Source organism: Spodoptera frugiperda, chromosome 15 (assembly GCF_023101765.2).
Source record: "Spodoptera frugiperda isolate SF20-4 chromosome 15, AGI-APGP_CSIRO_Sfru_2.0, whole genome shotgun sequence".
In the NCBI taxonomy this organism is placed as follows: domain Eukaryota; kingdom Metazoa; phylum Arthropoda; class Insecta; order Lepidoptera; family Noctuidae; genus Spodoptera; species Spodoptera frugiperda.
Genome location: NC_064226.1, coordinates 4,610,917 through 4,755,095, shown reverse-complemented (window position 1 = coordinate 4,755,095; position 144,179 = coordinate 4,610,917). Strand labels below are relative to the sequence as shown.

At 35.9% G+C, this 144,179-nt stretch overlaps 4 protein-coding genes and 2 non-coding genes across 15 annotated transcripts; 3 read left to right on the top strand and 3 right to left on the bottom strand.

Moving 5' to 3' along the window:
- Positions 1 to 75,965: 75,965 nt before the first annotated feature.
- Trnaa-cgc (transfer RNA alanine (anticodon CGC)) lies at positions 75,966 to 76,037 on the top strand. The gene has a single exon. It is a non-coding gene; the product is annotated as a tRNA-Ala (tRNA).
- Positions 76,038 to 76,722: 685 nt separating this feature from the next.
- Positions 76,723 to 93,915, bottom strand: LOC118278034 (serine/arginine repetitive matrix protein 1). Of its 4 annotated transcripts, none has more exons than XM_035597100.2 (7): positions 93,472 to 93,637; positions 85,690 to 85,976; positions 81,851 to 82,104; positions 80,715 to 80,971; positions 80,242 to 80,450; positions 79,722 to 79,937; positions 76,723 to 79,465 (listed from the first exon to the last, which is right to left on the bottom strand). In XM_035597100.2, the coding sequence occupies exons 2-7, from the start codon at positions 85,960 to 85,962 to the stop codon at positions 79,376 to 79,378; spliced, it is 1,299 nt and encodes a 432-aa protein (XP_035452993.1). In that variant the 5' UTR covers positions 85,963 to 85,976; positions 93,472 to 93,637; the 3' UTR covers positions 76,723 to 79,375. The 4 variants fall into 4 exon arrangements, with proteins under 4 accessions (XP_035452993.1, XP_035453005.1, XP_035452986.1 ...); XM_035597093.2 differs by having other exon boundaries at positions 78,884 to 79,465; positions 80,242 to 80,462; positions 93,472 to 93,649; XM_035597112.2 differs by lacking the exon at positions 79,722 to 79,937 and having other exon boundaries at positions 93,472 to 93,650.
- LOC118279999 (U4atac minor spliceosomal RNA) lies at positions 82,721 to 82,852 on the bottom strand. The gene has a single exon (XR_004784050.2). It is a non-coding gene; the product is annotated as a U4atac minor spliceosomal RNA (small nuclear RNA).
- A 3,885-nt stretch (positions 93,916 to 97,800) lies between the features above and the next one.
- LOC118273746 (SHC-transforming protein 1) lies at positions 97,801 to 106,798 on the top strand. The gene is made up of 8 exons (XM_050699109.1): positions 97,801 to 98,233; positions 99,015 to 99,085; positions 100,114 to 100,512; positions 101,743 to 101,916; positions 103,714 to 103,814; positions 104,287 to 104,459; positions 104,881 to 105,003; positions 105,239 to 106,798. Exons 1-8 carry the CDS (start codon positions 98,141 to 98,143, stop codon positions 105,371 to 105,373), a joined length of 1,269 nt encoding a protein of 422 aa, XP_050555066.1. The 5' UTR covers positions 97,801 to 98,140; the 3' UTR covers positions 105,374 to 106,798.
- A 572-nt stretch (positions 106,799 to 107,370) lies between these two features.
- On the bottom strand, positions 107,371 to 136,046 carry LOC118279250 (lysine-specific demethylase 6A). Of its 5 annotated transcripts, none has more exons than XM_050699100.1 (12): positions 135,816 to 136,046; positions 135,341 to 135,446; positions 134,618 to 134,726; positions 128,197 to 128,305; positions 113,589 to 113,896; positions 113,272 to 113,497; positions 112,922 to 113,179; positions 112,634 to 112,829; positions 112,339 to 112,398; positions 112,119 to 112,233; positions 110,346 to 110,493; positions 107,371 to 110,269 (listed from the first exon to the last, which is right to left on the bottom strand). In XM_050699100.1, the coding sequence occupies exons 1-12, from the start codon at positions 135,878 to 135,880 to the stop codon at positions 108,736 to 108,738; spliced, it is 3,234 nt and encodes a 1,077-aa protein (XP_050555057.1). In that variant the 5' UTR covers positions 135,881 to 136,046; the 3' UTR covers positions 107,371 to 108,735. The 5 variants fall into 5 exon arrangements, with proteins under 5 accessions (XP_050555057.1, XP_050555056.1, XP_050555059.1 ...); XM_050699099.1 differs by having other exon boundaries at positions 110,346 to 110,496; positions 135,816 to 136,044; XM_050699102.1 differs by lacking the exon at positions 112,339 to 112,398.
- Positions 136,047 to 137,750: 1,704 nt separating this feature from the next.
- On the top strand, positions 137,751 to 143,269 carry LOC118272729 (dual specificity protein phosphatase 13). 3 transcript variants are annotated; one of them, XM_035589384.2, is made up of 6 exons: positions 137,751 to 137,919; positions 138,312 to 138,356; positions 139,160 to 139,237; positions 140,398 to 140,528; positions 140,686 to 140,912; positions 141,000 to 143,269. In XM_035589384.2, exons 1-6 carry the CDS (start codon positions 137,902 to 137,904, stop codon positions 141,197 to 141,199), a joined length of 699 nt encoding a protein of 232 aa, XP_035445277.1. In that variant the 5' UTR covers positions 137,751 to 137,901; the 3' UTR covers positions 141,200 to 143,269. The 3 variants fall into 3 exon arrangements, with proteins under 3 accessions (XP_035445277.1, XP_035445284.1, XP_035445291.1); XM_035589391.2 differs by lacking the exon at positions 139,160 to 139,237; XM_035589398.2 differs by lacking the exons at positions 138,312 to 138,356; positions 139,160 to 139,237.
- The last annotated feature ends 910 nt before the right edge of the window (positions 143,270 to 144,179 follow it).

Genomic DNA, 144,179 nt, shown 5'->3' with positions numbered 1-144,179 from the left:
TTACAGCTGTACTTGTTATAAGTTATAAATAAGACACTATTCAACACTTCTAAATAAAACCAAATTCAAATTTTAATCAGTATGGACGAAGAATTTCTAAACGGTGTGGAGTTGGAGATTCATTCCATTGTTCCATGACTGATTGTCAACTACGTATTTAAGAGAGACTAGGAAGCAGTATGAGTGTGAGTGCTTTCTGATAAATTTGAGCCTTTCCGCGACCTTCCAGCCTCTCCACTCCAACACATCTTCTAAGTGTGGAGATCACAACAAGTACAGAAGAGAAACATCGCAAGCTGTTGATGTTGTGTAAAAAAATGTTTTCTGTCCTATCTTTTTATGGGAGAATTCATGTATTACGACCATCTGTTGGCTATTTTCCTCGAATTGATATAACTAGTTAATAAAATTGTCGTTCAGACATTTTCAATTGACCACACTTAAAACTTTTATGGTTTGATTTGCCATCGATTCGTATTACTCAAGTAGGCAGTTGATTGGATTCTCTATGCAATAGGTATAGAAATGTCGATAGGGTTGGATGGTCTTTTCAAACTGTTTACAGGGTTACGTTTCTTGCTAATAGTAGGTAGTCATAATATTACTATTAGTCAGAAAAATTAAAGAAATAACTACCACAGAAAGACATTATTTTTTTATGTTTAGGTATCTATCACATCTAATAGTGACTTTGAACTTATTGGTTCAAAATCCCTTATCAATACTCATGGAAAATGTATCTGTGTATCTATCTACATAATAATATATGTACCTAATATAGAGCAAATAGAATGTTTTCAAAGTTTTCAAGGCCAGTTTTAACTAGTTATACGAGTCTAGAACAAAATAATTACACCGGGCATTTGTCGAATTTTCGAGAATGATTCAGACTAGTTTGTTTTCAGGCTTCACTTTTCTTCGATCTTGTCACAAGCCTTGAAGGTTATACAGAAACCTATTAGAATTATCGTGTAGTATACTGTGTACTAACTTATATGTATTAACATGTTTTAGTTTTTAACCCGTAATTGCTAGGGTTTGGGCAAATAATAAAGACGCTTGCAAATATTCCAACATACCTAAAATTTTAGAATAATCTTTTATGTTGAATTTATTTGATCAATTTTGAACCTTTTCGAGCAGTAAATAATCCAAAAAAATCGTAAATATATTATTATACATCAGACAAACTAGGATTTATCGGTCAATGTCGTATTCATTGTAATGTTTGACGCAAGCCGTACTTTCCAGCTTGCCATATGTAATAAATTGGATAAATATTCTAGTAAAGTAGTTACATTTATAAAAAAGCAAAAGGTTAATGAACAGTAGGTATCGTTTATCAGGTACTTACCTACCTAATGAATTCTAAAATTCACAAGGACGTTCCCTCGAAATCGTTCATTCTTTATTCAATTGATGTCTGTTTATGAAATAGGTGGGCGTCTGGCTCGGGCTACAATGTCAAGTGTACGAGGAAAATCTTTGAGTAACCAGACCAATGTTAAATAGTAAACAAACAAAATGTTGGGAAATAAGTGGCCATATAGGTACGTTGTTGCAGTGAAAGAATACTGAGTTAATCTAATAGGTACATGAGTCTACAAAATTAGCAGCAATTTGCGATTCAAACAAAGTTTCCGTATGTCGGCCTTCGTCGGCTGAGTTTTACGCAATGCAGCGGTGTGCGTTGCATGCGATACGAGTCCTCGACTCTTTATGTATATCGACAGTCGAGCCGGTTCGAGATGGAATGTAAGCAACACTATAAAAAAATAAATAAACAAGTGACATAAAACAATTCGAAATAATCGGTACTGAAAGAACTAAACAAAATCTTTTGTATCCTATCTCTTCTCCCTTTCCATCCGCAGTGCACACTTTTACCTTGGACTGGAAATATCTGGTTAAACTCGTTTTAACATTAGTAAAAAGTTGTGAGTAACGTATTTTACAACCAACGTGGATGTGGCACGAAACCTTGTTTCGGTGTAATAAGTCAGACACTCAAGCCTCGTGGTGACGCTGTTAAACGAAATCGCATAAAACTACAAGTACACCGTATCTACTCCTTTATCTCGTTGTTAAATTGTTCGTGATAATTAACTGATAAAATTGCTTCAGTTAACAGAACAGTAAAATAGAACACTAATAAGTATGACGTACTGGTCATTATTATCTGGAAAATTCGCTTAGTTTGTCTATGTGGTGGGTGCCCAAGAAAATTTGTATGTTTGCAGATTTGTCAATGTCAAACAACCAGTAAAATAGTTACGACATAAACTGAGTTATAAAATCGATGTGTAGTTATTATGTAGATTAGATGTAATATGTAATTTTTTTCTGATAAGTATGTAGGTAACAGGCTTCGCCGGGCAGTCGGCATTATGACGTAAGCTGACGTCAGGGCGTTGGGCTTCGCGAATGTTCTAGAGCTAAGGTACGTCAGTCGGCGACCAGTGCCAGCCGGGCTTGACATGCGCAGTGGTCGTCATGAGTAATGCGCAACTCGCGGGACCCGGCAGCCGGTCGCAAGTACCACACACACGCACCGGCCGGCACCGCGGCTCGGGAGGGTTAGGTTAGCCCGGTAACCTTTGTCGTGACAAACTGGAGCAATGTACTGGCTGATACAGTCTAGAAGGCTCGTGTAGGCTTTAGTATTTATGAGGCTAACGGGTATACGAGCATCATTTCCCTTTTTACAGTTGCTTCTACAGAAATAGAAATCGTTTATATCTAGCTCGAAATGGATAAAATATTCTTCACGGCTGGTTTATGTATCCATACTTAAAATATCTATAGTAGACATGGGTCGCTGACCTGTGATCATCTCGACTTGTATTAAGTAGCTTTTCAGTATTACCTAGCTGTCTTTACACTCAATCCTCAAACTTAAGTAGATTTAATATCCTGTTATTTTTGGCTATTTCATGTTATTAATGAAATACTAGTATTATTACTTACACTCAAATTATTTTCTAAATTCACTACATTTCTTTTTTCAACTGCTTGCTTATCGTCCCAATGCAAGTTTTGATTGCTTTTTCTTGCTTGACTTTTGTTTCTCATTTAGGTATAGTCTTTATTCCAATTTTGTTAAAAACATTACAACATTGGAATAACTCCTACAATACTTAGCAAAATGGTTATTTTCCTAAACCACTAAGTATTGTACAAGATAATTATCTTCAAGCACTTAACACTTAAACAGGTTGCAGTCATATAAACTACTTGTGAGGTTATTCACAGTCTAATGGAAAATTCGAGAACAGTATCTGTAGGTACATATTCGGTAGCAGGTCCATAAATTATTATGCAGTTATATCTACATAAATACCTATTTAATTGATAATTTATCAGCGTATTTTTGGTCTGTTTGCTTATGCACTAATTTTAGCTTTAATTCCAACCCGTTTTTAATTTCTATACTAGCAACGTTGGCCAGAGATTGGGTAGCATCGCTTTTTGATAAATTTGAACCTGAAAACTACAAACTTTTACCGTGGCAAGCTTGATTATGATGCCCTTAGTCCGACCAGCAGTGGACTGGATTGTCACGGGCTGTTAATGATTCATTAATGAACATTATTCGTACCGCAACCTCAAATATAGAAAATTTTATTATAATTTTACAATTTATTTTATATACTTAATGTGTATTTACAATATTATAAATCATATTATTTCCGCATCCCATTAAATTAAATATCGTAGGTCATTACTAAAGCATAGACTACTTCATGATATGCAATATTAAGTAGAGGTGACCTATTTTAATTACCTTAGTTTGCAGTGGTTCATATTTATTTGCCATCTATATTATTTCCTACTTAGGTTACCTATCTTTTTAATAGTATAAGCCGGTAAACAAGCCGCCGCCTATGGACATCCGAAACACCAGGTCCATCACGTTGCCCTTTTGGGGGTAAGGAATTTAAGGGTTGTTGGGGAATCTGATGGGAACCAATCAATGTTTCACGTCGGTTTTTTGTGAGGCTGTGGTATCACTCTGGTCGTACGTGCCTATCTATATAACTCTCGTGACAATTTTAATTATGGACAATAAAAGATAACTTTGTAAACAGTCCTTAATTTAGATTTTCTAAAAATAAAATATGTTCGCGTAATTTATGTCATCATCAACTCATTAAGGTGTTAGTCACCATTTGTTATCTTGCAATCAGGTAATTATCTATCGAAGTGTACTAATCTTCAGATATTTGCTATAACTTTGATTCATTAGGTATTTCCTTATTCAAAAAGATATTAATCAAAAATTCTATTTGTCATACTTATTAGGAATCAAGTTTCGATAGAATTATCATTTTAAGTTCCGCTATTTAATATTATATGTTGATAACGATTATTTAGTTGCAAAATTAAATTTTAATCTTGTCATTGTTTTTCAGTCGTTATTAACAACTTGTTAACAATATTTGAGGACATGTCTGCACTTCTTGTGCACCACACTTTTCTTGAAAATACTTTTATACGATCATGACACAGGTAACCTAAATTCTAAAATTATCTTTTGAAAATCACTTTTGTTCTCGGTTATGTATATGAAATTGTGGGTTAAAAATGCGATCTTTTCTTTGATCATATACAAAAGTACTGCGATATTTTATAGTATACCTACCATACCGTATTATTTACATGTAATATTATACCTACCTACTTACTTGAAGTGCGTGGAAACTTTTTATATTTTAATATTAACTGTTAAACGTAAATTATGCAACATATCAACATAAATCGTGACCTTACATCGTTACATACTGTCATAATCTTTATACAAAGCAACGCAAGTTTCTACAATAGATTTTACAAGTTAACTTACTTTTAACATAGCTTATAGCGGCTACACACTGGTTCAGTTATATCGTAAGATGTGTAGAACAAACAGTTCAACTGTACAGGTTTAACTGAATCGAATCAATCATACATAAAACTGCACACTTAAATCGTAAAGTGTGTAGCGTGCATTACACTAGGGTGAATAACCCGTTCCCCGGCACCATGGGGTATTTCTGACCACCGTACAGTATAGATCATATTGATTTTTAGTTTGTTACCTCATTTTTCGGTTCCGGATCTTCGTAACCGACATAGCCCTTGACAGGCAGTTTATGATTAAAATTATTTTTAATACGAGCAAGCCCTAAACTTGATTTGATAAATAACCGTTTAATTTTATAAAAGCCGCTACACCGGTTTGGTAACTTAATGTCCGTCTTAAATTATGAAAAATAGTCTGGTTACTTACGCGTTATTATAATTATATTTTAGCACGCATTAAACGTTTTCCTACGTTGATATATATTAAAAAAAAAACATAATTTACGTAAAATTTGTGACTTGTGTGCGAGTAATTTAAGTGTCGTTGTTATTGTTTTTTTTTAAGATTTTTACGTTCATGGTCTGAAGTCTTATGTTTTTCTTTTGACGACCATACGATATACTAAATTTCAGATGGAAATGATAAAAGAAATAAAACCCTCTAAAAATAGTGTGATTTGTGTTAAGAATAATACTTGAAACGGCTTTATTTATTTTGTCTCACGATCATCCTTTGCGTACACACAAGACAGTTTTTACATTATTTGTGTGTACAATATCAAGCATAATGTATGTAAATGTAAGTAAAGTATAAAATAAATTTTGCTTTGACTTCGTAAGCAGATGTGGTAGACAGCGATTAATTTGCGCGTTTTCTTTGTTCAACAATCAAGTTAATTGAAAACTCGTTTTTGTTGCTTTAAATCAAGTTTCCTTATTAGCTTAAGAAAAAAAGATCTTCTGCCTAATGACTTTCATCTCGTTTCAAATAAATAAAAACGTCAGTCGACCGCGACTAATTTATACAGGCCGTGTTTAACGGGTTAAATGTCAAAATTCAAATATATTCGAAACAACTAGAAGGTCTAGTGACAGGCCGAGTGGCACAACGACATTTTGCGTATAATTTTAATCCAGATAAAGAAAAATATATTAAAACTCTTTGTTTATATAACAAAGGTTATACCTATTTCTCATTCAATAAAGACACGTTCTTGCATCACATAACCGAGACATATGTATAAATATTGTATACGATAAGAAATTAACATATACCTACGATTGAGCAAATGCTGATGCAAATCTGTCACAGATGTAACAGGCAGTAGTTATGTGCATTGATAACCTGATCCTGAGGAAACCTGATTCCTATAAAGTTGATATCAGGTGATAAACCAGATATATGTACCTGTATAGCTAAACTGGTTTAGCTGTAACTGTCAGTGTCAGACGCTTAACCTCCATGCAGGATGTGAACGTCTTCTCATAAACTTTATGGTTTCGGCTATCTATAGGTCTTTGTAAGGTCGACGCGCTGTCTGGGTTAGTCGTGGCTTTTGAGCGAAGGCTGCTTTTTAAACAAGGTTTAGGCTCTTCATTCATTCACCTGTAGTTGTATAAGAGGTAGGAAATAGTCGCGGTTGTTAGTAGCTATAAAGCCAAAAGTAACGGTCGGGAAAAGAATAAGGCGGTTTTGTGAATCAAAATCTTAGGTATTTAATAATAAAGTATTAAGTTAAGTTGTATTTTATTTGGTTTGGATAAATACCCATTTAAAAACGTCTTAAAACAAAACATAGGTACACGTATGCCCTTCGAAAACTTAGTACAAATTCACGTGGACAATAATGTGCAAAAGCTTTTATGGCGTCGAATTTCCCATCAGTTTTACGTTTACCATTCTGGATTCACAAGATTCCTTAGTCCAAATAGTCCGGTATGAACGCGGACACACATTCCGAGATTAGAAATAAAAAGATATCTATGCAAATTTTGCTATAGTACTAAAAATCGAAAGACATTGTCACATTAACATATAAATAAAATTATCGTATCGACGGTTAATGACCGTGGCTGTTTGACTGGTCACCACGCCAGGTGGCAGGTGAGTAGTGACGTAATAATGTCAAAATACACCAATATTTATGTGAACTTTCTATGATATTGACTCGAGTGCTGCACGGTGAATTATTACAGCCAAGTGGCCTACTTATCTAACACTGTTCTGTGTGGTTAGACGTGAGAGATTGAGATGAGTTTTTCACTACTGTTAAGGAGAAATGGTTTTAGGTTCGTAGCAGTTTTGGTCTCTTACAAAAATTGATTCTTCTTCGGCCATCTTTATCATAATTTATTTAGGTTTTGGTCCTTATAGGCCCATATTTAATGAGAATGAATTAGTGAGTCTTTGTAAGGACTACAGGCAAGTTAGTAAAACAAATTTTATTCTTAAATGTGTTTTTATTGATTTAATGGCACCATAGCTTAAAGATCCTGACGCCTATGATGGAGTATCCATAAAAAGGGTCAGGATCTTTAAATCTCCAACATGGAGAAGACCATAAAAAGACAGTTAAACGTAAAAAATATGTCGTATATCTATCTGTTTATCTTCTGGTGAATCTAATTGCTCCTGATGCACCGAAAGTCCTACAAATAAAACAAAACCAAAATCAGTACATATCTAAACTCACTGTTGATTAGCTGCTAATTACTCGTAAATGAAATAATGAACCATTACAACGAGTAATAATGACTGGAGTGCGCCCCCACGCGACCGTGCCGTGATCTCGTTATTATTGACGCAATTACTTAAATGTAAGACAAATTTTCCATATTAATTATTTAGGGAGTCATTAAGATTCGTTAGGTTAACACTTCAATAGATTATTAAGAAATGGGAAAGTGAACATATTTAAATTGGTTTGTGGTTAGGTTGGAACAACTGATAACGTTATTTTGATTCAATATAATTAGGCAAGGAAAATAAAAATAAATATAAATAGGTTTTGTGTATTTGGATATTTTTTTATGGGGCGAAAATCATCTAATTTCTTCTCCCGTCTTAGACGAGAGGGAGTGTCAGATTCTTAATGACTAAAAATCACCCTGTTCCTGCGGGTATGTCCCTTCGAGCCGGAGAGGACTTCATCAGTTCAGTACATGGTTGGTTCTGTGGCTGGGCAATCGGCAGTTGACGTAAAGAAATAAAAGCATTAAAACGCATTGTTTTTACTCTGTCCAGGGAATTTAGTTTATGAAAAGGTATACAAAGTGCAACTATTGTTTTAACGTGTACTATAACTGTAAAAAAACAAAGGCACATAAAAACTTAGTACATACCAGAAATTATGAGCAAACTTTTTACGTCATTCTCTGGGTTTCGTCCATTGCGCGTACACAAAGAGCATTCAAAAGCTCTTCAACCGAACGTCGACTGCACCGCACTCGTGTGAGGGAAATTTCCACATCGTGTATAGTGCATCGAACGCCTTTTACGACATGCAAGCCGCTCCTGTCTGTACCAAAAGACCAACATATCCTGGCCTTTCATAACAGCTCGTCTGAAAGACAAAATAATATTCCAATCAAAATCTGTCGTTCTCACAAGAGATCTGAATATACTGGATGAGAGAAATGTCGATGTATGCACATTTCATAGTTAACAAAATTATGTACAGACCAGTGACTAGTATTGACATAATAAAAAGTACAAATAAACATTTTATAAGCATTGATCAATGGCGTTAGTTTCTTTGATCTACAGTTTATTGAGCACAATTTACGATTTGACAGACCGTTTCATAGACGCGTGTTTTCATTTAAAATACACCGTCATTAATCGGTTTTGAGTTGATAAAAACAGTAGATGTCTGTCAACATGTTTTAGAGTGTAGACAAACGAATTATAGTGTAATTTATCGGGAAACACACCCATATCTAATTCGGGACCGTCTTTCTGGGAAAACGTCGTAAACATACGTTCGGGTTTTAGACACTTATTTCGATCTTTTTCCTATTTTCCCGATTTCCCGAATATGCTCTTATTGCAAATAGTTGACTCACTGAAATTTTCTTTCATGATACATACTATTATTTCATGCCTTTGTTAACGGGATGTGTAACACACGGATTGAATTAGCTTCCTAAGAACAAAACAGTCATTCGTTTATTTAATGATTTTGTTTGAAATTAGAAGATGATGTTTAAATTATTTTTAAATCTTACACTGTTTTTGATTTTAGTTTTGTGTAGAACGCAATGTAAGAACGTTACAATTCAAGTTCGTTGATCGATGTCACTTGGTCCAACATGTCTGTATTTGGATCAGAGAAGCATCGGATATCAACGACCCTTATAAGTAAACAGTGTAATGTTATTAAAGAAATACTCGTATCTTCCCACAAACTAAATCAAAAGCTTGACTCAATGCATGCTGTGATGTCCTTCAAATGTTGTGCATAGGTAATAAGATTACTGATATCTAATTTTAAATCAATGTCAATTATGTAGCAACAACTGGATGTCCAAATAAATTAATAACGATCAAAATAAAAAAGCTCTTCATATGTTTATATTAAAGTATACATTTGTATGTTATTTCCAGTTAAAGAACACAAATTTAACGCGGTAACGTTTATTTTTAGTCCGCGCTTCTGTACCGAAGCGAGCTATTCTCAAGCGTCGTATTACGAAATGTTGGCTATTCTTTTGATTAATTATCTTAAATGTCAGCAGCTAAATTGAATTGAGAATTTGTTCTATTTTATCTGTTTCTTTATATTAACGACGATCGTTTGCAACTGGTGTGATTTCCTGGTTGAATAAATGTGCGGTTGTGTCTTTCTGTTGTTTGTACCTATAGATAGAAACTATAAACACGTCTATCTCATTGGTAATAGACGTAAGAACCACTGATGCAAATGTAAAATAAATATTTCGAGATTTTCGATTTCAAAATGTCTTGATTAAGGATTTTTTCCACCAGAGATTTGCTATGTAGCTATGCGACGAAGATGCTACTAAGTTATGAAACTATGTGTCCGTTTCCACTGATTCTAAGCTACTTATGTATGCGAGTAAGATGTGCTATGAAGATGCGCCGCCGCAAAGTAGCTGTACGAGAAAGATGCGCAGCTCGAGAATGCGATGTATCGATAGTAGGAAAGCCATCCATAACACATCTATAGCACGCATCTTTCCATATAAAAATATTTACTTAGATTATTTCTCGTAATACCAATACCTTTTTTTTTTAATTGAAATTGATTTATCGTTGAACAATATTTAAAGTCTTGTAAACTATCGCGTATAATCTTTAAAGCTGATGTTTTTACTTTCAATCGCGTGCTGCAGATACATAGTATTTATTATTATGTATTAAAAAGATTATATCGATGAAAAATAGTGAGATAAAAGTCTGTCTATGTTCTTACTCCCCTAAATGGGCTGGTTAGGAAGTTTTTTATTTAGAAGTTTTAGTCGTCACAATAAAGTTACAGCATTATATTTAAACATGTACCCACTTACATTTAATTGTCAATAACCAATAGGTTGAAGTTTACTTTTTTAAATCTGAAGGATGTTTAACAATCACTCATCCAAACAGACAGATTAACGCCCGAATACTGAAATGCTACTCAATTTTAAGTTGTACTTAAATATCGTGCTATCTCTGTCATTTTATAAATAATTGATAGCGACAGAACTAATCTTAAGAGCGTCTTAAAAATCTTAAAATTGAATTGCGTTTGAGTATTTGGACATAAGATTGATTTTTTTACAAAAACGATTCACTCTTTAGTAGGTACGCGTGTACAAAATATGCTGCGTAGATCTATACAGTAAAAAGTAATATATTCGTTACTAAGTATTCTTACAATGTAAGTAAATAGTTAATATAAGTACAACAATAACAAAAAACATTAAAAACATTGCATAAATATGATAATAAAGAAAATTTCAATGAATTACTTATTCCCATTTACATACAATTGATTGTATTAGCGGCCACGTTAGGTACGACCTTATTTATTTTATTCAAATAAATATTACTTAAGTTGCCACTTCAGTTTTAATTATGTATTGAGTAAATTAATTCAACGGACATTACATTACTTGCATTACAAATTACAACTTTGTTATATTTTACAAGTGTTATTAAAAAAAAATCTAGTACTAAGTATAAGCGCTCCACGGAAAAATCTATAGGTCGTTGCTTAGTCCCTATAGTTGGACACAAGGCATTTAATTTAATAGAAAAAGTCAATATAAAGTCTTGAAATGGCGTTATTATGGCAAACACTCTTCCATGGACTATAAAGTGCTGATGATAATAATGATGATGATAGGTGAGAGAGGACCAGTCGTCTTTTTTCGTCAGAAAAATAAACACAAAACTATGTTTCAAACAAATGTCCCATTCACCACAAAACACAACATCGATCGCTTTACTAGGAAACGTAAAACAAAAAGCTAAAAAGACACACTGACATACATTTCGATTCTAAAATAGATAAGCGGAGGAAGTGAGGAAGCAATCTATTATTTAGGTCCGCCATGACAGTAAATCAGGACGACACGCTAAGCGGTCAGCCGAGGTCATGTGTGGTCGTGAACCCTTGAAACTATAGGTCTGTACTTCTAAGTTATTTTACTTGAGTGACTGAGGTTAGTCCTTTTTGTAGCTGTGTAAATATATCGTGTTTTCTATGTTCACTAAATGTCTCATCGGTGGTAATGAACTAATATGACTAGAAAAGGTTCAGTGTTCGTATTCCACATGGAGATTTTATTGCCACCTCTCGCTTTGGGTGAATCGAGAGGGAGTGTTAGACTCTTATTGACTAACAAGCACCCTGTTCTTGGAAACGCCCCGGCAACCCGTTAAGTCTTCCGAGACTCCGATCATGCACCCTTTTGATGATTTCGGTAAAAAGTCTGTGAACTATACTTACTTTACTACTTATAATAGGTACAGTAGAGCCTCGATAATCTGAACTACCAAAAAATTACCCCTGTTCGGATTCACGGAGCGTTCGGATTATAATATGTACTATAGAAATAAATAATACAGTATAGAAAAAAATTTAGTTATATTTTGATATAAATATATTTATTGAGGTTTAGTAAAATACACATTTAAACCACATTTTACACAAGTAACTTATTAATAAGTGAAAAGTGCTTCTTCGAGAACGGGATTTTCTGGCAATTAAAGCGTTTTTTCTCAAACCTGGGCCTTTCTCGGTTTGAGCTACAAACAACCGTATCTTCTGTTCTTTTTTCTTTAAATCAGTAATTGTCGATTTTACAACACCATACTTAAGGGAAAGAGAAGTTCCAGACACTCCATCTTTCAAACTATCCAGTATGGCACACTTTTTAGTTATAGTTAAAGACAGCGGCAGTTCGGATTACAGCGGCGTTCGGATTAGCTTGAGTACGGATTATCGAGGCTCTACTGTATTAGGTTCAACTAAAGTACATTAACCGCGGATATGAAGCGAAAAATATAATAGGGACTTCTTTATGCGTTAGTAAGTGATCTGCATATTTTGGAAGGCAAATATTTGTGAATTTATTTGAATTGTTACATTCCATTTTGTAACTACGTGGAAGGACAATGACCTTTTCTTCAAAAACAACATTAGGTTTTGGTGTACTTAATTAATTATTATTCTTTACCGAAAGCCGCATTATTATTTTCTGGTTCTCTCTCTTAATATAATCGATAAAAAAGTAGTTAAGTAGTAAAGTTTTTCCTCATATAATCTTTTATTATTCGTCAAACATGTTTTTCAAGAAGTTTAGGTAAAAAAATAACCAATTAATACAAAACATTGAAACATGGAATAATTAGTTGAGTAAATAATATATAAGAACAGTTGCTTTTCCCGGTTTGGTGAAGTTTCAATATGATATCGTATCAATATTTGTAATCGAATCCTTGCTCGGCAGCCGCACATCCTCACATCCTCAAAATTTTACGAAATTATTTTTGTATGTAAGTTTGTTTGTCACCGCCTCCCTCAGGAACTGCTACACACGAAATAATAAAATATAGACTCTAGAATAACAGCTACAATACGGTATCATTATCGTATTTTCCCAACAACAAAGGTACAAAGTTCTAGTGCTACACTGATTTATCTTATTTACTTTCCTTTGTTACTCGTACTTACATCTGAATCTAGACTTTCACAATTTCGAAATAGGTTTCCTGCTAGTTGTTGGGATTATAGTACTAGTAGAAACTTTCTTTTGAGATTAGAATTGCTGAATTCGTAACGTATTCAACTATGCACACTCCAACAAAAAACATGTGACTTTTTTATGTTTTAATTTGCTTTTCCACCAGTGATGTGCTATGTAACTATGCTACGAAGATGTAATAGCTAAGCTGTGAAATGTTTCCGCTGATATTAAGCTATGTAGCTGTGCGAGGAAGATGTGTAGTTCGAGTATGCAATGTATCGATAGTCGTCCATAGCACGCATTCATCTTTCCATACAATAAAAAACATAGCTGAGTCCATTACCACCAGTGCTATGCTATGTGTACCAATAAATATGACTAGTGGAAGCTAAACGCATCCACAGCAACGTAGCATAGCACATCTCTCGTGCAAAAGCACCCTTAGGCTAGGACACTCAGGAAATCGAAATTGCCAGACATCGTGACTATCAAAATATGAGTCTCCTAATAAAACATCTGCTATCAACATCGACATAAATAACTATTTCCATTTTCAAGCGGATAATCGAATCATATCTTCATAATCGTCTTAATTCGCATCGATAAGTGTTAATATCAGTCTAATTGTTGGTAACAGGATATGCACTCTATATAGAAGTGAGTGCATGACATTTAAAAATAAAAGGTTATATAAAGGTGGTTCGTGGGAGGTAGGTATTTTTAGATTAGATGCATTATGCACGTGGCGTAATACTTATATAAAACCTATATCTTTTAGACGGTTAAGATAGAGGTGTTTCATCAACATCGTCAGCTGGAAGACGTCCACTGGTGAATAAAGGCCTCCCCTTAGCCCTCCGCGTCGAGCAACAACTTGTGCTGAGCCTACCGTAGTACCGCTGAGCCTACCGTAGCCTAGCTTCACTGACGGACGGACTGACGGACAATTCAATTTGACGTTTCAAAAGTGCCTAATTTAGGATTAATTGAAATAAATGCTATGACTTTGACTTTGAACTACCATAGTAACGCTAACCTTTCTGTAAGGTTTGTACTGATGCCGCTTTTTGTCAATAATTAGACCTATTGTAGTAGCGCCTAGCCTACAGTCCAGGACACAAAATTTCGGTCTTTAACCATTCAAAACAAAGTTTTATACTCTAAAGGCTCAAAACCATATACCATAACTATCAAACCTCATCTTCAAGGCTGTTTAGTTTTATTTCTATATTACGTCTTATATTTTTTGCATTGCGATATTAATTGAAATCGCCAACTATATCTGCAGATATGAGTATGACGAAAACGTCTTTATGATTATGACACCATCGAATAAAAAGCTAGAATAAAACGAGTAATAAAATGCAATTGTGGAGATTTATCTCTGGTGTTGCATACCGACATTATGGACCATAACAATTAGTAAGAACGCTCCAAGTTAATGTTTGTACATCACATGCGGACATATTTATTTTATACAGCAAATTGATATTACCTTTGTACATATTTACGTCCACGTCTGGTTAACCGACGTCCTTTCAATTTAGATTAGATTCTTTCTTTCTATCTTCTTAAGTTTTTTATAGGATTTGGTTGAGGCAAGCAAGTAGACAAAATAGTATTTTTTTATGGTGTAATCCGGTAAACAAGCAGACGTTCACCTGATGGTAAGCAATCGCCGCCGTTAATGGACACCCGAAACACCAAAGGCGTTACAAGTGCGTTGTCGGCATTTAAGGGTTATTGGGGAATCAGGGATTGGGAAGGGAGTAATTGGGCCTCCGGTAACCTCACTCACACAACTCAACCTAAGTTTCACGTCGATTTTCTGTGAGCCCGTGGTATTACTCCGGACGAGCTGGCCCATTCGTGCCTAAGCATGACTCTCCATCACCTAAAATGTATACCTTAATAAAATTAACAATAGTAAACGTGGCTAACTGCAATAAAAAGTATAACTCAGGAGTATAGTACATTATACAAATTAATAATGGATCAAGCAGCATAAAGGTAGCACGACTAGACTACAACATTGTACTTATTATTTTAAAAGACATGTGTTCTAATAGCTATTAGCTAATCTCTAGAACGTAGGGTTAATGGGCTTAAGATTTGCACGTGGACATGCAAATTATACAGGAGAATTAATTAGATACCTACAAGTATTTATTCATCACCGTTTTCCTTACGAGCTGAATTTTAATTTATGATTGTAAATTATGATGCTTGTGACTGAGTACGTAAGTATGTCGTAGCTGAAATTTTTCTAGATTACTTACCGTTTGTTTAAACTTTTCGGTCAAGAATCTGGATTTTAATTCAGTTCAATTCAACAAATCTTACTTGTAGTCAGATTTTGTATCTATTACCTATTAAGACAGCATAACTATGAATTCTATAGATAGGTCGGTACAATATACGAAGCTTGGTTATTCTCACGTCTCTGTCATCATAGCCAACAAAACTAATTATGAAATCAATTGAATATTTACAATTTAGTCGGTCATTTTGAAGTTGTAATTATGCTCTATAATCCGGGTCGTAAGTAGGTATAGGTATAATTAACAAAATCTTAATACCGTAAATAAATAATGTCGCAAAAAATACATTTGAAAATACCTACCTACGTCAAAATGTTAATGAAATTCCAATTACAATAAAATATGTAATTAGTAATTATTAATTGTCTGCAAAACTAAAAAAAAAAATCCTTAAAACGTGTTTCAAAATTAAAAACTAAAAAAAAATCCTTAAAACGTGTTTCAAAATTAAATAAGCCACGAAATATGAAAAAAATATATTCTAATGAATTGTTACATTTGATATGCTTTATGCCTTGCTCACGAACCATGCTTTCTATTAAAAATCAGGTTCAGTGCTATTTTTTGCCATTAAAATGTAAAAAAAATAGTATAAACTGGCGATAAAAACGTTCTTATACATATTATTGTACGTCATACAACTGTAAAGTCTGTAAACTTATACGTACCTTTCGAATTAAAGTTAGGTTTCTTTTCCAACAGAGATGGGCTATCCTACGTTGCTGCGTTTTGCCTCCACCAATCATATTCAAGCAGCTTAGCACTGGTGGAAACGGACTCAGCAAAGCTATGTTTTTATACGGAAAGATGCGTGCTCTGAAAAGAAATCGGAAGAAGCCCAGTCATCGAACGCAAGATCACTTGCCCGGCGAGACGCATTTACGACCTCTTGATCAACGAGGCATATTGATTACTTCTCTGACATAATTCGCCCCCCACAAAGGCCCTATATACAAAAGAATGTTTATAACAGATTAGCGTGCCCCCAAAAGTACCAAAACAAAACGACGAACGATAAGGAGTCTATATTATCAGTTGCCATGTTTTAAATGATATCAGAAAAGAGATTTATGCCCATTGTAAAACAATGGACTTTCACCCCACTTTATCAATTCGTCGAAATATATTATTATTACTTCTTGTAATCGTTTTATTATTGTTCTTACTTTGGTATTGTAATTCATGTCGGTGCACGTTTTATTTTGCTTTTATATTCACACATCACCGTACATGTATGAAATCTATCTTGAATGGATTTATCCAAAATCTGCGAGGTGAAAGGGACTGTCAGACTCTTACTAACTAAAAAACCACCCCGTTCCTACTCGGTTTTCGGGACGCATTGGGTCTGGTTCTGGTCGAGCGGCGAGCGGAGATCGTCGCGCGATCCCCGACGCCCTGAGTGCCTCTCGCGACTGCTGGGGCGTGAGGAGGTTCTCCTTAGCCAGGATGACTGCTTCCCAGAAGGAGAAGACGGCATCCCAGTCCACCATGGCCTAAACCAATGGTCGCCAGTAACCTAGGGAAAATCACAAAAGACAATGGATAACAAAAAGTCATACCCAAAACTGTACAGCGTAAACAAGTATCAAGATTATCGATTAGCAACAAATTGGTTCAATTTAAATGTCATCAACGTTGTGGGGCTACGTAAATCGTAACCTCGGAACTAAATGAAAGCTGTGTTGCTTTATACGTATATAATAGAGCGTAAGCGTAAAGCACGTAGTACATTAGTAAATTAATTTCGTCATCGTCACACCTATTTTTCATTGTGGTAGGTAGAAAAGCTGCACGCCGAATTAGTTACATGGTACCTACTTATTTCATTTTATCTACATTCTTCAACTCGTCATAATAGTCGCCATGACTGCTTATCATTTGAGAGAACTTTTAATATGGCCCTTTTTTCAATATTTGACACACATTTAGTCAAAACATATTTTTTTTGTAAATTATTTATTCACTAATATACACATTATTTATATCATCAATGGTTTTGTTTTGATTGACATAGAAGGGCTGCTACGTTCGGCTACGAAACGTAGCGTCGTAGCGTAGCCGCGTAGTTCAATGCGGACTATTCTTAACCTATTAATTTCGATTTTCGTTCGTACGTCTAAGGAACTACGCTCTTGGTATGTGTATTTATAACTTTTGTATGTTTTTAGTTACTGCGATATGAGAAAAGATGATACATTTAAATGAAATGTCATTATTTAACTAAAGAAAGACTTACTTGTACCCTTCAATAAATTATTTTAAGATTTCATTTTATATTTGCTGTCAGGATTTTCATTTTTAATATGACACTAATACCTATTGCCACATTATTGAAAGGATTTTTATTTCATTACATATATGCAAAATTCTTTTGCGGCACATATATGTAGATAGAATGCATATAAGTGTATGTATGCATAATATACATCCTAATGATCATACTAACTTATATCCAACACTTATATACTGGCAAGGAAAACGACAACATACTTAAACAAAAAGATTCAACTCGGTTTTTCCTCAAAAGTGCCTAATCGTTATAAATATAGTAATACTAATTCCTTTTATCAATCAGATACGAGTAGGATCCATTCTTGTTATTTCATGTTAGATAGTGACGTATACATATATTTATCTATTACGTTATGTTATTGTATATAATAAGGTATTATCTGCACGCGCCACGTACCTATGTACCTATGTACATATGTTGATAATGATCGGTAAGGAAATTAATCACTGCTAAGGTATTTGATTCGATTTCTCCATTATTTGAAATAAACGTGCTCTGCCATGCGTACTGGATAGATATCAAAGATAAACTATTCGTATTTAATACTATTATGCAATATTAGGTAGTACATAAGTAATTAGGCAAGATAATGAGTTAGGTACGTGTTGAAATAATGGCAAATTTTATGACACTAGTGTTTGATTGTGGCTTTGCTTGATAGATACCTATACAATCATTTTTATACAAAATAATATAAAATTTATTGCCATTGATAGTTAATGTCAATCAATTAACACTATTCAATTATTTCACCTTCTACTAATTGGATAGTATCCTAGGTCAAAAAAAAAATATTTAGACTTTTCAATCTACTGAAATATCTCAAAATATTCGTACTTTCATTCATTATTTTAACGATATACTTAATTTTATAATTTTTCTAGCAAGTTTTTGAGAAATAGGTATGCTATTTGACGTCATAAGTTGCGATCTCCTACAAAATTCATAGAAAAGTATCGTTTTGGACATTTCGATAAAAGTATTGATTTTGACTAATTGGAAACTACCGTTGAATGTCTCCATACGCAATACAGTCAATTACACAAATTGACCTATTTTTCGTTTTATATCTTTTCCCAATACCATTTTATTAATATTTACCAAGAACCTAACTACTCGTAGTATCTAATTAGTATTATAATTGCAGCGTAAGTATGAATTAGGCATTCATTAAAAAAACTGAATAATTATCATTCGCCCTTGATTTGGCTCGCAACAGCGAGTCGCACGTTATATTACTAAAGTTTCATAATCTAATAGAAGTGATGTAATAATTTACGGTTTTGATAATAAATATTTTTACATGGAGATAAAATCAACAAAGTATTCTCTGTTACTACTCTAGACATCGCTGTCCTCGGTCAAGGCGAGAGAATCTATTGGATAATTTGCCCCGTCAAAAAAAGACATCGTTGTCTAGAGAAATAAGTAGACATCATTATGACAGCATATACGTACTACTCGTAACAGTCCACATACAGGTGACAATGGACACTCTGACACCTCTTACGACCTCCAAGGTACAGTAATATACCTATTACTTACGATTAAAAATAGGGAAAAATGGAAAAAATAGGCATTCTCCTACATCACACTATATCTATCTTCAAATGAAATAATAATACAATTTTAAGATAGTATGTAGCTGTTATCTCATATAGACCTACACGAAGCAATTAGAAATCTGTTGCCATGTCTCTCTAAGATAAGTCAAATAATAGGTAGGTAATGTAATGATAACTTAGTAAGGTCTCTTCATTCATGTGAACATTGATAAGTGTTGGTATTAATAGATGTACAAGTAATTACATCAGCTCCTTCTCTGCTATTTATAGAGTAAATTGCCATTGTCAAGTGTTTATAATGTCCAAAAGACTGATTGATGCGATTTTCGAAGGAAGTAATTAGATTTTATTTTTAAAACAACAGTTTCATTTTGGGCTTTGCCCATACTGATATATAATTATGATCTAGAATATATTTTCTTGTGCAATAAGTACCTAGTAGAATAGGTGGAATATTACTGATATCTATTATTTACATAGTACTGTACACTAGCCGTGTCATTAAGCTGACATCTCTAATCCGTAAGTTCGTTTATGACCGATTTCATTGATAATTTAAGAATTCTTAACTTAATAAATTAAGTAGGATTATATAGGATTTAGTACATATTTAGAAGATAAGTAGGTATATACCTTGTTTTGTCAAAACTGGGATCTGAAAAATAATAAATAGTGCTAGTTAAAAGTTTGTCCGGCTTTCAACCTTTCGTATTTTCTATTGTATATAAGACAACAATAGAAAATGCATTGCGTCTCGCGTGGATCTACGTTGAAGCACACGACGGATTAATAAACAAATAAAGAGCATCAGATGGATATAGATAGTTTAGCACGCATACACATATAAATATAACACCAATATGTATAGGTTTTTTAAAACAAAGCCACTAATGTACTTTCACATATATAACCACAGACGAAATTAAGTACACGGATTAATGTTTTTATTATATATCGATAAAATAAAGTGCATAATACCTAGCTAAGATATACTTTCGATAAATACGAGTAAATCCAGGGATTTTTTTATAAGAAACAAAAGAATTTCTATCGTGTTTGTACCTATTGGCTTTAGTTATTTCCTGTTGGGATTATCTAAGTTCTTAATACCTATTGATTAGATTACCTACCTATATGTCATTCACCATCTGTCATGATATATGGCACTTAAACAGGTCAACTTCTAAGCCTTCTCTGGTGCCCGAAACTGCGCACTACCTAGCGGGTTACCGAGGCTCCGGCTCGAAAAGCAGGAGTAGGAACAGGGTGGTTTTTAATTAGTAAGAGTCTGACACTTCCTCTCGCCTCGCCCACGGACGGGAGAAGTGATTTGATGATTCTTCCCCATGAAAAATAAGGCTTCTATGGTGTTAATTACATTAGAAGAACTCTATACCTTATTTGCTAATTATCGTACTTAATAGTGGCTGCCTAACAGGGAGTTTCAAGACTTTCAAGATCCATACTAAAGTCAGAAATTCTTTCTTAGATTTGGTAATTTTGATAGCCAAAATTTTCTATAAGTAATGTATAACGTAGTTTATGTCTTTCTGGCCGCTTTGTAGTGTTTGTAAGCACTCAATGCGCTTTAGAAGTCTGGACTAATACCATAGTTAAAAACAGTAACTGAAACCTAACCCTATCAGAGAATTAAAGGTGTGTTACTCTTGACTATCAAGCTATCAAGAATCGCGCAACGTCACATAGGAACAAAGCATCAACCAATAGCGTGGCAGAGTATTAGTAATAGTAAGATAAAATTTTATTAGTCTGACGTTATACTACAACACTCATACTTATCACAGTTTGAGGGTAAAAGCATTGACATTGCCACACTTCGACCGGTTATCACGAAAAAATCACCCGCTTATCACCACCACCCATATTTTAATATCCACACGCAAATATGAGTAAGTAGTCAACTCGGACCACATACCTACGGCCCATTTGGGACGAGTTGGGGAAATTAAAGTAAAATAATATTTTTAGTGGTCAACTCGTCCCACGTCACTACCACAATGAGATAAGGTACAGTCAGTAGCAAAAGGGTTACTGTGGAAATAATAAAGTTCTATTACTTTGTTGAAAACAAAAGATTTTCTAGGAACTTCATTCTATCTATGTTATCATTTACTTCATAAGTGACCATAGTTTAAGCCACACATGTTTACTATTCTTAGTAATTTTGGTTAACACATGAATTTGTGCGATTGCTAAAAAAATTTAGGTAATAAATTATTTAACCGACACTAAAAAAAGAGGTTCTTACTTCGTCAGGATTTTTTAATATGAAATAATCTATGAACAAAACGAAAGTAAAGAAAAAAACTATAAAAACATATTTTTAATCTTGTGTTGCTAACTGTACCAAACATTGATAAAGTTTAAAAATCCATACAAAAAAAATAGTGGGACGAGTTGACCACTAAAAACTTAATTTATTTTTAATTTCCCCAACTCGTCCCAAATGGGCCGTAGGCATGTGGTCCGAGTTGACTACTTACTCGTAAATATCAACTCTCTTGTACTAAAAAGAGAGTTCAAAATCATCTGAAACTGAATGTCCAGTTGTGGCTTGCGAATTTGTTATAGTAACAGTCCTTATTATTGTTACTGCAGGAAAATGGTACAAAATAATCAGTTCTATATGAATATCGGAAATTCTTATCAGTTTTGAGTAAGGCGAAGCGTTAGCACATGAACATTTATCTATCAATTTGGATGAAATAAAACAAATAAAAAATGGTTGATATAAAAACGTCTTTCGACAGAACGTAGGTAAACAATGATCAATCATGCTTTGGTATAGTGATAATTATGTTGATAACAATATTGTACACTGTACATTAAGTTTCATTCAGACGGACAGCAGACTAATAGGTACGAAAAAAATATACGACGAGCAATATCTCGCTTTTCAAATTTCCAAGCGTCCACTGTTTTTTCGAAAAAAATTAAGCAAATACAAAAATTAATCACCAAATATTTTAATTAAAAAATCATAAAAAAAATTTATTCACTTTATTTATCGATATACCAGACATATTTGTTATTAACAATAATTTCTAAGAGTCTATTTCGATCCAAAAATAGCTAAAGCCATTTTGTGAACAAAACTTCAAAAGACGCAACGCAACCCAGATTATACGAGACTCATCGTAATATTAAGTCCGTGGTCTAATTACTATTGATTTCTCTTCCTGCCCGTTGCCCAATATAATTCAATTGTTTGTTACCGTACTGAGGAACGAGTGCGCGCGCGCCGTCTTGCGTAACATATGACCGGCGCGTGCGCTGCCAAACTTGAACTTTCGGACAGGTTTTATACCTTGAAGGTTCGCATACAAGTAATTTTTGTTATTGTGGTTACTACGACTACGGCTCATTAATAAAAGTCACTGCGAAACATAGTACATCTCTTTTCAGTTGAAGTATTTGTTCGGTTGGTTGGACGTGCAAATTCCTTTGAACGTTGTGAAAGACATAATACACATATAATCACAGAACAGATAAAAGAGGTGTTTTGTGCATATAACCGTACCCTCACCTGTTATGAGGTTAGGTCTTCTAATAAACTGAATCTAGACACTAAACTGTGTATGTAGGTAAGTAGATATTTATAGATGATAATAAATCTAATTTAATGAAACAATAGCATCACGCCACGCTCCGATTATGGACACGGAGTTTAAAATTGTAATCAGTTATGTACAAAATTCACGCACGCTGTATAACCTGAGGTTATACCCTGTAGATAACAAGACTGCAGACCGATAGGAGTACCACAAGATATTCATTTATGAATTACATTAAACACTAAATAGAAGTAATGATATTGAGTAGGAAAAAATAACACCAAGGATTTTACTACTACTACTAGGTACTTGATCTCGTACTTACGAATCCGGAACGCGGAAATTCTAGCAACATTATAACTTAAAAAGGAGGCTAAAATGGCGATAAAAATTGCCTACACATTACATTTAATTTGCCTATTGGCACTTGATCTGTCTGTCGCGGTATCACGGTCAAATGCTTTTGTCAGTGTCCATCTTTGTTTTTGTTTCATTAAATACAATAGCTTCACTGACCATGGCAAATGGCTTCCGTGGAGCGCACTGGCCATATTTATCCTGACATGTGACTAGGTGTCAACTTTGTTGGTATTTTGGTCTAATTATAAGAGAGTTAGGGGACCCCTCTAATGGGACCAAAAATGCCGCGCCCTGAGGAAGCCCTTAGGTACCGCGCTTCAGTAGTGAGAATTAAAAAAATATCGAGAGAAAATTACAGTAAACATACAGGTTAACAGGTACCGTGCTGTACAAAGGTTAATTAAAAATAAACACAAATAATTACTTGATATAAGTAAATTAGCACTCTTCATGAAACCACAACGTGAAATAAATAAAATAAAACAGATAATAATAGCATTAAGGTGAACGAAATAAATGATGAAACACGTTCTAATTTAGTCACGGAATGATCACTCGCATCCATACGATAGCCGAATGATATTTATAAGTAATTATGATAAAATATAAATAACATTTAAGACTATCAAAGTAATAAGAGGTCTACAGGTCAATTACTGAGGTATTGAGACGCAGAAATAAAAACTACTTATTACTAATCAATAAAACAAACTGATAAAGAATAAGAACGGATAGAAGAGCAAGAATAACTCAGATAATGTAAAGTTTATTGTGATGCATTATAAACAAAACGTAGTTGATGAAATTCATCCATACATTTTTTTTCTGGACAGTGTCACGTAGACAAATACTGAGGACATAAATGCAAGTAATTGCACGAACAACTCAAGTGCAGTATCTGTTGCTCTGTTCTTTGCAATTTTATGGAAAACTATTCGACGCGGAGAAAAAGTTAAAAACCACGTAGACAGTTTTGCAATCATTTTATGTACATTCATACAATGGTGGACTTAATGCCAATTTGCCATTCGCTAACAGTCAACCTTAAGGAGATGCAGAGAGACAACACTAGGTGCAAACTCAGCTTTTGTTGAAATATTGCACAGAGTTGAGCATGTTGTGACTATTGCTGCCAAAGGGAAGAGAAAAAAATAACGATCTAAGTATGTCTACGTTTCAAAAGTTTTGTTCGTATGCATTGTATTTTGTTGGATGTACTTTTATACTTTGAAAAAGGGTATAATAAATATTTATGTTTACCTCTCAGGGGAAAAACACGTGGGTTTAATGTTATAAAATGTTTATTTAGTTACTAATCAAACCTTTTGCAAGATAAAGCTAAATATTTATTTCCTTTAAGTTCAGCGCATATTAAGCGACTAGATAGCAACAAATAAATCGTCAGTGACCGCCGACAATGAAATGCAATTTGACTCAATTATGTAAGGCATCGTCAAGTAATGCTATCTTTTATCATTTAAATTCTGTTACATCATAATTGTGGCGGCTGAAACACTTAGATCATCTTTTATTGTATGTCACTGCATGTGCATATAATGAAACTTAATCTGACAGCTGAAACTTTCTATGTCTTAATTGTAATTCTAGGAAGTCGTCGAACGTCTCCTCCTTCTGCGAAGCAGTCATGCTAGCTAAGGAGGAGGCGGGGCGCGTAAGGAAGCGAACCTCCTCACGCCCCAGCCGTCGCCAGAGACACTCCGGGCGTCGGGGATCGCGCGACGATCTCCGGCCACCGTGCGGGCCTGCGGACGGCGAGCAAGGGTAGTTCGCCGCCCGACCAGAACCAGACCCGTGCGTGCGTCTCAAAGAGCCATCAGACCACCACAGATGGGGCCCAGTAGGGCTGATGCCTAATCCGGAGCTGCGGACAACCTAGCGGGTTTACCGGGGCTCCGGCTCGAAAGGCAGGAGAAGGAACGGGGTGGTTTTTAGTCAGTAAGAGTCTGACACTCCCTCTCGCCTCGCCCAAGGCGTGAAAAATCATTGGATGAAAAAAGCTGAGTCCCAATAATTATGGTATCGGTGGTACCCTAACCCCAACGCATTCACAGTAATGTAGAATAGTACAGCTCTGGTGAAAAAGCACACATAGGTAGAAGTTTACTTCGAGTAGCTTTACAACCTTTGATGGTGATGACACTAAGATCAACGAAGCTTGGTTGCTTGGAGTAAGGGAACCAATAGGATTCAAATTTACAACCAACGCGACGCATTCTAACACGGAAATATAGCAAAAAAGTCGTTTATCTTGCAACGAACACTAAACATACATATTTAGAATAATAAATACTAATAAAGTATCGATAACCCAGAGTAGCATTACCTCTATATTTATTATCTGCTGAGACTACGAACATGCTCGATGCATCATTCTCGCACGTGGTCAACGCATGTACAGGCAGCACATCAAAGTATACTAACATGTCAAATGTATGTAACGGAATTCCGACCTTACACTTATTGCTATAAAGAGAGAAATCGACTGTAAAAGTTTGATAGTGTTGGGTAGGTTGATGTGCTAGCGCCTAAGTACAATCGTCATCGATACTGGTGACCAGAGTAAACGTATTTTATGATTAATAGGATATTTAGATAAAAGATATCTACTTCGATTACTTGACAGGTGTGTCGGTTATTGAATTGTGTGATGTAATAGTTGCGTGTACGTGTGAATTTTTATTGATTGTACTTTTTCTTAATATTATTCATTAATTAGCAGAGTAATAAGGTAAATTTATTTGTTTGAATTTACGAGTATTGTTGAGTATACCTTTTGTTAGATACTATTCATTATTTTAATGACTTGTTACTTATGCTTACTTAAATAGGTACTTAATAGAAGCTTAAGCTTTTTTTTTTTCTAAACGTGTGATGTGTGTATTTACGCAATTAACAGTCTTTTCCAACCTTTCTTCAACAATTTAACAAAACATTATACGTATACGCGAAATACATATGTCATGACACAAAAAACAATAAACTTTGATCTCTTTTCCCGTACAAAGCACTATTTATAAAGCAGGAATCGAAGTTATTTCCTGAGGTAAATACCCTAAACCGTAGAACTTTGAACAATGTAAACGTAATATATAAGTCACATTATAATTCTTAATGACAATACAATAATAATTAATTGTCCACTATATATATGAGTATGTGTATTATCTTTTTAAGTAGGTGTGTATGTAGTAAAACCCCGAAGGCCAATATCCGCGATCAAAACAACAGATCTTTGTGTTATCTCTGCTTATACCGAAACTGATTCATAACAAGTTATGATTCACTGGATCTGATTACATACAAAATATGTACAATCCTACTACTGTTTGGTATCTAAGTAGACGTGTTTTCAATTTGTTTTCTATAATGCAACGTCACGCCTTTTATCCCTGAAGGGATAGGCAGAGGTGCACATTACGGCACTATACAATGTACAGTGCAGGCATAGACAAAATGATGAAAAGTGGGTACTTTTCATCATTTTGTCTTATAAGTAACATGTAATAGGGGTGAGCCTATTGCCATATACTGGGCACAATTCCAGACTCCGCGCTATTACTGAGAAATTTTCGAAAAACCGAAAAGGCAGCGTCCGGCACTTACGACCTCTTTACCAACGATATTATTTCATTTATATAACTATATTATTATATTTGTTTATAATAATATAATAGTAAAATGCCTTATCAAGTTCTATGTCACAAAAGAGGAGTTTAGGGAAATCCCCTTTTAACGCTAACTACGCCTACACTTCCGAAGAAACTGCCTCTTACAAAACTTATTTTAATTCGCTGTAATCAGTGGTTTCAGCTGTGAAACTGGCTGGGTAAATTACATGTCTGTTACCATTAGGTACAAGAGGGCAAGAGTCATGCAGATGACAGGGCAAGAGGGAGTGTCAGACTCTTACTGACTCAAAATCACCCCGTTCCTACGTCTGCTCATTGAGCGGGAGCTCCGATAAGTAATTATCCTCTAGCTCCGGATCGGGCATCAGCCCTGAGCCTCATCTATGGTGGTTTGATGGCGCCGGAGATGGTCGTACGATCTCCAACAAGATCAACAACTCGACCTCCAAGTTTAGTACCATTTACTTTAAGCAACTGTACTTCGTAATATACTTATGACAAAATAATTCACTATATACCAATGTATCTATACATATAATAAAATCGTAGAAAAGTGCTGTCTGTACATTGAAAATAAAAATAAAAAAAATAGCAGGGGTTATTGTTATGTCGATGTCGAACCCAAAAATGTAATTAACTTTTTTTTTGTCTGTTTGTCTGTTTATCTGTTTGTCTGTTTGTCTGTGTGTGTATGCGCGATAATCTCAGAAACGGCTGATCCGAGTTGGATGCGGTTTTCACGAATATATTGTGGTATGCTTCAATTAACATTTAGTGTTTGTTTCATGTCAATCGGTTCATAAATAAAAAAGTTATGTCAAATTAAAGAATCACGTCGAACACTATTCTATGCTTATACCATTAATCTCCGCAACTATTTGACGGATTTGGTTGAAATTTGGTACAGATATAGTTTAGAACCTTAGAAAGGACATAGGAGTTTTTATTTCAAAAATCATATTTCATAAATTGGTTTCGTTGTATTTGTCAATTAATAAGTTTATTTGTTGGGTTTTCCTGGTTTTCTGGTTAAATTATTTAACGTAGGTTTAGTTTGATATCGATTATTAGTAGTTACTGTAGTTAGGTTTTTTAATAAAATTGTAAGTCTAATTTATTAATTAATTAGATTAGATTAGATTAGATTTAAGTCGTTTCTTTTAAATTATTTAGTTTAAGCTCGGTTATTATAGCATAGAGGATAGGTTGTAATATTTTTAAGTTAGTTTTCATCTTAAGTTCGGAAAGATTATAATATTTCTTTAGTTTAAGTCCGTTTTTAAACTATTTTTTCAATGCCCTAAGTGAGTATACATCTATTAAATTCAAACGCAGAGCTCATTATGTTGATTTTTGAAGAGTTCCCTAGAATATCTTCTACATCTCATTTTTGAAGAGATTCCGCGAGATCGGGAACTATGTGGTTAAAACCAAAAATTTGCCGGAAGTCACTATTCCACGCGAACGAAGTCGCGGGCAAAAGCTAGTAGATAATAAAATCGATATATCAAACACTAATGATCAAAACAACATCTACGTAGATAGTATTATATCTATGTACATATCATATTTGTGACAATAAAGCTGTCGGAATGATAACTGATGTAAGCTTTTACATGTGGTTAGTACTTATATGTATACCTACATAGTAGTTACCTAACTACAAACGTCAATCTAGTAATACCTTGTTTTTAGTTTTTTTTATGTACCTATATCACACTAATAACACGGCGACACAAAAGGTGTTTTGTTTAGGTGTTTCTCCGTAAATCCCGACGAAACTACTGAACGGATTTTGATACAATTTTGTATATAGACAAGGTATGGGCTGACTTATTGATATGATACTTTTTATCGCGGAACACGGGCGAAGCTGCTGGTAGAAACTAGTACAAATATATAAATATCGCTAACTATGATCTAGTTACTTACGAAAGAATCAATGTGAATTGCAATAAATGTATTGCATCAAGGAAAAGGAGATTTCATGGTTTCACATTTGATTACATATTAAGTTTCAATAAGTACGATGACCAAATTATAATTAGATGTTTACAACCAAAGCCACAGGCAGCCAAAAACTAATAATAATATTAGCAGTTTTGACGTATATTTTTATGGAAATTTTGACTTTATTAAAACGTAGATACGACAATAATTATGATATAATAAACGAGAATTCTAAATTAAGCTTGTATATAAAAAAAGAAACTTTATTTATAAACTGGTATCTCTTCGTACATCGGCATCGTTGAGAAGAACATTCTAGAGTCTGGGTCACTATTTAATAAAAGGTAGAAAGAATGAACAGATGGAGATGAATGGTCTCGGTATAGTATGATTCATCCTTCGCTTGTGATTGGCTGCCAAAACTGATCGTACGATGAGACATATCACAAGGCTGAGACCGCTAAGATAGAGGACTATCATGCCAAACTAAGTATCAGAATGATGGGGAAATCCTTCAATCCACCTTTATAAATGACCCTGAAATTATTAAATTCCATAAAATTTTGGATATGGATACTCCTTCCGTCACACTGACCTTGGTGTCACGGAAGTTCACCATAGCATGTGTCGATAATATACGATTTCAAGCCTTACTACAATACTGAACTCTTCTACTAGTACTTATAACCGGACTGCAATTAAATATATCCACTATCTCGAAAGAAGAGAAACCTCTCCATTGAGTTTCAGGAGTTTATAAAGAGGTTAAAAATTCTTTGATTGACTAACATGCAACCAAATCTTAAAATTGACATCATATCCCCCATCATGTAATTAGGTGAAATGTACAGATAAATGTTATAAGAATAAAGACTCTTCAATTTCAAGAAAATTCTATAGATATACATTCAAGAGCTTAGCGTGACCTCTTCATAATTTTTTATAAGCTAATTTTTTTCTAACTCCCATCTCACGCTTATCTCAAAAAAGCAAGTCATGGTGAGGTGATACTTGTCAATTCAAGCTTCGATGAGGAAATCGTTTGCAAGATGTGTACACATTACTTCTTAATGACGTTCTTCACTAGCAAATTGACAATATCATGCTTACAATATGGAAATGATGCAATAAATCATTAACTTAAACTGGACAGACGGACAGACACACCCACGTATTATTCATTTTTGACCAACGTAGTAAAAAATATCTGCCCTTGAAATTGCGTATAATTTAACTGGAAGTATCCTCATCATGCAAATCGGTCCTCTCACTAGTAAATACTGATATTATTGTGTATGTTAAGTGTGGGAGAGCCATGCTTCGGCACGAATGGGCCGGCTCGACCGGAATGATACCACGGCCTCACAGAAAACCGACGTGAAACAACGATTGCGTTGTGTTTCTTTGTGTAAGTGAGGTTATCGCAAGCCTAATGACCCACCTTCCCAATCTTCCCAATCCCCAATAAACCTTAAATTCCTAACCCCCAAAAGGCCGGCAACGCACTTGTAACGCCTCTGGTATTTCGTGTGTCCATGGGCGGCAGCGATTGCTTACCATCAGGTGATCCGTCTGATCGCTTACCGGCTTACACCATAAAAAAATATTGTGAGAGAACCAATTTGCATGATGAGGATTCTTCAGCTGATTAAGGAATAATCAGTTGACTGAATCTAAATTAAGTGCTTTGTTCGCAGTGCTATCGAACATTCGATTTATCGAAGCTAGTATTAGAATACCTATTTAACAACGAACTATTCAGTTGAATGTTTCTTCTTTATTATAATCTGGTGAAAGGGTGAAATGGGAGATAGAGACAGGAGTAATTAAACTCAACCGACGATGTTATACCACACATAACACCTGCAATAATCATGAATTTAAGTATGACATTCATAAAGGTAATAAAAAAATTACCTAGTGGTATTTTTTTGTCAATATTTCATTTATTGCTCTGCTAGCAACATTCCCTTGTAGCTTAACGTACCTTTCCTTTTCTATTAACTCCCAATCCTGAAGAATGTCATATTCATTTATTCAGTTTAAAAATAAATTGTCCACACTAAGCTATTCACACATTAAAAGACTAATGACCATATTAGCATTCTGTAATGCTTCCTAGTTAAATAAAAATATATTTACTAAAATAGCGAATTTAATTATACGGTAACATTATATAAATGGTAGGTTTGCGTAATAGTCCTTTTAGAGAAACATTTTAACATAAATTTTTGATTTATTATTGTTTTTCAAACTCGAAAAATTTGCCACAAAGACAGTAAATACATAATCTTTACAATGTTTTCTTTGTAAAACAAAGAATGTGTCCTAAAATATCAAACCTCCTTTTTGAATTGATCAAAAATATTCCTAACGAATGACGTCAAAGGCGACATTTTTTATTTTTTAAGCTTATTTTTGGACGTTCTAAATTTAAACTCACTGGTGCATACCACAACCGGAATAGTGGCAAAATCTACATTATGCAACGTATCATGAGATACCCAGACGTAGGTATGAAAACGCTTAATTTTTTTGTTAAATTATTATGAAAATAGTCATTAGCTAGCGAGTTTTATTCACAATCTGTGAAACAGATGTCATTGTTTAACACATTACATCATTCAAATTAGTTAATAAGCTAACAATAATAAGATAATTTAGCGGTTTTAGATTTAAGTGTGGGAGAGCCATGCTTCGGCATGAATGGGCTTGACCGAAGTGATACCACGGCTTTATAGAAAACCCCAAAACGTCGGCATCGCACTTGTAACGCCTCTGGTGTTTCAGGTGTCCATAGGCGGCGGCGATTTCTTTCCATTACGTGATCCGTCCGCTCGTTTACCGGCTTATACCATAAAAAAGAAAATTAAAATTAACACAGTTTAAGCTGCATATTCATGCTTTAATGCACTTCCAACGTCATCTGCATAAATAAAAGAATTTTGAACTCAGATTATACATGAGAAGCGTCTAGTTTTTTCTGTAAACTTCTATTTACGGGCAATTAGCACACAAAACTGTATCAAACAGTAATGGCTGTCATTTTGAATCAGCTGATGTTCTAGCAAAAAATCCGACCTCGATACAAATACGATTGTTAAACCGCCCGCAAAGTTTAACGGTTTTTTTTCTATGTAATGAATCTGCTCACACTGTACTATTGCAAGGGGCCATTTTGTTTCAATTCAAATTACCGTTGTTTTCTTTTTTTGTTACATGGCAATACGGCCCGTAATTTTTTTAATGCTAGTTGCAGATTATTAATCGTAAGCGTAAACCTTTTTTGTGATCCGAGATTCTGCTTTCGATTTTTAAATAATATCTTGTCAGCATTATTAATCTTTCTCACGTGTTCATAGTTGTCACCTCCTATTACATAGGACTTTCCCCTCCTTAGGATACCCCCTATAACCTCAAGTCTGTCTCTCATGGGAGTAGGCAGGGGGAAAGGAACGCTAACTCCCCAGCATTAATTGATGTTAAAATCTAAAACTAATCTGATCTATCCCAAAGGAAAAAATCAACCTTATAACCTCCAGTCAGGCTAAACAAGCGTGAGAAGGGATCCAGTAAAGAACGGTGTCACCCATTTACGCAAACCAATTGAATTAGCCTGGAGTAAATCATGCCAGTGGAGCGAGTTAGTGGGCCCAGTCCCTACGTGAATAGATTAAATTCTTCCTTACAATGTAACTCGGTTAGGGATTCAAAATAAGTAACTACAAGGGTAAACCAATATGTACAATATTAATTAAAAACAATGGTTTACTCACGTAAATATTCTGAGAACAGCTCTACTAGCTTCGAGTCACAGGGAGACTCTTATGAGACTCGTCCGGGGATGCGGCGTGTGTCGTCACGCAGTCTGTGCACGCTGCGCTGCTGTACCGTTGGTTTAATTTAGTTAAGCCTCATGATAGTTATTATAAAAATATGTACAAAATTTATCAATTTTGTCTTTGTCAAAAGCATTACTCTTTCCACGGATATCGTAAGTGCAGACTAGAGGACTCTACCCTTCACGATTGAGACTCGGCAACAGTGGTCTCTAATAAACCTGAACCTTTTTAAACTCCCATAGCTAACCCGCTACCAAACTCATACTAATGAATTAGGGTTTTATGGATTAATCTTTATAGATTAAAGCCATAATCCAGTAATAGACTGTTAGGGACAGCAGGACTGACGGTAATATTGATGAATACATGGTCTTCTAAAAGCGCGTAGAGAAGACGATTTAGTCGGCAAAGAAGAAATTGATGAATGCCACTAAATAGCACGAGTCTTATACGTGTCTGTCTATCAATAACCGAACCTGTTCAATGCATATCGTTATAACTACAATCATAAGTCACCCAACTGTGAAAAAAATCTTGTTCTATCTATACGGCTACATATAATTTGCATAAAAACTGCGAAAAAAAAACTTATAAGAGGTTTAAAAAATTAAAAGGTAAGTTCTAGATTTCCGGAATTCACTCGAGTCCGGAATCCGGAATATCGGTAAGAATTTTAAATGGTTAAGAATAACTAGTTTCTTACATACAGGTTGTTTTAAGATTTAAAAATAAATGTTCGAATTGAAATGAGCTCATTTTTTATAGGTACATTCGTCCTTAAAATGAGTAATTTAATTATATTGTGTAAATGGTAATAGGTAATAGCTATTAGCAATTCATAGTTACAACTATTCCTTACACATGTCTCACAAATTAGACTAGTATGGTAATACGTCTTGCCTTGACTTCATGTAATTAATTTTACTATGACCACTATGCTGATTCTCCGATAACACTTTACATTCTTATCTACTTTATATATAACTCCATGCCTTTTATTTTTCGAAGTAGTAGGTAGAGGTGTATAATTACGGCACGTCATGCCGCTATACAATGTACACCCAATTTTCACCACTTGCGATATAAGTCCCGTGTAATAGGGGTGAGCCTATTGCCATGTACTGGGCACAATTCCAGTTGCACATTAGCGTGCGTGTTACCACTGGGAAATTTTCGAAAAACTGAAAAAAGCCTAGTAATACTTTGCCCGACCCAGGAATCGACCATTGTCGCCAGACGCACTTACGATCACTCGACCAACGAGGTAGTCAATGTCAAAATGCTATACATATTATATTATATTGCAAGCAAACCACACATAGAATTCTAATGTCACAAATAACACCACCTATAAAAATCGGATACTCATAGTCTTGTAGAGAATGAAGACAGGTACTACACAGTCGCTTATAATAGTCTTATAATGTAACATTGTAATACAATATCCATTATATCAAACCATTACAATCATAACACCATTAGTACGGAATGCAGTTGATACTGTTTCCATCCCTACACGGCGTGAACATCACTTGGGTCAGACGGATCGTGACAATGCATGCGTTGCACGGACCCGCATACACACGCTGTATCAAAGGTCACTGCCCTTTGAAATAAATCAATGAGATGTTTGACAAGTTATTGTGATTGTATTATCCTTAATAATACTATGATATGATTATTATACATTCATGTTTTTTAAATAGAGAGGCAATGATTTTTTATTGTGTCTCTATACACATAAATGAAGTGGAGTGTCTGTTTGTAATATTAAAATAACTGCGTTTTACTACATGCATACAATACCTATACCAAAACAACATTTATTAAAATTTTTGTCTGTCTATCTTTCTATTTGTTCTGGATAATGGCTGCACCGATTTTGACGGGACTATTATTGGCAGGTAGCTAATGTAACTTAGGCTACTTCAACACGCGAGCGCAACCGCGGGCATCAGCTAGTTATTATATAAAATTAAAGCGATGTCGTGTAATGTAACGTATTTTATTTCATTTTATCACCACTCTTGCTCTTCCCCGGAATACGAAGTCGACTAAAGGACGATACGTTTGATAGAGACCTGTCACCAGTGTTCTGTGACAAACCCTAATCTTTCGAACAATGATTTGCTTAAAAAGCATGGAGACTAGCAAACAGTCTTGTGTAGAGACGGCCCTGGAGTCCAACAGAATCATGACTCATAGACTGTTATGAGTTCTTAATGATAATAAAACGTCCTACTAAACCCGGATTCTTTCAAGAAATCCCTTCAAAAGATATAAAGCATACCATTGAGGTGTCCATTATCATCTTCGACTTCGAACAACAAAGATAACAAAAATATCCACTACTACTATTACATAATACACTTCCGCAAACAAAACAAATGTAGATAGTGTAGGACAGAGATGGTGAACCTTTACATATTGATGTGCCAATTAGAAGACATGAAGGAGAAGACAGACAGACAGAAGACTTGACATAAAAATTTGAAGACATGTATATTGAGGTCGTCATCGCCATCGCCATCAAATAATTTTTACTTTTTATACTACCTACTTATTATCGATCAGTAGTAACAAAGTCTACAGTTAGTCTGATTGCAAGCAGTCATCGCATACTTAGATATCTACGATAATAGATGACAGTACTAGGTACAAACGGTTTGCCGGTTTATAATCATAGTTTTATGTTTATGTTCACTGTCGTGCCTGAAATATTGTGTTCCGTACCATCAATGGCACCCGTGCCAGGTATCAAGTACAGTTGAAAACCAGCGTCGGGCACTTGCTGTCCGACATTATTGCTGAACTGGACCTATTTGGTGCATCCATAGGACACATAATGTAAACTTTTTTTTTGTTTTTGTATTTTATTTCTTTTTTTTATGCATGTACGCGTGGTTTTTTTATTACATTTTTGTGTTATATTGTGTGTTTTGCGGCCTGTGCCAAATAAATGTATTTTCTTTCTTTCCTTCTGCCAATGGTTCACCATCCCTGGTGTAGGAAGTGAGTGTGATGACGAGATCAGTGTACCATTGCAGATCGTGATTATGAGTAGTCGAGTTCCAGTGGTAGGGTACCCAATCATGTCGGTTATGATTACATGAATATTACGTGTAGTGTATTATGGTGGCCCATATACGCATTGGTTAATGGGTTTTAAAGTAGTTCTATGGTAGTGATAGTTAAAAAGAAGTGAAGTGTGAAAGAGTAAGATAAAACGAGTGTATTTGCTAGTGTCTGTAATGGAGCACGGGTCTCTTTTCATTCTGTTAATTTAGTACTTATGTACAGTTTTTTATAATAACTATCGTGAGACATACTGAATTAACTTCGAGGGGCTCTTCATCATGAGCAGCGTGCGAAGACGCGGCGACATCGCTCAGCCTGCCAGTAGGCTGCGCTAGTCAAGAGTCCCTCTGTGACTCGTGTGACTCGAGACTAGTAGAGCTTTTCTCCATTTACGTATTTACATTATGTATAGCTGCCAACTTAGCTCTATTGCTAGGTTTATTTCTTTCTAAAACGAAAATCCTAAAGTTGTCCCAAACCAAGGATTACAAAACCTAAAACTCACTTTCAAGACAATAAAAAATTGTGCGAAACACATTATACACAACTGAATAAGGAAACAAAGTCTAGATTACAAAATAAGATCATCATCTTCACACGTGTAGCAATGTAATTTCATCTCAACTCACAAACGACTGTGGAAAAAAACAACAACCCTACTGAACTCGAACTACGCACTAGAAAAATCCATTGCATTGTCAACTGATATCATTATTTTACTATTTACTACTTATTAGACGTTGCACGCATCCATCACGCCTCTCCGTACCTAATTCCGGTCGATAAGTCGAACGAACTTTGTAACACGTTGTCCGATAAAAAAAAACATAAACAAACGTCTACCCGTCCGTCTGGTTGATCGTGAACATTCACACGAATGAAGAATTCATATGCGATCGTAAGCTTTAGTAGGTCACACCGACCTAATGCAAGCGATATCATACCTTTGCGCAATAAAAAATAACATTAAACCAGAATTGTTGTTAATTACTCCGGTATACGTTGGCTACACGGGCCCATGCTTGACCATGACTTTCCATTGCTGTATATGCTTACTGGGCTTTAGTTTATTCATTAATCGATGCATCAATGGAATGTAAAGTACGTCCAGCATTGCCATTGGGTGCTAAAGGACATCGGTCCGATCCAATGTCTACATAGTGGTGGACATGGCCGTATTTCGTTATGTCAATGCCATGTCATCGATTGTTTCTTTCCTTGTATTGTTTTGTTTGTAAAAAGGACTTTGTTCCAGTTTTAACACAGTGAACTCGGTGTACGGTCAAGTTCTTTGACTTTTGGTAATTAATAATGAATTGAATTTTATTTATATTTACTGTGAGTAGATTTCTTTCGCCTTTGTCTACTTCGCGTGTTTGCTGAGCACAAGGCTCTGAGTCGAACAAATTATTGTGTTATTTAATTTGAAAATTCTCAGTATGAACACCAACACGTAGTGTAGGATTTATAATCGGTGTACGGCAATCTCGCTTGTTATTATGTGAGATCTGTATAACAACCTGTGGTTATACTACGTCGCATAGGTCTAGGACTTCAAAGAAAATCATACTTATACTGATGACATCTCTCGATATCTGTGTCCAAACAGATTTATGTTACTACAAAGTCTACTTTTACTGACCCGAATGATAGTCATTTTCTCAATATCTTTTGATGTCATGGTTGAAGATTTCTAAAGTCCACGTGTCAAGCCATACGGTGCGAATCTTCGGTTACATAGGAATACATCACTCAATAAAATTGATGATAGTGAAAGTCACGATACCTTGATAATGAACACACATCATAAAAGCATTTTATTTACTATCCATGATGTTAGTTTATTATATTTATTATTGTCGTGGTTGCATTGAGATATGAAATTCGTTAAAATATGCCACGAGACGTGCAAAAGAATCTGTTACAGTCAATTTCAATAACCGATCTTAATCTAAAATCTTTCCATAGATCTACACTTTTAACAGAAACTCCAGAGAACTCAATCTTAATCAAGATTTTGAATTGAAATCGGTATCCTCAGTATGAGTTTGTTTTACGTTTAAAGTAATCGAAACGAAAGCGCGTTCGGTGCTCTGATTGGTCGATGCGAATAAACCAACCAATTAGATCGTCGAACGCGCTCCCGTTTCGTTTTCGTTCAACGTAAAACAAACTCGTAATAAGGGTACAGTATTAATTCATTCAAAACATGGATTTTTGACTGAAACTTCAAACGTGACTCTTTAAAAGTTAAATCTATCGACAAACAGGATACCTATATCAAGAGACGCGGTTATTATTTTGTAGTAAATGTGACCTTTCCTGTAACTTTAAATTAAACTTAAAACAATATTATTTTTGCTTTTAATCTTAACGATTTATTAAAAGTAAGTAATACTGTATTGTACTGTATTGTAATAAATCGATATACCAAGAGATGTTTGCTACATCATTTGACATTCTAGAAGATCATTCTAAACTGCTTTTGACATTATCAATTAAAGTACCATGCATTTAGCAATATTTGCATATAACATTTGATAATCGAAAAACTAATAAATAACTATGATCCAGAAGTTTATTTAAATGGTAGGTACCTAATTCAAATTTTAGTATTTATGCTAGTTTTATAATACCTCAACAATTATATTTATATTACAAACACGTTATACAGGTTACGAAAAATACAAAATACTATTAATCTTTTTAAATAAGGAAAATCTAGTGACTGGTTGAATAAATTATTTTATACAAGTAACCATTCAACATCTTACAAAAATATAATCATAGTTGCAATTGTTTCTATGTTTTCTTCTTATTACAATTTATGAACGGAAAACTTACATAATTAAAATTGACCACGGCGTTGTAGATATCTTGAGCAATAGCGGCGGTTGAGCAAGCGGCCTCGCGCATGCGTCGACCGTCGAACCGGACCGCGTCGGGAATCCGCAAGTCAGTTCTACGCCGCATCTACAAGGGTACACACCTGTTTTAGCCGCATTATATCATATTTTACAATAATTATTGCGAAGAATTTTACTTTAACAGAAATGTTTGGGTTATATAAAGGTTTACGTTATATTTCGAACAAGTCAAGGTTGTTTAGATTGCGTGCATTCTGTGTCTGTGTTTTGAAGGTGTGTCTCTTAAACACATAATATTTATGTTTGAATTTGTTTTACGGAAAAATAATAGAAGTAGGTAATAATAAAATGGTATTACGACTTAAGAAGTAGGTAGTAAATATTAATTTGTATTGTTATAGCAAAATTCACATTTGTTTAAAAACAAAGCAAGAATAATGTTCTGTTTTTTTGTCTTTTTTGCACTACAGTTTCCGGATAATGTAACAAAAGTAATGTAAACAAGTTATAAAACCCACACAGTTGATTTTTTTTTCAGAAAGAATAATTTATTTCTTGAATATTAGAAATCACAGACTTACATTTACAGACATCGGCGTCAACAAACGTCATAGGTACATCCCTCATTTTAGCATCAATAACTAGACAAATTGAAAATTAATAAGTACAGCTTTTTATTCTGTTGTACAACCTATGGTAGAAGCCACACTCCACAAAAATATGACGTCGCTGTCCAAACCACATTACTTATTCAGCATCTTATGACCAGCGTCCACTCAATGTTACAAACATTTTTTCTTCTATAAAATATTGTTAGTTCATATTTACGTTTCTATGTTTTCCTGTTTCCTGCAAGCCTGTGCTAATAACAATTAACTTGATTAACAAACCTGTACAAAATTCCCATACAATGCGTCAGCATTTAACCAGTCTACGTCAAACACTTTAACTTATTATGCCTGAAGAATATTTCGTTACACCAAGTACACACAAAGATAAAACAGTAAATATATGTTTTGTAAAGATATAAGGAAGAGATTTTAAAAGCGATAGCTAAGCCTGGTTTATGTTTAAAGACCTATCAGACCACTACAGATGGTTCCAGTAGAACTGATGCCTGATCCAAAGCTGCAGACTACCTAACGCGTTATCGGGGTTCTGGCTCAATGTAGGAGTAGGAACGAGGAGGTTTTAGTCAGTAGTAGAGTCTGACACTCTCTAGCGCCTCACCACACCACAGAAATAGATTAAAACACAGTTTTTATTGTATGTATTACCGAACTTCAAATTTTCATTTACAACAATCGAATTAACGACTTTACTTAAATAACAGTTACTTATTGATTTAGCTTTTAATGTGAGTATCATCAATACAAAATATTGTACTAATACAAAAACTTTATATGTATTTCTTTTTTTTATTAATACATATTGCTAGTTGGGAAAATACATAAGATAAAATATTCCATATAAACAAGCATGGAAAGTTTTACATCTTAATACAGTCTATTGTCTATTACTGGATCGATAATAAAAAAGAACAAGTTTTTTCTGACCAGCCAGTTGCATCAATCACGTTCTAATAAAGGCATTCCTTAATTGCGACTAATTGTTAGCAAAACTGACACAATTTTGAGGCACAATTTGTTCTTTTCTTCTATTATTTTTTCTGATGGTAAGGACTTTACAATTTAAGTAGTAAATCCTCATTCATCTTTTACAAATTCATAAAACGTTCCAGAACAAATGAATGGATATTTGATATTATTTTCCTCTGTATATTTATAACACGTAAGCAATGTTATATTTAACTACATACATCAATATATACGCCAATATTATGTGTAATACCACGTCATTACTATTATCAGTCGTCATAGCGTGATGTTATAAGAATAATATATTGAACTATTTCCGCGAAGTTGAGGAACTATATACATTTTGCGAATTAGCATTTACCCCAGAAATATTAACTACTGATGTCATACCTGAGCTGGTACCGACATTGATAACAATGACAATACATAATGTAACATAGCGACTGATGAGAGGCACATTGTCACCCTAAAACCAGAGGTGTTACAAGTGCGTATCCAGCCTAAGGTTTAAGGTTGCGTTTTAAGGTACTCCTTAAAACCCTAACTCCAACAAGGCTGGGAGATTGAGAGGGGAGTAATTGGGAGTTATACATATTGGGACTATCGGTCTCGACCATGGATTCAGTGCCCTATTATGTACCTCATGCTCAGTCTTTTTTTAATGGGACAAGCCCGCCACAACCTCCCATACCGCTGCAAGTCCTGTAAGCCAGGATCTACAGTAGATAAAAACATGAAAACACCGGAACACTGAAGTCCGACGCATCCCAGGGAAATGAATAACTGTCTTGGATCCCGCAACAAAACAAATCAGAAGATATTATTAGAGGAGAAGAAAAAGAAAACGATAGTTTGCTCATGCTCAGTCTACCTATGTAGTATGTACAATTGTACATTGTACACAGCTGATCAAGCTCAGTATGACGTAATAACATAAGTAATTATGCACAAACACCACAACAATTATAATTATTGACGTCCTCAGGTAGTTCATATGCAAGTAACAAGTACGTGGAGATAATTGCAATAATCACTTGACCACGGCATTGACCTCTGAGAGGAAAAATAGAGACATGCATTATTTGTGTGTAAGATAACATATAGTTTACCAGTAGATTGTATGTGTAGGTAAGTGATAATTGATCCGGAGCTGCGGACTACCTAGCGGGTTTACCGGGGCTCCGGCTCGAAAAGCAGAAGTAGGAACGGGGTGAATTTTAGTCAGTAAGAGTCTGACCCTCCCTCTCGCCTCATCCAAGGCGAGAGAAGTCATCGGATGAATTTTACTCCTTAAAAAAGGTAGGTAATAATTGAGTATTACATTAAATGGATAATATAAATATGGCCTTTTATAAAGATTGTTTTGCGCGGATAAGTCACACTTCAAATGGGTCAGCTTGACAGGAGCATAGAATTAAAAGGTAGAAACCACGCTTGCGTTGTGTTTCACCCTGTGGTTGTTAGTGAGGTTACCGGAGGCCCAATTCTTCCACTAAAGCTAGTATATTGTAATTCCTTGTACTTAATTGTAATTCCTTTCTAGTGTTGTGGGTATCAATGCGCTGATAATTTATCATCAGTTGACTCGTCTGCTCGTTTGTCCGCATATACCTATCTAAAAAAAATCACCACATATAGATATATGGCCAAAACAACAACATAGAATATTATATTTTATACGATAATTGATAAAATACCTAGATGCATATCCGGTTTGACTTTTGAAGGACATAAGACGGTCATTGAAAATATTTGCTAATACTTATTTAAGTGGAACTAATTAACACTCAGTAGTCAAGTACCTCACTCAAAAACGTAGAAAAACGTCACACAACTTCTGTCTGGCAAAGAACAAATATTTAATGAAAAATTAAGTTAATTCCCTATAATTTAACTATAACTTTCTTGACACATACTAAATTAATTATTATGTTATCACACGACGCGACGATTGTCGTAGAATGCTGCTCATGAATATGAGCCTCTAGCATGGCTTGAAACTAGTCGAGTTCCTCGTCAAACAGTTACCTAAGTAAGCCGATAACATAATAATTAAGTTCCCTATAATTTCGAGAATCTTTGTCCTCCGTGGGAATCAAACCTGCCGATCTAGAAATAACTCGACAAACAAGGGAAATTACTTAATGAAGATGCGGAAAATCGAGCTCAAAACACGTCCTTTGTGATTCTACATTGATATTACAAATTGATTCAAGAGACGAAGGTGTTTGACATAACAAGTACGGTAACACACCACCTGTGATATCTGTATATCCGCGTAAATTCCCTTTTGAATACAAGTTTGTAAATTAAAACTTTATTATAAAGGGTTTAGGTTTAAAGTCGTTTACAAAATATAATTACATATTAAAAATAGTTCTATTATACAGGAGTTATTCTTTAAATTTCTTAATAGGTTTTTGTAATTAAAACTCTATTGTACAGGATATAGACTACAAATCGTAAACATAGATATTTTTCTACTTTAATATCGCCCTTACATTCTAAAACAACTTTATTTTAAAACCGATTAGGTACATGGTCGCGTGTTCAAAATAAATCAATTCTATATACATTAAATAAATATTGCATTTGCATACAATTTTGAAACTACAACTCAATTAAAATAAGTATTAAAATTGTTTATACATAATTATACCTGTGGTTTTCTATACAGAGTTGTACCTACTTAACTTTACATATAAAGGAGTAATGCACTTATTGTTAAGCGTGAGTCATAATATTAAAGTTTCCTTCGTCTTCTGTTGTTCGATAGTGATGCACATTGCACTTGGTATTCACATACTGTCACTGCTCTATGTCCACCCTGATATAGCGAACAAAGAGTTTAAAGTTTCACTTTTGTTGCGATTAAAAACAACTGTGTCTCCTACTTACTTATATAACATTATGTATAAGTTTCGTTCTTGTAAATTACGTTAAAAATAAGGGCCAATTGAAATAAGAAATGACTAAATCAGACACAAATCCAGAATATATTTCATTACTGAAAAATGTCAAATCGATAGCTGTGAAACGCGTAGCGTTCCGCACGCGCGCCTCTAAGAGCCATCAGACCACTACAGATGGGGCTCAGTAGGGCTGAAAAATCTAGTTTAAGCCGCGAACTACTTAGCGGGTTACTGGGGCTCCGGCTTTAAAAGCAGGAGTAGGAGCGGGGTGGTTTTTAGTAAGTATAAAGTCTGAAACTCCCTTTAGTCTCTCCCAAAGGCTAGAAAAAAAGGTACAGTCACAGTAAAAGATACATACATGTACAGTCGATCTTCACAATAGACAGTATAGTTGCGATACTCATTCCTCAATCCTTGCCAAGTCAATCTAGTTGATAATTATGGAAAAACCAGTACCTTAGACGTCAGCATACAATTTTTTAATTGAGACACACACATAGAAAATTAAGATGTTCAGATACATTCCTTTCCTAAAGACAACAAATGACGTCATAATTAATTATCACCATCCTTATTTCACTTAAGGCGTCTTAAGGTAACGCATGACGTAGCTATTAGAAAAAAAAACATCATAATGTATCCTTTGTATGAAATACACACGTAATAAATACTTATTAACATTAATAAATATATTAATTAGCGATATTATTAGACAAGAAACAAACGTAGTGTGAAAATAATTAAAACAGAAAAAAATCACTTCGTACATTCGCACCCGTCACTCATGCTATGCTCTAAGGCACATCATCATACATTTTAAGTATAATAAATAAGAATTTGTCCCTGAATATTAAAAAAAAATACCTAAGTTGGTATAAGACAAAAAATATTTCACGGAGTTGAATATAATTTAACCACATTGGTTTACCGTGTAGATTGTCCGGAGCTGCGGACTCCCTAGCGGGCTTACCGGAGCTCCGGCTCCAAAAGCAGGAGTAGGAACGGGGTGGTTTTTAGTCAGTAAGAGTCAGTCTCACCTCGCCCAAGCCGAAAGAACTCATTGGATGATTTTTCCCTTTAAAAAAACTGTGTAGATTGTATACCCAAATTTTAAAAATTGCTACATTTTAAATTCCCCAACACATTTCGGTTACCACTCACAACCAAAGAAAAAAAGTAACCGAACCTAAAGAATCCCGTCAAATTACACACACCACACCATGTAACATGTAATAAGTAAGTAATAATAAAACAGAAAGCTCTCGTACTTTCTTAAATTCACTGAACTTTATTGGGGCCGAATTTAATTTCGCTACCAAGAGCAAATCGCATCACTTGTGCGTCAGCAGTTTTACATAATAACGCACAAAGGCAAACGCAGGAATTACAATCGAAATGCTAATTAATGTAGGTAAGGTAGGTAATTAGCATTAATTTGAACAGATTATCTAATTACTGAGGTATGTTTGGTTTTAGAAATAAATGAAAAGTTATATTCGTTATACCTATGTAACTTATGCCATTATCGGTGCTCTGCGAAATATTTGAATGTTGAGGTAACAAAACAATACATCAGTATTAAGTGACAACCGAATTAAACAAAATAGTTACAGCATGTCTACCTTGTCGGCCGAGTAGTCGCAACGAGAGGTCTCAGGTTCGATTCCCGGGTCGGGCAAAACATTACTAGGCTTTTTCGGCTTTTCGAAAATTTCTACTAGTAGCATGGTGTCTGGAAATGTACCCAGTATATGACAATAGGCTCACCTCTTATATCACATGGGACTTATAACATAAATTGTGAAAAGTGAGTGAACATTGTACAGAAACATTACGTGTTGTAATGTGCACCTATGCTTATTCCTTTAAGGATAAAGTTATAATCATGATAACTGGATGAAATTATTTTCACAAAGATGAACTCTATCCATGCCAGACTATTAGGATAAAAAAATAATATTGAATGTTGGTATTTTTGTGGACCCACCAAATGTCACACATTTCGTCTCTCCAAATTTGAAAAAATTTATTAGGCTTAAGCCGTTACTAGAAATAACTAAATAAGATCTATAGGCTCGTAAAAGTGGACGTCCATGACCAGTTGAGGTAAAGTTCTTTCGTTTTTTATACACGATCAGACGGTCCAAAGTTCATCCATTGCATCCTTTCCGCATGCCTTGACCATCAGTTGCTTAATGCGGACTTTGTCGTCGGGCATCATGATTATCATAAACCAACAGTCATGTCTTTTCATGCATGCTCGTCGGTTAATGGTACTTTTAATTTGGCCCTTTTTTAATATATCGCCAATCTGGATATATCCGAATCATGGTTCTATTAATGAAGCAGCCTGAGTAATACAACTATCAGCTAGGCTTAGGGTAGTACAGGTACTAATAAATTTTAGCATTGTTTTCGAATAAGACTATCTTAGGAATAGTCATCTTAAACCTTAAACCCTTGTCATTTCCTTGTCTTCTGATTTGACCATAGAAAAGTAGTAAAATGAGACTCGACATTACTTAAAAAAATGAAGAGTTAAAAAATTAGACAAGCAATCAGTTCTTTTCGGAATTTTTATCGAAAATCGGTTTTTACGTTGCGTTTTCACTCTGACCTGACCATAAAAAAGACGCAAAATCAGACGCGGATTATTAAAAAAAAAATATATTCAGAAGTGTTACAGAAACCAGAATTAGAAAAACAGGCAGTTGTTTTCGTTATTTTTATCGAAAAATCGGTTTTTACGTTGAGAAAATCAACAAATAACTACTATAAATAAGGCTATTATTATACAAAAATATTATTATCTGGGACAAAAACAAACCATTAAAAAACCACAAATACTTCTAAATATTTCCAAATAGTTTCTAAATGGCAGTCATTATTAAAACCGTGACGTAAATTAGTAGTACAACGTGCCTATAGCGATTAGTATAGTCGCTGACTTATTGCGCTGGTCAGTAAATGAGGACTATAAGACATGGTTTATGAAAGAATGGAGTGACAAGTCAAGTACCTAATACTACCTAAGTTGTGTAGAAATAATAATTATTGTTGCTTCGAATAAACACTATTATTATCTAGGTCACAATTAAAGTGCACGTTTTTGCACTTATATCGTAAGGTTGGCGTGGTCGGCTGGGCAATTGACTGTCGTGTAACGAGTAGCCAGCTCGATTCCCGTATGGAGCAACTTTTGTATGATCCACAAATTGTTGTTTCGGGTCTGGGTGTCATGTGAATGTAATCTTATTTGTTTGTAAACGCACCCACAACACAGGAGGAAATCCTAGTGTTAGGCAACGTTTTATTAAAATAATATATCAAGAAAGAATTTCCTTTATGAACCAACGTTTAAACTTTGTACTACGTGTAGCCGTGACATACATATAAGGTGAAAAACCTATATGACAATAGCCACAATATTTACGCATACATTACGCTATCAGTACTATGAACTTTGTAGCCTACAGGACAATGTTCACAGTGCAATAAGAGCGGTCGGGGTCATTCCTGATGAGTAATTCAACTTCGTCATATATTGCGAGTAGAGAATGTATGAACTTATGCACTTTGGACGAGATAAACAAACTGTCTGACCTAGTGTCTGTCTCGTTTGCATAAGACTGTTATTGTTTTTTTTATTACAAACATTTAACCCTACAATAATATACTTTATTGATTGGCATATCTGTCCTCCGACACTTAAACACTACTCAAATGAGTATGAAGAAAAGTCAATTATTATGGAATCACACTGACATTGGACAAATTATGTTAAAAGTTATGCAAAGCTGATTCCTTTATGCATTTGTTCAAGTAGCTTTTATACATCATTCGTCATTCGGTCAGGTCATTTAGTCTGACAATAAATTCCCGTTGTATTGTCGAATGCTTAGGCACTCCATTTCTGCCTTATCCGTACAATCTGCTACCTTCCATAAGAAACAGGTGCGTATAGCATTGGTTTATGACGTATCATAGTTTACTGTACATTGTCAGATCGTATAAGGAAGTGAAAACTACGTAACTCTATTAGTGACAGTCGACATACTTCGCCTCGTCATCGGCAGTAAAATATAGAAGCATTATGCACTATGCAGTTCTATTGTGTAGGTTTTATTGCTTTTATAATTAGCGTCAATTCTCAGTTAATTCATTAAATTACTAAAGCTTATATGTAAAAACACAAAGAAGTGGTGTTAGGTTAGATTTAGGTTAGGTTTATGTTACGTTTTTGTCACTAAATTACTACACTAATACTAAATTAACCAAAAATCACGGTTTACTCGCGTAAATTAATAGAGAAAAGCTCTACTAGTTTCGAATTACAGAGGGACTCTTCATCATAAGCGGTATGCGCAGACGCGGCGACGTCGCGCAGTCTACTACTAGGAGTAGGCTAATTAACGTGTGCGTGTGTAAACCATGATTTTTAGTTAACTTAGTAAAATTATCATAAAAATGCACTTTCAATTGACATTGCAAATGTCAATGCTACTTTGGTAAAAAAAGTGGTAATGAATTGATTTAATGGCACTACGATGTCCTTGTGGTGATTTGCATATTTCAAAGACATTTGTGTACCTACATATTTTTACTTTGACGTCATTTAGAAATGAAGAGTGAATAAATACATAAGTAACAACTATTTTGACTTTCGTTAGAATAATGAACACAAACAACGGACTATTGGAACGAGCACCTAACTTCACTGACAGACAATTCAATTTGTCGTTAAGGATCAATTGAAATAAATTCTTTGACTTTAACCTTTAGTACTTGTAGATCCCAATGCAAAGAATATTCTTAGACGATAGTCTATAGATGGACTTTTTTACATGTCCAACGCATTTTTACCGAAGAATTGCAGAAATTAGTCGCGGTCTAACAAAATAAATCTTCCCAGCTCTATATCCTTACGAAGATCCCACTGTCAACAGAAACTTAATCAGTAATACGAGTTTGCTTTACGTTTAAAGTAAACGAACCGAGCGCGCGTTCGGCCTGATTGGCCGCTTCGAATAAACCAACCAATCAAATTTCGATTACTTTAAACTAAAGCAAACTCATACTAAGGGTACAGATATTGAGAACAGGCCCCAGATAAGCATAATAATTAGAAGTAGGTTTAATATACAGTTATTAAGATTAAAAAGGAATTTAGTACATAATTCTTAAATTCCGTTTGCTAGTAATAAAGTAGATTTACTCACATAACTTGAGCCGTATCGTTTGGAAACTATTTATAAGTATTGTTTTATAAACAGCCATATTGGATCTTGCAATCATTTGAGAATTTATCGTGTAAAATTTGTTCGAACTGGATTAATTATGCAGTTATCCTAATTGATGTAGAGTAAAATGAATTTAATGATAGATTTGGTTGGACCTTCCACGAAGCTATGTTTAGGACCTTCACGCAACTACATCATAGTACAATTGGTCGCTACCATCACATCAGCTACAAGACGTCCTCTGTTCGATATAGGTCTCCTCAAAGTCTTAAAGATATGCAAAATATCGTAGTTGACCATAAACGATAAAAAGGGGTCTCGAGTTCGATTCCCGGGTCGGACAAAGTATTAGTGGGCGTTTTTTTCGGTTTTTCTAAAATTTCTTCGTAGCCCGGAATCTGGAATTGTGCCCAGTATATGGCAATAGGCTCACCCCCTATTACATGGGACTTATAACACAAATGGTGAAAAGTAGGTATAAATAAATAAACATGACTTAGAAACAACATTACATTCAATTATACTACTTGAAGACAAGTGAAGTATTTACCTGTACAATCAAATTTAACATTTAAATTAACTAATTAGAGTTCAATCAAAGATTTGTTTTCAGTTAATAAGATACAGTAACGAATTAAATTGACGTCACAAAAGGTTAGCAAACGTACATTGACGTATTGAAATAAAAAATTAAGTTACACGGATTCAGCGTCATCTTTTTGTTTTGGTACTTTGGGAAAAACAACGGTACGTCGAGTAATTGAAACTCAGCTATACAAAAAATAATTATAACTGACGATCATACCAAAGTAATTGTTCTCAAAACTGCGGTTTCCCTAAGATTTTTTTCATATACGTAAGTTTTTGTTGTTGAATTCCGAACCTTCGAGTTTTTTCATTGTTATTATAAAGTTTTTGTTTACAACAAATCGTTGACCCACTCTAGGAATTCCCCTCTGATCTCACGTGACGTTATAAAAAGAAATAATTCCATAATAGACATCTATTAAAGTGTTGTATTGGTAGAACGTTACTATATTGGGTGATGATTAATTCTAATTTATTTAATGAAAGACTGGTTCTGCTCTCGCCGACAAACCATTCATAATGTCTGGAAACTTCTCCGTTGGTCCAAAAACATCTCTGATTAATAACCGTCATGAATAATGAAAGCTTAAAAAATGTAGGTAATACGTAGGTTCAATAGGTAGATAAATTGATGTTTTCCTACGTTTGAGGGGCAAGATTATAATACGCGTAATATTGGCAGGTGCTACAGATAAAATTGTAGGTTGGTTTGGGTTGTAATCAGCACCCAGTTAAAAACAAACCCTAAAAGGTCTCGTATCTTATCTCCTCAGTCTAATCCTGGACAGATGAAAACCATGAAAGTTGTAAATAAATAAATTAAAGTTGAATGTTAATCACTTACCATCGGTCTTACAGACCGCTGATGATGTTTGGGACCTTACCCTGGATAAACGTGAGCATCTGTGATGTCGTCAGTGACTTTCGCGGTACTGGTCAGAGCTGGGGTAAGGTACATGGAAGCACGAAGCTGAACGATGCATTCACGCCGAAATATAAACAAAAAATATTCCTTCGGACTCTGAGAGACCGGTGATAAGTGGTTAAGGGTTAAAGAAAGACAAAAAGAAGTCACTTCAATTCTCAAAGCGACGAATTTGCGACCATTAAAGGTCGATAACATTTTACCAGACAATAAGAAAATTAATAATGCAAGGAATAGTCCTTGTCCAAAAACTTCAACTAAGTAGACGATACGTTTATCCTTGTTTAGTGAAGACGCCTATGATAACAGTCTGTGTGTAGCATAAATTACCACGATGAATGACATTGGTTGCCCTGAGGGCCACCACACTCGTGACACGAACTGGTGTTCAAATACTCGCATCTTATGTGCACTCAATTAACAGTTTAGTAGATAAATAACTAAATATAATATTGGTATTTCCTTAACAGGTGGATTCATTTCCTACTACTGGTAAATCTAAATACTTTTTTTCGAAATGTTACACAATCAAGGTGATATCAATACTAAAGTGATTATTTTCTTCTCAGTATCCATCCTATGGAGACGTATTTTCGTTGTGGAATCTATGACAGCTCAGCTTTAACTTGGTAATTTACTGCAATTGAGTTGCAATGGATATGAATGATTGAATTGATAATGATACGTAATATCTAAGAATGAAAAGTCAAAGAAAGCATTATCTATACATATAATAAAATCGTAGAAAAGTGCTGTCTGTACATTGAAAATAAAAATAAAAAAAATAGCAGGGGTTATTGTTATGTCGATGTCGAACCCAAAAATGTAATTAACTTTTTTTTTGTCTGTTTGTCTGTTTGTCTGTTTGTCTGTTTGTCTGTTTGTCTGTTCGTCTGTGCGCGCTAATCTCAGAAACGGCTGATCCGAGTTGGATGCGGTTTTCACGAATATATTGTGGGATGCTTAAATTTACATTTAGTGTTTGTTTCATGTCAATCGGTTCATAAATAAAAAAGTTATGTCAAATTAAAGAATCACGTCGAACATTCTATGCTTATACCATTAATCTCCGCAACTATTTGACGGATTTGGTTGAAATTTGGTACAGATATAGTTTAGAACCTTAGAAAGGACATAGATATATTTTTATTTCAAAAATCAAAAAATAAAAATAAGAAATAAATTATTTATAAATAATTCTATGTCGATCGTTACACGACTTCGGTTCATGTTATTGTTTTAATTTATCGAAAAAAAGTAAATAAATAGTAAAAAGGTATGAAAAAAATAATATCAATATAATAAAACATTTAGTACAAAGAAAATGCTCTAACGGAGTATAGATAATTCTATGTCGATCGTTACACGACTTCGGTTCATGTTATTGTTTTAATTCATCGAAAAAAGTAAATAAATAGTAAAAAGGTATGAAAAAAATAATATCAATATAATTAAACTTTTAGTATAAAGAAAATGCCCGAACGGAGTATAAATAAATAATCCAAGTTGTCTTTATCCTCGATAGATGGCGTTGGGATCGAAATAGATCGCGCTATGGTTTCGTTACATTCATTTGGTTGGGTATCGGCCGAGCGGTTCGGTACTATCGTAGAAAAAGTGTATTATCAGTCGTATGATTATTTGTCTGTAGTGGTCCTGCTGTTTCGTATATTCTAAATTGGTTTCGTTGTATTTGTCAATTAATAAGTTTATTTGTTGGGTTTTCCTGGTTTTTTGGTTAAACTATTTAACGTAGGTTTAGTTTGATATCGATTATTAGTAGTTACTGTAGTTAGTTTGTTTAATAAAATTGTAAGTCTAAATTATAAATTAATTAGATTAGATTTAAGTCGTTTCTTTTTTAATTGTTATAAATTCGTAATTCGTAGCTTTCTTTAGTTTTAAGTTAGTTTAAGTCCGTTTTTAAACAATTTTTTCAATGCCCTAAGTGAGTATACATCTATTAAATTCAAACGCAGAGCTCATTATGTTGATTTTTGAAGAGTTCCCTGGAATATCTTCCACATCTCATTTTTGAAGAGATCCCGCGAGATCGGGAACTATGTGGTTAAAACCAAAAATTTGCCGGAAGTCACTATTCCACGCGAACGAAGTCGCGGGCAAAAGCTAGTTTAGATTATTTTCGGATACAATACCCTTAGTACGAGTTTGTTTTACTAAACGATATCGAAATGAGAGCACGTTCGGCACTTTGATTGGTTGGTTGATTCGCGCCAGCCAATCAGAGACGCTTTCGTTTTCGTAACTCTTTCGGTTCCTTATTAGGAGTTTGCTTTATGTTGAGCTGCACAAAATATTCTTACAGAACAAAAATTTTTCGTCAGTTAAATATGTAAACGCAGACAGTAGCAGACTCTGATGTACTAAGACTTCAGCAGCTAATAGCAAAACGTTAGCATAATGTACAACGTCATTGCCAGACATCTCTCTCTAAAGGTGACCTTATTCATAAAGTTAATATGACGGGGTTGTAAGTCTCATTATGCGAATAACTACGTCTCGACTCGTCCTTCAACATTCATGCAAATTATTCTAGAATGAATTATTGAACCAATGTTACGATATTATAATTTTTCTCCGATTACTTTATTAATGTTTACATAATATTAGATAATCTACTATAATCTACTCTATTTTCAAATTTAAACTTTGTTGAAGGTTAGAATTTTTAAATTAACGAACCGAATAATTAGTAGGGATGTCTCGGTGGTATAATACCATAATGGTACCTATAAATATCCCTATAGACATATAACTGAGACATTTATCTATCTATCTATCTATCAGACACTACTAAACCTCGTAAAGCTGATGATTTTGTCCTCTATTCACTCCTGTCATCCATCACACCACTATCAGATCTCAAGAGAAAAAGAGAAGAGAGATCATCTGTCTCATTGGGCAGTAGGCTATTACAACGGAGACTAGAACATTAAATCAATCAGGATGTAAACAGAACTCGTCTTGTAAGAGAAAAAGATTCTAGAAATAAACTATATACGTATTATAAGTAGATAAACAAGTCAGTTAATCTAATTATAGCCACGCAGAGGGTTTAACGAACCTGTGAACTATAAACGTAACATAACAACCTTGAAAGGTGGGACATTATAATTGAATGACGACGTAAAAATATAAGAAAACAACACAGATTATAGTTTTAATAATCTGTTTATACGTTTCCGTGGACATTTCCATTTGATTTTTTTCTTGTGTACGTATATTCCGAATAATTAGGTAAGAAGTTTCCAAAGATTCTTAAATTAATATATTATTACGTATCAACATATTTTCACAGAAACACTTTTGTGGAACGCACACCAATATATGGTCACTTTTGGGATGAATCTCAGTATTCCCACGAGGTAGACAAACGATCCGATAAAGGCCGATGAGAGCCTCTGGGTGCAGGACGCTTCCAACCGACTGATTTAGGAAAGGATAATTTTCGAGGCCTATCAAAGCCTATGTTCAGCAGTGGAAAACTTGTTGCCTCAAATGCAACGTCACGCCTTTTATACCCGAAATCCCCGAAGGGGTAGGCAGAGGTACATATTACGGCATTGCCTCAAATGATGATGATTCACTACTCACATAAATCCTGAATCTAATGGTAAACTACAGTAAAACCAAAGGATTCATAATATTATTTAAAACGTATTAATCGCCATAAATAAGGCGTAGAGCTTATTATTAAATATTTATTATTCGATACACGACATTGTAATAAATCCATGTTTCCATCCAGTTACTTTGTTTGCGTCTAACTATTATGTCTATTACGCACATTATGTAATATCTTTGCGTACATTATTTACATAAACTTAATAACAATAACAATGTTAACAGTTAATGTTAGAAAAAAATCTAACTTCTTGATCTCTAAGTCAAAGGATCGTGTGATTTTGAACAGGTTTCTGACTTTATTTTAGTTTAAGCTGAAAATTAAAGTAATTTATGTAACTTAAAGAAGGTATTTCTTTAAGTTAGATATTTTTTTAAATAAAGTTTTAAACTGTACTGACTTATTTGTTTATGCTTCCATTTTCCCTGTGGCACTCGGGCTTCCCAAATACTCGTATAGATAAATATTCAAGAGATTCGTCATAACTATGACGGAGGTGCACCACAAACTATTATGGCTGTTATAGAATGCCATATAGCATTAAGCCCGCCTTTATGCACCATCATATTTCATTTTGTGTACTTAACAAAAAATATATTTAACTGAACAATATATATTTACAAAGACAATGAAATCTAAATGTAAGTTAATTTCCACCAAATTAAATTTCTTATAGAAATGATTAACTTTGCTCTAAAGATTTGAATTTGTTCTGCATCTGAATTAAGTAAGTACATACTACGGAAATCGGTGCTATACGTCAAAATTGTAATTGTGTTTAACCAATCATATTATTAGCATTTCCTATAACACAACACACCTCTTTTTTCATCAACAAACGCTAAATTAGTTCCTTTATCAGTGAATAACTATAAATAATGCCTTTAACGAACCAGAAGCAAAAATTTCCGTATTGGTTCGCGAGCAGACGTTAGGTTTCCGATTCAATATTGGTCCAAAACCAATCAATATCAACATCAAATATTGATCGTAACACAAGTTTGTTGACTCGCTGGGATTAGGCACAAGTACCCATACACAATCGAAAAATCTAGATAATATTTTAACTATAGGTACAGTGTACTCCATGGCAGTCTAGGTTACCTCTCATATAAATTTAGATTCCATCTAACCACTACGTATACCATCATTTTTTTAAGGGGGAATCATCCGATGACTTCTCCTGCCTTGGGTGGGCAGGAGTGTCAAACTCTTACTGACTAAAAACCATCCTGTTCCTACTCCTGCTTTTCAAGCCGGAGCCCCAGTAAGCCCGCTGGGTAGTCTGCAACTCAGAAAATCTATGCCTCATCTGAATTTGCAAAGCAGTCAAAGTCACTAACATTATCTTGCATTGCGAAGGAAACACTATCGAGTGCAGCAAGGCAATCAATATCTAATAGATTTCGTCAATAACATAGTTTAATGTGAAGTGGTCAAAGTCCAGCAGACACTTTACTTTAAAATGACGCAAGTAACTCCACCTTGATTGTCCAAAGTCCAAAGCCGAGCCGCCTTTGAACGGTGAACTCTTGCGAAATCTGCGTACGTATTATACATATTTGTTCTAGAATAATCATACCAATCATCTTGACGGTTTAAAATAGTTTTGTATACAAATAGGCCTAAAGTCTATATTTACTTTACTTGTGGATTTATGTATAAATTTTCTAGAAGTTGTTGAATTTCTAAAGGACGATTGAGTACACCAGAAAATTATTCTTAAGAGATTTTCTAAGTCCTTCTTCTACTATTCTTACCCCAAAAATGTGCAGGTTTACCCAATCTCTAATTTCTCTACTGGGTAGAGAAGAGAAAATTATAGTCCCGTCAAATATTTATTAATATTTTCTTTCTATTTCCACCCAAAAGCTAGATAGCCCTTTGAGATAGGGGTGAGTTAGATGCAAAATAACACATTATGATGTGTGGATTTGACATAAGTCACGTAATTTGTACAAGAGAAAAAATTAGACCTCTGCTCACGCAACAAATTGTGCAAATAATGACGAATAAGACATTGGGTTGGCAGCCGTGCATTACTTGGCAACTTGCCAAAACCACAGGCCTACTGCGTTACATGCTACACGTACAAACCTCCATTGAAGATGTTTCGTAATCTCTGCTTGAGATAAACTAGCTTGTTTTCAAAAACATCTGTAGAAAAGAAACCTCTTTTTCTTACTTCTTTAGGTACATATTTGTCTGGTGTAAGAAACAGGAGAGGATTTTCTCTTCCTGTTAGTAGAACCTATTCCCTATTCTTTTCCCACAAGTTACCCACATAACACCGCTAAACTGAATAACGCATAATTTTGTTGTTCTCCAATGATAAAGAATAAGGCTATTTCCATGCAACACAATTCCTCTTTGCAACCTTCAAGTTACAACTCCGCAGTACCAAATCTACCAAATACTAAATCTTTTGGTTAATCCAAAGCGTCGTATAGCATATTTATGTGACATATGACATAGACAAATTAATTTACGCATTAAAAGGTAACAAGTAGCAGACGAGTGGACTAAGCACAAACGTTGGTAATCAAATAAAGCCATCATATAGGAAATACTTGAGATGAACCTGCGCAGTTGTCATCGGAGGTCAAAAAATATTTGTTTGTCGCAACCTCGGGTGTCGTAAGTTCGAGAGAAAGTACACATCTGCCAGCTGGCACCATCTCGTATGAGTTGTGAAGTCCGCCGTTACCAAGAATGGCTATAAACTTATGGCATTTGCAACTCTATGAATGATTGTATTCGATTTGAACGATTAAAAATCGCACTTCAACGGCTGAAGACGGAATACATATTAGAACTTGATTTCTATAAACAATATGATTACACTTTCTGAAATTGTGTTAGGTAGACCCATAGTTCTTTGAGTTGAGTACAATATTAACAGTGCCTAAAAAATAATCTATTGTAAGGGCGAAAAGTGTGCATGCGTGCCTATTTTTCTTCCTCTATTGTTATGTCAGCCTACTGAAAGGATGGGAGAAATGAAAGATGTGGTAGATGAATACAAACTGTCCTTTATTATAGAGAACACTTAATTATATACGATTATATGTATCATAGGTACTAGTATAGCTTAATATATAAATGTAATCTATACTAATATTATTTATACTTAATATTATAAAACTAAATAAGAGTTTGTTTGATTGTTTGTTTGAACGCACTAATCTCTAGAACTACTGGTCCGATTTGAATCATTCTTTTTGTGTTGGATAGTGCATTTATTGAGGAAGGTTATAGGCTATAAATCATCACGCTACGATCAATAGCAACCGAGCAGAGCGGGTGAAACCGCGCGGAAGTAGCTAGTAATAACATATAAGTAGGTGCTTCATACAGTACACTACCTAAGAGTAAGCTGAATTTTTAAATCCGAGAGTCACTTCATTGTTGTTCTAATTAAGGAGTACTTGACGTGACCTCGATCGCGGTGAAGTGGAATGAGGATTGCTTGGGAATGAGAGTCCTCACAAGATACCTGTTGACTTTTGCTTTGAAGTGACGAGGGAGACTGGGACCATTTGTTATTGTAGATTTGTAATCTTCCTCGTGCCTGGAAACGTATAAGTTTGTTTTATGGTATAAGAAAAGAAACGAGCTGACGGATCACCTGATGGTAAGAAATCGGTTCCCTCCAAGGATACACGCCTGTTTCTCGTAGGAGTAGGCAGACACTATGAGACGCCAATACTTACGAATCTATACTAATATTATAAAGCTGAAGAGGTTGTTAGTTTGATTGTTTGTTTGTTTGTTTGAACGCGCTAATCTCCGGAACTACTGGTCCGAATTGAATAATTCTTTTTGTGTTGGATAGTGCATTTACCGAGGAAGGCTATAGGCTATAAAACATCACGCTATGACCAATAAGAGCCGAGCAGAGCGGGTGAAACCGCGCGAACGTAGCTAGTCTTATATACCTCTTTCGCATCATCATCAGTCATCATTCTTTTCATGCATGCTCGTCGGTTAAGGGTACTTTTACTTTAGCCCTTCTTTAATATATCGCCAATCTGGTCGACATATGACCATCGAGGGCGCTCTCTAATGACGGTACAGTAATTCATATCCGCTAGAAGTTAAAAGTGCGTTGGCGGTTTAATATCCCTATCATAAAAATATACGACCTTAGTAACGTAAATCAAAAACATTCAAATATAGGTACTTAATAAAAATATTTCAAGGTAATATAATCATTGATAATGTTTAAGCCTCACCAAATAAACGATTAAAAACATTAACCTACAAGCGAATCAAAAGGCGACAAGATACAGAGATAAAATACTGTGTCAGATAATATCGGTTACAACCTTCACACAGGCGTATGCAAATTGACGAATCTCCGTAATATTTACCGAAGAATTTCTGCATGCTACGCATATAACCATTTTAGCAAACAATTTATGAATGCCACAGTAGCTACTTAATGTTCATTGATATTCTAAAAGGGTACAGTTTTATAAAGAGGCTGCGCAACACACAAAGAATGATGTAGATTGTCGCTATACAATAAAATAATTACGCATTTAACATAGTAATAGATTCAAATTATAAATATAGCCTTAAAAATAAATCTTGTGATAGATCGATCTCGATCACGGTGGTCAGTCTAACTAAACTAGCGTAGCGTAACGATATACTGTAGTCCACAACGTGTGGCAAATCATTCTAGTGCATAAGTATGATAGGACGGCAGATCGACACGATCAGAGAGGGGTCAGGCGAAAGACCAACGGTTTTTATGTGCTTACTGAGGCACAATGAAACACCATCAAACTTTCAGATTCACTTTTCCAGCGCGCCAACCGTGTCCGTCATGTAATACTGTCTATGTAGCATTTAATACAAAGGGAAATGCAAGTGTTTGATGAATCTGCCTAAGGGTAATACAGTTTAGGTAGGGTATATTTGCGGTTGTTGAGAGTAGATGAATGTTCTGCATTGTGAAAAGCAAATTAATTTGGTCCAAAATTACTTCTGATTCTAATGTTAAAGACGGTTTTCTTTCAATTATAAAACTTCAAGATAAGAGCACCGATCATTTTGCTTGTAGTTAGTTTAATGAAAAATCGTACTAATCGAAAAAGTTTTCACTATACTCGTGGTCAAATATTACATCATTTTCTTACAACAAGTCAACTGTAACAGCAAATAACATAAGCAAAGCAAATTGTAGATTTAACTCTTTCAAACCGGAATCTTTGTTTTCCTTTTAATTATTACATGTTCAAGGAAATTATTAGCAAACAGAACTACATTTAATATGGTACACACGACTCTATATTATTTGTTAACAGTCAGGACTCATTCACGTGAGAACTCAAGAAATGTTTGTTCGATATGTTTAACTAGTTCCAAGTCTAACGGACAGTTCATAGTCAATATTGTTACAGAGTCTCTAGAACTTTCTGAACGACCTCTTTAATTTAAAACTTTGCGGAATTATTTATTAATATGCTCTTCACGCTTGCTTAACAAAATAAAACTGTTAATGTTATTACTAAGAAGAACGTAAGAACTGCGCAATAATTCAAAGCAAAATAAAAAAAAATACTTAAAATATGAGTGTAAAAACCCATGTGTTACTAGTTACATTTTATTTAAAAAAAATACGTTTAAAATTCAAACTGCACTGTCCGTAAATTCCAAATGTGCAAAGAATTACCATTTAACAGAAAAAAAGTAATAATTCAAGTAATTTTTTAAAAATAGAACATATGTCTACAGAATAAAAACAATGCTATTTATAGCTTGTTTATGTTTCGAACTGCAAATTATTTTCAAATAGGAATAAATAATAGTTCATTCGTGAACGAAAGACCGGTTCATTGACGTCACTAAGAAGTAAGAACGCAGAATCACCCACACGTGGTTTTTACGATTATCTACCTTATTACATAACCAGTTAATTTATTATTGAATAAAATACCTACAAATGTTATGGTTTGGTTTTGCTATAGCTACATACAACTTTGTTATGTTTGTAAGCACGGATAAGTCGTCATCGATCAAATTGTTAAATAATAATTGATACAAACTGGTTTTTGATAATCATATTAATAAATCTATTACGACGTTGTAAACTTGTAATCCTTAAAAAAGATTTCTATATTTATTTGTGATACGACATACGCCATAATGTGAGTAATCTGCCTGCCCCTCAATCAAGTGCCATGTTATATGTTGGTCTAGTTAGACGATAGAATGAGGTCTTGTACTCAATTCCTGAATTACATTCTGAGTTTTTATTACATCTTTAATCTCTCTCATTTTAACAGAACAACGTGTGATTAATCATCTTTGCTGGGAATAATATCTTACCAGGCTAAAATTTCGTGTACTGAATTTGACTTGTAAAACACGGCGTTAAGTATTAGATACCTTTCATTTCTATACTTAACTCTCAATATCTGCAAGCTATGGTACAGTTCAACACTTCGAGTGACTTCGATCCCTATCAATGTGTTAACCCTTCGTATGCCGGAACGCGGATCCACACGAGACACAATGTGTTTTCTACTGCTGTCTTATATACGAGAGGTTAAATAAGTAATACATTTTTTTTATGTCTAAAGAGCACAATTTTACATGCAACAATTGACGCCACCTCATTCTCCATAGGAACCTATATGTTGGGCACTACTTTTGAGACCTCCCAGCTTATAAGTAATAGTTCACCCACTACTGACTGTAAGCAAGTATATTTTCCTAATAAGATACATAAAAGTGTATAACCGTAGTCTGACATACTTACTAGCCTCATTTATCCATCAACGTCTATATACTTTTACAAACTCGATGTACTATGAAAAACTCGAAACGTGGAGTACTTGTCAAATATCCAAACCGTTTCATAGCTTTTTTTTCCTCTCCGCCATGACGTTGACCCTTCGTCACACCATGGTCAAACAAAAAACAACTCTATTGAATTCAATTTCTAAGAAACTTGGACAAAGATACATTAGCACATTCGCACACGTTATATTAAGTCATCAACTAAATATGGCAGCGGATAAACCACTGAGCTAAGCTAAGGTTCTAGCGAATTAAAAATGTTTTCCTGTGTTTCCCTAAAGGCAGAATTATCTTAAAATATGTATTTAATTAATAAAGTTTAGGCGAAATGTAAAATTTTATATTTTCCTTGTCTTTAAACTAAACTTTCCGAAATGAAGAAACTTCACCCATCCCTAAACTGATCTGTAGGTACGAATCACAAAAATATTAAAAACATTATAACATTTATGGTACGATCAGTATCCATAACACTTAACGGTTCATTTATATATTTAATTTAATTTAATAGTTACAGCAACTAAGTAAGCCAAAGATCCTCCTTCCCATTCATTTCCACATTCAAAATTGAATAAACGCACCCATTTTAACATGTAAATAAACATAATTCTTAACACACATATAAATAAGACCGCAAATCATATAAAAGCCATCTGTCAAAAAAAATTGGCGAGATCATTTGATTACCTACCTCGTTGAAAATGAATGCTTGTGCGCACCTAATTTAAAAATAAATGCGTACGGTAATGATAACGGTGTTTTTTATAGATTTGCACCGGCCGTGTTTGTCCTTCTGTAGGTTACCATCATATTGAAGATGCTTCTGACACAGAATTTGTGTTGATCGAATTATTTTGCATACTGTGGTTAGATGGCCTGAAGCAATATTTTTCTAATCTAAATACATAGTTAACTGATCATTATGTATTCATCGTAGTGTTATTCCTGCATATTCAGGTGTGTGGGCCACCTAAATTGCGACGACTATTAATGTGGTAAGCATAATCATCTTGCCTTAGGGTGCTTTTCCACAAGCGATGTGCTATGCTAGGTTTCTGTGGTTATGTTTGGCTTCCATTAATTATATTCATTAGTATACATAGCATAACACTCAGCTAAGCTATGTTTTTATATGGAAAGACACTGTGGATACGTGCTATGGATGGTTTTACTATTATTTATTGATACATTGTATACTCGAGCTGCACAACTTCTTCGCACTGCTATATACCTGCATAGCTTAGTATTACATCTTCGTAGCATAACTACATAGCACATCTCTGATAGAAAAGCACTCTTACCCAGACACTACTACTAATGGCACTTATGGATGGCTTTACGTTATTGAGACTGACCGGTAAAGAAAGTAGAGAAAGAAAAACGTACATTACATAACAAAAACACATGAAACATAGTGATAAAATCGTATGATAACGATGTCTGTGTCTCAAGGTTACACTAAAATACACAATTCAGTCTATTGTGTGAAACTTGCGCTGATATTCTCTGGACTAGTAAAAACTGAATTGAAGTGACTCCCATATCCGAAGCTGCGGACTACCTAGCGGGTTTACCGGGGCTCCGATTCGAAGGGCTGAAGAAAGAACGGCGTGGTTTTTAGTCAGTAAGAGTCTGACACTCCCTCTCGCCTCGCCCATGGCAGGAAAAGTTATTGGATAATTATCCCCCCTTAAAAAAAGAGTTACTCCCATGTTAAAAAGTTTCCATGAAAAATCCTAATAGGTGAGAAATCCTCGTAATACTTCGCACATAATCGCTTGTTTCGTGACCTTTCCTAGATGTAGGCGATATAAACAAAGTATGTATGTATATTCATGCCGAAAACTGCTAGAACACATATAAATACTATGATTCACATAATTATATGACAAAAGTAGGTTACAATCTGCTCTTGACCCTGTCCGCTCCATCAATGTCATTCGTCAATCAAGGAGAGAGAACGCTTGATTTGGATAACGTAGGCCAGAGATTTAAAGATATCCGGGTACCAAGAGTACCCAGTTAAAAAAAAACACAAATAAGACTAGTTTCTGGAATCATATATTTTACGATTACAGATTTATTGTGTTCTGTAACAGAATCCTGTAGGAGAAAAAAGAAATACACGTCTTAAAGCAATTTAGATAATTTTCTTGATAATTATTTCAACCAAATCGCACTGGTTCTGCCTTCCACTTCCAAGACAATTTAATCAATAAAAGTTCTTACAAGCTATTATCATCAATCAAGATTAAGATTAAGATAAAATGCCAACAAACTTGCAAACGATTTGGAACTCCCATCACACACGGACATGTCTCCACGCGCAGCCGCGGGTGTGCCCGAGGGCCGGTTGGTGGCGCAACGTGTGAAGCGCACGCGCAGAGGTCGCGCCCCTCCATGCTACTGTCATAGAAACAATGCAGAACCTGTTAATGCTGAGAAAAATAATGAAATATAAACTGAGAATTAATAAAAAAAACGTATGGTCTTGAGGACACCAATTAAACAGTTGTTAATGTACCATGACCTTACATATTACTTTTCCCGCAGAAATAAATTATGCAGTGGTATACCTATTAATCATTGACTTTTTAATAATCTAATTATGATAGCATGTATGAATTTCCTACAATCGTCTCTATGATTACAAAGCCTCTTAATGAGTCTTCTCGTTAATGTACCTTACGCGTTACATTGCAGAAATAAATTATGCAGTGGTACATCTAAGTTCTATCTATTGAGTGTTTCAACAATCGACCTCTCTATAGAGCAAAGCCTCTTAATGAGTCTTCTGATTCTTTGTAAGTACCCCTTACTGAGGATCAGAGCGGTATAATTTTAGTATTTTATTACATATTATATTTCTTTTTAAAAATCTAACAATTTTCCCTATGCTATTCATCAATTGGCACACTGGGTACCAAACAAAACAAAATACGTCATGAATTATTTTTACATAATCACATTATAATATTGTATCAGATTGGTGTCACTTCGTCTAGACAAAGACATGGTATATGCACACGTACATACATAAACAATAACACATAGGCACCCAGTGTACGGTGTACGTAGCTACAATAATATTAACATTTAACAAGATGTCATTTGCTTGTGATTTTAACCGTAGTTTTATTGGTTAAATAAAAACTTTATTCAAATTGGATGAAGCAAAACAAATCGTAACGGGTAAAAAATAAGGAAAATGTTTAATTAATTAATTTTGGCAGGGTTTTAAAAAAAGGCTTTTAACGTAATGGCATATTTGATTGGAAAACCTGTTAATTTATATAGTTTCCTTAGAACACATTGATAAACACGCGTCGATGCAGGTATAGGTATACAGACAAACGAATTTACACAGCTCTCTATACTTTTAATAAATTATTTTGTACGAAAAATCTAAATAAAAGATCAATACCAGATACATAAAAAAGTCTCAATATACCTAGCACTGAAAATCTGTAATTTATATTTCATAGTTAAATTCCCGAAGTAGGTCGCTTAAATCCTAAGTACATGACAATACGACATTTAGGAACAAAGTCTGAACAGTGAATCAGAGGGATAAAATATTTATAGTAACCAAATAAAAAAAAAACAGCGACTATAAACCTCCAACAAAGATACTTAATAATATTTACTGCAATTACATGACCAAAACAAACGAACAATGACTTGCATAGAATAGTGTCTGCTTATAAAAATCTACTATCACTTCGCTGTTGCATTTCTTTATAAAATACATGAGAATTGAGCAGTTAATTATAAAATTCGATAAGATACACGTACATGACAACAACCAGAGATTATTTTTAATTCTTCTTTTATCGAAGTCCACTCCATAACTTTCTGTTTCTAGAAAATTTTGAAAGACTATTACTATAATGTTAGGTACGCGGTGAATGTCGATTTAATGACAATGGGTAAATGTGACTATTTTTTTTTTACATGGCTTCGTAATTGCGTGTCAACTGGTAATTTTAATAAATACTTCTTGTCATTTACATAGTTGATAATGCCGTAGTCATCAATTAAACAGCTTTTGACTAGTATTTATGTTATTATGCTGATTTTAAGTAGAGGTTTTGCGAATGAAATTAATTATTGTTATTGCAATTTCGAAATCTACGAGTCTTTTATTTTTCATTTGTTTTTCAACTTCACATGATTAGGTCAATTAATTTACAAATATAATTATTGTCACATACATATTCAGCTGGCTTCCACCAATATACGGCCAAAATTAATATCGAAAATATGAGATGATACACGAAATTTTGCATCTGCAGTTACACAGTCGGTTTACAACCAAAAAGGCAGCCGTTCATATGAAAATTATGCGGTTATTATTTACGTACAGTAGCGTTATAATTATTTTACCTAAAAAGTAACAATATGTTCCACACTCATCTAACAAGACCTAATATAAATTTCGCAAAAAAAAAAACGTCTCGTCTCCAAAACGTCAATTGAAACACGCACGACAACTTAACACCATTGTCCGTCGCTGACATTCGAGAACATTCTTGATTCAATTTCGTTATTGACAGTAAACTGCCCGCATCATACGATGCAGGCCACAAAGGAGGCATCCACATCCCTATTAAGAGCACAATCTTCACTTCCCACGGGCACAATGGCACTCTCATTTTGTGCCCTAGTTTCTATTGGCATAAAGTTGATCAAATTGAATGACTTCTGGAACTTTCGATCCGTCTTCTGTTCGTCGTCAAATTGGATAAGAATTTTCTTTAGGAAGCAATCAAGTGTAAATAGAGAGACGGTTTCTCGGTCAGATATAGAAGTAATTGCCCATATAAGTTTAGTGTGGGAGAACCATACTTCTGGAGTGATACTACGGCCTCACCGAAAACCGACGTGAAACAACGCTTGCGTTATGTTTCGTTGTGTGAGTAAGGTTACCGGAGGCCTAATTCCCCCCTTCCCAATCTTCCCAAACCCCGATTCTCCAACGGCCCTTAAATTTCTAACAACGGCAACGCACTGTGTTTCAAGTGTCCATGGGCGGCGGCGATTGCTTCCCATCAGGTGATACGTCTGCTCGATTACCAGCGTGTGCCATAAAAAACAATTGCAGAAGCGATGGTCTTGTGAAATATTACCTATCAGCCGAACTTCATGCTAAAGCCACTGAGTAAAATTAATTAATAGTAATTATTAATACCTAATTTACACTTATATGTATTTAATATGCAATTCTGAAAACTTAAGTCGAAAATAGCATTAACGCCACGTGCGTCATAAAAATATGAATACAATAACAAATCTGAATAATATTTACATGGAAATAAACATTGCACTTTTTGATATACAAAGAGACCTTATAAGCCACGGCATAAACCTTTTTTAAGGGGGGAAAAACATCCAATTATTTCGCCAGTCTTGGGCGAGGCGAGAGGGAGTGTCAGAGTCTTACTGACCAAAAACCACCCCGTAAACTCGCTAGGTAGTCCGCAGCTCCAGACGGCATGAACCTAGAAGAGGATATGTGGTTTCTAATCGACTGATCTGGAAGTTATTGGGTCCTATGTTCAGAAGACATCTTGCGGCTGTTGAAATGATGATGAAGAGTCTGAAAGCCTCATTTGCCGTAGACCAAGGGGCTCCATTAGGATTTTTCATTCCATGGAAGATCTGCCGACAATAGGTACCTATGTCTTCGGTGAGTAAACCAAGATCCTACGACAATATATTTTCGGTGAGTAAACCTTTCTGATAAAATACACCTGCTGTGATAAAAATCCTAGGTAAGTCCCATATATTACAAGTTTATCTTAAATCATAATATTATCAAAACTTATCATTTTTGCTTTACCACAGTTATAAATGTTTTCTAGATATCTGCATGTATTTTAAGAAAACCAGGTACTAAAATTGGGCTATCTCCCAATAGAAATGCATACGTTACTTACATAATATGGCTTGACCTGACCCGCTAACCATTTACGTAATCTCTTCATCAAGCTGGAAGATTAGAAAAATCAATACTTGAGAAGTTTAGTGTAGTCGTGTTTTGATTTAAATAATAACTAAGGCTTGAAGAACATGATTAGGTTACCAAGTACAATAACACGATCCTATAGTATTTTAGAATTTCGCTATTCTTCAGTTTAACGTTTCTTGTTTTGAAGTGTCTAATTAGTAATAACCGTGACCATTTATATTTATTTTGACCTAAACATATTAAGATATGAAACTAATGAAAGATACAAATTCAGTCATCAATGCAGCATATAACAATTATTGGCAGTTTTATAGATAATGTGTTTGAGTCAAAATAAAAATGGTCACGGTAATTAGAAATAAGAATCGTTAAACTGTAGGATGGGAGAATTGCCGATTTACAACAAACATAATTTGGATAAGTCTTCCTTGCAGTCTTAAGGATCTCAGATAACCTTACACGAAAACACCTAAAATAGAACAACTTTATTATACCTAAGTATCAGAAAAAAAACTAAAACGTAGTAAAGCATAATTAAATGATTATCTTAGAAGATCTATGTCGACACCAATAATTACAAAGTGAGATTAGTTCGCCATAATAACTTTAACAGCTGACCTATGTCTGTAAGAAAACAATTAGCCATTAAAATCCCTGACAGAATAAATACGCGTTTCATTCATTCTGAGTGAATGAAGTGAGTGTCTTTTGTTTTTATTTTTCTTTGCTATACGTAGCGAAGTGATATTAGGATAATGAGGGCCTGGAGGCTGGAGGTTTTATATCGTCACGCCTTTAGTCCCTGAAGGGGTAGGCATAGGTGCACATTATGGCACGTAATGCCATTGTACTTTGTACACCCACTTTTCATAATTTTTATTGTAAGTCCCATGTAATAAGTGGTGAGCCTATTGCCATATAACGGGCACATTTTCAGACTCCGTGCTACTACTAAAATAATGACGAAAATCCGAAAAAATCCCAGTAATACTTCGGCCGACCCAGGAATCGAACCCGATACCCCTCGCCCGGCAGTCGCTCTTGCAACCACTAGGCCAACGAGGCTATCAAGCTTTTATAATATTTTGATAGTATAACTTTATTTAATGAAATTTACTTGACTAGAAACTATCTAGTACCTCTCTGATAGAAATAAATTGGTAACAGACTTCATCAGTGGACCTTATTGTATTTTGTGTAGATTGATATAAGTAAGTAGTTGTACAACAATCAAACATTTCACAGTTTATTATTAAATCAATAGCAATAATTGCGTTAATTAATCTCAGTTCCGTGTTTTACTTCCTATCATTGTTACGAATATAGTTTCTAGATTACTCAGACATACTAGTGCGTCTAAAAATAGTTCGTACACTAGTACTAAATAGAGTATTGCAGATTATATCCAATCAAACATCACAACATGCGACTGGATGCTCCCCGCCCCCTTTTTAAACCAGACTGAGTCGAACGAGCCATTCCAGACTTTTTGCACTGAGTAAGTAAATATCAGAAGTTCCAGTACATTTTTATTTTGAATAGGTACTACTTTTAATGTTACATGTTGATGTGTGATTTCCATTTCAATGAATACTGAAATTAAACATTTCCAGTATCACATAATGATTAATATTTTACAAAATGCTTTAATTTGCGTGACTCTGGTGTTGCGGGTGTTCATGGGCGGCGCTGATCGCTAACCATCAGGTGACCCGTCTGGTCGTTTGCCACCTATTCCATAAATAAAAGCTATTTTAGAAGCAGTTTAAGCCGATGTACATATTTCTAATAAAATCTTGGGAGCTTTTCTCTGAAAACAGTCAATTAAACTATTTATCTTTTCTGCTTTTAGATACAAATAGATTTAAGTGATCCTTGGTTGCAATTTTATAGTCACAATTTCTAAACTAAGCAAGCATTTAGCTCTTTAATAATTTTAACACAAACCATACATTATTTTAAAATAATCAAACAAAGTTATCCTTCTGTCTCTCGCTTGCAACACAATCGTGTGTTCGTCCTGGCTGGACTCGTACGATGTCGTACGATATTACATCACACACACTTCCTCTTACAAAATAGGTATGTATGTACCTACATACTGTGTATTCAGTAAGTACATTCAGTCTGGCTAGCGGACAAAATAAGTGCATGCATTGTGCGCCCCCAACTGCTCATTGATCACCGACAATTGTGGCTTTGAACTTGGATATATTAATGTATGATTTTGGACATAATATTTTTGGTGCATAATAGGGTATGATGACGGGGTATGAGGATTAAAAAACTATTTTGACCGTCAGTTAGGTATTAGGTAGTAAAAATATTGGACAAGAATTTTTTATTTTGTCATATAAGATAACAATACTTAGATAAAATGAATTAAAGTTTAAGAGTGGAAGCAAATACATTACAGGTAATTTCTACGTATAAAATGTACATAGAAGTGGCCCTATTCAGGTGGTATATTCTATTAAGGATTCCATTTTCCATTTTAAATAGACAAAAATGGTTAAAGTTACAAAGGTAAGTTTTGAACTCGACCCAAACAAAAACAAAAAGAATTCTATAAAGTAGAGACAATCGAAAATGAATCTTCAACAGGATACAGGATCTAAAGCCGGAGTGCGAATTAGACGTCACGTACATCTATGTACACAACCACTTAAAAGGATACGTGATACAATGAACCACAAATACACTTCATTCACGGAAAATTTTCACCCACAGTGACGATTTATAGCGATAAATAGACATAAATTGGTGATAATTGAACGATAATTCCTTATGGAAACCGTTCACCATCACTGACTTCACACCAGTTTGGCTGTTAGAACTATACGAGCAGACGATAGGTCATAGCTAATAAAAGATCCTACGAAATCAGTGGAAAGGTACGATTTTTTTGTTTACAAAGAGATTATGCTAAATCATCATGGTTGATTACCCTGTGAAATGAATATCTAGCACTTATATTTTGTGGCTTGGTTTTTATTAAGAAAATCCTATAACAGAGTAATACTTAACATACTTATGTGTAGAGCCCACTTTACGCTTGTTATTGTTAAAACTCCCTTTTTAAAAATATAAGAAATAAGACTCCCTGATTATACACTCTATAACTTAAAAATAAAGTTCAAAATGTACTGAAAAAATAAAGTTCCAGACAAGTGTGATTACCAAACTTAAGATGAAGTAAATACATATAAGTTTTGATATTACATAACATTTTTTATATTAAGTGTAACAAAAAGAATAGAAAACTTGCCAGTGACTTAACCCACGTACCTGAATACCGGTCCACATTAGCCTATAGCCCCACATTACAGATTGCAAGACGTCTCTCACCTAGTTTTATTGTTCCGGCGACTTATTTACTCATACATTAACTAATTGTTACCGGTGTTTGGTAATTAATGGGTCGACATTTGGCCGCTATCTCACCTGATGGTAAGTGATGATGCGGCCTACGATGGAGCACGTCTGCCCATAAGCAACCTATTCACTCGGGCTTTGAAGACACCCAGGTTATACCCATCAGGAAACACAGACCCCGGCAAGGAGTTCCACTCCCTAGCAGGTAAGGCTGTCGGATAATTTTATATCTTTTGACTATCAATGGTGAGGCACCTAGCTGCACTGACGGACAGACTGAGAGACTGTTACTTATTTCTTTTTTTGACGTTTCAAATGTATTTAAGTATATGGTTTAATTTGAATAAATGATTTGACTTTGACTTTTTTTATAAAAACGTTGCCCCACACTAGGATTTTCTCCTGTGTCGCGGGTGCGTTTACAAACATACAAGTTCACATACACATGACACCCAGACCCGAAACAAAAATTTGTGGATCGCACAAAGAGTTGCTCCTTGCGGGAATCGAAATCGCTACACGTTGCGCGGCAGCCGTTTACGTTATCAGCTGATCAGCGCCGCCCATGGACATCTACATCACAAGATTTATCAGAAGAGTTAACATATGCGTTGGTGTTGTTCTTTTAATACTAATCTGACAGTTAAAAATAACGTTTAATAAGACTTTATTAATAGCTTACTTGTCATCTAGCAATTTTTAGTTCCGCCTACACATAAGACAAAAACTCGCGAATCTCATAGATTAACTAAAAGCAAACATGAATAAAACACTTCCATTAATATAACACTTCCAAAAATAAAAACATGGTGTCAAACTTTTTTGAGGTGCTAATTATCTGAGCACTGAAGTCATGACAAAATACGAATGGTAAACAAAAGGTCATTACGAGAAAGTGCAAGATTAGTATTAATGTTTTCAGGTATCAAATCCGTGAGTAGCGTCTTGCCATATGTGATTACAAGATTTATATCTTAGAACATTACCAAAGTACTTTGAAAAAAATGCAGAAATAACATGAAAATTAATAATAACATGAAAATTAATCAAACCTTTATTGAAAATCGTGAAATATTCACATTTGAACATTGCCGTAATGTGCACCTATGTCTACCTCTTTGAGGATAAAAGGTGTGACGTTGTTGAACATTTGAATATTTTACTAAGTAAATCCAGAAAGGACTACCTTTATGTAAAGATATACCTAAATAAGGTACACAATAAATGAGAGAATAGGTATATGTAGAGATGTATCATAGAAGCTTCAGAACACATACAAACACAGATTGAATTTTAGAAACGCAAAAGTACAAAGTACTAGCAAACGATTCGCAAATCACTGCCAATGACGTCACTAACATTCACACTCTCCTCATCTTCATTAAACACTCTAAAATCCACGTTAATTCATACAAAGTTGTTTGTTCAGCAAATATTTAACTACCTACGTGATTTTACTAAGCAACTGAAGTGATTTACTTACAAAGTCCAAAAGGCAAGATTAGTTTGAAAACAAAACGTATTTACATTATTAGCATACACAAAGCAGGGTCGAGCGAGGTTAGAATTAACTTTGAATAGCTGAACTAGGTATTTACAATAATGATTAGCTATTTTCCGGTCCCTATATAGTGCAGAGTACAGTATTTCGCAAGCCATTTAATAGTTTAACAAAATTGGTTAACTGTCACCCAATTTGCTCAATACATAAAATGTAAGACAATTTCTTGTCCATTCTTCGTAAGGTAAGGCAAAGGTTTATAGTACACTCATTTGTTGGCAAATGTGTTCTAAAAAGTGGTGATTATTGTCTATACCTACATTGACCACAATATCAGACTTCGTGCTAGATGAACTTTACGATATTACACATTGTCAGGATCATCATCTGCTTAGCGGATTACCGGGGCTCTGGCTCAAAACAGGAGAAAGAAAGGGATGGTTTTTAGTCAGTAAGAGTCTGACACTCTCTTTCGCCTTACCCAAGGCGGGAGAAGTCTGATGAAAGACGATTTTACCGCTTCAAAAAAGAAAAAAAAAATGCTATAAATAAGTCTTTCAAAATAAAAAAGTTCACACAATGTCAGGACCATGGGATCCTCACCATTTCTCTTAAAAAAGATTAATTTCTTTCGATTACGACTACCATTAACGGTATATTATTAAGATGGCCATAAAATTACAAAATTAATACGCTGAACTCTGCAATGAACTTTAACAGCACAGTTAACGACTAGGCTGTAAAGATGACTGCCTTGGTTCACCTTGTACAAACCGGAAACTATGGAACTTTAAATATGTCCGCACTTCCTCGCTTCGCATACTTTTTAAGGAATTTGTTTTGTTCTAGCTCTTTGCTGCGGTTTACCTGCGTATTCTGTTTCTCGAAGTTTGAAGTTATAAAGGTAAAATAGATTATGTTTTCTTCCTTAGGCTGCTTTTCCACCAGAGATGCGCTATGCTACGTTGCTGTGGATGCGTTTGGCTTCCACCAATCATATTCATTGGAAACAGATTCAGATAAGCAATTTTTTTCTTATATGGAAAGACGCGTGCTATGGATGTGTGCTATAGATGGCTTATAACTATCGATACATCGCATACTCAAGCCGCGCATCTTCCTCGCACAGCGTATCAGTGGGAAAGGTCACAAAGTTTCATAGCTTATCTATTACATCTTCTTAGCATAGCTACATAGCACATCTTTGTTCGAAAAGGACCCTTATACCAGTCAGATCTTAGATACTCCATGACTTGTGATGCTCCAAAAAGAATCGATCGAATCGAAGATCGGACTAATAACTACTTTCAGAACAATACAAATCAGACATGGTCGCTTTATTATACTTTAGTGTCTATTTATTCTAGATCTATTTTAAGACAACACTATGTTGTTGTAGTGTTTACAAAATCAATGTCAGCCTCTTCCTGAATGACGGGTTGAGTGTCAAGGTGACGAAGGAGGCTGAATGTCGAGGATGTCAATTACGTCGGAGAGTTTAAAAAAAAAGGGCGCAATGGTCAATGGACTGTGAGCCTAATAGTTCGCCGCTTTTATTAATTAATTTTTAATTTAGGTTGTATAAAGTGTACCTATTGATTGATCATTTGTTAAAACTGTGAGTTTTACAAAACAATTAATTTATTTTATCGTAGCATAGTAGTTGTTTTTCATTAAATTAGAATAATTTGAGTATTGCAAGTGGTTTTTATTTCCACCTCGAACAAGATACACAGAAGATTCTGGACTGGACCTTAAACTATCAACGTTTTATGTACCTAGGTAAGTATAGGAACCTATTTACCCAGTACTTATTTGTCCAAGTCAAATGGTAATAGACACACTACACACATACCTTTAGCTACATACAAAAGATCACGTAGACATATTTTGCGTAATCTCGCAAATTAACACAACACTTGCGTATACGCATGCTAATTCTAGAAAATTCCACTTTTCTTAAGGGGAAAAATTAGGTATCCAATGACTTCTCCCGCCTTGGGCGAGGCGAGAGGGAGTATCAGACTCTTACTGACTAAAAACCACCCTGTACCAGTTTACTACTGCATGACTACTCCTGATTTTCGAGCCGAAGCACTGGTAAACCCGCTAGGTAGTCCACAGCTCCGGATTAGGCATCACTGGAGCCCATCTATGGTGGTCTGATGGCTCTATGGTGGTCTGGAAAATTCCACTAGCTTAGCTTATTTGGAAAATATTAAATTACTTGTATGTACATTAACTATGTATATATGTACCTGTATAAAAACCACAGCCTGATCAGATGTAACCACAAATATGTGTATAATGTATGAACAAATTATACTATAACTATCAATTAACAATTGGCCATTTAACCATGACCTCTGTCTGAACGGGTCACTGAATTATGAGAGGTCAATTTACACTGGTAATGTAATGAGATTTTATTATAAAAAACAATGATAAATATTTAGAAATATTGTTTAGGTATTTCCTATCATGTTGTTCGGATGATTGGAGACGCGACTGAGTTTAAAGATCTCGGTCTGAATCTCGGAGTTAGGTATCTAGAACCCAATTTACCTAGGTGGGTACTGCAGACAACTCCGCGTATCCCTTTGCCGTTCATATTGGCATTTTCTTAATTCATAACTTCTCCCGCATTGGGCGAGGCGAGAGGGAGTGTCAGACTCTTTTACTGAATAAAAACGACCCCATTCCTACTCCTGCTTTTCGAGCCAGAGCCCCGTAAACCCACTCTAGTCCGCAGCTTCGGGAATATATTGGACTGACGTTATAGCCTACATTTTATGTTATGTTATTTTTCATATCATACGTTACTTAGTAGCTACGCAAATATTGCAATTCATTGTACTGCCCACACTACTAAACACTTACAGGTAGATAAAGCAGGGCATTGGACCAATAACCTGATTACTCACTGCTCGACATACGTATCTTAGGTACCTGCCTCTATCTCGTCTTGGCGGCCACTTGTCTACCGCTGTACCTAAATCTATAATTAGAACTTCTTATCTCAATCTATCTTGTACGTCTAACGGATAAAAATGTTCGTTATATCAACTTAAATAATCTATTTCTTTAAAGGTAGGAAAGGAAATTCTTCTAGGAAAGTAAATTGCTGTTTTAATTAAATAAGTTAAATTCCTTTTAGGAGACCCACCACAATAACTAGCTAGCACCAATAACAATTATGTTTGAATATTTTATTTTTAAACTATTATCAACAATAACAAAACTGATAGATCTCCTAATGGTAATCATGAAGTCTGTACCTTTAATACGAGTTTGCTTTACGTTTAAAGTAATCGAAACGAAAGCACATTCGGTGCTCTAATTGGCCGGCTCGAATAAACCAACCAATCAGAACGCCATTTTAAGGGTAAGGGTACTGTACTTTCACTGATTGTAGTGCACATGCAACACGACAGTCTGAGTCATGACAAGTGGGCTATCGAACCTTAACGAAAATAAACGCAGACAAAAATATAAACAGGTGAAACTTAGAACCTCCTTTTTTGTGATGTAAATCTGAATGACTGTGCACGTGATTCTCATTATAACACAAATATAACAATTGAATTATCATCTAACCACTATAATAAAATTCCGTAAACTATCGTAGGTATATCCTGTACAATGAAGTGACGTTAATCTGACGTAGAGAATGCTTATTCAATATTTTTCACTAATTTAATTAGTGCCTATGACATAAGGGGCAAAGGCTTTTGACTCCTTCTTATTTTTGCTCATACTCGTCATAATGGTTTACGTCAAACGACCTGAAGATACGGTGATTTGTTTACCTTACACCTTTTTGCTAAAACACGTGAAGAAGTCATTACTTAAATAGAATTGTTTTTATAAATAGATTAGGTACAAAACGCATGTTTTTATGTGACTTTTTTCATTATAGTATTTTTTTACTGAATACTTTGTAAAGAACGTAGTTAGTTTTCTGAACATTCAACGTAAGATATCTTTGATCCTAGAGGGTAACTTTGACTCAAAACTTTTAGACCAATGAAAAACTAATATACGTTTCTGCTAAATACTCATTGGTTACGGAGTTTTGGGTCAAAGTTACCCCAGTCTATAGTAACTTGAAGTTACCGGTATGGTATAGATTAGGTACAAAACGCATGTTTTTATGCGACTTTTTTCATTATAGTATTTTTTTACTGAATACTTTGTAAAGAACGTAGTTAGTTTTCTGAACATTCAACGTAAGATATCTTTGATCCTAGAGGGTAATTTTGACTCAAAACTTTTAGACCAATGAAAAACTAATATACGTTTCTGCTAAATACTTAATTGGTTATAGAATTTGGATCAAAGTTACCCCAGCAAGCTATAGCAATCCGAACTTACCGGTATGAACTTTCATGCTTGTTCTTCTCCATACGCATATACCCATTAAAATCATTATACCAACGCAACGTCACGCCTTTTATCCACGAAGGGAAGAGAAGAAGGGAAGAAGGGAAGAGGTGCAAATTACGGCACGTAATGCCACTGCACAATCACCCACTTTTCACCAGTTATGATACAAATCCCATGTAATACCTATTGCCATATACTAGGCACAATTCCAGACTCCGTGCTACTACTGAGAAATTTTGGAAAAGCCGAAAAGAGCACAGTAATACTTTGCCCGACCCGGGAATCGAACCCGAGACTCATTGTCTAGCAGTCGGCAGTCAGTCATACCCTTATTAATATTTTATTATAATATCAGGAAGAGGATTAATATTATTAGGCAGGAATTAAATATTTATTATTTAAAAAACCTTATTGTTATTAAATGCAGTCTTTGCAGGACTAGGACAGTTATTTCGCAGATTTATCACCGGGGATGTAACTCAGTGGTAGAGTGTCTGCTTCGCATGCTGAAAGTCCTGGGTTCAAATCCCAGCATCTCCAAATCTCCTTTTTGCAATTTCAAAAGTCGTATTATGTTTTTATATTACTGAATTTAATATTCTACTGTCAATATTAACCTTTTTTCTGTATTTGTTTTATTGAAGAAGTACATAATTTAAAATTACTATTCCATAAACCCTTCAAAAATCTACTGTAAGCTCAGAAACACGAAATATTCATATAAAACGAATTTAAAGTAAACAAATAAGGTACTTAATTTTTTGTGTTACTACATTCATTACATTAATTTAATCTGAAATGTTTTATTAACTTAATAAATATTGAGTTTAAGATTATCTTTTGTTTGGTATGTTCGCACAGTAAACAATTCTGTACACCGATAATTACTTGTAAAGTTGTAATTAATTATTGCCACAACGTTCAATGTGTTATTTAGAAAATTGCATCATTTTCCACACCAACCTTCATATCGATCGTAAGCTTTACGGGACTACTACCGCCATCTATCGATTAAGTACAAACAAAACACAGTTGTGTACAGCGCCATCTATGCTTTATGAAGAAAACTTCTTGCAGTATACTTATTTTGTATTTTGGTTGATCATAAAAAACTACAACAATCGTATGTGTATTATAATTTTTACCTAAAAACTTAATTAGATTTCATAAACAACTCTTTGATAAGAAACAACTAATTTACCAATGTACAAAAATAAAACAACAGTTTTTGGAATAATATTTTAATGAAAATTCAACTAAACGTATAAATCTTATTTATACTTACAATAAACAAGTAAAGTGGATAAATATTTACATTCAGCTGGGGTAAGACCCTCGCATATGGCGGATCCCCCCAAAATTGCACTAACAAAAATAGGGAAGCCCATATAGACTTCCTTTTCGTTCGGTAGCTGGTTAAAACACAAATAATTCTGTATAAACCTAATTACAATCCTAAAACAAACATTAAAGTTCCCACAAAAGACTATACATAAGAAAAAGGTATTACTTTTCATCGTTGTACTTATTAAAAACAAAAATCCCCTTTAAACGAATCCTTGCTTCAGGTAATATGTTTTATCTGACTATGTGGGTATTATTTTTCACTTGACTTTGTTATTACCTACGCTTTTTCTTACGGAAGACACTCATTACTAAGATAACATCCCACAACTTAAAGTGTAAAATAATTGAGAAGGAAACTGAAGTACTTTTGATGAACCCATTCAAAACACGAGTCCAAAATAAATCATCATTAACAGCCACTGCTGACCAAAAAAGGCCTCTTCTCGGAGAAGGTTTGAGTATTAATCACTACGCTTGCTCAATAAAATAAACAATGAAACTAAATACTAATCACAAGCAGCACCAAGAAAATAAATCCTGTGCAGAAGCTAGAAGTCTCGACAACGATAGCGTCTGAAATCGGTTGCTTAGTCAAACATTTTGTTAATAGACTTTCAACTTTATTACATAAACTTATAATTGATAATCTATTAAACAAACTTCCGACTTCGCAACCCACATCTCTTTTTCACTGTCGGGACTGCCAGCCCTAAAGTTTGTGGCTTCGCTATCATCGAAAACGACGACATGAACGAGTGATGACCAGAGAATCAAAATATGACAAAACTGAACCAGCGACCGAACGAAGAACAGTATAACGAGTAAACATTGTATAAGTTAATTATTATAAGATATAATAATAACGCAGTCTTAGTACGCCGTGGCCACTGTTCGCCCTTACCCTAGTGAGACCGCTCTAGTCTATACTACGGCGCTACTCGATACATACGCTACACACAGAGGAAGGAACAAATGGAGTACACCATTCTACACCACCCCGAACAGTACTTTTAATATAACATCATCATGTGCTATCTTCAGACGAACTGTATCTACGTCATACATGCATCATGGCACTCCATTCCTTCTCTTCTCTCCGTCGCTACCCCAAAAACATCTAACCTGTATGTGCGACCGTCGTTGTAGCATTACTGATAGATATGGCACTAATCGTTAATATTGCTTATTAAGACGAACATTTGCAAAACATTGATCCGTGTTCAGAATAAAATGTATCAAAAACTTCTCCATTAGAGGAGAAATACAAAATCTACAGATATGTGGTCGTTAATGTCGCAGTAGAAATGTAGGAAGAATTGAACACAAGCATGATTTTACTGGTACATAATCACATTTTCCAATTGTTCGAATATTCAGTATAGCTACAAAACGACGTCATTTACCATCTAATCTAGATACTACTAATAAAATGACGCTACGAGTATTATGGAAGATAATGAAAGTGGCCTCGCCTACACGGAAGTATAACAATAAGTACTACACTAACTAACTGACAGATAAACTGACTAGAACTTATGGAGGGACTAGAGAAAAGGAGTATTTGGAACAACTAACTGCCGTTCACGCTCTAAATAGATGGAAGACTAGTGCACATTGACTAGACAGGCTTTACAAAGCTTTATGAGAACTTTGGTATATTTAGGATTAACGTTGAATGTAAAATTAGCAAGTAGGAACAATCAATTTTTCTTCAGAAAATCCTAAATGTGGTAGGTCTTATTTTGAAAGTCCATAACTCGACAAGCTATGTGACGTATTCAATTTACGTTTCTATTAAAAACGTATATTTGGTAACAAATGAGAAGAAACATACGTTTCTATCAAGAAAAAATGTGCACTAGACTTGTAAATTACAAAATAATTGACAATAATGTAAACAAACAATAAACAACTCAACAAGATGGTACAATAGATAAACAAAGAACAGATGAATATCACGATGTGAACAAAGATGTTGGCAAAAAAGGGAACAATCACGATATCGATCTGCGAAATCCACAATGAGTAGTTTTCGCAAAAAGAAGTAAACAACAGTTTATATTTAAATGCTAAAGAACGCATCATTGTAAACAGTAGAAGTATAAAAGATCTGTCAACAAATAACTGACAATTATTACATTTAAACCTACAATATTCGCTCTGCTCTCGAAAACCGTATTTTAATGAGATTAAATTATTGAACTCAAAAGGAAAGATAGCAAAAATTTGGATCATGGGGTACACTTGTAAAGAAGCGCTATGTTGCACCTACAAGAAGCAAAGATTTCATTCAAGAGATAGAGAAGAAGTATCTACATTACATTCCTTCCTATTATTGTCCTTCACTACGTTTCACCCTAGACACAAACGAGAGCAGTGCGATGAACTCTAAAAATAATCAACTACCTAATATAAAAAATCTTTCAAAAATGTTGGCATCGAAGTTGCGTGAACTGGCATCAACTACTTGATATCTAATAAGAAGGTCTAATACCTAGGAAATGCGGGACGGGAAGGGGACAGTTTGGCGGCTATAGGGAGTCCAGTCGTGTCCGTTGCACCGCTAGCAGAGCCGATTGCTGCTGTAGACTCTTGCGCAGACCTTCCAACGTTTGAAGAACCTGATAACAGAAGTATTCGATTAGAAACACAATTAACACACTTCTTTATATAACAACCTGAGCCATTACTACTAGTACTACCTTAGTTTGGTAAACAAAATTAGAAAATTTAATCATAATTAGTTACAATTTCCAGACAAAAGAAATAGAAATGCTAGAGTAATGTTATAAAAAATACTATAAAGAAGATCAAAACCATTAGCAGTAACAAACCATGAGACCATCTAAATAAATAAAACGTGCGAATAAGACTGACCTCATCCCGAGCATAAGCCTTCCTTTTGGGGGGCTCGGAGTGGGGTCTGTCTGTCGGCGAGGGAGGAGTGAGCCGCCGTGCCACCGGGGGTGGTGGCGGAGCAGCCAGTGGGGAGCGCCGCGCGACAGGGGACAGACGACGAGGTGGCTCAGGGGAATTCGCACGCATGAAGTTCGTAATATGAGTACGCTCTGGACTTCTACGGGGAGCTTCCACCTGACAACACAAGGTTTGGGCGATTGTAACACTACAAATATCAATAAAATACGAAATGAAGTGGTAATACAATTTGTAGTCAACATGCAGTGAAAATTAGAGACAGAAAGAATATAATACTAATCAGAGATAATAATATAGTAATTCTAATAACTATTGCTATAATCAAATAAGTAACTTTAGAATCTGACAATCTTTCAAAATTACAAATAGATTAAGATTAGTAAAAGTATCTCAAGAAAATCTCTAGATGCCTCACTATGCTAGATTAAAAGAATAAGACATTTAAAATAAATCGTCTCACCTCAGTAGCCCTCAACTCCCTAACTCTTGGATTGTGCGGTGGTTCCAGCGGTGCTCGTGACACAGTGACCAGTAACTTCTCCGCTTCCCTGATGAGTTCCCTGTACTTCCTTTCCGCCTCTCTATCAGCCTCCAGCAAAGGATCTCGTTCGCGCACCGGTGGAGCCGAAGGCGCGTGGTTGCGTCTACGCATCCGAGGCGGCGTCGCTCCTGAAAACATGGCTAATAAATTCAAACCATATAGGAATGTTTGGATTCGCCAAGAAAATGTATATAGCTACTGTTGTAACTTATTTCTATGTATTATTCATGAAATCTTTCATAGCGTCTCGATAGTCTTATCTGTCTTTCATAATATCTCAATTGGTATACTATCATAAATGCACCTTACACTAACTGATACTTATTTCAGTTTTAATACGAAGTAGATTTAATTATTATTCTGTTACATAACTATTCCACAATCATTCTTACCTGCCGACCGTGGTGGTCGCCGCGGAGGCCTCCGTCTCCTAGCCCTTCGTCTTCCAGGCGAGGCAGTTTCATCATCATCTTCATCTCCACCATCTAGCCCGGTATCCCCGTCAGAGTCGAAGTCAGCATCTGACAATATGGCGGTCTCCCGACCTCTGGCTCTCATTCCCCTGCACTCCTCGTCGCTAGAAGCTCCGCCGCGGTAGTAAGGTGATCTATGTGGCTCTGGTGATAAGTGAGGGGAGAGGTGTGGTGACCTGGAATTAGAATTGAAAGAGTTGGTTATCTCTTAGTATTTTAGACGTCGTAGGGTTAGTGTCCCATTATTCTACAGCTATTGGCTTACATTCTTACGTAAGTAATACTATCAATTATCTATTGCTGAATGTCCTGGCATAAAATGGCAAATGGAATTAATTCCACTTCTCTACGTGATCAAAATCAGTAAATTATTCCTAATACTATAACTTCTATCCAATTCAATCAGTAATGCAAATATCCACGTTCACTTAACAAAGCGTGGAGTTTAATTGAATTATCATTTAACTTCGTGAGCACAGTCCCACTGACCCAGTTTATGTAATTGTAGCCAGCAGTAGGTAACTAGGTAACTTTGTATGGGTGTTACCTGTTGTGTCTACTTTCCTCTACTAGCCCATAGGAGGAATGACTCTCAGTAATGAATTTATTAATGGAAGGCCAATATGTGGTATTATTTAAAAAATATATTTATTTATGAAAGTCAAAATGAACGCGATTGCATTGTTTAAAAAGATAATAATTGTTTCTAAATGAATGTCAAAATGCCACAAATAAGTCAATTCCCAATTGTAAAATACCACGCTTAAAGCTAAAATAAAATTTATATCGCAACTGAGAGGATCAGTTGATTTCTAATCTGAATAAAATTATTATAACAATCAAAACGCCACTATTTTTATGAGAAAGAACCTCACGACTCTGAGCTCTGGAGAAAATTCATGTGGGACACACTCCATGACACATGAAAAAAGTAATAGTAGTAGTATTCTTTGGTAATGGTAGCCTAACAAAACTCTTCAATAATCACCAAGAAAAGGTTAGAAACCGCTACTCTAATACATATATCAAAAATGGCGTCATATAAAATTCTTTACCTCGACCCATACTTGACATGGGAATCAAGAGAGTAAGGAGCATGATGAAGTTGCGGCTGAGTTGAGGGTGGGCACTGCAGTGACTGCTGATGCACTATGTTCTGAGGCCGTCGCCTGCTGGGTGAGGTTGCACCCATCCACGGGTTGGTCCTGATCCGACATCGTGGTCGAGGAGATGGAGTCGCACATACCACTACAGGTACCGGAGCTGGTTCTGGTATGCAGCGGCGGACGACCACGTTTGAACGACGTTGCTAGAATTTGAAAATCGAATGGGTTTTTTATTTATGTTTTTTTTTTATTATTGAGTATAGTCTGGCGACGTCGGGAGGTGTGAGGTATGGTTTTATTATGTAGGTACTTTACTTAGAAGTTTATACATATTTATGAATAGAATATCTTTAAATTACAAATGAATTTATTTCGTGATTCTCTGAAACAGCTGTACCTAATGAGATTATTTTATTTTTATCTAGATAAATTAGCATTTGACTACATACATATTATGTATAATAATATATTATATACTATAACTTTATGTAATTCTACTTTTTATAAATATATAAGAATAAAACTCAAATTATTTATGCTGCAGGTATTCTGACCTAATACCCAATAAACCTATACATATACTATACCTACATAAATATAAGTTAATAAAGCTTCGTCTACAGCTTTGAGAAATAAAAGGCGTGATGTTACGCTATGTTAATATGTATGAAATAATACCGAAAGTATTAACATCTACAACTATATCTACATAATTAATAGCAACTAGCAAGAAGTTGTACAATTGTAAATTGCTTTACCAATTATTTCAGTAAAACAATTTTATATCTTATCAACGAGCCCCCTATGAAGTAAGGGGGCATTATCAAAAATTGCGCTCGGACTCCCTGACGGCAGCCGGGCGCGGGTATACAAGAATTAACTTGTGGGTGCCAGCATAAGTGCTCTCACTTTACGATCACTGCGCACTATGCTCCCCGAGACAAGGAAAGTCACTGAGCGCGCCGCGACCGTAGCGGAGACCTAACCCAACCGCGGTAACCAAACGATAGCGCGATTCAATTCGACGCCAACGCCATCTAGTTACGAATTTGGAAACTCGCGCTAGATTGTACGCGTGCGGTATTAGAAGCATATTTTGTGTTTTTTTCGCATGCTGCTGTTTTGTAAACAGTGTTCGTGTTTTAGGAATTGGTTTTTAAAGGATTTCAGATTTCTAAACATACTGTTGATTTTTCCTAAGAGGCTATTCATATGGAACACGTAAAAATAAATTATATCGCCATTTATACAATTTTATGTCAAGCAATGCATCACATTCCATAATCTTGATGTGTATTGCACTAAATGAATTTAATTTGATTCAGTATAGTTTTAAATTAACATCAAACCTACCCCGTGTCTCTGGATTAAATCCCCGCGATGAGAGACGCACGCATATATGTCAATATGTATTCCCTCATTACATAGTACACAATACATTGACTGGGAAAAAACTTAGTATTACATTTTATATGTACACTTCTGCCTACGCCTTCAAGTATCAAAAGGGTTTATTAACATCATAATATTATTATATGACATTTAACATAATACGTAGATAAGTTAGTACCTCTATAATTGAAACTGTTGCCGGGCTAGCCGGCTTTAAATAGCCCTGGAGGTCCACCCTTCAATTAGTACGGTCTACTTCATTAATAAAACGCGGGTCCGTATATAAGCACTTGTGGGCCAATGAACGCAACGTATAAGGGTTCCTATACTAAAGTTATTAAAGTTTATTTTATATTTTATACTAGTTTTATGAACGTAACGTTTGTTTTACATAGAATTTTCTTTAACGTTTAGTTTTTAATCTGTTAGTACTTGTGTGCCTCTAATACTTTCATCAAACCTTATTCAATTGTATAGTGGCGTTTTATATCATTGTGCGTATAAAAATCTTTATAATATCTCGTGTCTACAGGTAGACACAAATATTTTACTATTATATAGGTCTATACATATAATAGTATAATATTGAAATCCCAATCCTTGTATGGTCAGTAGCAGCCGGTAGCAGCGACAGTCACCGTATCGTGTGTCGTGGAATGCTGCTCATGAATATGAGCCTCTAGCATGGCTTGAAGGGTTTACCGAGGCTCCGGCTCGACAAGCAGGAGTAGGAACGGGGTGGATTTTAGCATGGCTTGAAACTAGTTGAGTTCCTTGTCAAACAGTTACGTGAATAAGCCGATAACATAATAATTAACCTTGTATGATGCAAATTTTTTAGCAAATCCTCAATCACTAAAAGGCCGGCAACGCACTTGTAACTAATCTAGAGTTGCGAGTGCCCATAGACGACACCTATTACTCACCACCAGACTCGTTTACCACCCTATACCATGCAAAAATAAATCATATTACTAAAAAACTAAAGTACAAAATCACGTAGCTGCAACAGCCAACACGCCGCATATTGCATTTCCTTTTCACTCTATCCTCTCACGTGTGTGTTGTCGTATTAAATTCAAAATGTCAATATTGTCTTTGTGTCAGACGGGCGGATCAAAATGGATTAACTGTGAGGTTAATTGAAAACTGCGCGTGAATAAATTATACGTGACATTAATGTCATTTGTTTACTTTGAATGCATCGGGTTTCGGGTTCGTGTTGTCCATAATTATAAATTAATGCGTAACTTTGTGCCTATGTTTGTTTGTATGTAAGTATGTTACGTCTCCGCATCAAAACGGGTTAAGGCATCGTGATGATATTTTGAATAGGGGTAGATTATGGTCTGGAATAACATATACATAGGTCACTCACAGTCTGTCTATCTAGACTAGCCCACTACGCAGGAGATATGAAAGTGCACAATTGTGAGAGCAAAGACTGTTACCTATTACCTAAAGTCACGACGACCAATGCTATTCATACCGTAGTGCTGTATATACAGATGTCGTATTGGCCTAATTGAAATAAATTATTAGACATTGGCAGCGAAATCAGAAATTAAAAATCTGAATGAATATGTATATTGGTACATTTTTCCGAAATGAGATTAAAGAAGACTCAATACTAAAACTAAATATATATTGTAATAAATTATAATTATAATCTTAGCATGGTTTACTTATTCACAGTTTGATAATGGCTCGTATGTTCGTACGTGAGTCGTTGCGCGTAGCTCCGTAGAGAATATAAAGCCGTCGGTTCCGGTTGTCAAACGAAGATCTATGAGCGTTCACGGGTAATCTGACGCTGCCAAGTCAAACAGGGGTCCAGACTAATGTCGTAACACCTCTACAGGAGTTTCAAAGACAAAATATTCATATTCAAGTAAAGTTAACCTTTTAAGTCTTCTTATTTAGGTATATAAAACCTAAAACATTTGGCATAAAAGCTAGGCAGCTAGCTATGTGTATGTATATGTAGGTACCCATCTCTTCTCGTTCCGATTTGTCCACGGGTTTGGATGAGGCAGTGAACCTAATAAAATATTTGCGCATTGAACCTAATAAAAAATCAAAATACTTTGATCATTTGAGCACCAATCATATCATGGCGCATTGCAGGACATTTCAATTTTAATTCACCGTACATAAGTTGCATTACAATTTCTTTTCTTTTCTTGTAAAAAGTTTCCATAGGAACCACTAATTCATATTTAAAAACCCCGGTCGTAACATCAACAAGGAGTAAGACCATAATAGAGATTATTCTTGGTCCTACCGACAGACTGTTTGCCAAACTGTTTAAACTCTCATTTCAGGGATACACGCGGCCTAAGCCGCTATCCAAAAGTACTTTATGGGTAAACAAATATACATATACTTATATATACCTTGGCTGGTTCGTGGTAGAGATGTGTGGTCGGTGGCGCGGGCGGCGGCGGCGGGGCCACGAGCGGGGCGGCGAGCGGGGCGGGTGCCGTTCCAGGAGACGTGCCATCCGTGGAGTAGCCCGTACTGTACGCACTCTCCGGCGAGGACAGGTGCGGAGGCGGCAGAGGCCCCGTGGTCGTAGTCGCCGCTGTCTGCCGCGCCTGCTTCTGCTTACGCTTCTTGGCCCGCCCCAGCTGCGCCTCCATCCATGACTTGAGCCGCGCGCCCAACATGCCGACGACGGCACCTGTAACAAAGTCTAGCCATGTCTATCTACTTCGTGCACGCTTACAATTTACAATGCAAATACATTACTTTTTCAGATATTACGCAAAACTTGTATCCAATATTTCCAAAGCACGAACATTGTTCATGTCATCGAATTTCATAACCAAAGATTAAAGGGGAAAATCAAACATCATTTCGCAAAGGAAAGTTCACCGTGTCGTGAACATTGGCAGGTACGTGGCAACGCGAGTTACGTCGTTTACGCCTCGGTACACGAGAAAAACATTTTCGTTCGCGACACTTGAACAAAGGTTTTGGGGAAATACATCAGACGCGGGACGAGCACCGAAACAATTGCTACCCCAACAGCGGCTGCTCTACATTTCCCTGTCATCAAAACCAACGCAGAGAAGTAAACAAAAGTGGCGACATAAAATGTTTTATCTTGTCGTCATTTCATTGCGAAGAAAATGCCATTAACGGGAATCCATGGGGCTCGCACCAGACAGTAAGTACTGTACAGTACTGATGCGAGCCCTCGTGTCATATTTCAAGAAAGTCTAGCGACGCTCGTAAAAAAGGGCGCAGTCGGCACCCTCTTCATTTCCATCAGTAGCACATCTTATAAAAAGTAAAAATTATACCCAGTATCTATCGTCACGATATGTTTAATCAACTGGAGTACTGATTCCCGATAAGTGGGGTAGATAAAGCCGAAGACAAATTGTTATTCGACAGCTGGATTCAAAGAAAGCCAGACACAAATCCGAACGCCAGAGAAAGCCTCAATCCGAAACAAAATATAAACGACAGGCGATGCAAGTTTAACTAAATTAAACACTTTGGTTGTAAATAGAAGACTACTAAGCCTACGTGAGCAAAATCCAACTAAAAAATGACTGACCCCCCGCACAATCTACTTGGATCGCAATCAATCATCAATATCCTTCATTCAAAAACCTATTACTCACTTTGCTACCCGCCGGGGCGCTGCCGCTGTATACAGTATACACGCTAGTACTTAACTAACGTTTCGACGCTGCGACCCTCGCTGGGCTGTAGGAAACGAATCGCCGGATAAAAGACGGATGGAATAGACTTATCTAGTTCAGCGAGGGGTGTAAACTTACCGAGATTTAGCTAATATTAGCAATCCATTACGGGGCGGCCGCAGTTGGAAAGTTTATTTAACTATCAATCCGCACTCGGAACTATACGCTCGATAGCTCAACGCTGATGAAATATTGATTGAACCTCTTAGCGATACACGTTTCACTATTAATAGCGGATTATGTAGATGTCAGAACAATGCAGTGTGCGTGAGGTGAGGATTTAGAGATAAGTTCGTATGTCGTATCTTATGCGATGCTACAACGAATGTGTCTTAATAATTCATGTAGTAAGAACCTGGTTATCCCCCAAAGGATTAGAAGGGTATTCTTTTTAACAGACAAATATATAAGATGGAAAAATTGTAAATGAAGAGAGAAATACATTTTGTTTGATCTAAAAAGAAGTGTTCCCATTGGATTTCACATTCATGAGCGGTAAAGATAACTTTGAATATTCGTTTCAGAGATCCACGTAACATAACATGTCATATCATGTAGCACCTTAACGCCACAGCCGTTGAATCCTCCCCTGAGGGTTTAACAGAGGCGTTGACTGCCTTTTCCACAGTTATGTGTAAGGGGAAATGAAATAGAGGGTGAGGCAATTATCCTGTATTGGACTGCGCTGGCTGACTGGTTTTTAACTGTTATAGTTTGAGAATTTGAAAACATTCTTGTGTCCAAGTAATGCAAGGCTGTAAACAAAGCAATATTTCCAGAGACCCCTAAACAAAAGCTTCTATTTGTTTAGAACAAAATAACAAGAAGAAAAACCGGATCAAACAAACAGAAACTATTTACGAGCACACTTGTCGCATACAATAAAAGGTTCAATAAACCTCCAGAGCCTTCCAATAAGATCTTTTACGAACCACAAGCTCAGCTTGAGTAATGAATCGAAAGCAAACTAATAAATTGTGGCTCCGGGACAAAGTATCCAACTTTGGCGTAGATCCCTTTTTCTATCGAAACAACTTAAACAAATGTGAAGGCGGCGAGGAACCGAATCGCCTTATCAATAAAACTGTCACCGTACCCTGTGTACATGTAAATACTCGTAGCTACGTCGTAGTTTCCAGAAACTTTCAGGTTTTTTGTTCGACCAAAGTTTTAACTGGACCTGTCCCTTTTGTTATCTTGTTTGCGGCTTTGCGAACAAACTATTCTTACTTAGTTTGATTTAGTTTTTGAGTTCTAAAGTATAGGGGTCTTATACAATAATACGTTGCTAGAAAGGTGGGCTGTTACAGGAATAGCATGTCTGACTTTAAGATTGTGTCAAAGTATTTGGAACAGTTTGTACTTGTCTGATTACTAGTTAAATAATAATCTCACAAGTTCACAAAGTCTTCATTATTATAAGTCTATCACCAAAATTTCAATTGAAAGCTTTTTCAAAGAGAACTTAAGTATGTTGCAAGGTTCACAAAACACCCATTGAATGTGGTCAAATCATCCAATTACATAAAATAGCGCACCTATTCGGGTCATTTCGATCTTTTATTCTCAGTATAATCAATTTGGAGAACATTCGAGCATAGATTTCCACATGATGGCATCTCATCACTGAAATCACGTCATGATACTTTATTCTTTTCAAAGAATCTTCAATAATGTATCCGCCATTATGATGAACAAACGGATTGCAAGCGAACAATTCACCCGACCGATACCAAATTGGAATACCGTCATGTCGAAGGCAACATTGAATGAGCTACACATTAAGGTACCCATAGTTATTGGAAATTGAACAAGGTTCGATGTCTATTGTCCCGAAATACTATTGTAATGGAACTGAAATATGACGTCAGCTATGAGAGGAATTAGGCTGTAGTGAACCAATATTTGCAAGCGAAAATGGACCGGTGATGATCAAATATTTATATGACACCTAAATTTGCTAATGGTAGACCGATTAGGTTGTTTTACTTGTTTTCGTAGGTGTATTGACTATATGTACTAGATCAGGCATAAAGTAACAATTTGTTAAATGTAGTACTGTTATCAACAGATAGTCTACTTGAATAGTCAAGTAAACTACTGGCTACGTGCTACGTAAATACGCTGCTACGAAAGATCAAGGAAATTGCATATCACGGCGCGTGTATGCAGCGTGCACAAGGCGATAAATATCACGGTGTGCAGGAGCCTTTACAGAGCAGGTATAACAGTAAGTAAAAAAGTGATATAATAATATTTTAAGCATCAGCACTTTGTTTTACTTTATCAGCTCTATGCCAATTATGTCTTTATTTTTGAGGGGAAATTGATGCAACGACTTTTGCCACCTTGGGCGAGGTGAGAGGGACTCTTACTGACTAAAAACGTTCCTTGTCCTGCTTAGACCGGAGTCCGGTAACGCGCTAGGCAGTCCGCAGGGGTAGGCGAATTATGTCTAAGTTGAATTACTTAATTTTGTCTAATCAGTTAAAAACAGGCACTATGTTATTTAATAAATAATTTCACTGTTAGAAGAAGTCAAAGTATATTTTGTGAAAATAATTTCAAAGTTTCATTGACTAAATGTGAAGCCTTAGAGCTGAATTGTTAATAAAGCCTCATTTCTACTAAAACTTTCGCACCACTTCTATAGATATTATTTATTCAAAACATAAAGCGAACAATCAACAGAGTGTATTCTTGAGGGGAGTTGTAATTTAGAGGACCTATTGTTCGACGTTTCTTAGTACAAAATATAATACTAAAGGAAAATAAAGAAACAGAAATGAACGGGAAAAACATTTCCATGAATAACAAGACGCTTTTCTTTAGGGAATCACGATTTCTTTTTAAATCTTCTGGGTAAAATTCAAAAACATATTAATTCAAAAGAGTGTTTAATGGACACTGACTCTTCTATATTTAAATCATTTCGTCAAATTAGTCGACAAAGCCCATCCTGCCTTTTAGCCACGTTACAAAAATAAAGGTGTACCGCCCGGCGAAGCTTAATTAGCAAATCAAATATTCATTTATTCAGGGCGCACCTGATAATGCGAGGGTGGATCGCAACAATAGGATGCGGATCCGCGCTATTCCTGCGACTCCTTGATTTAAAAATGTTACCAACCGCGCTAACCTCTGTTGTTTTGTAATTTACATTGTATACCGACTTGAGATTGACTAACGATCTATACTAAATTGTATTCGGTTGTATTTCATTGATTTACAAAATACGGATTGTAGAAAATTTATTCAACAACATCTACATAGGCGTCTGATTTGCGAGTTTCCATTTCTATTTCAGTGAAAATTTCGTGAATTTCATTCGTTCTGTGCTCGCTTACTGGAGCAAATAAATCCTGTACATTCCATGCTTCTGCCGGGCTTAAAAGGGCTGCTTATGACGGAAACGAATGGTTACACAAGCGACTGAATTAGAAATATTGCTCTATAGTAGCTTTAAAATTGATCTATGGCAGAAAAACGAAAACAAAACTACTGAAATTAAGAAACCTTATATCGTAAGACTACATTAACCCAACCTGAATTTATACCTATGCAAACAAATATTCAAATGAAATAAATACATGTATCTAAGAACATCACAAGTAAACCAAAATAAGAATCCTTGCGATATATCCGTGGAAAAGTAATAAAACTTACGTCAACGTTCGAGTCAGCGATACGACGAGAACGAAACGAAGTGATAAGGAAAATTTCAGATATGTATCTGAAAATCGTCACTGTTTCGCGATGCGTGAAATACAAACATATTGCGAAATATATCGAGTTTCTATCATTCGATATATGACAAACTGACATTCAATTAAATGTTGATATTTGATATGTACTCACGTCTAACTTTACTCGCAATTCGAATGTCGTAGATAATTATCTTCACGAGTTGTTGTGGTGTTACGTTACAAAAATTACGTTAGTAACTAAATAAGAAAATTATTTGGTAAAGAGAACATGATACTTGTTTTTCTTTGACATAATTACGTAGCTGTTATGAGACGCCCAATTTGAATAAAAAACAAGAAGGTTTTAAAAGTAATTAAACACCGTGATACTCTTTAGCCCGATTTAAAATTTTATTTTAAAACCATCTTGTTAACTCACCCCTAGTTAGGCAATAAAGAATTTGAATTTGAAAAAAGAAAGAAAAATATATAATCCTATTAAGATAGTAATACTACTATAACTATTCTAAGATAACACGACACGAATATTACAATATTACCTATGAATATAACGAATCTTTCTGCGGTCGTACATAGATTAGAAGGTAAATAAGAAAAGCATAGTTCATGAAACATAACTATTATAGAACAGGGATCTATCTGTATCCTAAGAAAACAGTGCTGTGATAATATTAAGCTGCATTACATTATTCAAGTCGAGGTACTATCTCTGGACGTAGCCGTCAGATTAATTGACGTCCCTCACAATCTCCGAGATATTTTGTTAACCTAATTCTCTTGTTACGTCCAAAATATTTTCTCTGACAAATTATTCAGTTTTGTTCAAGATGAAAATCTTTGTTCCCCTCCGTGATGTAATTGCGTTAATCTCAGCATAAATCTTGTAATTATGAAGGCAGACGTGGTGGCTTGGTCTGTCTTTTCATCTAAATGTAAAACAACTGAGGAGTATTGTGTGTATAACCGCGTAGCGTGTGTTCTCACGTCGCTGGCGCTATTGTTCCTGATCATCAAGCAAAATTTGTGCTCCCGACATTTGTAATTAAGAAAGTATTTGAAATTAATTTAAAGTTTTCGTGTTACAATGGTTGTTCCACGAAGTTCTGAGACAAGGGTTAACAATGTTGTATCTTCTAAGTTTGCAGTTCTTGCTCTTATTTTGGCCTGATTAAATTAAGTTTGAAGCTGACTACTAACTTAATTAATCTGTTACCTCCCGTCAGAGTTAATTGTTCAATTTACGAGATTTGATTATATTAGTGTTACGTGATTGTGGTATAGTTTGTAATGAAACTACCTGTTCAAATCAACCAATGATTGTTTCTGTAGAGTGTATGGAGTTCTCCAGCCTCACAGCAGCGTGAACACACGGTTGCGGTCTGCCCTGCGTGGGCTGAGCACCGCCGTGCCCTCAGGGAAGTGATCGGCGACGGCGACCTCTCGCGTCCGGCTTTGGTTCAGACCATGGTGCGGAGCGAGGGGGACTGGGATGCCGTCTCCTCCTTCTGCGAAGCAGTTATGCTAGCTAAGGAGGAGGCGGGACGCGTGAGGGAACGAACTTCCTCACGCCCTAGCCGACGCGAAAGACACTCCGGGCGTCGGGGATCGCGTGACGATCTCCGGCCACCGTAAGTGCGGGTCTGCGGACGGCGAGCAAGGGTAGCTCGCCGCCCGACCAGAACCAGACCCGTGCGTGCGGCGCGTTGCGTTCCGCGCGCGCCTCAAAGAGCCATCAGACCACCACAGATGGGGCCCAGTAGGGCTGATGCTTAATCCGGAGCTGCGGACTACCTAGCAGCCGGGGCCGGGGCTCCGGCTCGACAAGCAGGAGTAGGAACGGGGTGGTTTTTAGTCAGTAAGAGTCTGACTTCGCTTTGCCCTGGCGAGAGAAGTCATTGGATGATTTTCCCCCTGAAAAAAAAAAAAAAAAAAAAAGCCTCACAGCAGCGAGATTACTTCGTTTCAAAAACAAATCCGTAGATGTAAAACGATGCGATAGCTTCCTAGACTCGGGCTAATTGCGGACCGCTTTCAAGCTGTCTCGGCGAGGCCTCACGGAATTGTAGACAAACTAAAAAGACTGAAAGGCTCGGGCGCCGGGCGCGCCAGACGAGCGGCAATTGTTTGTCGAATCCGACGTCGCCGAGACCCAGCTCGTTTTAAATGAGCAGTCTGCAACGGCACCGCGAGCTTGCATCGCCTGCATGTGTACACTTCCTTATTACAACCATGCTTTTGTGAAACTGCAAAAGGAAGACTTTCGACAAACTCACCATTTTGCAAAGCCGTACGACAGATTTATACAGACACAATTTATGAAAACGTGCACAGACGGGAAATCTCTCGACTCTCGAGACAAAAAGTATTCATTTTCCTGTATTGTTTTCCGAGAAGAACATTACCATAAGCCACGTGCAAAACAACACTATACAAAACATAATAAAATATTCATAACTAACCCCAACTGCTCAACAGAACGTGACAGTTGAATCGTGATCTACATTCAAAACAAAACGTTTTAATCAGAACACAGAACAACCCTTGAGGAGAGGGCTCACTTGGAAGCCTCTCACAGGGGCAGTGGGCTATCGAACGAACCGCTCATTTGTTACTGTGCGTCGGGAAGGCACTGCCGGCTAAATATGGATCCACGTGCGGAAATCACCATTTCCGCATGACAAGTTTTGAATGAAAAAGTAATTGAATCGTTGGAATTTTGCTACTGGAAGAGTATGTAATAATATGATGTACTTACAGGGGCGCGCGGTGGTGTGTGTATGTTAGATGGAGTTGCCGGGCAGCACGGGAGCGCATGCCTGGCGTGCAGCGGCAACGCGCGGCTCTCGCCGACTGACGCACGCACGCGCGTCTCCCTTCGGCTACGAGTCTACGACACCCGCTACGCTGCTACGAAGGACCGCATTTGCACCGTGTTTGTAGAGATTTACTTTAATTTAGGGGTTGATGGAAACTGTAAATTCATTAGTTCCCGGACTAAATATTTTGATGATTAATGTGCAATTATTTTCATATAAAAATTCTCAGTATTTTCAGTTAATGGTTTTATTACTGAAAGTAATGAAGCGTGTTGTAGCTTTCGTATGTATATTTCGGTGTAAGTAACAGTAAGAGCGGGCCGTAGCTCAAATTCTCGTGGCGGCTATTAAGTTAATGTTCGAGGGTAGATTTGAACAATAAAAATAAACATTTACCCACCGCCCATCGGGACGACAAAACTCCTAAACGACATAACTTTGTTATTCATGTAACGATATTAAAACAACAGATTCCGGCTGACCCTTTTTGCTTAGTTGGCCTCATAAATTACTCAGGGACTTTGGAGTACATTTTGTAAATTTTGCGTGAAACCTGTGAAGGAATCTAAGAGTGAATAAGTAAGTAATGTGGTGGAGTTGTGCGGGTGTGGGTATTAATTTGGTGCACGCACACGGGAGACAGGTCACGTGTCAAAAAGAAGAGCTGTCGTGGCATGCTCCAGGTTTATTTACTGCACGTACATAGAGCACACAATGCTGTGGCGCTGCGCCCTCTCGACTCCTGTGTAGGCACTTTGTTTTAGGAATGTCTGTTGCGAATAACTTAGTGTCGGAAGCAAAGCTGCTTTGATGTGAAAACTGGATTTTACACATAGTTTAAATTCCTAAAGTTCTTTGTACTTATTTTAACCATTATTAAGCACTTATCTATAAAACTAATATAAGTATAGGTAATTACCAATAATAACATGACAAGTTTCCGTAATCATAATTTTCAGGATGTTCCCTAATTCTCTGTATTTTTTTATCTGTCAGCAAATCGTCGGCACGTGCACCAGTCAAATTAGGGTGCGCCAATTCGTTTTTTAATAACGAAGCTAAGTAAAGTTTATTACCCATCATTAATCTTTCAGCTAGAATATTACAAATGTACGTCTGCGTACTATAAAATGATTGATTTTGTAAAGAAGAAGAAACGGATCTTAGGTATAAAGATTTTTTTTATAATAACTATCGTAAGACATACCTACTAAATTAACTAAAAATCACGGTTTACTCATGTCTTTTAATGGAGAAAAGCTCTACTAGTAGAGCTTTGAACATTGGATTGAGTTTATGTACGTGAGTAAGACGTGACTTTTAGTTAATAAAAAAGAAAATTGTCCATAGTTAATATTCTTTTAGCTCTATGCACACAAACTATATTATTTCGTTATAGAAGCGTTGCTTATAAAAATAATGCATTGTTTACGCGAGTAAACATCTTTATTTCGATCTCTAACAATATTTACATAACCATTCCAAATTCAAATTATTAAATACAGACAGTACAGAAACAAATTATTAAAATCATGCTAATGATGTTTGAAATTCACAATTTTGTATTGAAAATAGAGTTATTTTGACGACGAGTTGAGTAACTCGCAGAATATATACCTACCCAACAAGAAAGAACAATTATAGGTAAGCATATACACGCAGCAATAAAAAATACCAATTAAAAAAGATTTCACTTAATTGGTGATTACTAAATCGGAGCGAGATTTATATTTATTTCTGTACGAATTGATTCAGCAAGTCAGCAGTCAAGCTCGCGTCCAGAAGACCAGTGATTAATGAAAAAATAAAATGACTACGAGAAAATGGAGGTGGCTACCTTTACGGATTTAATTCACTAGAATATTAAGTACGGAGCCATGATGTAGTCACAATTGAGGGTGAGGAACCAATGAACCGAAATAGGTGACATGAACCATTGAACATAGAGGACCTAACAATAGTCTACCTGGCAGAAATACTGAACAAAGAATTTTGCTTATTATATTCTACTCGCAGTTTGAATGCGCTAATCCAGTACCGGATTATCCCTAAGGAAAACTAGACACGTGCCTAAAGAGGGTCGTTTTAGTAACTATATAACAAAGGCTAAATACTAAAGGCGTTTCCACTAAACTAAATATAAGGTAGGAGAGAATATAAAAATAAAGCTTTTACATCTAGATTCTAAGTAGGTAGTTGACTATTGTATCTGATAGCCACAAGAGCGCTCTTGACTAATCTGTCTTTGCGCCAATCCCCCAAAAAAAAAAACAAATTTAAATAAAGCCCTAAACTCTGATACCCAAATAACTTATTGAGATGAAACCTACAAAATATATCTAACATCACATTTCAAGGAAACTTTAACCTGCCTACGCATCCTAGAATATCAACCTACTAAATTATTAACTACCTAATTCCTTATTTAAACACAAGTACTCACTCCTACGATCTACGATCCCATATCAAGTATTACCTAAGTGATATTCTAGGAACAAAAACAAAAAGAGCTATAAAAAACTAAAGTACATTATGTTACGTACATAAGATATTAATAATATCATATCCCCAGTGGATACGGACGGCTGAATGTGGGAGATTGTATCTCGCGTGAGGGATGATAAATAGATTGCGTTCAATTATTAAGTATTAATATGTTATCCTAGTATTTTCGCCGATATCTTCCTTATGATTGAATGTCTAATAATCTAACTAAGAATTATCTATAAGACCAGTGGTATCCAATCGGTGGTCCGTAGATCACTAGTGGTCCAAATAAGACAAAATATGGTTCGCGAAATACGCTAGACTACACTACACTAATACCTCTGTCCAATAAATACCATGGTTAAAGCTCGAATTAAACTTAGGTCAAAAGAGACAACTGAGAGGAGAAACTGATGTCAATAATCCAAAAGTCGCTATTTTTATGAGTAAACTAGCGGACCCGACAGACGTTGTCCTGTCTACACGTCTTTAATTTGAAAAGTCGGATCCAATGTAAAACATTCCAAAATCAACAACTACTAATAAATTAAAAATTTATTAAAAAGACATTGTTCAGCGGACAAAATTATGAATCTAAACCATTCTCAGATCCCCTTGAACACACAAAAAATTTCATCAAAATCGGTCCAGTCGTTCAGTGACAAGTGAGAAGTTCAGTGACATACACACTTACAGAAGAATTATATATATAAAGATAAGAAAATCTCAAGAAAAATAAATGCCAAAAGTGGTCTCTAACTTAACTAGAATAATTATAAAAATGGTCCTTGACGAGAAAAAGGTTGGGAACCCTTGCATATTAACCATTATTGCTGGTGATACCTAAGTACTTACCTAACAGCGTTATGGGATAGTTCAATTTTGGTTTTCTTACGATTACAAGGCGAACTCTTGCAAAAGTAGGCTGATGTTTAACTGCAAGGCACATACCTACTTAAATATTTACTAGAGCATCGTAAGGGTGGGCCGGATAAAGTCCGGCAAACAAGTTTCTTATTGTGTTCAAAAGTTTTCAACCACTAAGACTTAGCTAAGAGACTGTGAACCACTTCGAAACTTACATGTTCTTGATTTTAAAGTTTCTACCATTGCATTGACAGTGGTAAACAAGTGTATTACAAAACACGCACCTACTTACTGCCTCCAATCCGTGGAAGGAGGCCCAAGTTGAGAATTGGCTGATCATCGATGATAATGCCGATCTACTTACTTACAGTGGGTAAGTAAACAACAACTAAGAAATACACATCATATATTGCATTGTTTAATAGATCAAGCCCACTATAACCTCCTATAACCGCTGCAACTCCTGTAAGCCAGGATCTACAGTAGATACAACCATGAAAACAGCGGAACACTGAATTCTGGCGCATCTCACGAACATGAATAACTGACTTGGATCCCGCAACAAAATAAATCAGAAGATATTATTAGAGGAGAAGAAAATAAAAATTAATAAATAAAGCGAATTCATAACATAACAAAAAAAGCTTGAGCTTTTAAAACAAATGTACGTACTTACTAAACATGTCTACAGAATTCAAGGCAGACACACTTTGATCTGATGTTTAAAGATTACAATAAATTGCAGTAGATACGATTTAAATATGTTTTTATTAAAAACTTTTGTACTCAAGTGTACATACATCAAAGTTTTGCTCGTGTGTGTTTCGTTATTTTATCTGTGCCATATAGTTCCGTTCCATCTTCATTCAATCGTTCATCCTCACTCATTCAGTCAACGCCATTGCTCATTTTGCTCATGACTTTTCATTCACTCACTCGTACTGTCAAAAAAGTTATAACTTTGCTGATGTTCTAACGATAAATGTTTTTTACTTTATTGTCGTACTGTATTCCCACGCTTTTACTTATTTACACAAAGCAATAACAATCGAGTAATTAATTAAGGTGACAAATAAATCAATATAATTGTGAACTTTAGTGGCAAAACATTCGAGATAACTGGTGATTTACATCGACAGTAGTGAATTAATCAGCTGAATCATAATGAAAGCGCCTTTTAAATAACTAGAAGTAGGTGAAGTGTGAAGAATAACATTGAACTGTACGTAGTGGTGCGTTCCTGTTGTGTTGGAGATGACGGACAGTACCTTTGTTGCGAAACCGGCGCGGGGTTGGCTGCACCCCGACTCGGTGCTGGCCAGCGATGGAATCACATACGCAGTCAGGGTAAGCATCCTATTTGTGATTTGTGGGTGTCGTACTTTCAACAACATAACAACAGTCCCTACATTTACTCCTACAAAGAATAAAGAAACACTTCACGAAAATTTTAGGACAACAAAATGAGAGCAGCTTGTTTTGTCCTAAAAACATACGAATGACGGAATTCGCAGATGTGTGAGAAAATGTAAAATATTTGTAACATGTTCACATGCAACAGTGGTGGTATTTACTCACTATTGTTGTTGAGCAGTATGTAAAACTGTTATGGCAGTAGTACAAATTGTAGTAACTTGTTGATACACATTGCATACTATACTACTATGTCATTGTGTGTATATAGTAAATTTGAATGTGTTGCACTTTACTATAGAGCAGTTTCCTTGTTATATCTTCCAAATTAGTTAGTTCTGAACTTCAAAAAGTGTTACAAATTCATTTTTTACAAATGTTTTTGCATTCTACAATTATATGTACTTATACTTATTGTTAATAAATTAGTAACTATGATATTAAAACAAGAATAAAAAGTATTCATAAGTTTAAACAATATTTTTTGGGGTTTTATCCTCTGACTGACCTAATGAATTTATATTATTTGTAAATTGTATTTATTTAGTACCTATATTATATTATATTACATTTCATACAAAGATTATCATGACAATGAAAACAACAAAAGCATTATCTAATTTGGTGCAGCAATTCCAGAGTTATGTGCACACACACATGCATTTTTGAGATCCAGAGAGTTATATTTTATTAAAATACATTTTATCTTTTCCAGTATATTGGATGTATGGAGGTTCTAACCTCTATGAAGAAGCTGGACTTTGAAACAAGATCACAAGTAGCAAAGTAAGTTATTATTTTAACTTTAAAACAAACTTAACAAAAAAAAAACAGAGTGTGCCTTTTATACTGACTAGCATGAGGCAATTTCTTACAACCTTTGGATAGAGCCATAATAAAGTAAATTATAATAGAAACCAATCTAATATACCTACATAGAAGTATATAAAATATATAAAGAACAATGCTTACAGTATTGAAACAAGTTAGCTGGCAGCCTTGAGCATATTGTTCATGTGCTCCCAACTGTGCCACTACATCCTGCCCTAGTCAATTTTAATTTAAAGTTCCTTTGCTGAGCTCTACTATATTTATTTCTTATATTTTAGTACAGTTTTCTTCTAATATAAGCAGCAAATAATCACAAAATATGAGAGTCTACTAGCTTTACTGATAGATTTTGTAATATTTCACATAAAAAGTACATTTCAATATCTGCCAATTAGACAAAATGAAACTAATCTGAGGTATTGAAACAGTCCACAGCTGCGGATAACATAAGAGGCTACTAGAATTCCAGCTCACAGCAGGAGTAGGAATGGTTGTTTTTAGTCAGTAAGAGTCTGACACTCTCGACCAAGGCGGGAGAAATTCAAGGATAATTTCCTCCCTCAACAAAATAATAAATACTGTAACAGTACATAAATAAACACTTTCAATATAAGTTTACATGACTTATTTTTCTCATAACTTTATCTATCATGAGTAACTATTGTAATTTATTTGTACTGCTAATCTTGTCTTTAACCCGTATTGAAATACAAACAATACTTCAGTAAGATTGCAACATTTTAAACACTCGTAATTTGTTTGTTAGTGTATTGTACTATTGTTGCAGTAATTGAGACAATGTGTTACTTTGCTATTATGGTAACTGTTATTATATGGCTGTTTGTTTCTTTGGAGTAGCACAAAATATCAATTTTCTACATAACTGTGGAGAAAGTGATCAGATTTTATTTGAAATGAAATACTATTTAGAGTTTTACTAGTGCATAGTCTATAAAATTAATAGCAACTTTTTCATGTTTCAGAGAATGTATTGCGAGGGTATGTGCAGCAGCTGGTCTAAGGTCAGCGGACAAGAAGCGCAGAGTCTGTCAGGCTGCAGTAAGAGCGCTAGCTGCCCGTCCACGGATGGCGCACTCCGGTGCCAATGTAGCACTAACCATATCATCGAAAGCAATAACTTTAGCCGCTCTGGAAGGCGGAGAGACTATAGCTCGTCATGATATGCCGCGAGTGTCGTTCGCGTCAGGAGGAGATACAGACTCATTGGACTTTGTAGCTTATGTAGCCAAGTCAGTGCCTCCAGCTGAGTGGAGAGCATGTTACGTACTAGAGTGTGGAGGTAGACTAGCACAAGATGTAATAGCGACCATAGGACAAGCATTTGAACTCCGTTTCAAAGAATTTTTGACGAAACCCTCATCGTAAGTATTGTTATTATATTTCACAAATACAGTTTCCTCATAGAAATATCATACATTTCTGTTATAGGGAAAATAATTTTAGTTGAAAGCTATTTCCTCATATACTTGAATCATATTATTTATGTGAAAATATATTATTATACTAATGTTGGAATATACCTAATACCTTGTTATTCTTCAATAATGAGCAGGAAAGAGGTATATAGTAGAATATCCTATATCGGTTTACTTGTGAAATTTATAATTCTATGATTTATTAAAGGAAATCAGCCGCATTTCTAAGAAATTAGAATATCGTGGTTTTTGTGTGAAAACATGTTCTAAACTTGGAATATAATTACCTAGTAATTCTTCAAAAACTAGCGGAAAAAGGGTTAGCTATGTTCGGTGGGAGTAAAAGTAAAATATTCAAATTTAAATTAGCGACTTATATTTTCCATAACAAAAGTTGTCAGTATACCATTATATAAAACTTATCTGAATATAGATCTATGTACATAGAACAATGTTCCACAATGCATTGTTTCCAAAGGTCATATTACGATGACAGTTATAACATCTAAAACATAATATTAGTCCACACTAGAAATAATATAAAACTGTCACCATTTATATTTGCTATCATTACTTCAATAGCAGCCAGTGTAAGTTCAAAACATTTAATCAATGAAGATGAGTCAAGTAAATATTGCATGATTCATTGGTCTATTTGCTATTATATAATTATACTTCTTTTATACCAGACTGTTGGACTGCACAATATGAAGTTACATCAATTATGCTTTTGGTAGTGTATTGTCAACAACAGATATAATAGCTGGATCATCTGGTACACAGAATATGAATTCGCTATTCTTTATTATATATTTTTGTTCATAAACAATGATCTGGTATTCGAATATAAAGAGGACAAAATCGTCTTTAGTAAGAGCTACCCTTTGTTACGTAGATGACTAGTTAAAATTGACTATCACTGAGTCAGTTTTCTAGAACATTCATTGAAAATACAGCTTACTCACACGAATTAGTTATTTGAGAAAAGCCATCTGAGAGTTGGCTGCGCGACGTCGAATATGAGTCCCGGTGTGACTTGAAACTAATAGAGCTTTTCTCGAGTTATTCACATGAGTGAGCCATATTGTTAATTAATTTAATATGTCTAACGATGGATCACTCATTATGAACAATAATAGAATTTACACTTAAAGAAATTATAAATACAATTTCCAGGTTAAATCTAAACGGAGGTCGAGTGTTATGTGGCGCCGCGACGGGCATAGCGCCGGACGACCGCGAGTACTACAACGACATGCCAGACAAGACGCCGCCGGAGACCACCACCTCGTACAGACATCCCCCGCCCCCGCCTCTAGCGTCACTCGCCTCCCTAGCTCCTATATCTTCGTAAGTATATACTTCATTCATACAATATACTCAGTAGTCTGAATAATACTATCCACAGCCTGCGACGGTCCTCTTTGAATGATAAAATAATGAATAATTCTTACGAAGGGTACAGATAAACCACATTCTATGTAAAACTCATACTAAGCGTAAAGTACGTTCAGATACGTAAGGTGCTCTGATTGGCTGGCTCGAATAAACCAACCAATAAGAGCGCCGAACGCGTTCTCGTTTCAATTACTTCACGTAAAGTACAGATGTAAAGCAAACTCGTACTAAGGGTACTGATACTGCCTTCGTCCATTAACTTAAACTGGACTCAGAAATTTGTTTTACTACATGAATGTAGATACAACTTAAAATTATGTAAATGTTTGTCAAAGAAACAACTTCGGATTTCCTTGTAATGTTTCATTTAACAGTGTTTTACATATCCTTCCTTCCTTCATAACATTAAAATGTATTCTTCCGTATGTATATCAATTTTTTATGACAACATAGTCATGTATATTATACACTTCGACGGTATAATATACTGAATTCCAAACTATTGACGAAACTGATTTAAATACATAAAGCGCGATGACGTATGTAAGGTATAATTTAGGTATACATCAACTACGTAGAAGTCAAATAAAATTCCTGAATATTATTTAATTAGATTTAGATTTCAGCCATGATCGTCCCACTGCAGGGCAAAGGCCTCCCTACCCTCCTTCTACTCCTATCTGTTTAAAGCCTTTTGCGGCCAATCCTTGTCATAGATGTCGAGTTCGTCCCACCATCGCCTTTTGGCGCGACATCTGTGGACATTGAGCGGGCTCCACTCTAATCATACGTCCATTAATTAACTGTATAGTCATTAGTCATCAAACCTTATCGTTGAAACTGACCATCCTATCCAGGAAATACATGTATGATGACTCCCACACGGATCAAAAGCTTCACTAATCATACCCCCGAATATTCGATGCAAACAAACATTAAAAACATTCCCAGAATATGAATCATGTAGCATTTTATCTCTTGCTGAAATAAATGATTATCGTGTGACTGTGTACATAATACACATATTGATTCACTTTCTCGGAAAACTTATTATGTCGTGAGATGACTCAATGAAATGCAATCAATATCGTTTTGTTAAGGTAAGAGCCAAAATCAATAAGGAAACTAGACTCAGATTTATATGAAAGTTAGTAATAAAATTACCGTTATTGACAGTAGGTATATTACAATAAACCAATTACTATGGTGACAGGACACTAAACAAGAGAATACCTTACCTATTGAACAATCTGCCAGCAGACATAAGGAGTGAAGCAAAATTAAATAGATTTAAACGTAAATTAAAATTATATTACTTAGACACTTTTAATTTGTAGAAATGTTTAACATATTAACATAGAGACTCAGCGACCCCACAGTCAAACCATTACAACGGTTTTGTGGGGCTTAGTATATTATAATGTAATCTATTTGGAAAAGGAATAAATAAATAAATAATAATCAATCAGGCCACACAATGAATATTTAGAATTATTAACTTTCATTCAATGATCAACTACCTCATTAGACAAACATGCGCAGGAGTTGAATTAGTTCCCACATCAGGGCGTTAGTATTATTATTATATTCACAGTAATGATATCCTATACTTATAAGACTTAATTTAAATTATGTACATTTACTTTCTACTTGTTTTAACCATCATTTGTATACCTTGACACCGTACGTCATCAAGGTACAAAATTCAATACTCATATTTTTAAAATGTTCTTTCACATATGTTTTCAGATGTGAGGAGAGCGTAAGGCATTATGTGAACCAAACCCCTCCACCCCGCACGCCGCCCACCGCGCTGTTGCCAAACCATCATACCGACATCTTCGATATGCGTTAGTATTGTCACCTCATATTTTGTTGCTATACTAATTAACCATATATGACACGTTAAGTTAAATTTAGCTATTCACAGGATTAATGAAATGAAAATGAACACTTATTGAATTTCGAAATCGAAATACTAAACAAAAATGCTGGTGCCACACATTTTTCGAATTTCACACTTGGAATGGAAAATATATAGAATTACATTATTCTTGATGTAGATTTACTACAAATATCTTCCTGGTAAAATGTTATTTCTAACCAATTGAAGCAGAAATAGCCCCGGGTGTTTCTTCAAAAGACTTTAACTTTTATTTAACAAATCATTATTCTCTCGCTTTATTAAGCATTGTGGTAATCAATTTATTCAAACTAAATTTTGTATTTCAATGCAGAATTGTTAACCTTTGGCTGAGGATAATGAAACCATTAATGTTTTATGGTTTTTTTTTCATTAGAATCGCCCCTCCCCTTCCACAGAACCGTTCACAGCTGCGCCAGTATCGTCATCAGCGGCGTCGTCATCATCGACGGCGTCAGTATCGTCCCCCAATGACGTGCCGGCCGAGCCACTCTCTGCGCAAGCGCAGGCCGCCTTACTAGCCCGGGAACCGTGGTTCCATGGACCTATCTCTAGAACTACTGCTGAAAAGGTATGTTACTCTTGGTTTTTGTACTTTAATATGTTTAATTTCTTTTAATGGTCAGCTCATTTATTTGCTTCATTCTGCTTCAGTGTTCTTAATTTTGACATGTTTTTCTCATTTTACTGTCCAGTCTGAACTTTAAGAAGACTGACATCTGATGGGTTTTACTGGCGGTGTAAAAGTGTTATTTTGTAGCCTATTTACACAAATAAATATTATATCATTTGTGTTATTCTACGTTTAAAGTCCGCTTTATCGGTTTCGGTAACGTCGATCCGTAGTTGTTCCCTTTCGTGCGTCTTTATGTGACTAGATAGGTCAAATACAATCTGAAAAAGATAAAATATTTCTAAAGTAAAAAAATATTCTAAACTAGGTACATATCTCGTATACCAATTTTCTAATTACATAATTTTCAATTCGACAGCTAGTGGTAGAAGACGGTGAGTTCCTAGTACGTGAGTCGGCGGCGTGTCCCGGACAGTTTGTGCTGACGGGCGCCAGGAAGGGCAGCCACAAGCACTTACTACTCGTCGACCCGAATGGAGTGGTATGACACTTATGTTCTTAATTACATGGTGTATTTTACTTTGCTAATTGTCTTTTTCCTGTATTTCAAGACTAAAATCACGTATAAAGTCTTAATTTTTACACATAATTTAATTTAAAAGAAAAGAAAACTGTGTTATCTACCGTTGAACGCACTATCTCCTTTTTGTAATTAGCTATTTGCGAAAAATCTTTGCATAATACTATAAGAATTTAACAATCAACATTTCTACTAGGTACGAACGAAGGACCGAGTGTTTGAAAGTGTACCACATCTAATTAAGTACCACTGCAGCAACGAGCTCCCAATAGTGTCGGCTGACTCCGCGCTGCTACTGCGCAAACCTGTGCTAAGGGACGGAGCGTCATGAGGATGACCCCCACCCACTGACACCAGACTCGACATTACAAAACACGTACTCGTACGACTCACTTCTTCCATCTTCGTATGATTAGAGCAACGAGCCACATTGTAATGCAAGGAGACGATCAGTAGGAATTGATAGAGCTTAATGTAAAGCAATAGTCTACGGGATCACGGTACCCTCGGCCATATTAAAATTCTTATCGTCATACTTGTGACTTGTACCGTGGTCCCGAGCGTACCAACGACATTTATTTTTTCAAAATTATATTACTATGTACGCATTTATTACGATTCCATTTTATTGTAATGTTTTATCCACGTAAAAGTGATAGGATATTTGTAATTAATTACCAAAGGCATCATTTGGTTGGAATGCTATTGCAAAAATGTGATTTTATTTCCAATAAAGTTATTTTATATATAAAACTAGTCTTCACCAAATCTCTATTTAGATGTGAAGGCCTAAATCTCGTTTAGTGTGTGTAAGCATGAGATTAGTTAATATTATGTTGGATGTAAGGATAATGTTGCTGTGCAATTGACCATGCCAAACTGTAGTCGAGACACAGGAGTCTTATTTTTATATTAAATCGTATTTTGCTAAATATCATATACATGTAACGTCGGAGCATGCATGCAAACGTCGCACAAATTAATTGAAGCTCTCTGCGTCATAGTTTAAATGTTTTATTATATGTTTACAATAAAGTAATAAATAAAATAACAGATAGGTGCTATGATTGCTTACTTAAATAATTTTAGATTAATGTAGTCGTGTAATTTTATAAAGAAAATGTACATACAACATCACATCATCTTGTAAAGCGTAGACTACTTTAAGACTGTTATGTTAGACTCGAATCTTTTACTATGTTAAGTGATAAAAGTTTGATGCTTTAAAATTATTCCTCTCCATAGAGAGTTTGTGTAGTGTCACACAAGTGCACAGAAAGTAAGGGTTTGACTCCTCACTGGGGGAGGAAAGAGTTTCGCCTACAAGATCTGTACCTCCTATTCGTTAGGCAAAGAAAATAGCGGAGATAATCAACTCAATAGTTAGATTTCAAGCTGACTGTACTCGGCTGGACTGATTTTATAAAAGGACTAAATAGGAAAATAATATCAACAGAAGTTGAGCAAATTTATGAAATATTGGAGAATGTGGTTCATGTTGGTATAGCGGCACCAATACAGTGTTTAATGAACACATTAGAATTTTCCAGCACTGTTCTAAATTATATGCTTGTGTATCACTGATTAGAATTAAATAAATATATTATTAATGCAATATTCCATTGACATATAATGTTAAACATCATCGTAAATATAGTTTATGCAAATATGTTACTGAGCTATCATTATTATTAAACAAAAAGATGTATTTAAAATAATGTATTATGTGATTTAAATAAAATATTTTGGAAAATCATCATTTTTATTTTTGTTTATACTCCTAGCTGGCTGGTTGCCTACAGACTTAACCCAAAACACATCCATTAAGCAATACTGTTGGTAGATTTATGATACTCTCCATCATGTTATAAATAGAAATATCGAGAAAATCTAAATAAAACATTTTGCAACAAAAAGTAGTATATAAACTAACGATAAACCAATGCTGATAGTTTTACTAATGAATTGCATTTACGCCTAACGAATTTGGTCATTGCAATTTATTAGTAGTTAAATCCTTTTTTCAGTAAATAATCAAAACGAAATAATTTTTGTAAATTTTTCCTTGAATTAGCTATCCATCAATAATCATCAATGGCATAGTAGATACTGCACCGTAACAGAGGGTTTGAAGGATCGTGGCACAAGTACTTATATTTCCCGTAGCAATATGCTTACTGTTTGAGGGATGATGTAGGAGTGATCTTGGCCTGGACTGAGCCTATTTATTCTTCAACAGTTTTAACTGTTACGGCGCAATGTACTGCCAAGAAATCAATAGCGGTTGGGGATACAGTTTTAGTTTATGAAGAAAGTAAACACAAAGAGTCTTACTTAAATTTCTTTATTAAAAATGTAATTTACAGTATAAACAGTAAGGTCATACATGGCAGTGATGTTATTATTATTACTTATAAATATTTCGGCATCGCTATACATAATCCGACCAACACTTCCATATTCTCTACACCGTACTCGCTTCTGACACTTAAAAATTAATCATCAACATGAAACGCCACTAAAACATCAATAAAACTTCAAGATAAACAACAAACAGGCAAGTGTCAGACGCGAGCTGTCCTGCTATACTGCCAACCCGAGCTTACATGCCTAATCCATCCTAATTTACATCAATCCAAGAAACAACATTTTAATTATGCTTAATTTAATACAGTCCAATTTCATGAAATAATAAAGTCAACTTGCTAAAATAAAATATTTGTTTTAATGTCAGATCCCAAATATGTCAGATATATTCAAGAAATGTCGACGATAATATCAATAAATTGATCATTCAATTTCCATTTGCCTACTCAAGTACATTATAACATTCTTTGGGACATCGCAGCACTATTCTCCAGACCCTACTAAAACGTAGGGTCTCCTTACGTGCAGTTATACTTAATTCTACTATTTGCTAAGACTGTCTAAAAAATCAAACTAAGGTCACTGTACGATAAAAATAAATAAATACGCTTCTATACAAAAATAAGACATTTATATACGATGGTGAACACGTGAGCACTTGACACCTTCGCGGGCGGCCTTCTGTTCCTGCGCACTTTGCATTCCTAGCTAGCACTCTAGTCGCTACTCTACGTTATCTTGGTACGAGTCGAGGCCGCCCCAGCCGCCGATAACATTATACGTACGTTCTACTACATCGGCTAGTCGTCGCCGATACAATTGACTTCATATATCAAATATCTCGCACAATTACAAAAGTGATCGAGGAGCGTGTAAACTGTATAAGATTCCGTATTACAAAATTACATTTATCACCAAAAATATTTCATCAAGTTATCATCATACAACAATTTTAGATTCAGGCGCATCGTAGTAAAAATAGATCACGTGCATCTGTTACAATTTATTATAACTTGGTCAACAATGACACCTTCGTGCGTCGTCAAAAATTACCTATATAATCGTCGGAATTAGCTAGCATCTAATACTGTCTAAAATGTGAAGTGCCGATCGAGTACAAGACTGGCTCGCGATAATCTTCGTTTACATCGACCTCGGACGCACGGAAACTAAACGTCGATATATAAAAATACCTGGTCATAAACCGAAACTATCATACACTCGCACACGAAATAAATACAGGTACGCCGTCGTCTCCCGGCTCGGCCGCCTCGCGGGGCGCGCCGCCTGCAGTCCCGAGCATAGACCGCGCGCGGCCCGGCGCGCTCAGTCCGGCACCGCCACCGGCACGCCGGCCGCCGCGTGCGCCGCCGCCGGCGCCGGCCGGTGCAGCGTGAACGCGTCGTACACCTGCGCCAGCTCGTCCATGTGGTGCTCCTCCAGGCACAGGAAGCCGGCCAGGCTGGGCGCCGCGCGCCGCGCGCACGCCAGGCAGTGCACCACGTGGCGCCGCTCGTGCTCGCGCACCAGCAGCGCGTGCCACACCTCGCGCTCGCACGCGCCGCAGTAGTGGCTGGCCTCGCCGCGCGCGCGCCCGTGGAAGCGCACGGGCACGTTGCGCGCGCGCACGGCCGCCAGCGTGCCGGCCGCGGCGCGCATCGTCTGCAGCAGGCACGTGCGCATGGCGCGGTGCAGGCGCGGGTCCGACACGCGGATGTTGCGCGCCAGGTTCCACGTCAGGTGCACCATGGGCACGATGGACTTGAAGTTCTGCACCTTGTTCCACTCGTACCGCTCCAGCGCCAGCGAGTACTGGCGCGCGGTGAGCGGGCCGACGTTCCACGCGATGTTGTTGCACCAGCCGGTGGCCTGCACCCAGTGCACGCACCCCGCGTTGACCCACACCAAGTCTCCCGGCCGCTGCGTGAACCGATACACGGGCACTCCGTGCGCGCGTAGCTCCTCAGGATCGGGCCACCATGACCCGTGTAAGTACGACAAGCCATGCCTCTCGCACAGGTCGCGCACTCCACCCCAATACGCATCGGGTACACCGAACCACTCGCAATCGCCAGGTCCGATGTTAATGTTGATCGAACAGAAGTTGTTGTTCTCTTGATGACCGGGTGTGCGACTGCCCGGTACTTTCATGTACAACTGGACCGTGTTCATGCCCAGAATAACGTGCCCTACGTGTGATAGCATATTGGCAGCTGATGCGACACGTGCGAACGCTGGCAACTTCTGTAGCTCGGTGAGTTGAGGACGCCACTTTCGCTCGTCTGAAAGATCTACGTTGGTCCCAAAGCGCAGCATTCGTGCAGCTCGGCGACGTTTGACCGGCCCCGAGCCGGACTCGCGGCCGTCGGAGTCGGACAGCGCGCCGCCCCCGGTGGCGGTGTTGGCGCCGCCCCGCTCGCGCTCCTCGCGCAGCGACTCCTGGAAGGAGCCGGCCTGGTACTGCGCGTACTTGCGCACGGTGGTGTGCGAGCGGTGCGAGGCGCAGGCCCACACGCGGCGCCGCCCGGTGGGGTCCCAGTTCTCGTCGGCCGACTGCATGAGTTGCGTGCGCACTTCCACTGCATGGTCGGGCCACGCCTCCACTAGAGTCTTGGTGGAGAACAGCCCGAGGTCAAGCTTCAGCGCCGCAGTGAGGCCTCGAACAACAGCGATAGGGTGCTTTAGACAGAAGTCTTGCAGCTGTGGCGAGAATGCATCTCGCTTGGACTCCACGTAAACGAAAGGCGCTGGTGGCGCCAACTGTTCAGGGGACAGGCGCGGTGGTGGTACCGGAGGGGGCTCCGGCGGCCCGCACCCGTCGCCTAGTACTGACCACGCCGTAGGAGGGCCAGCGTTCTCCCTGAAATAGTAAGTAGACGTTAGTAAAGTGCAAAGGTAAAATGCTCTCTAAAGATAAAAAAAGATAAAATACTCACTTGCAAGATTCTAAAATCTGCTTCGAGTTCATGCCGATATGGAAGGAGACCGGCTTCAGCGGATCCGTCTTAAGGGGCTCCAGCTTCACAACAGGCTGCCGCCCGCCGAGAACAGTTTCACCACTACTGCCTGCATTACTGGAGCTATCTGCTGAAAAAAATATTACCAATTCACTATTTGGAGGAAACTAAGACTATTGTGTGCACTAGAAAGTTAATTTAACTTGGTTACGTAACATTAAACTCATAATTCGGATTGAAGTCGTTTAATGTCGTATCGTTAAATCCGCACTTGATGAATGATTAAATTAAAAACGTAAAATTGTTAGTCCTATCGTTGAAACGACCTGGCAGAATATATCAAGGCCGGCACGATAAATGGAATCCCTTGGAAATAAAGACTCTCACCGATAGGCATGCACAAAAATAGTTATCGCTTATCTGATCTCGAAATTCAGAAACGTCGGGAAATCACCGCGTTATATAAATACATAAATTGATACTGACTTTGTTTATTAACTTTATTATATTTCATATTAATGTAATGGTTTCGTAATTTCATTTTAATAATAATAATGCAAGAACGTGTGAAACCACAAATCTGTTAAAACTCGTAATGACATTGACAATTAACAAAAAAAGTTATGAAAAAAATAAACGTGTCATTCAATTGTACAAGTAATTTATTTTTCTTTGAGGAGTGTTTAATACATGTAAAATCAAGGATAGTAAGACTTCTGTGAGGTGCACTAACAAATAATAACGGATTGACATGATTTATCTACGTAAGGTATGCAAAATGCTTCATAAAACTCCAGCTATCAATAATAAGCGAACGTCAAGCATGATAAAGGTACCGAGATTTAATAAAAATAATAATCCATCTACTGGCAGAAATCTTATATTTCTAAATAAAACGAGCAGTAATGCATTCTATTTAAAAGCATAGAAATTTTAGCGGGATAACAAAAGAGCTCAATCATTCTTAAAGACGACCTTAGGCTTTTGTGGATCGCGAAGTTTTGCGCGGCTTTGTCAGTGGAACATAAGGACCGCATTATTCCGATATTCTCGCGTAATAGCTTAAGGATATGGTATAATGGTAGCTTTAACAGAGCTTAAGGGAAATTGCGGGCTAACAGATGTGGATCGTGAATCCGAACGTTTTTTGTCCAAGCTAGGCAGGTAGTAGTCAGGACACGAGGTGAAGCAGGTTGCGAAATCTTGTGGGAGTTTATATTTTAGTGATTTAAGTTTTGTTTACTTAATAAACATAAATTGTATCAATATTCTACGTGGGTTAATTGTATAACAATATCTATTTGGTTAGTTAATATTTTACTAGCTATAGGTAGGTATATTATAATCTATGCATAAAATATCTATGATATAAAATTTTAAAATTTCTTCACCGACTTTTTATCGTTTGTGTTTAATCTTTGAAGAGAAAATTTTAAAATACTTATGTTACTGTGTAGACGGATTTACACGAGTTCGTCTGAACAAAACGAATAAAACCGTTCTCGGCTGAGATACAAAGAATTTTCGTTGGAATTTATCTTGTCCTACAAACGCTTGGCCACTTTTTGCTGAGCTATCCAACTTTTGTCATTTTTAAACACTCACGACTGTAATCTGTACAAGTTTTTAACGATTGAAACACAAAATGCGTAACTTATTTCGGATATCATTATTATGTGAACAAGGACTTTTTATATAATTTTCGTATCAGCTCAACATAATCAATATAACAGAATAGCAGTGTAAACTTACCACTGATAGGCTCCTTCTTTACTTCGGGTTGAGTATCTGAGAACCTCTTCAACAGATCTTCGGCGAGCGACTCAGCGTTGTCGCCGCCGGTGGCGCTACCTTCGCTTTTCGTCACCTGTAAAACAATAAGAGATTAACACCACGATCAAGACGTCTTGCAACCCTACACATTATGCTAAAACCTGCCGCCGTTATAAGGGGAAACAAAGTTAGTACAAACCGCACGCGCTCGCGCCGCCTGCGCTTGTCGATACTGCGTCAGTAACTGCTGCATCAAAGCCTGCAAAACAATATTACATTACTGCAATCTCGATAAAGCAACACTAGTACAAGCTATTTAATAAGACAACGAACACAAACTAGTTAGTCTACTTTGTCTCTCACTACTTAACACTGTTATAGTATTACGAAATCAAATTCTTAAAATGATTGGTTGCAATCTGGACAGTCCTATTGTTGATCAACTTGTTGGGAGTCAAAAGTTATGGTTTTACACTAGATAAATAGATTAGTACTTGTTGCTGAGGTGACAAATTGTTGGAGTTCTTCTGTAAGAACTGTAGAGTCTGCAACTGGTGTTGTGTGAGTGGCGGGGGCTCCTCGGGTCTCTTCCCTGGGTATGGCGGGGGGGCTGACTTAGGCGCACGGGAAGACATTTCCGCGGATATTGGCAGGTTCCAAGCTTCCTCGATTGACGGGAGTTGGCGTCGTCTGCGGAATATACATGTCATCAGATCAGAAATCTCTTGCACATAAACGCGTGTTATATTGTACGTGCTAATAATATAAACTGCACAACTTACTTTCCCGTAACAGAAGGCATTGGGGCATGTGCCAAGTGTGCTCTCAGGAAAGCGAGCCTTTGCCGTAAAGCGGAATGCGATGCAGTTGCAGCTGCCCCGCCGTTTGTATAACACGCGAATGCGTCTCTTGGCATTTGGCAGCTTTCGTACAAACTGCCCAAGTTAGTCCACGCCGCAGAGTGACCCTTATCTAGTTGCACCGCGCAGATGTATGCTTGCAAGGCGTCCATGGGCTGGTTCTGTTGCTGATACAAAACGCTGCAGAAGAGAAATAGCGACAAATGTAAATGTAACAAGACTACTATTTCCATTAAAAGTATAACACAATTACGACTGAAAACGCTTCTTACCCTATAGAACACCATGTGTCAGCATTTCCTTCGGACTTTTCCACAGAATTCCTGTACGCAATGAAGGCATCGTGTACTTTTCCTTGTGCTGCGAAGCACCGTCCGAGTAGATAGAGTCCCGCCCCTGACTCGGGCTCGGCAGCCACGGCTCGCTGCAGGCACCAGATGGCAGCCCGCGCGCGAGCTGCCGGCTCACCCAGTGACACACAGCGGTGGTAGAGCCATCCTACGCAGATATTCACAACGTTAGTGGTAACGACCAATTGATAATTGCTTCTAAATTTAGAAAAGGCAATAACATCGAGGTCTCCACTCACCTAGCTGTCTGCAAACATCGGCTTTTAAAGTGGAGGACAACTGAGGTTCCTTTAGCAGCCTTTCATATGCATCTCTGGCTGCTTTCCTCAGACCTCTCGCTTCAAGCAGATGCGCGGCGTGGAAGCTGAGCTCGAGCCGGGTGAAGGTGGCATCCTGGTGTGGTGCGAGGCGGGCGCGCCTGAAGTGGACGGCGGCGATGGTCCAGTGGCGGCGCGCCTTGAACATGAGCGCCAGCCGCAGGTGCGCGTCTGCCGCGCGGGTGAACCCCGGCGACACGTACAGTGCCATTTGCAACGCCTTTGTAGCCCTGCCATTAAAATATTAAGTATCGGCATACCCTCGCCTCCAATATTATGAAGGGAACAAGAAATTTATTGCGGGCTATTGTTGCGCAAACAAGTCAACATAAGAGACAAAAGATTGCAGGCAATAAACTGAATAGTTTACATTTAAAAAGCCTTACAAAGGACTTTGTGCTGTACCGAACGACCGACTAGAAAACAATGTCAAAGTTACAGCCTGAACTTGACTGGCGGACAAGGTCAGACGAATTGTAAATAAATAGTATAAAGAATGAGTACAGTTATCATAACAACAGCGCGTACTTACATACGATGCCAAAACAGAAAGTAATGTGATCTTCGAATAATTCTTCTTTTTTGTAAAATAAATCATCAAAAGGTACTACTTGTTTGGAAATGTTCTGAAGCGAACGGATGGACAACAATACCGGAGTTTTTACTTTACTCTTTCGTTCCGTTCAAAATAGCACTACCTGTATAGATATTCATCCAGTTCGGAACTTCAGACTACCTATTCTAATATTTTTTTGGATTCGTATCGTGTTATGGCTTCAATTAAATCATAAAAAACGTCGTTTTTAAGTAGAAAATATCTACTTACTTACCTGCCTACTTGTGCTAAGTACTTAAATATAAGAGGTAGGTACGTACAAATTTTAAAGAGTAAAAATGCGTGTAATTAGTTTCTAAGAATTCACTATGAAGAGAGGGCGAAGACATGACGGTGCGTAAGAAATAAAATACGGAATTGAAGCATAATATCCGTAAGGTTATTGAGGAGCGCATCACCGGAGCGTAACGTCACCGATGCGCCCGCGGGGTCGATGACCGTCTGAGGCTCGGTCGTGCAATCGATCGGACGATGCAACACAACGTCTAGACAGCGATCGTCGTCCGAATCCGATGCCTATACCGCCTGTATTTAGATGACCTCCGCTGACATTTGGGAGCCGAAACAAAGGAGCGAGACAGGTGCTGCGCCGAGTTCACCCCGAAGCCCACAACTAAAATTAAGTGACGATTATACGCACGCACACATATACATCACTGTGACGGGCCATAGAGAGCTTTCACCGGCCGTGTTGCCGCCAGCGATGCTCGACATACATAATATAATAATATTATATTCCACATAACTTCTTATTCACACCCATTGTTCTTACAATTGAACTATGATTGCCTGTTATCACGCGACACACCATTCCATCTTTACCAGCTGAATATCAGTGGAACTTCACGAAAAAAGTAATTTAAACCTGTATAATAAAAATTAAATAATAAACTAATTACTTGCGTAATTAGTAAATGATTTTCAGACTTATACATACGTAATAAACTTCAAATTAACAATTATTACATCATGCCGTGACCTTGATAGGATTAGTTTCGTTGACGGATATGATAAAAATGCTAATGAAGACCATTTACATTTTAACAATGAATTACGTTAGTATAAAAATTTCACTGTAGTATTTTGTGTATTTGGTGTCTATGTATGTAGGTAGTACGATAAGGAATTGTATAATAGGGCAGCGAGTGCCCAATGTGCCCCTATACAAAGATAACACTTTGGTCTTTGTACGATATCACTGAGTAGGTTTATGGTTCACTACTTCACACCCACCCACGCGGTGCGATAATACGACATGTATACGACTGTCACGATAACAATATTGATCAAAATATACTAGTGTGTATTTAGTGTTTGTACAAGTACGAAGCTACGAAATGCCGATATGCCCCGAGTACTCACTGACATAGTGTCATTTAACATCACGTTTTTACAACGCGCGTTCATTTTACAAACCATCCGCTTGTTCGCTATCCAGTTTGATTAAAAAAACCGTGACTAGTCGAATAAATCCACGCTTTTTATAACTTTCTTGTAGATTTCTCGTCTGAACATCTGTTTACTTTATACAATAATACATGTACCACATGATGGTATGGATAAATAAATATCCCGAGTAAACGACTGGATCGATTATAATCCGGTTCGCTACCTGCCCGCGCCCAACCTTGGCCATTATCAGTTCACTCAGGTAAGGGCATTGTATACAGCCCTACGTATACAAACGAAATACTTGCACCAATTTAAACGAATTTCTTGAATTGCTGAATGATAGTCTGAATGGAGTTATTATAGGTAGCCCAATACAGATTTTTAAAGTAAGATACAGCTTCAAACGATGAATGTATCGTTTGATGAAGCTCGGGAGTTATTTCTGCGGCACAGCAAGACTAACAGAAAGTAACCAGGAAGCTTGGAATGTGTGCAGTGTTCGAGGTGTTTAGCGAAGCACTCGTCGCAGTGAACAACGAGCGGTGCTGAGGCGGGTGTGCTGGTGGGCGCGGGGAGAGGACACTGGCATGAGGCAGCTCGGCTTGACCTAGTTCTGCACAGTCGCGGCGGCTCAAGGACGGATCGACCGCTATTTATAGAGTTCATTCGTCGGTCGTCATAGCACTCACTTTACATAACTGAAGTAAGCAGTCGCTAGGTGCGTCGCGGCCGCGACACGTGATCCGGCTGCACATAATGAACTCGCAATACTTTCCCACGGAACACCCGACCTCGGGGAACATACGCACAATAATAAACCTATTTACCGAGGGATGCTCAAGATTCAATAGAGCTCACGTGGTGCTGAGAAATAAGGTCAAAGTCATACACTTGTGCTCCTGATTACTACCGGAAATCAACATTTACGTAATTAAAGTGACTAAGACAAAACGAGGTCAGGCGACGAATTAAAAGAATTTAGTGTTTGTCATATGAATGTATCAACAAACAGATAGACATACGGTTAAAACAATTGGACCGAGTTATCAATGAAGAAGCACATACCACGTGGACGATATTTGGCTACGAATAGTTGTACCATACGTATAGTAGGTGCCTATCAATAGTTTTACTATTTTAGTACCAGTGATGCAATCATGTGATGCATTCAACATGAACGCATACAATTCACCTGATTGTACTTATTGCATCACGGCCTTGGCTCCACGGTAACAGAGTGCAACACAAACTGCAACTGTGTGCACTATATAACAAGCTAGTGAAGGTCCTGCGTCCATTATACGTATTACAAACACACGTAAGACTTTATTACTTCCTTCATGGCAGATGCCACCTGATGAATTATACATTACATAGCTAGCCACATTACAGAGCCACACCCCGTCGATTGGAGAACTGGCTTCGTTCAATAGAGTTCGCAAACAATGGTATTTTGATTGCGTACCTTACAGCTGACGGACGACGCTCCGGTGTTGGCACTCAACATTCATTTATACTAGAGCCTGGTTCTGTTCACGTTATTTTGCGGTTTCAATTATATTGTAGCCGCTGCTTTGATATTATCAAGGTTCGTATCTTAGGGCATAGGTTTAGCCGCGTTGTGAAACGTACGTGCCTCCATGCACATAATTGATAATGAACGAGGGCTCGTTTATCGCCGACGTCATGCTATTTGACCCACTTTCGTCCCATTCGATACCACTTATACACATACTGTAGGTTACCTACTCACAAATGATCTCATGAACGCGATATTTCAGATATGTGCCGGCTATTTTCAGTAACGGCGCAATTCACTACACAGAATTGAAATTGAGTGCTCATAAAGTTGAAGCAATTCATATCCAATTCTATTTTATTCTAAGGTCAAATGAAAATGTGGGCCATCTGTATTAACAACCACGGAAATTCTGTTCAACTAAATTAGTTCTGAAGTGTATAACTACAACTACCGAGAATTCTAGCCGCCTACCGCCTATGAATCTTTTATGTATACGAATACCAGATCGGTACTGGTACGGTTCAAATAACTTCATGTTCAAACACCGGATGACGAAATAAGGTTAGTTCTTGATAACAGCTACAATATTAAAAGCCGTATTATCGATTTCAATGCTAACGCAGTAAAGAAATATTGTGTAGATAAAGATAATTCCTGTTATTCTATACAACACAAGGTAGTTGTGAAGACGGCAGTTGGAGGCTACGCTTACGGTACCTGAGACTGAGACCTAAGCCAGCGGCTAAAATATTATTACATTATGTTGGCCATTTAAATTCTTATGAGCACGCTCTTCACAACCCATAACTATAGCGAGTACGTACACGTCTCAGCAATCTCATACGATACGAACGAACCTCGATACGATATTGCAAATGATATTCTTATTTAAATTAGTCGTTTTAATCCCCAGTGCAGGTCTACGCATTAATTCCACGCATAATTGTACGAGTGCCGTTATATCCACTAATTATATTTAACAGGCTCATTGTGAATGCGAACGCTTCGACTGGCATGGATAATGTTGCAACAATTCTACGTACATTTCCAGCAAGGTACGATTGTGTTAAATTATAGTTAGGTGTGAGTAATTAAATGTCACACGTAAATAGATACAAAGAAATATGGACGCGGAAGTGAGCAGACATCGCAGCTGCACACTGAGACACTTAGTCACACTCACATGCGACTCGAATACTTGATATTCTGTCCGCACGTCCATAAAAAAATCAGATAGTCGTGGCACTCGTGGCTCAGCAAAATTATGCGACTTCATTAATAAACTGGTTCTCCTCGACTGTTCAACTCTCCGTGTGTTTTATTTTATTGCACATGTTGAATAATACCCATCAATATCTACGTCAGCTGTTTTTATTACTAATATACATTATGAGTTAATTAATTATGACTGCACAGTGAAAAGTCCATGATTCTTCCAAAATAAAGCGCAGATGTACGGCGGAAATTGTATTTTAAAATCTGAATTCGATCCGCATTTACAAAGCAACATGCAAAGCGGAGCTTCCCCTTACATAAAAAGAACAGAACATTTTGCACTATTATTACATTACAAGAGCGGAGTGCCCTTGATAACTACCCTATACGATTCACACAGTTCACAAGTGTTCTAACAAGTACAATACTTATTTACATGCAGCAGAATTAAAAATGTGCCCCATCCCTAACATTACGTTTAGAAGGGTTGAACCCTTTGAGAACTGTTTAAGCCGACGTCATAGGTTGTTGTGTGGACAAAAGCGAGGGCAGTAGCACATACATACGCGCACGGTTCAATCGGTGCAACACGCACGAAGAACGCAGTAGATGGCGAGCCCTCCCTAGCTGGCTGTGTGTGGCACTGGGGGAACATTGGTTTGTGATCGTTCAATGGTGACGTAACATCTCGCGAGCTTCGAGCCCTTTCGAATGCTACCTTTTTGCGGTCACCGTTCGCTTTCTAATTCTAATGCCCATTGTGCGTAGTGACGGCTAAAATGTAAGTACAGATCGACATCCGTGAGAAGAGCTCGCTTGCTACATAATTATGCGTGCTCGTATGTGCGTGAGCGTAGTTTGTTATTTCCAGAAGATGTATAACTATGTAGGACATACAACACACAGATAAGTAATACTCGTATCGCCTATGCAGTAAGACCTTTTCCACATAAGACCTCAAGGTTGTATTAGCATGATATCATTTGTGGATTTCCAAGTTGTAATCGACTACGACAATGCAAAGCTAAATTTATTATACGATTTAATTGCAGTAAAATCCATTCCACGGCCGTATTATGCAAAACAGTATGAAACTAAGACCCAAGTGGAAAATAATAGTGATTAAATAATGTAAAATAGATATTTCAAATGACTTCCAATATTGTTCGGAATAAGATGATGAAATTAAAATAGAATTAGGCATCATGCTACTTGATTATGTTACTGTTTTAACCACCGATATTAATTTGAAAATGATGTGCATTTTAATACGGATATCATTTGCTATATATAAACTGGAAACAGGACATAGAAACATCACACTGAACGTAACAATGCATGTAAATCGGGTAAAAAACATACATTTGAAACGATATTATGTACAATAACAATCGTTACTGACGCTAATAAGTAGAGTCCACAATAGTTTTGTTATCTGTCCACAATATACCGAGTGTGAAGAAACTACGCAAGTAATTTACGTAACGCACGTTACTTCACGGGAATCATCATCTACGTGATCAACATATTTAGTACCCGACCGTCCAATTACTAGGAAAACTACCAATATTGTGAATTACCACGAATTTTACTGTTCAACGTTAAGTACGTCTTTAGAATAAATTTCTGACAATCATCGTTTTTGAAAACGTTCAAAAATTGTAAAATCATTGAGTTTACTTAACATAATAATATAGGGCAATATTTTTCTGAATGTGATATTAATATGTGAGTATGTGACATTACATCACACGGCCATATTAGTCAGTGTTGGTGTAAACAAAAAGTTACAGCGATGCTTACTCAGCCGCGGCCTTGCTTGGCGTGACGTTACGCGCGGCCCGCCCGCTACCGTGACGTGCTGTGATGTGACGTATGGCTTTTTTCGCGGAAATTCCACCGCGGACATCGCTCGCGGAGATTGCGAATTTGCACGGACCTAGCAACGGTGCTCGACTCCACGTTTCCAGCAATTATTATATCGCTTTACTAAATTATTACAAATAATAATGTCGGAAATTAGAATTAAATAAGCAGGAATAATTAGTTGAGTATCGATTGATATATCCTTAACAATTTCTACGAACAGTGATGTACTTAATTAATACAATATTTTTTGTGAGTCACATCTAACAGGAAAATGGTGTATATGAATTTATAGATAACTATTTGATTTTGGCATGAATTTTATAAAATTAAATTCAGATTTGGCTCAGAGGAGAAAGGTAAGCTTTATGTAAAAATCATCGAACCCAGGGGTATTTTTTTCTAGTTTCTCAAAACGTAAACAAAAATCGTAGTATACTAGGAAACTAGGACAGTCTGCTTGACACAGTTCATGCCCTGCGTGGGTGGTTGCCCTACAGATGTGGGCGGGTCTACAAACTTACGTAACTCAAACAAAGCCGAAGGGCACCCGCTTGCTAAAGAGCCTTTCGCAACAGTCGCCCTACGGGTTCTAAGACTTATTATTGTTAGAGAATTAGTTATAAACGTTTGGATATCTAGCTGACATGATTTACGAGCTCGGTTCGTGCAAGTACGTAACATTTAGTTGGGCCAGTGAGATTTGGGGAAAAAACGTCGTAGTGACGGGGTCATTGACAGAGCGGAGGCGGGTGCCGCGGACGGCGCGGATGCAGCGAGTGCAGCGAGCGAGTTCCGGTGCACTACGCACCAGGTATAAATAGCGATCCGTTAGTGTCGACGACCGCGCGCCGACATCTCTACATTCACCCTGCTCTTAACTCCGAGCCGTGACCTAGATTACAAAAAATATAGACGTAATTGTTACGTCACGGGCAAAGGGCGTACGGTACAGTACGACCGTCTTACACAAATCGAAAAGTCGTTCCCACCGCAACGCAGGGGTAAGAGGTATGAGAGGGCAGGGTGTCGTGGCGCTATATTCCTAAATCGGTTCGAGCGGACAGACGATAGGGCCCGAATAGGAATGGGTGAAGGGGGCGAGCTAATAATGCATACGGTTTTCGGCGACTCGATAGTCAGCTTGTCGATGTCGGTGCGCGCGCGGCCCCTCGCAAGTTCTACCCTCCCTGTGCGTGAAAGGGCCCGTGCGTACGTGACGCGGCGCACGGTGCGGGACGAAGGGCGAGAGCCTGCGCCCCGCCCGCACATCTCTAAAACTGCTTAGATGCACTCCTAGCCTAGGGTCGGAGACCGCGTTCGCGTTCTCTACTGCGAACCTAATACTAGTTAGTCCTGTTGCAAGCTAATTTACATAGATAAAACTATACATATACCGCTATATTCTTTGGCAGTAACTTCACATAATATCACAAGCAAGCATGAGAATCGCTGTCAAATTCCGGTTTCACCACTCAAAGTTGTTGCTAGGCGGCATTCAACAGATCACGATGACTCCCACATCAAACAAAATAATAATACAGTCGTTTTGACGTAATATTTTCACGTGGATGATGTACATAAATGGACGTGCGTTTTTGATCAGATATAATTAAATGGTCACAAAGTACATGGGTGTTCGGCATCTAAAAATAAAATTGTTGATTCAGATTATTATAAAATATCGAATTGATTTCACAAAACCTTCAGTTCACCTGCTATGTTTTATTTATACCAATACATTAAATTATTTTGTTTATGGCAACTGAGGTGCGATTAGGTTGGTAAATATTATCGGTTATCCTAGACCGACTGTTAATAACGCATTAGATAGGTATTTACGTACTTTAGTACAGTGGGTACTGAATAGATATTCATCAACAACAACACGTGATTGAAAGACCTCAATATTCATCATACATTCGAACAACACGATGGCGCGGTTGCCCACTGCTGTATAGTATACGTACAACTGGCCCTAATAAGACTTCCTCTTTGCTATATCCTATTTATACGTAAGTCGCACATACGGACTGTTTACCTAGCTCACTTACAAACTATACAGGGTGTCCCTGAAATCGACGTCCAACGGGCACTAGATGATCAGCAAGGTTCCAACTGTTATCAGAAAAATATAAAAAAAAATCTAAGTCCTACAGTTTTTAAATTACAGTGACTTATGTGTTATCCACGAAAAAGTACACCCTGTGCCAGTCTTTTGACTCTTGTTGCTACAAATCTTTATTTTTTCGTCTGCAGTCTTCCTTACATTATCCTGAATAGTGCTCCAGTAATATGGAATCATAAATTCTTAGCCAACTGCTTTAGATTGGAAAACATTGTTAGTTTTAGAGGAACCAAATACTCTGAATAAAATTTTCACCTTACTTTAAGTGGCTGTACTGAATAAATTATGTATGGCGCTAGTAGTGGCAAATTTCACCAAAGTTGGCGCATTTAATAAGGATTATAAAATGGTATAGCACTTTGCACATTATTTCTTAAATTCGACACAAAAAAAGATTTTTCAACGAAACTCCGTTTCGATGAATTTATTTGAACTTACTAAAAATTCTTCTAGTGTACTCATATCATACGTTACAACCGTATGCACTAGACAACACTTTGCACGCGATTTGTTATCATCATGTTGACAATCAGCGAGGATCTCTTGTCAAACAACATTGTCTGTCTACTCATGATTTCGCTTGCAGCTTTCGTCGGCAATATTACTAGACTTACTAGAGGAACTGATGTTGTGTATCATGTTTCACTAAATAATATTGAATGATTGCAATATGATGTTCATAGTGCATCTAACACATTGTCAAATGTGTAGTAAAATCAAAAGGAACGGACGCGGCAGATTCATGTACACAGCATATCGACGCGGTAGTGGTATGGTGTACATGAGCCCTTACGCACAATTACTCGTCATATTCCCATCAAAAAAAAAAAGAAATATGTGAATCCTCCGATTAAGTTACGTGTTCATGCCTTGTGATCAAATGCGGGATGAAGCATCAAATATTCTTTAGTTTGTCGAGAAAGAGTTATTTGCACCGTTACAAGGAATTGCAGGTAAAGCAAAAAATAATTTAAAAAATAAATAATCAACATGGCGCAAAAAGGCCAGTGCTCAACTAAAATGCCGAAGCCCGGGTACGATGGCTCGAGATGCACAACACCAGTTCGTCTAGCGATAATATTGCCGACGAATGCTGCAAGCGAAATCACGGGTAAACAGACAATGTTGTTTGACAAGAGATCCTCGCTGATTTTCAACACGATGATAACAAATAGCGTGCAAAGTGATGTCTAGTGCATACGAGGTTATAACGTATGATTTGAGTTCACTAGAAGAATTTTTAGTAAGTTCAAATAAATTCATCGAAACGGAGTTTCGTTGAAAAATCTTTTTTTGTGTCGAATTTAAGAAATAATGTGCAAAGTGCTATACCATTTTATAATCCTTATTAAATGCGCCAACTTTGGTGAAGTTTGCCACTACTAGCGCCATACATAATTTATTCAGTACAGTCACTTAAAGTAAGGTGAAAATTTTATTCAGAGTATTTGGTTCCTCTAAAAGTAACAATGTTTTCCAATCTAAAGCAGTTGGCTAAGAATTTATGATTCCATATTACTGGAGCACTATTCAGGATAATTTAAGGAAGACTGCAGACGAAAAAGTAAAGATTTGTAGCAACAAGAGTCAAAAGACTGGCACAGGGTGTACTTTTTCGTGGATAACACATAAGTCACTGTAATTTAAAAACTGTAGGACTTAGATTTTTTTATATTTTTCTGATAACAACTTTGGAACCTAGCCGATCATCTGGTGCCTGTTGGACGTCGACTTCAGGGACACCCTATATACATTTTAGTTGAACTCCTCTCTAGCACAGGATACAGAATGCGCTGCCGGCGAATTACTGCCGGTAATGGTGAAATTAACTACCGAATGCAATTACTGCGCAAACTAGCGAGCAGGCCAACATGTCGAGAAATTTTATCGCTTTCTACGCACACTATGTTTATTTACTACGAATGTGTAGTAAAACCTAACAATATTATCAGCAAACCAAGCTACGCGGAGACTGGCATTGCATGTGATGTTGCTAATTCAACTCAACGCTGCAACATTATTGGATTTCTATATGCACTTATGCAGGTACTTGAAACAACATTGTACTGGGCGTTATCTGCTCAAGTACACAAGCTGTTGTTAACCACGTCCAACACGTGTAAACTGAAGTATATTGCGGTAGTATTGTAAAACAAATGAAAGAACGTGACAGTTCGGAGATAGGTAATGATTAGTTTGATGAGTTGGAATGAGCAAGATATTGTTTCTTTGTGTGAGGAGGGACACAAGTCGCGCGTCGTGTTAAGTAGCTAAACAATATAATAACTAGCTGAAGGAGCAGCTGATGTCGCGACAGGTGTGGTGGCAGCCGGCAGGCACCTGCCCGGCACGCGCCGCCGCAAGCTGCTCTAACAATTACATAGCATTCATTACTACATCACCATCCACACTGAACGACCTGACATTACCTAGCCACGAGCCACGAGCCAGCCGCTAGCCGTGGCAGCTGACTTCCAATCGTTACATAATGCAATGAATTATTTAACAACCCACCAGGGATAAATAACTTACTCAATATTATACTACCCACCTAATAATATACTATACCAAGAATTTAACTTGCCTTAAATTACAATGGCTATAGTATTGTAACTATTGATATTATAAGTGGTATTTGGTCGATACGCAGAAACTCGGCCACGAGTCTACTACATACTGAAATATTCCAAATTATCCAGAATAAATGAATAGCAATATGCCCTTGGCAAAACAAAAATAAGACTTAATTTGATTATGGCATATAAACTCGTGGATTACCAAGCAAATCGAACTGTTCTTAAAAATAACCTAGTAACTATTTGGTTGCGGGTTCCAAACATTTTCGGCATAAAGGATCAGGTTCAACATTTTAAATTGTTGAAGAAGACACAAAAAATATGCTTTAATACAGCTATGGTATCTACTGTTAATGTAATCAATACTAGGTAACATAAGACTTGATGAAACGAGTTTGAAAATTATACTTGTTTAAATATGTAAATGACTTAGGCCATATAAAATGATCATTGGATGCCTCAAAATCTGCGAAGCTGAACTTGTTTAAAACTCACTTCCGGGAGATTTACAAAAAAGGACTAGGCGAGCATATCGACGAACAAGTTTACGAAACGGGCCTAGCAAGTCTAGTCGCTGGAGGACTCCAGAGAGTGGAATACCGTTACTGGAAGCGGTTAGCGGCGTTGCGTAGATAATGTGCAGACCGGTCCGCGACTGATAGCCAATATGATTCGTGATAACTATTACGATACCGCTGATGAATGAGATAAAAACATAGTAACTAGATATTATAAGAGATACCAACGTAACTTGCGATATTTTGGCGTTATCTTCGACATAAAATACTGCGATATTTCGCTTTGTATGGCAATCATTTTCAATTATAAATGAAAAGTAAACGCCGGTATTTAACAAATGTATTTAAAGGCTGGTTAAACATTCTGGGATTACCAGAGATTATTATAAAGGTATGTTTTAATAGCGTAATAATAATTTTATCGCGTGAACTTCCAAGTTATGGCTATCCTATGATAATATGAGCAGACTCGCTACGAGGAAGTAGTTACAATTATTCAGTTCTTACAGCGGAACAATTTAGGATTGGATTTTCCAGTGTAACTATAGGAAATTTGAAATACCGGCTTATGTTGGCTCATTAAATATCCGAAGTGTGTCGCCACTACCTGTTCAATGACCAATGACGCAAGACAAAAGTGCGCGAATTTACTGATATGGCTATCAGACAACGGATTCTAGTCATTCGTCATGAAGTCATGACTCACAGATTTTCCAGCAGGCACAAATCATTTATATTATATAACTTAGTAATGAAGGCTTACTCATGTCATCACAAGAATTTTTGTACCGTAAGATTTCTAATGATGACGTCAAGAAAATTGTTTCAAGTTTAAAGCCATTTTTGGCTGTTTAGGGAAACAATAAGATAAGTGGGTACTTACACATTTAAGTTAATAAGTTTAACAGGTCAGTAAACTATTAAGCCATACAATACTGGCCGTATTTGTATAATGTAATATGATGAATACATTGAAACAATATTGATAGCTGATATTAGATACGCAATGCAAGTGATTGATAAGTGGTTGGCAATGTACACAATGGGTTAGCATGGCCTGGTGTAGGGTGAGGTGAGGCAAGGCATCGCGTGCGGTAGTGTTGCGGCCACACTCCACCGACCTACATTTTATGCAGCGCGGCAGCATACTCATTATTTACTAGCCTTAAACACACGCACTGCCCACCCCTGACACTATTTACCCTTCTTTCTTATCGATGTCCATATTGCGCTACGCATCCCCGGATGAATGAGAAGAATAGCACAGCTACCTGCGAAAACACTACAAAAAACATGCAAAAACCATTGAAACGAACAAAAACGAGACTTCTCGACGGGACCTGGTCCGGAGCCGTCGACGTTGGTGTCTGCATTTCGGAAACAAAACACAATAGAAAGAGTCGCGTGCGAACGCGACACAGGGATACGGGCGGCAGGTAGAGAGAGAGAGCTGGCACGAGGGTCGACGTAAACAAACCGCGAGCTGGGAGCTTCGACCGCACTCACCATTTCGGGGATCTTCGGATCCGTTGCTGGTCGGTGCGGCCGCAGCGGCCCACGTAGTGAAGAGCGGAGACGTCGTCAGCGAGAACAGCACAAGCACACGGTCACACAGGGTTGTTCAGCACGCACACAGTACATACGAACACGATTCGTCCCGTCCTACACTACGGTGTCGCGGCCCGCGCCGATGCAGTTTACGTCACCGCATCCCGCTCCCGACTGGCAGACCGCGGCGTGAGCGAGCGAGCGACGACCTCGCGCTGCAGCGTGCACCGTCCCGCGTCCCGCGCCGCGCGCCGCCACGCCGGCCGCCCTGCGCCCCTCGCGCACGTAGCTCCCCGCGCGGCCCGCGCCGGCCCTAGCGCGGCTCCCCGCCCCGCCGCTTTGCGCGCTCGTCCTACGTCCGGTGAATCACGAATCACGACGTCTCTACATCACGGGCCACAGCCAGCTTGCAGTGCTTTTGCTCCGACCGAAATTATGTATTATAAAAGTTTGATATTCCCGAAGCGACGTCCGTCCGGTATGTGATGAAACGAAACACGGAAAGCTCGTTAACATTCCTATTTACATAACACACATACATATTTTTATTCTAGTCTAAACGAGATTTTGTTCCATTGACGCACATTTGGAAAAGTTTATTTATACATTGTAATGGCGTGAATTGCTTTTAAGAAGAATATTAAACATTGTAGGCTACCTACTGAAATCTTTGTAAAATTATTTCAGCAGCTCGTGACGTGAACGTTTAGGATTCGGTTTATGTTTGTTTCGATTTAATTCATTGGGTAAATACCGTTGGCATTTACCTACTTTATTTTCGATTTAAAAAAGTTAGGAGGCAGTCAGACTTCTTTTGTTTGGTTTACAAATAAGTACGAAACTGAAACGAAATTATTATCATTTATATTCTTTCCGCCATGACTAGTTGTTGTAAGGGGAAATTACACTGTAGCGTAGCTTTATATTTAGGAATAATTTACATTGCTTTCAGCGACGAGTGTCTCACTTTTATGGAAAAGTTATTTTCATTTGCTAAGCCTACTCCTCGCATATCAATAACGTCAGTTGCCCTGAAGAGGTAGATACAGTACAAAAAAAATGCAATAGCACGAAATAAAACAACGCAACAATGCCCGCAATATTTTGTTTTGCATAGCTATATAATTTAAGTTTTATAGAAAAACTTACCACTCAAAGGCATTGTAGTGGTAATAGCATAGCCCCAATCCGTACAGGAACAGTGGGTCCTTCCAGTTGTCAGGCTCCAGAGCATAGAACTTTTGATAAGCTGACATTGCTGCAAATATAAAAAGGAACATAATACCCAGTTCTTTTACAACTTACAGGAGGAAGGTAAGTAATAGCTAACATTAAATTCGCTTAAATATCATAAAATTTTAAATATGAAATTTCATAATTTTATACACAAATTCACTCAGATTCAGAGCTGATTTTTCAATTAACAGATAATTCGAATGTCGATTTTTTTTAATAGATATTATACTATAAAATTGGCAGATTTTAGTATAAAAGAATTGTCAAATTATAACAAAAAAATAACTAGATAAACTGCTGAGTTTCATTATCAGTATAATCTGTATTATATCTGTATATCTATATTATCAGTATAATGAAACTCAGCAGTAATTTCTATATTTTACTGAACTTGTCATTAAAAAATTGTCAAACTAGAAGCGAAAGAAATACAGAGATACTTTCGCATTTATAATATTAAGTAGGGTTTATCAGTACAGCCGATCTAAACTGATACAAGACAGTCATTAGGTAATTACAAGGGTGTTTAGAAAATAATTACTAGAAGAAAGTGAATGCACAACTGTATGTGTATAAGGCGCTTAGCGAGCCCAGCGTTTAGCTGAAGCTCGACCCACCATAAAAATACCCATTGAGGTGAACGCTTAGCCCAAAATAGACATATACATTTACACCTATTGTCAACTAAATGAAGACGGAAAAAGAAGTATTGAAAATAAACACTAATACTAAGACAAAAACTCCGCAAAAGAAAAAAAGAATTGAACCAATGTCAAAACGTACGTAATTGTTTAATTTGTGTAAATGTATGTAATGTATTAGACATTAGTTAATTCGAATTTTATGTAATTGAATTAAATGCATATTTATATACACGATTTTATTTACAGACTAATTTAAAATCAATGTCACGGAAACCGGTTTCACCCCTTATTGTTCGTCGGCCAGATCTTTAAAACACAATTGATATTTTATACCGGGTATATTTTACCGTCTTGAAGCAACCCATCTGCCCTTTTCAAAACATAACTTACGTTTGTAAAGTGAGCAGCTGGTAACTATTTCCTATCATCTAATGGACAGCCAATTATTATTGAAAAGGTGTGTTTTATGTTTGTAAGAAAACAACGAAGTAGGTATCTATGTAGTAAGTTAATAATTTACGTACAGCTTTTACTTATTTTATTTATATCAACATATATTGCAGAGTATTTTTATTAGGTACTTTAGAAGAAAGTAAACTGAATATTTCTTATCTAAAATGTATGTTTGATGCAAGTATTAAATGTCTACAGTTAACATTGAAATTATAATATACAACTTGTTTAATAACTCGGAAATAAAACACGGTGGAAAGGAGCTAACGCTGATTTAAATAGTATAATACAGACAACGCCATCTACAAAATGACGCGTGAACTAGAACGAGCTGACAGTAACTATCTTGACACAAGTATCCTGTACAGGGAGATTAGATTAATATCCACTAATGGTGAATATTTAAATGTTAAAATATTCAACATTAATGGACAATGGCCTTATAGAAGTCAGTTCCACGTTAAACTATCGGTCATTATTAACCTACTAGGTATGTATGACGCATATTCCTACTGTAGATTTAAATAATTAATATTAATACAGTGTAGTCCCTTTAGTACGACTTCGCATATAGCGACCAACCGTTTTTAGCGACGAAAGTTTAGGCATTTGTTTGGTTTTAGTATAAACTTGCATTAATAGACATTCGTTTATTACGACTCCGCTTACAACGACCAACCGCTTTTAACGACCGAATTTCACACATAATTGTCCGGTTACAACGACAAAACGACGAGCGTTGCCGTGTTTACAAATAATTCATAGAAAATAATGAAATAAATGATTAGCTATCTCAACTATCGCCCCGCGCGACACCTCTGATTGGAAATTGACTGTTTATTTTATGGCAGTACGTATTTGTAGGTAAATCCAAGTGACGCGATAAAACGTGAATAAAACCAGAAATAAACAAAAATTACAGACCATTTGCATTAAATGTAAAGTTGTTAGAATAGATTTACACTTCCATATAAGAAAGCGGTACATTATGTATGTACATTACACATCCTTACATAATTTGAATAATTAATAAATAACTATTTTGATTAAAATGAGTTTTTTTTTATCTGCTCATCACCTAAACGGGCATTTAACTGTAATATCTGTTATATAAAAAAAAACTTTTTTCTGTTCGTTTAATACGACTTCCGGTTAGTACGACGTAATGTCACCCGTCCCTTGGTAGTCGTTATAACCGGATTCTACTGTATTTAACAACTTTATGACAGAAATGGTATATAAATAAATTACTTTACATACAGATAGCCATTTATGGCATGGGAAAATATATCACGTGAATTCCACAATTTACAGAAAAACATATTTTGCAACTTGGGATTTTCACTGAGATAATAATATGAGGAAAATCATTGAAAAATACAATATTAAAAGGTTAAGTGCTATTTATACAAGAATTAATCCACAAAACAAATGTTTAAATGTCAGTCGTGAATCGTGATTAAAGATTATTATTAAAGAAAACACGCTGTTATCATTAGAACTTGAGACGGATTTTTTTTCCAAGTTTATTTATGTCTATGAGCTTCCGATATTTCGGCACTGTTGCAAGCGCCATGATCACGGATGATGATGAGTTCATTCTAATGATAGTGTTAGTAACCAGTTTTAAAACGCTGTTAGTGTCCATACAATATAATTATCGTACCTATACAATATACATAATACTTATTATTCGATCAAAGTCAATTACAATGACTATAGATTTAAGAATTTCTGAGAACATCACAGACCTTGTCCATTAAATAAATATGTACAATGGCTATATTTAATTTACTATTATGAGAAAATGAGAATTTACGCAACTGGAGCGTAGCCAAATGGAAAAATAATTACAATGTTATCCAAATAAGGTAATAACAACGTTGTCTCGAAGCTGAACAAATTTTGGAAATTGGATAGTTTATAATAATGTTTTGAATAACGGATGGTAAAAAGATTTTCATTGAACTTAAATAATAAAGATCGCGTAAGAGATGAAATGAAGGCCTATTCACGAGGTGAGGATAAGGCTTAGAAGAATCAAGATGAATACAATAATAAGATATAAGCACATTAAAACAGATCTCGGAAGTTATTAGAGGAGAGATTGATGGTGGAGATGTTCAACAGTAGACGTCTTGTGTGTGACTTATACGTCGATGATGAGAAAACATACTACAATAACAATAATTTAATACATCAAAAACATACTCCATAATTACGTAGGCATTTTATTTACTTACACTACTAAACGGGAACAAAACAAGCCAATAAACAAACACATTTTTCCAGAAATAACTCACAAACTCCTGAGTAAACTTACGACTTACGACATGACACTGTTTTCTCGGAAAAGTTTGTAAACATTCAAGAGACCTCAATCAAGAGCTGAACTTAATAAACGGTCAAGGTTACAACTGTAGGAGTAGTCTAGATTTATGTTTACGCATTATTCTAGGAAAGGAGCTCTCGTATCGGGATAAGCTGCGTCAATACGTTACGTCATCATACGCTACTTTTATTTTGTATGGGAATGAGTAACTCTTTCCTATTTTAGAAGACAACATAAACATATGTTTCAGCTAGATTGTGTCCGATGCGGCTTCAATTTTGGCAGTTGATGGGTCATTAATTCGGGAATTAAAAATTATCTTTACTGATTAGACCGTAATAATTAGAAATCCAATATTTACGTGTACCAAAACCATAAGACAATAATGGCAATTAACGAAAATATAGTCTATAGAAATTAAAACTAAAAAATAATCAATAAATATGTTGTTAGGAGTTATGTGCGTTTCTTTCAATACAAGGGTATGGACATTAAAAAAAAGTTGGCAACTTCATTGGAAAAGTATGGGAAAAGCACTCGTGCGAAACCCCCGCGGGCTGCTATTTACCATTAAATATTTAGCGATGCTTGTCTTTTTATCGATCGACTACTTGGCATAACATTTTGTCGCATCATACCTATTATCTTTCCATTATTCACATGGCTTACGGCCAGGTTTATTGAATAACCTACCTGTCGATAGAATTGGCTACAAGGATAGAATAGAATTGTCACATATTTGATGGAACATTCTATCTTTAGTAACCAAATAAAAGTGTTTAGATTATCTAATACTGAACTGAAGAAGCATAATTTGGTTACACTTGACACCCAAAACAGACCGATTTAATAAATTTAGTCCCAAATGAGACAAAGTTTCATGAAAATTATTTGAGGCAATCTAAACCGCAGATGCGGTTTGAAAACATACTTAACAATTTTTGTTTGGATCTTATAAACAAATCATATTTGTATAAGTGCCAAAGTATTTATAAAAATTCTGTATAGCTGAAACTTATAGGAGACAAGTTATGTCCTCCACAAGCTGTATCTGTTAAGTAGTCTGTATAACGTAGGATTGGACAACATATGACTTTCTTAGTTTGTTTGTTTGAACACACTCATGATTGCTACTGCATACTGCATATATTTTGGATGACCATTGGGTGGGCGACCGCTGAATAAGTGTTTTTTTGGCTGATCATCGTTTATCAGCATCAGTACAGGAAAGGATTAGTGTGACACAATAATTTTTAACCATGTTCAAGTTTTGTAGGCGATGATCCATATAAGCACAGAATAAACAAATAATTAGTGACATTTACCTAAATAAATTGGCATTCCCTACACTGACCTTCCTGACCCTAAACAAGTCCCTGTTTTATTTCGAAATTTCCCTAAAAGTGCAACCTATTTTTAAAGCTCTAATTTTATTTTGGGGTTTCTGGATCACTTGATTTTCGGATTGATATTTAAATGTCAGTATTTTTAGGTACAATAGTGTATTTTAAGGTACGAAATGTATTCATTATTCATGCATCCATAAACATGAGTGAACTGCGTCATTTACGCTTTACACAGACTGCTATATGCCCTTTACAAAACCACCTGATATTATTGATGTAATAAGCGAGACTCCAGGCCTCATCCGGTTTTTCTCTGGGTGTAAAATATTCACTCGGATATTTACAGAAGAGATTAATAGTCAAGAGAACGATCTCTCTTAATTAGATTGCGTTTGAATACCATCAAAATCGCATTCTTCTGTCGCATTTCGCGCAACAAAGCAGTCAGGAGCTAGTCCCCAAGGCCATCTCACAAATTATTCTAAGCGCTTTCTTCTGTCGTCAAATTTATACCACACATTGTACAGGTTCTCCGAGAGTCGAAAAAGTCTCGATGGTCAACAAACTACAGATAAACTTTACTATTCATTGTTTTACATTTTATTACCATGTAAGAGTAATTAGAATCAGATGGTCTGCATTCCATACCAAGTTTATTTAAATAACTGAACAAATGTTAGAAATTAAAGTTCAGCACCTTTACTGACACTTTTTAATAAATCACTAATATTATAAATGCGAAAGTATTTATTTGTCTTTATCTGAAGTCACTACACAGTGATTTTATATTATGATTATTATGTCTGAGAGTATAATTTAGGTTTTTTTCTCCAGGTTGGGAAAGTATTTTTTTTTTTTTTTGCTTATTTATTCCACCATGTTTTAGAGATTTTCAGCTGTGTATGTCAATCAAATTATGTGTTTTTCTAATCATATATTGTTTCAAAGATTAATGTTTTTAAACAAGCCTTCTTTGTTATTGTATATTTGTGTATAATAGTACAAACTGTATTTATCAATATATTAAGTCATACCATTATCTAAAACTTGTCTATTATTATGGAATAATAGACAAATATGGATTTAGGTACAAAATGAGCCCTAGGTTCTAAAATTTTTGCTTCTTTGTAATGTATAAATAGATAGAATAATATTTTAATCAAAGAATTTTACAATTAATCATATGGAACAGAGACTTTGATGCTCCTGCGGTAGCACCTACAATATGTAACCCACCTATTGACATAAGCAACAATAACAGCTGTCATATATCATATTGCAAAGTAATGAAAGGACTTCACCCAAAGTAAGTAAACAAAATAAGCAAAATGAGGACAGTCAGCACAGCTGTTTTCTATGCAGGTAAAAAAATTAAGATTGACATAGTCCAAAGATAGTAGCTATTATATTAAATTCTATAGTTTTTCACCAAGCCATATCTTATGTACTCTTGGTTTGTTCAGTAGCCAACAAAAGATTACTGTCTCAGTACTAAATCAATCTTTCTTTTTTTATCTGCATAGTAAATAGGTGTGCGGACTGTACACAAAATAGCTAACCTTTAGCATAATCCTCTAGCAGTAGATGGAAATGTCCAAGTTTGCAATAAGTTTTTGGGTCGATGCATATATCTCTTCTGGCTCCTGGTGAACATGCTCTTTCTTCCTCCTGGAATAGAGAAAGGAAAACATTAAAAACAAACCATTAATAGTTATTAGATCCTCATCCCTATTAACAGTCTGTGATAGAACACTACTAAATTATGGACTTCCTCTAGATAAGAGGCAGACCTATTAAAAAAATAATTAAGTGTACAAACAATACATAAAATTTTTAGTTTTCATTCCTATAAGCAGAATGAAAACTGAAAAATTCTTGTATTGTTAGTGTAACATGGATTTCTGCAAAGTAACATCTGACTTTATTCTATAGGATTAAGTGTAGTTGTAAATGTTTATGGTGAGTTATATTATCCTTCCTACAATTAAATTGAACCTTTACCAGTGAACTTTTTTTATCAAATAGCTAGTTTATAATTTAAGTTGACGGCCATACAAATCAAGTCTATAGTTTTTACACCTACAGATAACAACTTAAAAGATATGAGCTTTAGTCTAGTTAATTGTTATCATGGTTTCACATACAAAATTCCTATTAGATATTGGTTCAGGTTTATTGATACCTACTTTATAGTGGTACTACGTATCAATACAAGTGTATATCTTATGTCAGCGAAGAATGTTTTATGATAAAAGTCATTATGGCACTAAAATATACTCTACCTTGACTTGTACAAGCATCCCTTCAAGATACTTGACAGCTTTGAGTACAAGAGCTCGGGTCCTGCCATGTTCAGTGCCACGTAATTTAAGAAAGCCAAACTGCCGACTGAAATCAAAATTAAAATTGTCTTCTATGAATGTGTCCTACTTTCTTTACAACTACAATATTAAATGGTATATTTTGTTAAATAAGCAGTAAAATGAAATAAGAGCTAATTCGATAAATTAGGTACTTTATACAGTCCTTACTAAAGTCAAGCAATAACTCCACAAGGAGCACAAGGGATCGAAAAAACTTATTGAGGAACAGCAGACATTGCTGTTTATTTTCTTTTTTTTACGAAGGTTCCAACTCTTTATGAAACTATTTTACAGTATTATTGTCATTTCTGTACCGAATATACTACATAACTTTACTAAACCAGTACAATAAATGAAAAATTAAAACTTATTATGTTATTATGTAGTTACGTACCTGTCAAGTTCCGACAAAACTTGCAACTCCTGAGAGGTTAGATGCAACTCTTCTTTTTCATCCATTTTCACAGGATTTTAAGCCGGATTCCACAAAAATGTTATAACGCTAGAATTATCATTATATTTTAAAGTTGATTTTTACAATATTTAGAAATATTAGCACGCAAACAAGGCGCGGTTACATACGAACTAGTGACGAGACACACATTATATTATCACTGTAACCAATCGATTCAACATTTCTGTAGTGTTAAATTAGAATCGATTCTAATTTTTATAAGATACGTCGAAGTCCTAAAGAGTTTAATAAGTGGTTGGATTTTAAAGATTGCAGACACGCGAAATCCACAATGGAACAACCTAAACAATGTCTCATATTATTATTTATTACAATTCGGGCGGCTAGTTTACACGCATGTGTGAAACTTGGCCTGTGGTATACCACATCTAACCTACAGACATCTATGCTTACGTATTTCTTCGAAAAATCACAAACTTGTCATTTTAATATTACATGAAAATGCAATATTATTAATCGATACAATCGATTCAATTAATTTTGACAAATCATAGCCCATCTCTAATTCTAGCTTGAGCATAGAGCACTAAAAACTGTGGAACCAAAGACATGATGCGATTTTTTTTAACCCCCGACGCAAAAAGAGGGGTGTTATAAGTTTGACGTGTCTGTCTGTCTGTCTGTCTGTCTGTGGCATCATAACTCCTGAACGGATGCAGTGATTTCAATTTAGTTTTTTTCGTATGAAAGGGAACTTATGTGCGAGTGTTCTTAGACATGTTTGATGAAAATCGGTTGAGCCGTTTTAAAGTTATGGGCGGTGAAAGTGGGGAGAGTAGCTGAAGGTCTGCAAATATACTGGGATAGGGTCTCAAATTAAACCGCACTGAAAGAATATATTGAAAGATATTATTTTTTCGTATTAACAAAAATAAAAAAGTAAATAAAAAGTTTAAAAAAAAATAAAAATTAAAAAAAAATTAACATTAAATTAAAAATGTAATAACAAAAATATAAAATTTTTAATTTTATACTAAGCCTAACTTAACCTAACCTACCTATAAAAAGTATAAAATAAAAAATTAAATTAAAAATTTAAAAAACCCCCGACAAAAAACTTAATTTTCCTTTAAAAAGTAAAAAATAATAAAAGAAAATCTTAAAGTACCTAAAAATGTACTAATAATTCTAAAAAAAAATACGTCTCGTTGGGGGACCGCATGAATACGGACTGCACACCGCCGCCCGCGCCGCTATATTTCTATTTTCTGCGTTATAGTTAAGTACTTAAACATCAATTTACTTTAATGTTAACACCAAGCATGTGATACTTATGAACAAATCATAGATAAGTACGAAATAATTAGGAGCGGTCCCCCAACGCGACGTATTTTTTTTGTCTGAATTATTAGTACATTTTTAGGTACTTTAAGATTAAGTTTCTTTTATTATTTTTTACTTTTTAAAGGAAAATTAAGTTTTTTGTCGGGGGTTTTTTAAATTTTTAATTTAATTTTTTATTTTATACTTTTTATAGGTAGGTTAGGTTAAGTTAGGCTTAGTATAAAATTAAAAATTTTATATTTTTGTTATTACATTTTTAATTTAATGTTTATTTTTTTTACAATCAATTTTTATTTTTTTGACAAATCGTAATTTTTTATTTACTTTTTGGAACCAAAGACATGATTTTTTTACCTTAGAATCTAGTCTTTTAGCTTTTTCATGTTGACACAGATATGGTAAGTACTTAAATGAATACAAAATATTATGATATTATTTAACATTAATATTTACAATAAATAAAATAATAGTAGTATTGCTTAGTAATTACTTTCGATACAGAATCGCTTTTCTCGTGGTATTCGACTATAGCTAATCATTTGAAGGTTAAAATAGTAAGTGTGAGTACCACACTAGTTTTGTCATGGCGCACAGTTGTTAAATTTCGATATTTTGCGAGTGCAGTGTTTTCAACTCGGAAGAAAAATTAAATAAATATCTAGTAATTTTTACCTCTAACTGTAATCTACATACTTTTTAATAAGCATTAAAAATATTCAAGATGAGTTACAGGGATACGGTGAGTAGAATTTTAATAAAACTGCGTCGCAATAAAGATAAGATTTTTGAAATTTATTTATCAAGAATACGTAATTCTTGTCAGTTATTACAATACTAATGTACTCAATAATTATAATACATATTTTCATATGGTACTAAAAATAGATTATAGCGTAAATATTTTAACCCAGTTCTATTTTTACCCTTATATTAGTCACAGATTCAAGGTTGCTGTGGGCTATACATACTTACTTACTATGGGATATCAATTTTCTTATTGTACCTTGCTATAATCCTATTTGTACTTCGTTCCCTATTTTAATATATTGAATTATGATGTATTTTTTTTTTATTTACTTTCGTGTTGAAATTTGAAAGTGAGAGTAAGCTAGAATATTAATTTTTCCACAGCTTTTATACCCCCGGTATTCCCGACGACAAGTCACTTATTGCGATGTATGTACACACTAACATGTTCAAAATTATCTGAATACAGTTTTTTTTTTTATATCTTTACTTAATTTTTATTGATACACTGATTAAAAGAGATTTAGGTATATACCAAGAACAGATTAAATTATTTTGCATTTTTATCTGATGCAGATTAGTAATATAAAAAAATACTTACTGTGTTCTGATTATTTTTGAAACATGCTACTTCAAATTTTTTTTCTTCTTTTTTTTTGTTATGAAAAGAGAGATTTTAAGTAGATATTTTAATTTTTTTTTAGTGTGATAAAATCTTTTTTGCTTTTCAAATTAAAATTGCTTGTAATATTAGCTTATTTCAGTAGGGTAATTTTATTCAAAATTATTTCTTGAATTTTTTTGCACTATAAAATACCTATTTCAGTATTATAATTTTTATTTAGGTATTTAATTTAATTATTTCAAGACCACAATATAATAAAATAGAAAAAAGGACAAATTAAAAATCATCAGTTTATAAAAAAATCTGTTTAAAAAGTAGCCAAGTAATAAAGTTCTATTGTTTAATAAAAAACCAAGGTCACATGTCTGCCTACTCTATTCTATTCCTGTTACACAATGTTGAAAGCAGAATGACCATGAAATTTAGCAGAGAATTTTTATATTTTTGAAATTCTCTCTGGCTGTTATTATTTTCTATACATCTAACCCACAACATATCACAGATGCTTATTAATATATTACAACCACAAATATTCACCGCTTCGAATAATATAAATAATATTTTTAGCATAATAATGTCATAGTAATCCATGTTATGTTATCGGCAGTACTCACTATACCCAAGAACTCATTCATACTGTGCGGCTAAAGAGCAACGTGTAGGATCCTACATAAGGACCCTAATGGTATTTATCATCGGCCTATGTTCGTGTGACCCGTGCATAAATCACACAGTTGGCCTGTGCTTGTTTTTATCCAACTACACAGACAAAATATGGTAAAGGTCTTAGTAAAATTTCAATGGAATTGATGTATTTTATTTTTGCAATGAATATACTCTTGGGTGTCATAAAGTTGTTTATTTTTTTGCTTTGATCATTTAATTACTTAACGGTTTTCGTTGCTAATTTTTATTTACTAAATCAGTGGTGGGCAAAGTTTCCATAAAAGATAAAAAGATTTCAAAATGAGATTAAAATTGAGTGAGAAAATAAATCACAATATATTTAACCTTTTAACTATCTTGTTGCTACATAATGCATTTATTGTTCTACTTTGTATTGTAGGATATACTATCAAAATATTATCGCTGCAGGCCATATTTTATTCTATATTTTCATTTTAAATAAACTAAAACTTTTCATGGACTCACTGATCATAACTTTGCTCACCACTGCACTAAATTATTAATTGTACTTACTTAAGAAATCCTGTGTCCTCTTTGTGGATACAAGTTCCATAGAAATGTTTAATTTCATTGGAATTTTTGTGGGTGTGTAGAAACAGGCTTGCATGCTTGGCTTTGATTTACTGCAAGTTTTATATTCATTCAATTTTATTAGTATTAGTTTAATTGTTGTGTTCACCTAAAGATGATTAAGTAACAGTTTAAATGAAAGAGAAAATAATTAGTGATGAGTACTATCAACAAATTCAAAGACTGCCAAATGATCAGTAAATAATTAATAGGTCTCTACCATTGGCAGAAAAGTAATAAAATATATTTTAAAGAAACAACAAACATCACATAGTGTTGTAATAATCACAGTTATTAGTTAAGAAGTAATACTGTTTTCAGTTTCAAATGTGTGCATATAATGTATGGATACTTTCATCCTTATCTCACACAGTGACACTAAATGCTAATTATTGCAGTTGTTTATCAATATTTGCAGTGTAATTACGTACTCACTAATGTATGTTTACTGTACATTATCTGTTCCAGCATCTAAGTTCATACTAACTTTTCGTGTTCTAGAGATTAACACACTGTTTTGTGGTTTTGTGAATTGTAATATAAAATAAAATAATGGGTCAGTGTTTATGTATAGTGCGTCCCTTTCAGAGTTTCGGTTCAGCGCCGTCTTCCGTGCTGAGTTCACTGTCGTCGTTCCGCTCCCGTCCATTCGCGGATATATCATACAATCCCACTCCGGACGTAAATGAAGTTTATCCGGGCCTGTATGTTGGTGACGCGTAAGTATTAATATCCTCCTGCATCTACCTATGTAGGTAACGACGCTTATAGTGTAGTGTAGGTGTTATCTTACCTTTAAATAGCTACCGCTTTAATATACGTCACAATCAAACGTTTGCACAAACATTTTCTCATGCTATTTATTTATCTATCTAGTGTTGCTGCCAAGGACAAAGCCTTCCTGAGGCGTATGGGCATTAACTATGTGCTTAACACCGCTGAGGGCAAACGTTACACCCAGGTGGACACGGACCACCTTTATTACCGCGACTGCCCCGGACTTCGGTACAAGGGTTTCCAGCTAATGGATCTGCCATCAACTGATATTTCAAGATATTTCCATATAGCTGCCAACTTCATTGATGAAGGAATTTCTAGCGGAGGTATGTTTTCTCATAATATTACAGTTAAAAAAGTGCCTTCACATTTTATGCCTGTAACGAATCCTCACCATGAAAATTTTCTTTTAGGACGCGTCTTAGTCCACTGCTTTATGGGGGTGTCCCGATCTGCCACGTGCGCGTTAGCCTTCCTCATGATCAAACGTGGCATGTCTTTGGCCGAAGCTTTGGGAACTGTGCGTTGTCGCCGCGACATCCATCCTAACGAGGGTTTCATCCGCCAACTGCAGCAACTGGACAGGGAACTGCGCCTCAACCGGATCCGCTGACCCTACCGAAACCGGTCTCTGCAGTCACTCTTCAATTTCTCATTAGACGATGCAGATAGACGGCGAAGAGTCCGCAGTCTCGACCGAACTTACCTCTACCATTACTAAAAACGATCTTAAAGTTTAATATTTTATTGGGACTGAATTGCAAGCGTTTGTACCTATACAATAAGATACAAGTGATTCTGCAACAATTCTACTTTTAAAAATTGTTTCTGAATTCGTTAATGATGAAATGAAGAGTACTTAGACTAACGCTCGTGACATTTACAAGATTTACACTTAATTTAGAGTAACTTTTTTATAATATAGTACATACAGTTATACAGGGTGTCCCACGGCAGTATCGCATGGTGGGAACATACCTACTGTAAACATTAATAAACTATGAACACTTCATATTATTAACAGTTTATTTACACTGTCAATCCATGTGGCATTGCCGTGAATCACCTGTATATGGATATTTTTTGGCCTAGTGTTATTTGTGTATTCTGGAGAGTTTGCGCCCGCACGTCGCCAAATATTTAAATCAAGCGGGCAATGGTTTTGTTTGTGAGCGGGAGCTCTATATCTTGAAGAGTAATTGTTGAAATCTTATACAATATTATATTTTGAACCTTATGTATAGAGTTAAAAATTCAAAATCGATTGTCATATAGGTACTGTACATATTTTGACTGTTATTTGATCTTACTGAATATTAATATACTACAAAAATAAAGTTAAAAATTAAAGTAGATGTTTATGAGAGTTCGGCCCATTTGAATTATTGATACCTTCTTAGGAACATTACACGTTAAATGTATTGCTAAATCCAAAGGTCAGCCATATTTTTTTTAATAATTTACATTGAATGTATTTTCATATTTTCATTTTGATACACTTATGTTAATATTTCACATAGAATTTATATTTTTAATAATAAACTGTATCTGTAATCTCGTGTGCCATTTTGTTTTGTATTGATAGATACGTATGGCTGTTAGTTTTGTAGAACTGAAGATATAATTTTTAATTCTTTTAACGTAACATATTCTAGAATAAGACTAATGTCCAGTTGTTAAGATGTTGAAGCTTCTATATAGCATAGCAACTATTGGTATCTGACTATAGTACAATTGCCTAGCCTTATGGTCATAAGATGACATCGTCGTATGCAATAATAATTCCCGAGAGTATATTTTTATTAATGTTAAGTTTTTCTTCAAGACTGGCAATTATGGCACTTGAGTGATGGCTATCTGATAGTAGGTAGCTTAGGATGTTTGTCATTGCCGCGAGGGCAGGTGTTACACAGAGTGAGCACTCATTGTCCGCCGCCGCGCACTAGTTGCCAACACACGTAACATTTGGCTGCACATATGTGTCACTATTTAATTCTATTTTGAATCTTCCATCTCATCACATAGAGCAATAAATCAAATGACATATTTTTGTAATACATTCTATTATTATATTTATTAAAATGTATTTTATTGAGACTAATTAGCACAGTTGATTAGCTACCAACTTATTTCCAGTTACAATGGTTTACTGAGAGACAAGTAGTTGGAGTAAGGCGTGGTTCGTGACTGAAGATGAACTAGTCGATGTTATAAGTGCAATATTTAGATGTAAAGAGCACCAAAGGAAGCAATCATTGTGATATTGAATGTGAAGGAATATTTTTCTGTTTAGAAAGAGAAATTATTGTAGTTTGAGAAAATAGTACCTACAGATTATAGTTCTATTTATTAGATAAGCTGTTGTTAATCGATTTATTATGGCTTAAGAGCCTTGCTAGGGTACAAATTTATAGATGAAACATGTTATCCTTTAAATTAAAATCATGTACTGTTTATAAAATGTTACTTTGCAATATAATGAATAATCAAAATGTAATATAGGTACTTAGATTAACAATAATTGCATGTATAATATTAAAACTATTAACAATTAATTGTGTACCTGTTAAATATATAAACGGTTAAAAGTAAATAAACACTAGGCTATTGATTGCATTAATTTATTAAATTGTAAAATTAATATATACAAATTATTTATCAAGAATAAAGTTATTTATTTAAAGGTTTTGTTCAGTTCTCTTGATTGTTTCGTAATTTGAATGTGGCGCCCGGTCGAAATGTGTCGGTGCCAGTGCCAGACATTCCTACCCTCTACTCCATACCAACGCCGGTCAGGGTCAGTACGTACTTGTACTAGAGGTATTTGACATTGAATGATTGGTGGTACTGGTTGTAAAGGCCCTGAAATACCAAATCGTGAGTGCGACGAGAATATAACGTTATTCATGAATCACTCGAATGGTTTCACAAGAAATTGTATAAATAACTCGTAAAAGCTTTCTATTTGTATTCCACTTCACAGAATTTCTTACTGTCGAACATAAAATTTTAATAAAAAGTTTAAAGCAGTTAGCGTTGCGTTAGTTCTGCAGATATTTTAATAGTATTTTTTGTGATAAATGTAAAAAAAGAACTAAGAAGTAATTTGAGAACATAGAAGCAATTTGAGAAATTAAAAAGTGATTTGAGAATTGTACATTGAGAAAATATTATTCAGCTTGTTTTGGCGGGGAGCACTACCGTGCCTCCAAATATTTTGTATAGGTATTCAAAATCATCGTGTATCTTGTATTTAATGAATGCAATAATCTTTATTTAAAACCAAATACTTAATAATATAAACTGTTTAGGTAAACACCTAATTATTTAATTAAATAAAAAAAATAAAAACTTGTTAAAAGCGGCCATCTTTATTCTCTATACGAAAAATTATTGCCGCTGTTTTTCAAATTTTAATAACTGTAAAATGTTTAGTACCTACGTCCTGTCGTACTTGTTATTGCGTGTTTCGATTCAAGGTAGGATGGGGATCTCACGCGTGGGTACCTGCATACGGTAAGGTCATTGCTGCAGCCTCAAGAGTCAATCGATCTACAGCGGTACTTCTATTGGTAACTGGTAGTACCTTCTTA

Bases quoted from the DNA above. Each gene is read 5' to 3' on its own strand.
- LOC118272729 (XM_035589384.2), top strand. The intron at 139,238-140,397 runs GTATTTATCATC...CGTCCCTTTCAG, and splicing joins CCTACATAAGGACCCTAATG to AGTTTCGGTTCAGCGCCGTC. The intron at 140,529-140,685 runs GTAAGTATTAAT...TTATCTATCTAG, and splicing joins GGCCTGTATGTTGGTGACGC to TGTTGCTGCCAAGGACAAAG.
- LOC118278034 (XM_035597093.2), bottom strand. From the start codon at position 85,962: ATGTTGGGCGCGCGGCTCAAGTCATGGATGGAGGCGCAGCTGGGGCGG. The intron at 80,972-81,850 runs GTAAAGAATTTT...TTCTAATTCCAG, and splicing joins CATGTCAAGTATGGGTCGAG to GTCACCACACCTCTCCCCTC. The intron at 80,463-80,714 runs GTAAGAATGATT...TGAATTTATTAG, and splicing joins GCGACCACCACGGTCGGCAG to CCATGTTTTCAGGAGCGACG.
- LOC118279250 (XM_050699099.1), bottom strand. From the start codon at position 135,880: ATGGATGAAAAAGAAGAGTTGCATCTAACCTCTCAGGAGTTGCAAGTT. The intron at 128,306-134,617 runs GTTAGCTATTTT...TTATATTTGCAG, and splicing joins GCTAGAGGATTATGCTAAAG to CAATGTCAGCTTATCAAAAG. The intron at 112,234-112,338 runs GTTTGTACTAAC...ATTGTTTTACAG, and splicing joins AGGCGGCGCGAGCGCGTGCG to GTGACGAAAAGCGAAGGTAG.
- LOC118273746 (XM_050699109.1), top strand. From the start codon at position 98,141: ATGACGGACAGTACCTTTGTTGCGAAACCGGCGCGGGGTTGGCTGCAC. The intron at 103,815-104,286 runs GTTAGTATTGTC...CCCCTTCCACAG, and splicing joins TACCGACATCTTCGATATGC to AACCGTTCACAGCTGCGCCA. The intron at 105,004-105,238 runs GTATGACACTTA...CATTTCTACTAG, and splicing joins TCGTCGACCCGAATGGAGTG to GTACGAACGAAGGACCGAGT.